Source organism: Mytilus edulis, chromosome 7 (assembly GCF_963676685.1).
Source record: "Mytilus edulis chromosome 7, xbMytEdul2.2, whole genome shotgun sequence".
Lineage (NCBI taxonomy): Eukaryota > Metazoa > Mollusca > Bivalvia > Mytilida > Mytilidae > Mytilus > Mytilus edulis.
In genome coordinates this window covers 76,563,105-76,667,488 of record NC_092350.1, presented here as the reverse complement: position 1 = coordinate 76,667,488, position 104,384 = coordinate 76,563,105, and the positions used below count along the sequence as shown (strand labels likewise).

At 31.9% G+C, this 104,384-nt stretch overlaps 2 protein-coding genes across 2 annotated transcripts; one reads left to right on the top strand and one right to left on the bottom strand.

Annotated features, from left to right (window-relative positions):
• Nucleotides 1-11,722: 11,722 nt before the first annotated feature.
• LOC139483436 (calpain-9-like) lies at nt 11,723-75,717 on the top strand. The gene is made up of 39 exons (XM_071267458.1): nt 11,723-11,831; nt 14,699-14,802; nt 15,414-15,491; nt 16,967-17,048; nt 18,704-18,754; nt 21,421-21,456; nt 23,781-23,839; nt 24,860-24,912; nt 26,775-26,902; nt 27,652-27,753; nt 28,165-28,244; nt 30,339-30,497; nt 33,123-33,244; nt 33,660-33,737; nt 36,788-36,858; nt 39,752-39,870; nt 44,047-44,154; nt 44,383-44,448; nt 53,645-54,040; nt 54,571-54,667; nt 55,178-55,247; nt 55,749-55,928; nt 56,321-56,393; nt 57,077-57,245; nt 57,836-57,919; nt 58,250-58,335; nt 59,383-59,460; nt 60,252-60,421; nt 61,378-61,511; nt 63,524-63,732; nt 64,642-64,678; nt 68,961-69,035; nt 69,433-69,526; nt 69,994-70,058; nt 72,049-72,117; nt 72,803-72,878; nt 73,695-73,808; nt 74,624-74,670; nt 75,473-75,717. Exons 2-39 carry the CDS (start codon nt 14,720-14,722, stop codon nt 75,497-75,499), a joined length of 3,825 nt encoding a protein of 1,274 aa, XP_071123559.1. The 5' UTR covers nt 11,723-11,831; nt 14,699-14,719; the 3' UTR covers nt 75,500-75,717.
• A 6,106-nt stretch (nt 75,718-81,823) lies between these two features.
• LOC139482251 (CD9 antigen-like) lies at nt 81,824-101,252 on the bottom strand. The gene is made up of 8 exons (XM_071265984.1): nt 100,714-101,252; nt 89,954-90,154; nt 88,746-88,820; nt 87,797-87,895; nt 87,103-87,192; nt 86,775-86,858; nt 85,172-85,233; nt 81,824-84,665 (listed from the first exon to the last, which is right to left on the bottom strand). The coding sequence occupies exons 1-7, from the start codon at nt 100,777-100,779 to the stop codon at nt 85,174-85,176; spliced, it is 675 nt and encodes a 224-aa protein (XP_071122085.1). The 5' UTR covers nt 100,780-101,252; the 3' UTR covers nt 81,824-84,665; nt 85,172-85,173.
• Nucleotides 101,253-104,384: the final 3,132 nt, after the last annotated feature.

The window sequence follows — 104,384 nt, the reverse complement described above, 5'->3', positions numbered from 1 at the left end:
ATAGTTATTCCCAAATATTTTGTGGATGTTTCTTTTTGTAATACATGTTGGTGGAGAGTATAGTCAAATTTTATTGGGTTTTTCCTGGTTGTTATCTGAAGAACTGAACACTTGTCTGGATGGAATGACATGAGCCAGTCCTTCTCCCATTTTGCTGCTGATGTGAGGTCTTCTTGCAGTTTTTGTGTGTCTTCTTTGTTTCGAATTGTTTTATAAATTATACTATCATCTGCAAATAATCTGAGGGTACTGTGTTTCATGTATTCATTAAAGTCATTAATATATACAAGGAACAGGATCGGACCCAAGACTGTACCTTGGGGAACACCAGATGTTACGTTAATTTTGTCCGACTGAACACCATCAATAATGACCGTTTGTGTACGGGATGTGAGAAAATCTTCTATCCATTTTAAAGTGTTGTGATCAATGCCATAATGTTTCAGTTTGTAGTGAAGTCTTTTGTGAGGAACTTTGTCAAAGGCTTTGGCAAAGTCCATCACAACTATGTCAGTTTGGATGTTACTGTTGTTATTTTTTGCTAGTTCTTGGATGAATGATACTAGTTGGGTTTCACATGATCTAGATGCTCGAAATCCGTGTTGAAAGTCGTACAAGATTTTGTTATTTTCTAAGTGGTCCATCATACTACTGGCTATGATGTGTTCCATGATCTTACAAAGTATGCATGTGAGAGATATGGGTCTATAGTTTATTGCGTTGTGTTTATCACCTTTTTTAAAAACAGGACAGACGTTTGCATGTTTCCAATCTTTTGGGATTTTTCCTGTGTCGAGTGATTTTTGGAAGATGTAGGTGATTGCAGTTGAAATGTCACTACTAAGTTCTTTTAGTTCTGTTCCGCAAATTTGATCTGGACCAGTTGCTTTATTAGGATTTATCTTGTCCAGTAATTTTATTACACCCTTCTTGGAGATGGTGATTTTATTCATTATTGGATAGTTTGATTTCCCTTTATCCGGAATAGGTTCACTTGTTGTTTCTTCGGAAAATGCTTTTTGAAACTGACTATTTAGGATGTTAGTTTTGTCAGATGTATTGTCAGTAAGTTTACCATCTTTTCTAAGAGCAGCAATGCCTGTATTGTCATTTTTCATACTTTTTATGTATGTAAACAAGTTCTTTGGTTGTTTTTTTCTCATCTGGTTCGTCTACTGGTAGGTCAAATATCATTTTTTCGTTGTAATTCCAGTAGGCATTACGCATTTCTTTTTGTAATGTTCTTTTCAAGTATTTGTATTTTTTCATTTGATCTGGACTGTTTTTGCTCTTTTTATGTAGTCTTTTAACTTTGTTTATCATGATTTTTAATGTTTTATTAACCCAGGGTAGTTTTTTCTTGTTTGTGATTGTCTTCTGGGGGATGTTTTTCTTGACTGATTGAAGTAGCCTTTCTGTAAATGTATTCCATAGATCATCAGTAGATGAACTATGATAATGACCTTTGATTTCTTGTGTGAGTTTGTTCACATCTTGTTTGATGTTTTCCCAGTTAGCTTTTCTGTACTGGTAGGTTTTTCTTGGCATTTTCTTGTTGCGTTTTAGAGATAGTGCACATTCTGCATAGACGATATCATGGTCTGCATTTCCGATAGGAGGCATAGTATCCACTTTGTTGACTATGCTTGGTATGTTGGTGAGAATGAGATCAAGTGTTCTGTCTCCCCTAGTGGGCTTTTTTACAATCTGCTCAAGTGAATGTTCATTTATAATGTTTAGAAGTTGTTCATGTAGCTTGATGTCTGGTTTACTCGGGACGGTGCATGGAATATCCCAGTTTATGTGCCCAAAATTAAAGTCGCCACCAAGAATGATTGTAGATTTTGTATTTTGGTTTATGCGATCTAGTGAGATTTTAAGCTGTTCAATGGATGTGCCATTATCAGAAGGAGGTCGATAGTAACTTCCAACAATTAACTTTCTGGCATTTGTCATGTTTATTTGTACCCAAATAGATTCTGAGTCTGTTTGTAGATCTCTTATTTCTTCGGATAGTAAGTTTGTTGTTACTGCAATGAGTACACCTCCATGGCTAAGATTTTTACCGCTTAGAGGTCGGTCTTTCCTATATACATGTAGGACATAGCTGCAAAGCTATGTCGTCATTCGAAAAAAGTTCTTGGACTCATCATTCAAGTGTAAAGTTTAGTGTGACGTGTTCTAACATGAAAAAAAATTTGTATACAACATTTAATAAACTATAGTTCCAAATTGTGCTCAAAATTTATGTACAGGTGCATGCTGGTTAAAACTTGTCATCTATCTTTTGTACGTGTTGGTTAGCCACTACGGTATGTGTAGTGAGTTTGGTCTTGAGTTTCACAGTATACTCTCAGTCTCTAGTTGTTCGTCTTGTAGTTTATTCCATATCTCTATGATGTGATGTTACATTATTGTTTCTGATAAGGGTGAATGTTGGTATTTATCGTCCTTCCCTACCCCTATATCATCCTGCTCTATCGCTCAGTAATTTTCGTATCAAGACTTCAAAACGAGACCAGGCATTATCAGCGACGTCACAATGTGAGAGGAGAAGTTATCAGCGACGTCACAATGCGAGAGGAGACGTTATCAAGCTTGCTTTCGTCAAGCGCAAAACTTTCTTAGGGAGAGAAAAAAAGACCATTAATAGAACGATAAACAGATAATCGGGTTTTCTACGTATAGATATCGTAAAATAGCAGCCGCTCGACACAATGTGAAACGTTTTAGGTCGTTCGCTACGCTCACTCCGGCGCCAAAAGGTTCACATTGTGGCTCGCGGCTGATATTTTACGATATCAATGTGTAGAAAACCCGATAATCTATACCTATCAGAACGTTTTAACCCGCTGCATTGGTTTGCAACTGTCATAAGTCAAGAATCTGATATTTACTGGTTGTCGTTTGCTGATGCGGTCCATAAGTGTTTCTCGTTTCTCGTTTCTCGTTTTTTTTCATATAGATTAGACATTTAGTTTTCCTTTTTTGATGGTTTTTCACTAGTCATTTTTGGGCCCTTTATGTACTTCATAGCTTGCTGTTCGGTCGGTGAGCGAAGGCTCCGTGTTCAAGAGGTACTTTGACCTATATAATGCAATCCTATAATGGTTTACTTTTACAAATTGTGACTTGGATGGGAAGATGCCTCATTGGCACTCATATGACATCTATCTCATGGTCCGAGGAAGAAAACTGTACTTTTAGATATCTTTGTTTGGCCTGATTTGTACGTATATTTTAGAATTCGGTTGATGGAGTCTCGAAGTTCTTCTTGTATTTAAAATGTGTGATGGAATAGGTATAACAACAGTGTCATGGATGGTTTTATGCAAGAGTGTTACTATGATATATATATACGTGCTATTTTTCTTCTAAAATCATGGCTTGTAGTCAGTGAAATAAATGGATAGTTTGTCTCTTTTTCGCCTTCTGAAGATTTTAAGCATGGTGTGGTTTTCATTACTTCACCAGCAAGAGCAGATCAACTTACAAATTATTTGGCCACGAACATCACTGAAAAGACCTGTATTGTCGAAATGCGCATCTGGTGCAAGAAAATTGGTACCGTTAATTTTATTACGAAGAAGTTAAAAATCTTTTTTTCAACTTTTGATGAACGTTTGCAAATTGGTTAGGACGAAGGGTGAAATGGTTCATGCTTTGCCAAAAGAATATGTGTGCCTACTGCTTGAATTTAGGGGGTGAAATTTGGCAAAGGATTAGACAGGAGCGTTAGATCCCACAACACTTAATTCAATGCTGGAACACTTCCTTTGGTTTTATATAAAAACAATGTAACCCCAGCATGTTCAACAATCAATTTAAATCATCATGATAGCGGTAACATTACTTCAACAGATGATATTATCATCATCATAGTCATCATGTGGGAGAGGTCTTGGCCTTCACAAGAGGGTCTCATTGGGGTATAAGCGTGATTCGGGATTGCCGATTTAATCATCTTGGATATAACGGTTTTCCCTGAAAGCAAGGAATTGTATATTCCTTGCTGAAAGTTATTCCGAATTGTACAATTTTCTGAAACATTTTGAAAAATATAATATTATTTAAAGTGTATAATTATTTTTCAACCAACGAGACAAGTTCTTATAACTTCTAAGCAAGGATTGTACTCGTGTAGACATGATGTATGATAACGCATCATTCAATTGCAAATCAAGGAATTGTATATTTAAATATACAATTCCTTGTTCAAATTAAAAACCAATTCTTCAGAGAACAATTGAAGGTCTTTCCACCTCGATAATAAGAATGAAATTTAAAAACCGATGTAAGAAAATGTTACTCCGTGTTGATGTAATGTGGTAAATCAAACTGATAAAAAAAAAGATTAATAGGTTTATGCAGAAGACTTAATTGTTCTGTAATGAACCAGAAAGAATTTTTAGCAAAGGTCAAAATCTAGAATGTCAAATTGACCTTTGATCTTGACCTCAATGTTGAGTTCATAGGTCAGTGATCTAAAATAAAAAAACCCCAGGTCAATCACTTGAATGGTTGTGAAGAAAAACTGATTTCAAATACATAAGGGGAGAAAACTCCTTTAAGGGTTAACCAAAACATTTCGACTGAAATTGGTTGAAGTTAATTGCGCCTTATTGTAAACAGTAATTTGGCAAACACATCATATCATTAACTGTAACAGTTTCTTTTGAATAACGATAACAAGCAAAATTCAAAATTTATAACATGACCTTGACCTTCGACGTTGACCTCAATTTCAAAGTCATAGGTCAGTGAACTCAAATCGGAAGGCCCGAGGTCAATCACTTGTATGGTTGTGGAGAAATAATGATTTCAAATACATAAGGGGAGAAAACTATAAGTGTTTACCAAAACACTTAGACTGAAATAGGTTGAAGTTGCGCCTTATTGTAAACAGTAATTTGGCAAACACATCATATCATTAACTGTAACAGCTTCTTTTGAATAACGATAACAAGCGAAATTTATAACAATACCTTGACCTTTGACCTTGACCTCAATTTCAAGGTCATAGGTCAGTGATCTCAAATCGGAAGCCCGAGGTCAATCACTTGTATGGTTGTGGAGAAATACTGATTTCAAATACAAAAGGAGAGAAAACTCTTATAAGGGTAACCAAAACTCTTCCACTTAATAGGTTGAAGTTGCGCCTTTTTGCAAACAGTTATTTGGCAAACACATCATATCATTAACTGTCACAGTTTCTTTGGAATAACGATAACAAGCAAAATTCAAAATTTATAACATGACCTTGACCTTTGACCTTGACCTCAATTCTTCAAATGGACCAAGGACTTCATATCAAATGACTGTAGGCCTCTACGACTTATAGTGATGAATTTATCTAATAAATCGCCTATCTTAAATTGTCAAAGGGAAATAACTCCCATAAGATGTCGATCACTCAAGTCAAAATTAACCAAATCATTCTTAAGAGTAGACAAACAATTTGGTGAAAACAGTTTGCTAAAATCTTTTACGATTTTAGAGATATAGCGATAACAAGAAAAAGTGGACGCGGGGAGATAACTCCTATAAGAATAAGTGTTTGGTCACACAGGGTGAGTTTTGAAACCCCCATTACTGTACAACAGGCCAAAAATCCATTCGATATGTTGTGAGACAAAAAAGCATCTCTGACGGCAGAAAAAAAAAATAATCAGAAGAAAAACAAAAGGTCTTTCCACGAAAAGTGGAAAGACCTAATTAAGGGACTTATCATTAGGGCTGGTCATTTTGAAATCAAAATTATAAAATTTTCTTGATCCCCCCATAAAATTTATCTGTTTTTATTTGATCCCCCTTGTGAAAAAAATAAAAAAAATGTGACCCACCCTTCTATTAAACATGCCAAAATTTTAACATGCAAAACACTTATCATGTTATTTCACAGAAATATTGCAAACATTAAATATTTTCAGTGAATTGAGTCCAAAACCATATTTGAAGGAAAATTGCCTTCACAAAATTGCCTTGACATAGGACTCTTTCATGAATATTAATGGGTAGAGCAACAGTGCTTTGGGGAGCTATTTTTTCTAATTTCCTTTATTGGGCTATTAAAGAAACTTGTTGAGACAGTAACTGCACATTATTTACTAAGAAGGATCTATTTAAAAAGAGGGACGAAAGATACCAAAGGGACAATCAAACTCATAAATCGAAAATAAACTGACAACGCCATGGCTAAAAATAAAAAAGACAAACAGAAACACAATAGTACACATGACACAACATAGAAAACTAAAGAATAAGCAACACGCCACCCCACCAAAAACTAGGGGTGCTATTTAAAAATTGTCCCTCTCTTATATGCTACCTAAACTTAAGTTTTACATGAATTTTGATACCTGTATGGCAGGTTTATGCTTTCAGCTTTCAGAACAATTCAATTACTCATTTGTTGTCATACTTCATTTATAAATGTGTGATAGTAACCCCAAAACTTTGATTCATTAGCCTTAAAAGTACAAACTTTGCAATGACAGGTATAAATGGACCCAAAGGAATCTGATAATGAAAGCAAAAAGGTGCATTAGTGGTGTTGTAATCTCAGAACCATCTTTTGTATCAATATTCAACTGGTTTTATTCAGAATATTTGACCATTTATTGGAGAAATTATTGCTCTACACTATATTCTTTCATGATGCAGCGTGATTTTATTTGTTTGACAAAGTTTTGCACAAATCGCTGTAGATTTCATTTTAATTTATACTTAATTTCTCTCAAACTTTTAGCTTATTATAACATAAGTTGGCACTAATGCTTGTTAATGTAGTGATCGAAGTCACGGAGTGTAATATAACGAATGAACGACTGGATTAATCGGGTTATGAACATGAGGAAGCACCTATGCATTCTAAATGGGACAAAATGACACAAAATGACAGCTTACTACATCACCACAAAGTCTTGTGATGTCTTACCTAATTGTATGAATGGTGGTAAAAATATATTTCCATTCAACTGTTTTAATGTTCTTTTTTGGCATTTTGTCTGTTGAAGTATATTTAACAAATCAGTTTCATGTGCAAAAAATATTGACCCCCCCCCCCACTTTGAATTTATATAAAATTTGAAACCCCCCCCTTTTCCACATACATAAAAAAAATATTGATCCCCCCTGTATTTTGACCAGCCCCCTCCCAGAAAATAAATGATAAGTCCCTAAACGCACTGGGGTAAAGCTGATGACCGTAACTGCATTCACGGTCATCCCAAGATGTCGGATGAAAAATTAGGTCAGTATCTGTATTGTCTGTTACAGTGTTTCTATATCATTTTTTTTTACAAAGTATACATTGATACGATGTAAATTTATAAAAGATTCACAGAGAAATCACAAATTACTACCGAAAAATGTTCAGGAAACGCGAAATTCAATTTGAAAAAATCGCTAAGATGTCCGTAAATCATTATCAAAATATTTTCAAGATGACCGTAACATAAAACAAGGATGACCGTGATTGGTAAACAGATGACCGTAACTTGTAAAAGATGACCGTAATTTGTAAAGATTGACTGTAATTTATAAAGGATGATCGTAACTTTTAAATGATGACCCTCAATTCTAAGAATATCCGTATTTGTATTCATAGCTTTTTGTTGTGTTTGTCTCAATAGGGGCTTAGGTAGCGGATATAAACATGTTTCATCAATTTATTTTTAACTATTTGCCGTATTTTGAGTTCATGACAATATAGTAAATTGCAAATTTCTCGTTAACAATGAAATATTAATTTATTGCCGATGATAACGACTTTAAAATTTTAATACAAATTGACAGAGATACGACGAAAAGTCGAAGAAACAAGAATGTGTCCCTCTGAAGTGTCTCTAGTACATGCCTCATCTACACTATAATTTCCTATGTTCAGTGGACCGTTAAAATGGGGAAAAAACTGTAGTTTGGCATTGTGATTAGAAAGATCATATTATAGAAAACATGTGTACTAAGTTTCAAGTTGATTGGACCTCAACGTCATCAAAAACCTCCTCGACCAAAAAAAAACTTTAACCTGAGGCGGGACAGACGGACGAACGAGCAGACGAACGGACGAACAAACGAACGGACGCACAGACCAGAAAACATAATACCCATGAATGGAGCATAAAAAACACTAATCAAACATAAGAATATACGGCAGTGTACGGTAATCGAGCCTGATTAAAATCTTAGTTTGTCTTTATATATATATGAATAACATGAATAACATTGCTGTATATACAAATTATCAAGGTTCCCCTCAGTGTAGGATCCAAAAGGGGGGTCCCTTTTTATTAGCTCACCTGGCCTAAAAGGCCATGTGAGCTTTTCTCATCACTTGGCGTCCGTCGTCGTCGTCGTCGTCGACGTCGTCGTCGTCGTCGTCGTCGTCGTCGTTAACAATTTTTCAAACATCTTCTCCTCTGAAACTACTGAATGGATTTGAATGAAACTTAGCATGATTGTTCCTTAGAGTATCCTGCACAAAGTGTGTGCTTCGATTTTTGATCCGTAAAAAAACATGGCCGCCGTTACTTAAAATAGAACATAGGGGTCAAATGCAGTTTTTGGCTTATATCTCAAAAACGAAAGCATTTAGAGCAAATCTGACATGGGGTAAAAATGTTCATTAGGTCAAGATCTATCAGCCCTGAAATTTTCAGACGAATCAAACAAACCATTGTTGGGTTGCTGCCACTTAATTGGTAATTTTAAGGAAATTTTGCAGTTTTTGGTCATTATCTTGAATATTATTATAGATAAAGATAAACTGTAAACAGCAAAAATGATCAGCAAAGTAAGATCTACAAATAAGTTAATATGACCAAAATTGTCAATTGACCCCTTAAGGGGTTATTGTCCTTTAATGACAATTTTTCACAATTTGTTCATCATATTTGCTAACTTTAAAAAATCTTCTCCTCTGAAATTGTTGAATGGATTTGGATGAAACTTAGCATGATTGTTCCTTAGATTATCCTGCACAAAGTGTGTGCTTCGATTTTTGATCCGTCAAAAAACATGGCCGCCGTTACTTAAAATAGAACATAGGGGTCAAATGCAGTTTTTGGCTTATATCTCAAAAACGAAAGCATTTAGAGCAAATCTGACATGAGATAAAAATGTTCATTAGGTCAAGATCTATCAGCCCTGAAATTTTCAGACAAACCATTGTTGGGTTGCTGCCACTTAATTGGTAATTTTAAGGAAATTTTGCAGTTTTTGGTCATTATCTTGAATATTATTATAGATACAGATAAACTGTTAAAAGCAAAAATGTTAAGCAAAGTAAGATCTACAAATAAGTCAATTTGACCAAAATTGTCAATTGACCTCTTAAGGAGTTATTGCCCTTTAAAGACTTTTTTCACAATTTGTTCATCATGTTGACTTACTTTAAAAAATCTTCTCCTTTGAAACTGCTGTATCAATTTCAGCCAAACTTAGGCTAAATGAGTTTTAGAGTTTCAGAGTATCTAGTATAAATTTTATATTTCATTTCCTTGTATGTCAAGAAACATAGCTCCTATGGCTAAAATAGAACATAGGAGAAAATGATTTTTTTTTTGCTTTTGAAGAAAATAGGACGATTCAAAGAACATTTAAATAAATTGAAAAGCCAAAATAATCATTGATATGAGATTAAACCAAAAAAATTCAGGTGAGCGATTCAGGCTCTTGAGAGCCTCTTGTTTACCGATCAGTGCATTTGAATGGGGACCCATAGTTTGAACCCCCTTTACCCTGGGTTGGGACCCCCATTTTTTTTAATGGCTACATCCGACCGCCCCTGCCCCTTGTGATACGCTATACGCATAAGACTATTTAAGGATCTACTTTGCTGGAGCTCGCCTTCACTAGTTTGGTCGTAGTATTTTAAAAACAGGTTCTGTTATTTTACTTGCAAGACAAAATAGAAGACAAATCAAAGACGATATAATATCAATGGATGTAGTCTTTTGTTGCATGTTTTCCCCACTTTTTCATGTGCATGTTTTGTTGTATGTTCATTTTAAAAATTATACCCTCTACCGTAAAAAAAAATATATATGGTGAACTCTGTATTTAAAGCACGTCTTATTTTCTCCTACCTATAGAATAATACTCTCATATAAATATGATTTATATCAACACCATTAATCATTTGATACAAAAAAAGTAGTCATACAAATACGGATATTTCTTAGAATTGACGATCATCCTTTAAAAGTTACGGTCATCATTTAGAAATTACGGTCATCCTTTACAAATTACGGTCATCTTTTAACCAATTACGGTCACCCTTGTTATGAATTGCTGAGTTACGGTCATCTCGATTGTGATTTACGGTCATCTTCGCGATTTCTTTAAATCGAATTTCCTGTTTCATGCACATTTCTCGGAAGTAATTTGTGATTTCCGTGTGAATCTTTTATAAATTTACATCGAATCAATGTCTCCTTTGTAAAGAAAATGATATAGAAACACTATAATAGACAATACAGATACTGACCTATTTTTCATCCGACATCTTGGGATGACCGTGAATGCAGTTACGGTCATCAGCTTTACCACAGTAAAACGCATAGCTTCGGGAACGTTTGAGACACAGGGACTCGGTTAGCAGATTAAAATTTTGTAAATCAATGTTTTTAATTTATTTTTTATTATTTCCTGTCTATTTGCATTACTATATTAACGTATTTAACGTTGCCATCACTATTTCTTTGTTTTTCTGGAAATGTGCAGTTTACTATCCATATCCATATACTGATGTAACGGAGGGGGTCGGTGACGACACCTCCCGGGACGTGTAGTGGCCAGTACTTCGTCCCTATTCGACCATCGGGATACCTGATATCAGATTATGGCTGAACAACAAACAATTAATCAAATGAAAACTATATTTTATTTACAAATGTACAATAATTGCATGAATTTAAACAAAGTCGGATAAAACAGGAGTCAGAAAACTTTCTTAAATGGAGTTCAAAAATAAAGTAATTTCAAATGTAAAATGAAAAATATAGTGTTCCCAGAGTTAGTCTTTTAAGTAAAATAAGGTAAATTTGCTTCGCGTTGTGTTTTAATGTAGTAAAATTGCACCAGAAAAGGGTGACTAACTCTGGCGAACTGCACCGAAGTGGTGGCTAACTCTGAACTCGGGTGGGCTGGTGAGTCCGGCGAGTTTTTGAAGGCCTGTGCAAGGCCGACTCCGACTGAATATCAAATGATATCCTAAACTTGTCATTAATCAGGAGAACTTTAACATAAAAGGTACTGAAGAAAACTTAAATAAATGAATATTCTTAAAACATTATAAAAACATCAAAGTTAAACAATGAAACAGTAAAATTAACAATCCTTACTTTTATCTTACTATATTTAAATCAAATCAAACCTAAAATAAACATTTAAAAACTAAATAATAATCTGTCCAAATTAAGGGGAATTAACCTAGGCACATCAAGGCACATCTATTACACTGAAAAAGGTTTTTTCAGTATATGGATATGGATAGTAAACTGCACATTGCCAGAAAACAAAGTTAAGAAATAGTGATTGCAACGTTAAATACGTTAATATAGTAATGCAAATAGACAGGAAATAATAAAAAATAAATTAAAAACATTGATTTACAAAATTTTAATCTGCTAACCGAGTCCCTGTGGTTTGAGATGCCTACGTACGGTTTTTATTCGGAAGTTGCACGAGTCCTTAACCGGTATGTATGTACTTTTAAAATCGGATAATAAACTTCCGGTAAAAATAGCACGAAAATGACATTTCAAAACAAAAAGTAACCATAAACTTGTTGCTGTGTGGAGAATAGTTTACCCTTTAAAAGATAACTGGTAACAATCTTCCTGTTCCAGAACTTTTTTTAACGAAAAACATGCACTGATAATGATGAGTGACTGATATATGTACATGGTCGTGTTGACCATGTTGACACTGACAGCTCATACACAGGTTGGGAACAAACCCTCTATATGGTGATTATACCTATATAGAGGGATAATCCTTCTATAGAGGGGTAAAATTATCCCTCTATAGAGTTTTTTTTTTGTTTAGACTGGATTTAAATCAAAATAGGGCAGAATGGCATTCTCTACTTATGGCAGTAACCTGGAATAGTTGATGCACCAATTAATGTACTTAATTTAATATGCACATGCCCAGTTTGATGCTTATCTGACTAAATATAAAATCTATTGTTCACCATGATTGAAAGCTGTGATGATCAGGTAAATTCTACTCACTTATGCCTCACTGAACATAATTTCTATTGTTAGATTTAACATGAAATTTTAAGGTCAACTATTCCTTTTGTTGTTGATCAGGTGTTCAGATAGGTTTACAATAGATTGCAAGTTTTGTCACTTTAGCAGAAAACTGGTTATCCCAATTTTTAGTAAAGTGCATATGTTGATGCATATAATGCTAGAGATTATAGCCAATATAACTAGATAATGCCATTCTGCCCTAATTTGCTTTAAATCCAGTGCAAACAAAAATACCCCTCTATAGAAGGATAATTTTATCCCTCTAAAGAAGGATTATTCCTCTATAGAGGTATAATCACCATACAGGGGGTTTGTTCCCAACCTGATACATGTACGTCATACTGACAAACTTTATAAATTACAACGAGTACAGTACAAACCTGTCACTGACACTTCTACTTCTTCTACTTCTACAACTAAGTGAACACCGTCATTTGGTTGACTATCCTGTCACTGGATCACATTCACAGTGTGTGTGGACAACTTTCAATAAGGCATGTATACATCAGGCCTCAACAATAACGCTTGTCTGATGGGACAAGTAGAATAATTCTGCAGAAAATAAATTTTAATCCAACTTTGATGAACAAAGTATAATTATTAACAAAAAACCAAGAAAAGAAGATTTGTTTGATATCTTTCCTTTTTAAACTGAAACTAATTGAAACTTTATGTTTCTCAAGACCCCCAAGACTTACAATCAATAATTTAAAACTAGTTCTTTGTCAAGTACTTTTAACAGGTAAAAAGCACACTTTCACAGAAACCAGTCTTACTGATCCCATTTCAACCATGCGCTTTTTAGATAAGGTAACTTTACAAGACAGTTCGTCACCAGCTTGGAAATGATTCGGCTCCAAGTTTAATAGACAGTTGGGCACCGTAGGAGACATATTTCATAGACATGATTAATAGACAGTTTGGCAAAGCAGTAGACATTTCTGGACCAAGACAAATCAGAAATTCTTTTCCTACCTTATTTTGTTGCTTTATAATAATTAATACCAATATCCATACCCTATTTTTTAAATAAGAATGAGGAAATTATTTACCATAAAAATCATCAAATCATGTTTGATCTTTATGTAGAAAAAACAATACTTGCAATGCAGTGACCTATAGTTGTTAATTTCTGTGTCATTTGGTCTTTTGTCTCATTGACAATCATGCCTCATATTCTTTTTATTGATTGCATTTGAATAAACTTTTTTCAACTAAAAAAAAAATAGGATAAAAATCCAATGAGTGTACATTTAGAGGCCAATCAGCATTGATCAGATGGTGCCTCATGTGCAAAGTATGATGAGACTTTAGCATTGATAAAAACTAGAACCTATGTCCTGCGACACAACTAAATTCAGTTGTTCATGGCTCATATCTTTTAAAAGTATTTCAAAAGGATATAAATCAAATTCTGTTATTTTTTTTTAATTCATTTTGTTCCTTGAATCAACTTGAAATGCAAAAAAGGTTATTATTAAGATTTTTTTTGGACAAGTTACAATTTCATTCGGACAAGTAAGTTTTGGTATGTACAAGTTGAAAAAAAAGTTATTGTAGAGGCCTGTACATTGTCATAGCTTTATGAAAGTAATATGTATTTTATGTCTAAGAAATTAAAAAAAACATGGAGTTCCCAGGTTTTACTGGGTTATTGTTTTACTTGGCAAGATTAAATACTTGAGTAATCTGAATCTTAAGCATGTAAAGAGGGTCATCATGACACAAGGATTAAGTGATCAATCAAAAATACAATACATAAAAGATATACATAAAACATTATATGGGGACAAAGTCCCCTTAATTACAGTAGAAAAATCAATAAAAAAAAATATTTCGGAAATTTTTTATTGTACTAATGAACTCAAAATCGTTATCTTTTTTTTGGTCACCTTTTTTTAATTTGTGCAGAACGCAGAAATATACTTCCTTCCTCCGGTCTGGATGTCATGAGACTGAGTAGTCTAGAAAAATATAGAAACTGGAGGAATACAATACCAATTTCATATTTAATAATTCTTTGTCTTTGATATATATGAATAAACGTTACCTGATAATAGTGTTTCTTTGTTTACATTGAACATGACCTTATATTATTGCCAATAAGACAACTCTCCACTAGAGACCAAAATGACACAGAAATAAACAACTATAGGTCAACGTACAGCCTTCAACAATGAACAAAGCCCATACTGCATAGTCAGCTTCTCTCGCATGTAAAAAAAAACCCTAACTGTAAAAATATAAAGGCTTACAGACTTCGTCCCCTTTCACAGGTAATGCCTGCCTCATATTATTTTAATCTATAAGTTCTCTGCTTCCAACAGTGTGAATGCACCACAAGACTCTTAAGGCATGCACTTGGCTCGATCTTACATGCACTGTTATCTTTATTCCATTTATGATTATATATTGTTCTTTCTTCTTTATTTCAGATTATGAAAAATATGCAATAAATGGAGAAGTATGAAACTATAAAGAAACTAGGGATAGGTGGATGTGGAGCTGTATATCTGGTGAAGGGTGTTGAAACTAAGAAGTACATACATGTTATTTTCACTTGATTGAAAATTTTATAACTTGAGAGAACTTTTTGATGATAAGCAATCAGGTTTTGATGAAAATTTAAACCCGTACAAATCATCCCAACTGAGCAAATAAGATAAAATAAAAACAAATACAACTATAGGTAAAACTACATTTAAAAAAAAGCATCAATTGAACTTAAACAGTAACCAATTACAAGTAGGTTGTACCTATAAATATTTATAATAGAAATCTTTAAGAAACTTTGTCTCAAGTTATCTAAATTTTGAGCTTGGCATCCACAAAAAAGTATTGATTTTGATGTATTGTTTAACATGGGTGATTCAACTTGCATTAATGGTTGTACAAATTTAAAGCCACTTGTTTAAAAATACTAGTAAAGATTTAAACATCTCCAATATGAATTCAGTCTGCTGAAGGTTGCATCAAGAGCTTCAAAACATTAATATGAAATCTTGGTACTAAGTTGTTTTAAAGTTATTTTTCCATTTTTTTTATTCTCTTGAAGTTCTCTGTTAATGTCCATGATTATTGATGAAGAAAATTATATTAATAATTAAATAGATACCTGTATTCCATTTTCCAAATATTATATAATTTTAGATTATGTGCATTGAAAAAAATAGAAGTAGACGACAGAAGAAAATCAAGGACAAAGGAAGCAATTCAGAAAGAGGCTAAGTATGTCTTACAAAAAGGATATCTAGAAAAACTTGTACATGTATGTGTTTATTGGGTACAATTTACAAAGATGTCATTCTTAAAGTCATAAGAAACCCCAAATTAAAAAAATATGCACATGTTTTTTATAACTAAATGGATAGTATTCACTATACAACTTATGTACATATACTTTTTTCTGAGGAAAATTCTTCAATTTGTCCACATTTAGAAGAAGTTTACTTTTTTTTAATTGCTTGCTTCTAAGAAGCAATTTGCCAACATATTTTCCGTATGTATAGTGACCTGAGCGTAACCCTCCTCGTAAAAATCCGGTGATCGCAATATGCATGGATCTGTCATTAAAATTAACAATTATCTGATTGTACATGTTAAACACGTGCTCAATGCCCATGCTTTTTGATATTTGTTTACTATAAGGTGACAATCGGTAAACCTCGGCTTTAAAACACGGCATTTAATATTGAGCAGCCATATTTGTTAAATCATAACAGACAGAGAGAAAAAAAAATTGACGATTATACGATATATTTGGGTAAAAAAACGAAAAAATCGGGCACAGAGGACTAAGTTTATAATATATACATGCATTGGTTCAAGAATTGGATAAACATTATTTTTCACCACTTACTCATGTCATATGACTTTAAGGGCATACTTAATACAATATAGTTACAGAAGAGGTTAAGACTGAAAATGTTACATGTAAAAGATGCATTTTTTGAGTGAGTTTAATCATTAGCTTGAAAACTAGAACATAGACCACTCTTTTATAAAACGATTTTGACTGGATATTGTATAAAAAAAAATATTTATTCTACTTTCTTAAAGAAATAACTGATGTTTTTTTTATTCGAATTAGATATAAAATTTGAAATTTTAACAAAAATGTTTTTTTTTTCTAAAATCTTGAAAATTGATACGTTTAAGGATTTGTCACACAAATAATAAAGAAGATATTTCAAATTGTTTTACAAAAATCTGCATGTGTTTATCTTTTTATACAAAAAATAAAGTTTGTCTATCCAATGGGTAACAATGTCCAAGAAACTGATATTTTAAGTAAATGAAGAAAACTTCTACCCCATTATCTTTAAATTTAGCACACATCAATATTATATTTCTGATTACATATTAGAATTGCCAACGTAAAAAATAAAAACAAGCTGTATGCAAATTTTGGTGAAAAATCACTTTATGTATGTATGTCTGTATTAAAAAATTATTTGGTCATTGTGGTACATTTGCATTCATTAAACTGCACTATCAGCATGAGCTAATGCTAAAAATGCTAAAAATATTGGCTTTGTCGCAATTTATTTTCTTTATTTCATAATTTTGTTGTTGTATTCTTGAACAAAGTCTGAGTATTCAAAACAATTGAGAAACCCATTATTTATAGACTTCCAGAATACATGAATAATTTGAATTGCATGTGAAAGTAAGTTTTTTTTTCTATTTTGTTTATCTTTCAGCATTTTATCCCAATTGAAGCACCCCCATATTGTATCATTCCATGAATCATTTTATGATGAAGAATTTGTATATATTGTACAGGTATGTATAACATACATTCTCTAAGTAAAAATAGATACTTGGATGTATATGTATCATCTTGCTCAAGAAATTCTAGGTGAATTTTGTTATGTCACCAGTCCATGTCATAGTTTCCAAAACAGTGAAATTTGACAAATTTCATATTTAGATGGTTAATAATAAGACACATGATTAAAAGATAAAAAAAAAAAAAAATCTAAATTTCTACCTATAATTTTTTTCCTCAAAATTAGCACATTTTCAGAATGGCTGGCTTAAATATTAGTCTCATTGTTATCTTTAAGGTGGTACTTACACTACAGGGAGACAACTCTGTAAAGTCAGCTTAACGTTTTAATTACGTTGTGTTGTAAAAGGAGTATTAAGCTTCTCAATGATCAAAATTGGTGTTTGTCAAATTGCTATATAACCAGAGTAATTTTTCTGATAAAATGGTTGGTTCAAAATTTTTGAAATTTATATATTTTTGTTAAAGGGTCAAAGTAAATACTTTGTCAAAATTTTATGAAAATTAAACGAGCCAAATTAATTTTAGTGAAAGTGTTGGATACCACCTTAAAAGGTGGCAACAAAGGTCATTTCTAAGGGGTTGCTTTCCAACTGCATGGGCCTGTCTGATTCATCTGTCAATGTCAAGTTGTTGTGTTTTAGTTCAACTTGGTTTATCAGATACTATGTAATTATTGTTGGGTTCATCTGACCTTGACCTCATTTTCATGGTATGTTGGTCAAAGTTAGTATCTTGTATGATAGAAATGAGACAACCTTCCACCAGAGACCTAATGACAGCAGTTAACAACTATAGATCAATGTAAAGCCTTTAACAATGAACTTTTAAGTTTTTATGGTTATGTCTGACTCACATATTATATGCAATATGTTAACTAAATTTGGTGTAAGTAGATATAGGAAGATGTGGTGTGAGTGCCAATGAGACAACTCTCCATACAAATAACAATTTAAAAAGTAAACCATTATAGGTTAAAGTACGGCCTTCAACACGGAGCCTTGGCTCACACCGAACAACAAGCTATAAAGGGCCCCAAAATTACTAGTGTAAAACCATTCAAACGGGAAAACCAACGGTCTAATCTATATAAACAAAACGAGAAACGAGAAACACGTATATATTACATAAACAAATGACAACTACTGTACATCAGATTCCTGACTTAGGACAGGTGCAAACATTTGCAGCGGGATTAAACGTTTTAATGGATCCAAACCGTCTCCCTTTTTCTGAAACAATAGCATAACATCACAACAAAGAAAAACATACGATAAAATATCAATTGGCAGACTTAACTCAATCAAAAAACGTATGATTAAACAATGAACGAATAAATTTGATCTGCGATATCTGAATACAAATGCACAGTTAAGGAATGATTGTAAGGTGTTCAAGTTGTCTGCAGGGTTCATCTTACATTGACCTTATTTAATAGATCAATGTGAAGTGTTTGTAATTAGGTCTGTGTCTCAGATACTGAAGCAGTAATTTAATACATTTCGTGTAGAATATAAATTGTATTGTGTACAAGTTTTATGACAAGGTTCATCTGATACTTTTAGATTAACCATCATATAAAAGAATTGATTTCATTCATGATAAGTAAAGATGGCAATTTAAGTGTCTTTACTCTGGTTTATTTCAGGATTACTGTGATGGAGGAAGTCTAGATGAAAAAATTCAAGAAGCAAAAGAGGTAAAGTTTACTGTTTCCAAATACCGGTATTGACTTATTCAAAGTCTATAACATAATAAAACTTTAAATAATAAATTTTATTTTGTCCAGCACTGGTAGAATTTAAATAAATACATTAATAGGCACTTTTATACAATGCTTTACTAAGTGACAGATCCAAAAGGGGGAGTGGGGGGGGGGGGGGGGGGGGGTCTGAGGGCTGGAATTCATGTTTTATTGAAGACCTCATTTTTGTGTGTAAATAAACTCATCTTAAAATGGTGTATGCCAGACTAGTGTTTTATCTAGAACTTAAAAAGGACATGGCAATTTGTTTACCAAAAGGGCACTTTGTGCTTTGACTATACTAAATAAAGCACATAAATAAACTAGTAAGTTACATATATTCAGTTTTCTCATTAAAATAGATATATAAATTTTACAAAGTTATGCTTGTTCATAATATAATGATACATGTATTAGTATAATAGAGTAATTTAAGTTAATAAATTGAAACAAAGCATCTACATGGAAATATATACGCCACGTTAATCTAACCAAAAGTATCTTAATGCATGTTGAATGCTTATTTTTTTATTTTTTGGAATGAAGTCAGCTGTGCCATTCATGCATCTGTAGTCATTTGTAAGAATTCAGATTTTGTTCATAGCTTGTCCGTTAGCCAACTCAAATCCCTACATTGTACAAATATTTTAATGGCGGACGAAGAAAATTTATAAAACTAAATGGTGTTTTGCATGCAATTTGGATATGAATATGACGTTAATAACGCAATAAATGGATTACAAATTCACTTCAGGCAACTTTTATCAAGTTGTAATGAAGTAACACACTTATTTTGCTATAACTAAGAATGATTTGATGTACTCTCTCGAGTCATACAAAGTGATAAATATAGTCTACATGCTTGTCTCTCTTCTATCAACAAAAAAAACAAAACTGCAACCCGATCCAGATAATACTTAAAGGCATACGATACAGTTACAGGGGAGGTATTGATGTTGCTAACGTAAAATGTTATTTTGCATCATCCAAATATGACTTATCAGGAAAAGATGCAGTTTTTCGACTGATTTTTATGCCCCACCTAAGATAGTAGAGGGGCATTATGTTTTCTGGTCTGTGGCTCTGTTCGTCCGTCCGTCTGCGGTTCCGTTCGTCCATCCAGGTTAAAGTTTTTGGTCAATGTAGTTTTTGATGAAGCTGAAGTCCAATCAACTTGAAACTTAGTACACTTGTTGCTTATGAGATGATCTTTCTAATTTTTAAGCCAAATTAGACTTTTCCTAAGTCAGGAATCTGATGTACAGTAGTTGTCGTTTGTTTATGTAATATATACATGTTTCTCGTTTCTCGTTTTGTTTATATAGATTAGACCGTTGGTTTTCCCGTTTGAATGGTTTTATACTAGTAATTTTGGGGCCCTTTATAGCTTGTTGTTCGGTGTGAGCCAAGGCTCCGTGTTGAAGGCCGTACTTTAACCTATAATGGTTTACTTTTTTAAATTGTTATTTGGATGGAGAGTTGTCTCATTGGCACTCACACCACATCTGCCTTTATCTATTTTGACCCCATTTTCACGGTCCACTGAACATACAAAATGAAAGTGGGAGTTTCAGGTTAAAGTTTGGTCAAGGTAGTTTTTGATGAAGCTGAAGTCCAATCAACTTGAAACTTAGTACACTTGTTGCTTATGATATGATCTTTCTAATTTTAATGCCAAATTAGATAATTACCCAATTTTACGGTCCATGAAACATGGAAAAGGATAGTGCGTGTGGGGCATCCGTGTACTTTGGACACATTCTTGTTATCAATCAAACTAATTTAAATTGAAAACCAGTTCATGGACCCCTCTTTTTTAAAATCCTTTTTGTTTTTATTACGTAAGAAGATTATGTGCTTCAATTTTCATGAAAATGTAAATAGTGCATTTTTTTTTAGAATTTGATAAATGTATACATGTATAGCTACATTTATGAACATTTGATAAATATGAGTTAATTGAAAAAACAAAATGCACAAATTTAAAGGAAGTTCATATATAACAATAATTTGACAAAACACAGCTTGTGTTTATCTTTTAAAACAAAAAAGTTATGTATTTTTGTCGAAAGGAAAATTACGTCCACTAATCCGAATTTTAGGGAAATATATAAAATTTCGACCTAATTTTGCTCAAAAGGGGCACATGAAGATATATTTTTTATTACATATTTGATTTAATCAGGCAAAAAATAGCCTGTATGCAAATTGTCATCAAATTTTAAATATGGGATCGAAACTGTATTGTTTGCCTTTAAGGTCACATGGCTTCAAATTTATAAGAAGAAAAAGGACATAGCGTCACACCATGCTAAATTGCTTTAGATAAAACACTACAGACACATGTTCTATCACATTAGAAGGATTAAAAATCAAAATGGTAGACACAAATCTCTGCCTGTTTGTTCATGAGTTAAAACCTGTAAAATATCGATTTTGGTCGAAAATTTAGAGCATACTTAAAATTTCTTAAGTAAAAAGAAGTTTTTTACCCATATTTTTGTCTGTCTTCCTAAATGTTATCTATAACAGTCTTCAGTTTTATTATCTTAAACTAATGTGATTTTTTTATAGTCATATACTCATATTATTAAATAATAATCAAATTTAATTTGTTTCAGAAAAATATTCACTTCAAGGAAAAGGAAATTATGTGTGTAAGTATTTGGAAGTTATAGATAAAAGTTCAATATCTTTGAATATATAAACAATTAAAACATTGATTGTAGAAACATTGAAAATCAGAATGCAAGTCATAACACAATTTTTGATGTTTTTTGTGTTTTTGGAAAAAAATAAAGAAAATGACAAGAGTAGAAAAAAAATATCAAGATCAAGATCATAAAAAATAATATTGGAGATGTCCTTTGTTGAAGATGCCCATTGACCTAGGTTGAGAGACACAGATAGTTTCTAGTTATTTTTTACAGCAGTAAACATTACACTTTTTTGCAACAATCACAGTAAACAATATTTACGGATATATCATCTTTGTCCCTATTTATTTTTTCTGATATTTGCACAAATTATTCTGTAATCAACTCAGTTAAATACTACATTTGTATTTCCTAATTTTTTCTGAACAGAACATAATTTTTCAAAAGATATAATTATTAATTTTCACATACTTTATAGTTTTGATATATGATCCAGGGTTTTTTCCTGGGTCAATTATTTTTTTTGCTACCTCTTTCACCAAAACAATATATTTTTCGCCACTTTATTATTTTTTTCGCCAAGTAACAAATATATTTTTCATTTAAAATTCCCCCTCCCCCCCAAAAAAAAGATGAGTTTGTCCCATTGTTGTTTTTGATTATTCTCTCAAACTTGTCTTACTTAGAGTCTACATTGTGATGAATAAACACTAAACATTTACCTTTTAAAAAGAAGAACTTTATGGGGAAAATTGATTATATTTTGAACAACTTTAAAAGAAGGGGGCCACTTACTTTTAAAAATAAAGAAGATATAAGTCCTGGAATATAACAAAATTCTTTGACATGTTTTGACCATATAAAACCAGAAAGATGTACAGTTCTTTGGGAAAGTTTCTTCAAAATAAAAATATGTGCCCTTTTGTACTAAGAAGTGGTTTTTACAACGAAACAAAAGTTTTTATCACTTTAAATTGATCCCTCATTTAAGGCGTAGTCATTTAATTGAAGGGTTACTCTCATTAGAGGGGTTGTTACCAACCTTTTGAATAGAATTTTTCATAATGACAATTGTCTTTTCTAAACCATCGAAATGAAAAAGTTGAGAAGTATAACTATGCTTGAAACATGTGTGTCACTTAAATGACTTTTAAGTACCCACTCAAATCAATTATCTATATCAAAGTTAAAGGATAAAGTTTTAAATCAGAGCCTTTTCTTGTTTTCGAACATTTTTCGTCATAACAACAGTTTTCTTTTCTGGACTGTATCATTAAAAGGAGAGGAGACGTCAACATTTTGCTTCAAACACGTGCGTCGCAAAGTGTTTAATAAATCCTTTATGTGACATGTGATGGACACCATTTAACCATTTCATTTTGTCAGACAATACAATCAACACCTTTATAGTCTTTTGTTGTTGATAGCTATAAAATGCCATCAGCTGATTATTGATTTCTGTCAAAAAATTTTAATGAGTTCAAGGTGAATATCGAGTACTGTACAATCTATGATCCGGTAAGTCTGAGAAACCTGAAGAAAAGTAAATAAACAAGATAGACGAAAATAAATCGTTATATATATTTCTTTTGCCAAATTCTTTCGCCAATGACAAATTTTAATCGCCACAATTATTATTTTTTTGGCAAATCGCCAGCGGAAACCCTGTAATCATTAATTTTGTTAATGTATTGACATTCTTGTCTTTTTGAGAGATAATTAGACAATATACGTTTAGTGTCTTGAAATATGAAATTTATTTGTATGAGGCTTAGAAACCGGGGAAATGCGAGGTTCTACCGAGCATTTTCCCGTTTCGTGCCGAATACAAATAATTTTCATATTTCAAGACACTATACGTATATTGTTTTTATACTGAAATCGATAAAAATTAATAAAATAATAATAAAAATATGAAACAAATATTATTAAAAAAAAGTGTTTGGAATTTCCCTCTTGAGGTACCATTTTGGGGTATTACCCTTTGAGCTTAGTCCAGGCGGTACAAAATTGACATTTTTAGGAATAAGACAGGGAAAATGAACGTTAATTAATAACATTTGATAAACATGGTATATAAATTACCAATTTGAAGACATAACAAGTTTAAATTCATAAAAGTTTGACCATTGTTACTACACGTTGTCATGGTTGTGACGTGACGTTGTAAGTAGGGCGGGGCTTATAGGTGAGTTGAGGTCATTGACGTATAAAGATAACGTTTATACGTATAGCTTTATCTGTATAGTAAAATAGCTGATTGCAGTATAATTTTGTTTATTATTATAGAGATGCTAAAATGATGTCTTATTTTATCATTTCAGTGGTTTGTACAGATGACCATGGCTGTACAGTATATACACTTAAAGAAAGTTCTCCACAGGTAATACAAGTCAGAGGAATTCTTGTGGTTTTTCTATGGTCAATATATCTAGTGAATCTAGTCTTTTTTATGCCTAGTTTATGGGCATTTTGTTTTTTGGTCTGTGTATACGTTTGTCTGTTGGTCCTTCCGTCTGTCCGGTTTCAGGTTAGAGTTTTTGGTTAAAGTATTTGGTCAAGATAGTTTTTGATGAAGTTGAAGTCCAATGAACTTGAAACTTAGTTCACATGTTTCCTATGATATGAGCTTTCTAATTTAAATGCCAAATAAGAGTTTTGAGCCCAATTTTAGGGTCCACTTAACATAGAAAATTATGGGGCATCCATATAATATGGACACATTCTTGTTTATCACTGTGATGATGTGTTGAAACTATTTTCTTAATTGATTGGTTAAACTTTTCTGATATGATTTTACAGGAAAATTGATACGGGTAGTCCATATTTTTTTTTATCTTTTATTATATGGAAAATGGATCGTTAGGTTAACCAAATTTTACTGGCAGATCATCTGTGTTGATGATTATGATAAACAGCTGTTAGATTATTTTAGAATAATAATTTTATTTCAATGATACAAATGTTTAAGGTTGGATAGTTCTTAACTAATTAAAAAAAATAGAGTTTAATTGCAAAGAAAATGATTTAAGATAAAATAAATAAAAGTGGAAAAGTTTGTATTTATTCCAAGGAGAATTAGAAGGGCTGTCTCATGATTAAATAAATGTTTTTCATGGGAAGTACTGTTTTAGACCCTAACCACCTTTTACATAAAATGTTCAAGTAACTTTACTTATAATTCCTACAAAATTCTAAGGAAGATGCAGACATCAACAATTAAACAATTTAAGTGCCTCACAACCGTGATCAATTGTTAAAGTCTCAATTTTCAGGTCTTACAGAAATGTGTATGCTCATACATATTGCAGTTCGTGGATCATTATTAAAATTAAACGTGTTATTAAAAGCTCTTAATCTATGTTTATAATGTGTGAGGGTATAATTGTTTTTTTTTTCTCAGAGATCTGAAGACAGAGAATATATTTTTGACCAAAAGCAATGTTGCCAAAATAGGTATGTATAATTTATTTTGCTATTCTCAGCACTAAGTCCACTGTTAATAAAGGCAACAGAAGTATACCGCTGTTCAAAAGTCATGAATCATAAATCAATCTGTCTGTCTGTCTGTCTGTACCTTCAGCTCATATTTTGTCTATTTTTTTCAGATACAGTCAGGGTTTCCCCTTGGTCAATTATTTTTTTCGCCACCTCTTTCGCCAAAACAATATATTTTTCTCCAAGTAACATAAATATTTCGTTTAAAATTTACCTTTTTTTCTACAGACCCCCTCCTCCAGTAAATAGGATGATTTTGCCCCATTGTGTCTGATTATTCTCTCAAACTTATTTTTAAGGTCTACATTTTAATGAATAAACACTAAACATTTACTTTAAAACAACAGATTTTTTTTAACTTAAAAGGGAAACATATTCATGGTATTTTAAACAACTTTTCTAAATGAGGGGGCCACTATACTTTTATTAATAAAGAAGATATAAGTCCTGAAATATAAAAATATTAATGAACATGTTTTGATCATATAATACTAGTATAGTTTGTAGGGAAAGTTTCTTTAAAAGAAAAATACTAATGTGCCCTTTTGTACTAAGAAGTGGTTTTTACAGCAAAACAAAAGCTTTTATCACATGAAATTGATCCCTCATTTCGTGTGTAGTTATTACATTGAAGGGTTACTCTCATTTTAAAGTCAACGGATAATTAAAGTTTTAAATTGGACCTTTTTCTTGCTTTTGAACATTTTTCATCACAACAACAGCTTGCTTTTCTAAACTATCTTTAAAAGGAGAGGAGAGGTAAAAAATTTGCTTCAAACACGTGCGTTGCAAGGTGGTAAATAAATTCTGTATTTGACATTTAGTGGAAGCTAAACAATTCAATCAACACCTTTATCATTTGGTCCTTTGTTGTCGATAGTGATAAAATGCAATCAGCTGTTTATTGATTTTCTGTCAAAGTGAATTCCGAGTATTGTCTGATCCAGTTAACTCTGAGAATCTTGAGAAAAGTAAATAAACAAGATGAAGGCAAATAAATCGATATATATATATTTCTTTTGCCAAATTCTTTCGCAAATGACGAATTTTTATCGCCACTATTATTATTTTTTCGCAAATTGCCAAAATGGCGACGTTCAGCGGAAACCCTGGATACAGTACATGTTGACCAAACAAGTTCATATTTAGTCAGCCTCATTATGAATTTGATCTGTAATTAAGTTACTTTCTGAAAGATAATAAAATTGAGAATGGAAATAGGGAATGTGTCAAAGAGACAACAACCCGACCAAATAAAAAACAACAACAGAGGGTCACCAACAGGTCTTCAATGTAGCGAGAAATTCCCGCACCCGGAGGCGTCCCTCAGCTGGCCCCTAAACAAATATATACTAGTCCAGTGATAATGAACGCCATACTAATTTCCAAATTGTACACAAGAAACTAAAATTAAAATAATACAAGACTAACAAAGGCCAGAGGCTCCTGACTTGGGACAGGCGCAAAAATGCGGCGGGGTTAAACATGTTTGTGAGATCTCAACCCTCCCCCTATACCTCTAACCAATGTAGAAAAGTAAACGCATAACAATATTATAAACATTTATTTTAATTAAGTGAAAGGTCATTTAAGGATATTTGCATTTGAAAAAACATGCATTTTAAAATCAGAATTGATGGGGAAATGTCTACCTGAGTTTATAGAGCTTATGTAAGACAATTTTTACTGCAATCATTGAAGTCTGGAATATTTAAATCTGTAACAGGTTCCAATTAACTGCATTGATGTCAATTCATATAAAATTGCTTTCTTAGGTTTCATTATACAAAATCACAAAATCACAAGTTTATTTTTTTCAGGTGACTTTGGTATATCTAAGGTACTAGAAAGTACAATCGACTTGGCCAAGACAGTAGTTGGTACTCCGTCCTATCTTAGTCCAGAAGTTTGTCAAGAGCATCCTTATAGTTCTAAGTCAGATATCTGGGTAAGGAAATACTAAGGATATATGTAACATGATTTCCAAATTTGTTCTAGATCGTTATATGTTCATTGTTTGTTGTTTTTAAAATCTGTTGTAAAACATATGTTGAAGATACCAAAGGGATTATAAAACTCATAAGTTGAAGATAAACGGCAATGTCAAAATACAAAAACAAAACCAACAACATGCAGCACTCTGCAAAACACATCATAGGGAACTCATGACTGAGTAGCAGGAAGTAAAACCCAAGAATCATCTCAGCTGCTCTGGGAGAATAAGTAGAACCTGCAGCACATGTGGCATCCCTAGTGTTACCCAAACAAGTACATGTTCAGAGATCATTCTTACTCTTTCAAAGTTATATGAAAAATAATTATTTACAATTCACTCATGGAATTATGAAATGATATACATAAATAATACATTATGAATATAAAATTGATATTGCTTTTCTATCCCACATACATTTAGTTCTTGGATATTCAATAATACCTGATAGTTTCGACAAAAATTAAGGAGACACTGAATTTATAAAGAATAGGAGTAACAGGAGATGAAAGTCAATAAGACTGCAGTAATTTATCAATTAATCACAACTACAAACATTTTAAAACATTTATAAAAGATTAACAGTAAAGTTTCATATAAAGTGTATGATAGTTTGCTTGATTTAAGTTATTATTTTAAAGGCATAAAATTGTGTTTTGTAAACTTAGTAATATGCCCTGACATTTCTAATTATTTTTTTACAGGCATTAGGTTGTGTTTTATATGAGTTGTGTGCCCTTGAGCCTCCATTTGATGCCCAGAATTTAATCAGCTTATTTTTCAAGATAATCAAAGGAGAGTTTATTGTAAGTCATAGACATTTTACATAACATGGTAAATTTTGTGTTTGCAATAGCTAACAACTGAAATAGTATAAATAAGACAGTTGAGTTTAACATCAGAAGAAAGAAAGAACAAAAATTCACACAAAACCTTAGGGCACAATTAATAAAACAAAATACAAAAAACTATTTGAACATATGTCCACATACATTAAGGAAAAACTACTGGATATAGTTGAAAAAAAAATTTTTTGTCAAGAAAGAGAACTTTTGATGTCCAAATTTGTTTTTATGTTGTCATGCTGAGAATGGTAACCCAAATGTAAAATTAAAGAACAGGGATTTATTTCAAATTTATTCTGCAAATAACAGAAATTTTGACCAGATTATTGAATGAAAGAAGGGCTTCATGGGCTGTAGCTTTCTTTTTAACAGAGAATACCATCCAGATACTCTGAATCCTTGAATGAATTGGTACAAGCCATGCTAAAAACGAATCCAGAGGAAAGACCAAGGTAAAACTTATGAAAAAAGGCTAAGATAAAGCTAATATACAATATTTTTTTATTTACACCTTGAACTTGCACTGCATTTTAAAATGAAAATAAAAATTTATTGAAAAGGGATATGTGGGATATACATAATAAGACCACAATCAATAACAAATATAACCGAAAGAGATCTAGAGGGTAACAAGCAGTCTTCAACAATGGATAGGTGTCTAATGAGTCAAGCTCTAAAAAGTACGGAGTCTATGTTGTGTACAAGTTATCATTTTGTACAAAAAAATTGTACAAATTATAATTTGTATTTTGACTTTGTACAAATTGTAATTTGTACAAAAAGTGCCTGTACAAATTGTAATTTGTACAAAAATTGACTAAAATTCACTTATAACTTGTACAATAATTATAGTATGAATTTTGTTATAAAAAAGTTATTTTACACACTATAGAATTTTTTTTTCAATGATTTACTTTAACAAATTGTGACTTGGCTGGAGAGTTGTCTCATTTGCACCCATACCACATCTTCTTATATCTACATATTTACACAGTATAGAAATACACAGATGCAGAAGGAAATGTAATTGATTCTGATAGTACAATATAAATTGCCCCCAGTGACAATTCTGATAGAATAATAAAGAATTGGCCTCAGTGACAATTTTAATGACACTGACGTTGAAAAACACCTACCAGAACTTGTTACGGGGATATTGTAGGTAAACCATTTCTTCAGAATGTTTGTGCCTGCAACTGATCCTCTCAATATCTTTTGTGTAATTATTGAATCTTGAGAATTATAGTACCACATTTGAACAGCTGTATAGTCGCCGTCACTTAAAATTGGCACCATGTCTTTTGTCAAAATTTTCTTAAATATCGACCGCGTTTACTAAAGATCATGTTTTTCAATTAGCGGAATCAAATATCATTCCAAAAATCAACTACTGTTCTACCTTTTATTGTGTTTGCACTGTATAATCCTGACCTTTACATAATCCAAGATTATTTTGTATGGTGGAATCCGACATTGTTATTACCAGAAGTGTTGCCGTGGAGTTCCACATGCTCACCATTTTCTTGTGTCTCTCGGAGCTTTTCGTCATCTTTACTTAAAAAGCGCGGGAAATTGTATCATCAATGACAATGATATTTCCAGAGAGTAACAAATGTTATAGAATAAGGGACCCTCATAGAAACCAAGATGGCGGTTATACAATGTAAATAATCTTGAAAAATGTGAAGGTCAGGATTATACAGTGCAAACACAATAAAAGATAAGACAGTAGTGGATATTTGGACAGGATTTTACTTCCGCTAAAGTAAAAACATCATCTTGAGTAAATGCGGCTGATATTTAATTTTTTTTGGACAAAAAACATGGTGCCAATTTTACATGACGGCGACTATAGGATATTTAACAGGATATTTTCAGAGAAATTGAATTGAACCTGTTAAAGACACATCCCTATTTGCAGCAACTGTTTCTGAGCTGAGTTTCTGAGCTAGGGGAAGCAGTTATAAAGCTTTCTAGAACTTATGGAAAAGTTTTTTCATGTAAATAAAAAGGGGAAAGCAGCACTTCTTAATGTTAATTTTTAAAAGCAAAAGATGAAGTCCAGATGCGATAATTCACTCACATGATCAAACAAATAATGCAGACCTATTTTTCTGTGTTGTTGATAAGGTTTATTATGTGGTTGTATTTTGACAACACCCATACTGTTAATTATTGTACAAGTTATAAGTGAATTTTAGTTCAATTTTGTACAAATTGTACCTTGTACAGGCACTTTTTGTACAAAGTCAAAATACAACTTATAATTTGTACAATTTTTTGTACAAATTACTTATAATTTGTACAATTTTTTGTACAAATTCAATTTGTACAAAATGATAACTTGTACACAACATATTTAAGTCAGAAATAAATAAATCAGAAACTTTAATCAAAAGATCTAGTTTTCGTATATAGAATTATCATAAGGTGTTCATATCCATCTTGCAGTGGTCATCTGAATTTGACCTCATTTTCATTGGTCATTGATAAGTTTTATTGCTATTTTTTATTTTCAAGATATATTAATATTAATACATTTTCAGCGCAAGTCAGATTCTTAGTTTACCGTTTGTGAAGAAGCATTTGGCAGATTTCATAGAGGAAAAGCAATCATTACTACAGCAAAAATCCAGAGACTCCTCAAATGGATCCCTGATGAACCAATCAAATAACAGTATTAAACCAAAAGGAACTCCTAGAAGGTATGAGCCAATGTAATACCGGTAGCCAAATTTAAAAAAAAATAACAGTTAGGTTGATTATTTTTTTGTTTGCTAATAATCCTTGACTCTCAAAACTGGATGCATAAGAATTACCCTGTCCATCCATCTTTCTTTCTGTCAGTCTTGTAAGGACTCATTCTTGATGACTAGACAAATTTTGATGAAACTTTGCGTAGTTGTAGAATACTTTATCATGTGCCTAAAGAAATATAATCCTTGCCAACAAGTTTAAGGGAAGATAATATAATATACAATATTTCAATATTGGGTCATGGTTTCTGTAAGCACATCTCCACTTTTACAGCTAGAGGGATATTTATTAAACTTGACACAGTTGTAGAACTTTCCTTGAGAATATGTTTAAAGGAATATGATACAGGTTATGATACAGGCTTTAAGGGGAGATAATCATGTTTATTTACTTCAATGCTGCAATATGTGGGGATAGTCTCTCATAAGCACAACAGGGCTTCCAAAATGGTCATATATTCCGGTCATTTGTAAAATGTCCGGTAAAAGTCCGGCTAGGCAAAGCATGAAACAGTCATATACTTTTTAGGTTTCAAGGCTTTTTCGGTCATTTTAACATAATTCACGATCTTTTTGACCCAACCATTTGCCTTTAGACATCAACACATTTCCGGTCATAAATGTGACATGATGATTAATTATTATCAAAATATTACCTACTTCAAAACTTTATAATCTTAATCAAGGCTAATTATTAGTTGGACAGCTGAAATCTACCTGTTCAGGTGACAGGTGAACTATGTTCAGTACCGGACATCGTATAGATTGATTGGTTTATTCACAATTATTTTCTTACATTTTAGCACTTTGTATCTAATTGATTTAGTCCAAAAGATTAAAATTATAAGAAATAAATTTATCAACATGAATGATTTGATGAAAAATTTAAAAAGGTTTTAAATGAAAAATCGTCAGAACTACGTCGTATGAACTAGAACACGTGTGCGCATGTGCACAGGTGGGAAATTTAATTATGCATCCTATATTTCTTCAAAAATGCTAAAATTATCATTGATACCTGTATCTAACGTTCATTTCAAGTATTTTGTTGAAGAAATAACTCGGAAAAGAGAGTCGTGCTTTGTAAACGTACACGGATTTTACGTATCCGTTTATGGTCCATGTATTACCATTGTCAAGTCAACATCCGGTTAGAAACGAAAGTTAAGTTTTTGACAATGTCATTTTGCACAAATAAAGAGTCTAAGGCAGATATGAGCACGCTGATGTGCACACTTTGAATGATGCACTGCCAATTTAACAGTTTACATCCAAACATCAAATTCATATCATATCAAAGTAAAGTTTAAAATTGTTTTTTTTTAATGTAATGTCAATCATTGGAATGGCCATCTGATTACCATAATTGCCTTTTGTGAGTAAGTCTTAAGGGATTAAAATCGGGGTCAGATATAAAATGTCCAGCTGGCTCAATTATTTTTTGGAAGCCCTGGCCTGAAGCACAACTCCTTTTAAACAGAAGGATATTAATACACAGTTGTAGAACACTTCCTGATGTTTTGTATAAAAGATTTTTATCCGTCAAAACATGCTTATACAGAGATATATGAACCTCATTATTGCAATATGTATGTGCATTTTCACTTAAATGGATGAACGAATAATTATGAATATTTTAGAAACTACATGAGAATGTTCATAAAGGCATATTAATTCTGTCCTATGAAAGAGGCTAATATCACCTCGTGTTAAAAGGCATAAATATGTTTAGAGAAAAATCACACAAAGAAAAGTCTATGAATATTTTATGTTTCATTTATCTAAATTGGAGTTTACCTTTTGGACCAATTTTTTTGCAATTAAATAAACTAAAGATCGTTTAGTGGTAGTTTATGAACAATGTATAGACTATATTCTATGATTACAGTGGTAACACCAGTATGAACCATCAGTTCCTTAAAGTAAGTCCTGCCATTAAACGTAAAGTTAGTCTGTCAATGTATAGACTATATTCTATGATTACAGTGGTAACACCAGTATGAACCATCAGTTCCTTAAAGTAAGTCCTGCCATTAAACGTAAAGTTAGTCCGTCAATGTATAGACTATATTCTATGATTACAGTGGTAACACCAGTATGAACCATCAGTTCCTTAAAGTAAGCCCTGCCATTAAACGTAAAGTTAGTCCGTCAATGTATAGACTATATTCTATGATTACAGTGGTAACACCAGTATGAACCATCAGGTCCTTAAAGTAAGTCCTGCCATTAAACGTAAAGTTAGTCTGTCAATGTATAGACTATATTCTATGATTACAGTGGTAACACAAGTATGAACCATCAGTTCCTTAAAGTAAGTCCTGCCATTAAACGTAAAGTAAGTCCGTCAATGTATAGACTATATTCTATGATTACAGTGGTAACACCAGTATGAACCATCAGTTCCTTAAAGTAAGCCCTGCCATTAAACGTAAAGTTAGTCCGTCAATGTATAGACTATATTCTATGATTACAGTGGTAACACCAGTATGAACCATCAGTTCCTTAAAGTAAGCCCTGCCATTAAACGTAAAGTTAGTCTGTCAATGTATAGAATATATTCTATGATTACAGTGGTAACACCAGTATGAACCATCAGTTCCTTAAAGTAAGCCCTGCCATTAAACGTAAAGTTAGTCCGTCCAGATCTCCTCAGCAGAAAGATAGTGGGCTTAGTGTGGACAAATCAGATGAAGGTATGTATAAAAAAAATTTATATAGAATACAAAGTCAAAGAATATATATATCAACATTGTCAAAGGAAAATGAAATAGATGTAAAGACTAACTACACGGCTCTAAAAAAACACCACACACACATAACAAAAATTAACCAATACAAACCTTTGCAAAGCTAGATGTGAGCTTTGATGCTCTGATAGGTTACTTCAGGCTTGTATAGTCCACTGTTCTTATTCAAAATTTAACCTGCCAAACAGAGTGCAGGCTATCGAGTACAATAAGCCAAAAATAAGGGAGAAAAATTTGATTTTGCAAGGTTTGTTTACATTCTTTGTAAATGAAATTGTATAGGGCACTTTTATCATTTTAAGACTAATTATTTTACCTAAAGCGTCTGATGGTAATATACATTTGATTTGTTGTTTTTTAGATCTCCATGACAACAAACCTGAGGCAGACAACATGTCAGACTATTCTGATGATTTTGATGAAGTGTCAGATGAGGAAGGTAGGTAACTAACAGTTTCAAATAAAACAAGTTTTCATTTCAGATCTAGAATAGCAGGAGGGGGGATTATAAATTCCAATATCAGATTGGAAAAAGATGTTGATTTGGGTAATTGATGCTCACCCACAAGATGTTGCATTCATGTTTGGTTAAATCAGGTTAAGTTACAAAATAAAATTTATTTATTGTCACTATACTGGAGTTTTATTATGCATGCCCCCATTTTACATAGGATTTGATTCTAACAAGTGCCATTGTATATAAAATGTAAAAAAAAATTAATTATACCCTCAACACATGCTGATACTTGTTTTTATACTGGTCTTCTAAAAGGGGCCCAAATAAGTATTTTTCTAGTTTCCAGACAATAACTTGTGGAACGATGTATGGATCTCTCTGAAATTATACCACAAAAGGAGTGTAAGGATTAGCTTAAGGGGGTTATGGCTCAAACCGTTTAGGAATAAGGGCAAATAAGGGGGGAAAACAAGGGTGTCCTGGTCAATGGACAATAAACATAATTCAAAAGCAGTGTAAGCCAGTAAGGAAGGTAATCAAGCACAGCATTTTGAATTACCTCTCTTACACTGTAGTTAAATTATGTATAAAGAAATTTTGTATTGTCTTGAGGTGATTAGCTGTTTAATAGTAACTTTATTTTTAGAAGTTACTATTAAAAACGCTGATTAAGTATATTAATTCTAGCCATGATTATGTATGTCATTTATTATTTTATGACTTCTAATTTGTAAATTTTTTAAAAGTTTCTAAATTGGTAATTATGGTTGCAAAGTCCATTAGAAATTTGAACTGAGATAATGACCTTATCTCTTTGGAAAAAAAGGGAGGAGGGGGTTAAAAAGCAATCTGTAGACTTTTACGGTTGACTCAGGGCTCATTCCCTCACGTCAACCGTTTTATTCTAAACATTCAGCAACATCTCAGATTCTTATGATTGTCTTGCTATAAAAGGTAAAAACAGGCAAAAGGATTGAACATAAACAACTTTCCTGTAATGTTCTTCTCATAATCTTCGTGTTTGATTTTTCCCTTGACTTATATGCGTGTTTTTAACAACACGGAAAATCAGAATTAAGCAGTATTTATATTTAGTGTTTTTATAAATTTAGAAACACGTCACAGGGAATTCCCCAGTTTTGATAAATGCGAGAGTTCTTTGAATTCCGATAATTCTATTTCTGTCATATAAGAACTGAAGTGGAGTTTTCTATATTTTACCGTTATGAAACTGATACTGTACTCTCATAAAGAAATTGAGACTCATTCATCATATCCTAAATTAGATAAACGTTCTTGTTCCAAATCGCACGTCGCAGGTTTGTTTATGTATTAATGCGCATGCGTATAGTTTTCTTGATTTCAAGGGGTATCAGATTGAGTGGTTGTTCTGGATTCCCCGCTTATTAATTAATTTGAAACTCATTGGATTCTTTCTATGTCTGCCTGCTATTGAGGGTTTAATATTGTTGTTGCATAATTTAAAATCATATGCATCATTTAAATAAAAATCAATGAAGTTTTACCTATAACACCCCTTTAGCCGAAATGGAGTCTTCCATATTATCGTTTCTAGTTGTCTCCCTTTCAGAAGTATTTTCTGTCAAAATCGTCAAGAAAAATTAACTCATTAGATGTCAATAAACGTCATATTATATTAAGAACGATCTCAATTTAAACAGAGGAGTGTGTACGGAAGGATTCAATTTCATGCCCACTAACCCAAAGGAAATTAATAATTAAAGGGTTAGAAATGGGGTTCCTCCTAGAATTAAAGGTGATAAGATACGAAGTGAATAGTCCGAGATTACTGGGTACAAGTCAAATCGGCACCTGGTCAAATCGGCACCCATAGAAAAAGTCAAATCGGCACCTGGTTAAATCGGCATCTAGTCAAATCGGCACCTATTTAAAAATCAATTCGGCACCTATTTAAAAGTCAATTCGGCATCCAATAATATTTGATATAATATATGGGACTGGGAAATGGGGTTCCTCCTAGAATTAAAGGTGATAAGATACGAGGTGAATAGTCGGTACAAGTCAAATCGGCACCTGGTTAAATCGGCATCTAGTCAAATCGGCACCTATTTAAAATTCAATTCGGCATCCAATAATACTTGATATAATATATGGGACTGGGACTATTTAAGTTTGTAATTTAAGTATACTAGCATAAAAGTCCCCCACGGTCCCAGCTTATCTGGCAAATCAGCCGTCGGACATCAGAGTAATCTCGAACTATGAAGTGAAATACCTTCTCTCTCTCTCTCAGTGACTGCTGTGGAAAGTAAACTTGGAATTGATAGCACACAAATAAACACAATAAGTACATTGCTCGTACACTTGTATCCAGGATTAGCTATTTTTAAAGTTGAGTGACTATTCAGATTTATATTACCTTTGCATGTGCAGTTGAATTAGTTTTGAAAGTAATACTATCCAGCTGTACCAGGCCTTGCGGTCATAAAACTTTCGAGTCAGTTTTTTTGTACTCATACTCGAAAATCAACCAATGAAATTGCTTGATTTCTTGTTTTGAGCATGATTTTTGTGCTCCAAGCACTGAGCAAAGTTTTTTGTCTTCAAGGCCATAGTCCAAATAATTATCCTTGGATCAATTTTTTCCTCTTTGATCTTTTCTATTTTGGCCAAATCTCACGAATTTGCTTAATGAAAAGTTGGCAGAACTGCTATACATGTGTCAATGAAAACTATATGGCAATCGTATCCCTCAGAGCATTCTGCTCTTTGATTTTTTTTTTTGGGGGGGGGGGTCAAATCGCAACATAAAATATAAATTCAAATCATATAACCAATTCTAAGTTCTTTGACTACAGTTATTCTGTGTCAGAAACCTATTATGTGTCAAATATTTAATTACAATCCAAATTCAGACCTGTATCAAGCATGAATATTGTGTACACTTTTGCCCCAACTGTTCAGGGTTGGACCTCTGCTGTTGTATCCAGCTGCGCTCTACAAAGCAATTTACCTTAATAAAATTTATATATCATACTTCTTCCTTACAGAAAACAAAAGTAAATGTTCTGATCAGGAGGATGAGTATGATGATGATTTTGAAGAATATGATTCAAGTGAGGTATGATTCTTTAATGAATAGATAATCACAATTGTCCAATTTTTCACAGTGAAGTAAGTATATGTTCTTTTCATATTATTAGTTACATATTGTGCTAGTGACATAATACGGAATATATGGGGTCAGTAAATTTACTGACCCCATATATACCGTATTAGGTCACTAGCACACTATGTAACGAATTTATCTTACCAACTATTTTTACGTGTGAAATTTAGACCTATCAAAATGAACAAGTCCTCAATACTGTTAGCATTAAGAAACTACTTCCATTGATCCAACAAAAACAGATACCAACAATAACAACTTGTGAGGGTTAAATGTCATCAATTTCTTCGTCTGTTGAAACCTTTACAATTTTTTTCTCAGTACCGTTTTGTTTTTATTAAGGGACTTAACACCACTACTAACCGTGTATGAAATAAGCCCCTCCTCCCTACTACCTTATATGGAATATAAAGGGACGTAAATCCACTACTAACTGTGTATGAGATAGGCCCTGCCTACCTACTAACCTAATATCAAATATACACGGTCTCCACGAGGGCGCTTTTAACCAATCACATTCCTAGAAATGTATAGGAGGTAAGATAAATCTTATGATGGTATGTTACTAAACCCCTAACGGGATGGATTGTGCCTGATATTCATATGATGAAATCATAGTCTTTCAATTAGTTAAATTGAAGTCTAGAGCTGGCATGTCAGTTAACTGCTAGTAGTCTGTTGTTATTTATGTATTATTGTCATTTTGTTTATTTTCTTTGGTTACATCTTCTGACATCAGACTCAGACTTCTCTTGATCTGAATTTTAAATGTGCGTATTGTTATGCGTTTACTTTTCTACATTGGCTAGAGGTATAGGGGGAGGGTTGAGATCTTATAAACATGTTTAACCCCGCTGCATTTTTGCGCCTGTCCCAAGTCAGGAGCCTCTGGCCTTTGTGGCGAAATCAGACTAACACGGAATCCTTTAATATTTTTAATCCAAATAACTAACAGTTATTTACAGTATGTACAGTTAATAAATACCACATTAAAATAATCCGTCTTTTCTTTCTAGTTCAACTAATATTACTTCTTTACTTCTATTACTACTATTTTAACAATGATAATAATCCATAAAAACCCTTAACTTATATACTAAAATCATAAGAACATTCTAAATCTAGAACAAACTATAATTAACTAGAGAAATGGGAAATAATCTATTTTTAGTAACAGGGTAAATTCCGGAATTTGCCAACACTTTCTTGAACATAAATATACACAAGTACTTTCACTATTCATCTAGAATATTCTAGTATTCATTTACTATAATTGAAATAACAATGTAATTTTATATACACAATGTCAAAATAAAAGTCCAATGTCTTTATAATTGCATACTTTCGCAACAGCCTTTGTTAGTCTTGTATTATTTTAATTTTAGTTTCTTGTGTACAATTTGGAAATTATAAATAAAGAGCTGCTGAACCAACGCCCTCTTATGTTTTGTGCTGTTAGAGTTCCCTTAAGTGGATACCAGATGGTATGCAGGGTTGTCAGATAAAAAAATCAAATACCTCTACATTGACAACAACACTTAAGTAAACTGCATCTTTTATTGTCGACATGTTTCGCCGATTAGATCGGCTTCATCAGGACAAAGTATACAAAATTACAAAATTAGAACCCCTGAAGTACAAAAAAATGGTATCATGTACTTATATGAAGAACAAACAGAGGACTACATTCCTACAACAGGACGGCCAATATATCAAGATTTATATGTACCATCATTCTGTGCCATCAGAAAATTAATTGTAAAATTATTTTAGTGTGAAAACTTAAAAAGGATCTTTCAAAAGTACCGATAAATGGATATGACACAAAACAGCCAAGATAGATTTCCAGTACTATTTAAAACCTGCAGGAAATTAAAGTTAAAAGAAGTAAGATACAAAGAACATAAATCCTTCCCACCACCATTTCCAGTTCAACCAACATTGCCAAGAAATTTTGCGACAGTAAACCACTTTACGGCATTCCCGACGTGATTGGAAGTAGTACCTCCGGCCAAAGGGAACCCAGTCGAAGTGGTAGGGGTGTGCTCTATAAGTGTTGTCCAAATTAGGAAGAAACTTTATAAAACTGTACACTGACATTGTACTTACATTCATGTTACACAAATTTAATTTCTATTTAAAAACACATTTTAGTTATACACTTACCATTATAATAGTTTACAACCATTTTAAAGTTGAAGACAATTTCGAAAAATTATAGATTAACTCTAAATTTAGTAACTTCATTTGCATTGTACTATGTTTGATTCATTTTCTGTTCAACATTACATAATGATATAGAGTATCCCATAGCAACGTCAACAATGGACAATTATGACGTCACATACATGATACTATTTTTTTGTACTTCAGGGGTTCTAATTTTGTATACTTTGTCCTGATGAAGCCGATCTAATCGGCGAAACATGTCGACAATAAAAGATGTTGTCAATGTAGCGGAATTTGGAAATTAGTATGGTGTTCATTATCACTGAACTAGTATATATTTGTTTAGGGGCCAGCTGAAGGATGCCTCCGGGTGCAGGAATTTCTCGCTACATTGAAGACCTGTTGGTGACCTTCTGCTGTTGTTTTTTCTATGGTCAGGTTGTTGTCTCTTTGACACATTCCCCATTTCCATTCTCAATTTTATTTATAATACAGTTTTCACCAAGTAATTTTTTTTCCTTCTGATGCTCTTCATTGCTTTCATGACTGGCAGATTACTGTCTTTATTTTTTTGTATATAAAATAGTTTAAAAGGAATATATCTTAACACTAAATGCCAAATGTACTTTACTTCTAAGTACATTTCAAAAAAGTAAATTTACTCCTTACACTATAGGAACTAGATGAGTTAGTGAACCAAGCTAAAGAAGTACAGGAGATAGAGGTTGAGGAGGACTTCTTCGCTGACAGTCAGAACCTAGAATCTATCAAGAAACAGACTGTCATATTCAGGAGGTAAACTCAATATTTAAGGTCACACTAACTAATGTTTTAGTTCTTCTGTCATTTTAGTTTATGTTTAGCCTAAGCAAAGCAAAATGGATACTCTTCAAAAGAAATCTTAACAAAAAGATTGCATTATCAATGATTGAATTTTCATAATATAATTGGGGAATACCTTCCATTAGGATAAATTTTCATCTTGAGGAAGGTTAAGGTAGATTGTGGGTCTAAGTTATAATCCATAGATTTTGTTAATAATTTGCCAAAATGTAGTTTAAATCATGCTTTTTATACGACCGCAAAAATTTTATTTTAATTTTTTGGTCGTATATTGCTATCACGTTGGCGTCGTCGTCCTGCGTCGTCGTCGTTGTCGTCCGAATACTTTTAGTTTTCGCACTCTAACTTTAGTAAAAGTGAATAGAAATCAATGAAATTTTAACACAAGGTTTATGACCACAAAAGGAAGGTTGGGATTGATTTTGGGAGTTTTGGTCCCAACATTTTAGGAAATAAGGGCCAAAAAAGGGCCCAAATAAGCATTATTCTTGGTTTTCCCACAATAACTTTAGTATAAGTAAATAGAAATCAATGAAATTTTAACACAAGGTTTATGACCACAAAAGGAAGGTTGGGATTGATTTTGGGAGTTTTGGTCCCAACATTTAAGGAATTAGGGGCCAAAAAGGGCCCAAATAAGCATTTTCTTGGTTTTCGCACTATAACTTTAGTTTAAGTGAATAGAAATCTATGAAATTTTGACACAAGGTTTATGACCACAAAAGGAAGGTTGGGATTGATTTTGGGAGTTTTGGTTCCAACAGTTTAGGAATTAAGGGCCAAAAAAGGGCCCAAATAAGCATTATTCTTGGTTTTCGCACAATAACTTTAGTATAAGTAAATATAAATCAATGAAATAAAAACACAAGGTTTATGACCACAAAAGGAAGGTTGGGATTGATTTTTGGAGTTGAGGTCACGACAGTTTATGAATTAGGGGCCAAAAAGGGGCCCAAATAAGCATTATTTTTGGTTTTTGCACCATAACTTTAGTATAAGTAAATAGAAATCTATGAAATTTAAACACAAGGTTTATGACCATAAAAGGAAGGTTGGGATTGATTTTGGGAGTTTTGGTCCTAACAGTTTAGGAATAAGGGGCCCAAAGGGTCCAAAATTGAACTTTGTGTGATTTCATCAAAAATTGAATAATTCGGGTTCTTTGATATGCCGAATCTAACTATGTATGTAGATTCTTAATTTTTGGTCCCGTTTTCAAATTGGTCTACATTAAGGTCCAAAGGGTCCAAAATTAAACTTAGTTTGATTTTAACAAAAATTGAATCCTTGGGGGTTCTTTGATATGCTGAATTTAAAAATGTACTTAGATTTTTAATTATTGGCCTAGTTTTCAAGTTGGTCCAAATGGGGGTCCAAAATTAAACTTTGTTTGATTTCATCAAAAATTGAATTAATGGGTTCTTTGATATGCCAAATCTAACTGTGTATGTAGATTCTTAATCTTTGGTCCAGTTTTCAAATTGGTCTACATTAAGGTCCAAAGGGTCTAAAATTAAACTAAGTTTGATTTTAACAAAAATTAAATTCTTGGGGTTATTTGATATGCTTTATCTAAATATGTATTTTGATTTTTGATTATGGGCCCAGTTTTCAAGTTGGTCCAAATCAGGATTCCATATCAAGTATTGTGCAATAGCAAGAAATTTTCAATTGCCCAGTATTGCACAATAGCAAGAAATATCTAATTGCACAATATTGTGCAATAGCAATTAATTTTCAATTGGAGTTATCTTTCTTTGTATAGAATAGTAGTTGATAATATATGTTGGAAATTTGCCAGACATGACTATGATGTCATTTTCTATTTTTATTTGCCAATAACTTTATGTAAATAACTTCATTGGAAATTTGCCAATATAAAATGTTGCTGATGAAGCTTTTTTTCCTTATCTTATCTAAAATGTTTTTAGATAATGTATGTTGGACATTTGCCAGACATGACTATGATGTCATTTTCTATTTTTATTTGCCAATAACTTTATGTAAATAACTTCATTGGAAATTTGCCAATATAAAATGTTGCTGATGAAGTTTTTTTTTATTGTTTTATACAATAAACAATGTATATTCACTTTTACTACCAACCAATCTTTACCATTCAGTGATAACAAGCACTTTATTTTACATTTTAATATTTTATGATGTATTTCAAAGAGTAGTTATTGTTGCAAACTCCATTAGAAATTTGAATTGATATCAGTTTTGGAAAAACGGGGAGGTGAAAAAAAGGGGGGGTTTAAAATTTTCTCATTTCAGATTTCATAAATAAAAAGAAAATTTCTTCAAACATTTTTTTGAGAGGATTAATATTCAACAGCATAGTGAATTGTTCAAAGGCAAAAAAAAACTTTTTAAGTTCATTAGACCACATTCATTCTGTGTCAGAAACCTATGCTGTGTCAACTATTTAATTTTAGATTTAAAAAGTTTGAAGAAGAAATCTTTAATTGATTTGTAAAATCTTGACATTTGTTTTGTGTAAAAAAAAACCATGTAATGTCAAAAATTTGATCACAATCCAAATTCAGAGCTGTATCACGCTTGAATGTTTTGTCCATACTTGCCCCAACTGTTCAGGGTTCGACCTCTGCGGTCGTATAAAGCTGCACCCTGCGGAGCACCTGGTTTTTATTGTTTTATACAATAAACAATGTATATTCACTTTTACTACCAACCAATCTTTACCATTCAGTGATATCAAGCACTTTATTTTACATTTTAATATTTTATGATGTATTTAAAAGAGTAGTTATTGTTGCAAACACCATTAGAAATTTGAATTGATATCAGTTTTGGAAAAAGGGAACGGGGATGTGAAAAAAAAGGGGGGGGTTAAATTTTTCTCATTTCAGATTTCATAAATAAAAAGAAAATTTCTTCAAACATTTTTTTGAGAGGATTAATATTCAACAGCATAGTGAATTGCTCAAAGGCAAAAAAAAAACTTTTAAGTTCATTAGACCACATTCGTTCTGTGTCAGAAACCTATGCTGTGTCATAATCAACTATTTAATTTTAGATTTAAAAAGTTTGAAGAAGAAATCTTTAATTGATTTGTAAAATCTTGACATTTGTTTTGTGTAAAAAAAAACCATGTAATGTCAAAAATTTGATCACAATCCAAATTCAGTCAGAGCTGTATCACGCTTGAATGTTTTGTCCATACTTGCCCCAACTGTTCAGGGTTCACCCTCTGCAGTCGTATAAAGCTGCGCTCTGCGGAGCACCTGGTTTAAAAACAATTATAAAAAGAATGGGTCACAGGGATTATTTTCATGCATGATTGTTTTCTAGTCTTTCAAAATCCAAGATGGAGGAAGACACCTTATGAAATATGTTCTTTATTGAACATTTCCTTCAATTATCAACTATTGTATGGAATTAAAATAATTGTTAGGTAACCTACATAATATTGATTTTGTAGTGCATACAATATATTATTGAAAACAACTTCAGTATACATAACTAGCATCAATCCAGGGGTTTATCCGAGTATTTTGGGAAAAAGGACCCTGGCCAGTTTTGGGAATTTTTTAACGCGGTTTTCAATGAAATTGGGAAAAACAACCAATATACCGGATGTTAGTTTTAATGTGTTTTGTTCATTAAATTTTGTTTTGTTGGTGAAAATAAAGTAAGGACTACCTACACCTTCTTTGTTTTTAAATATAACAACATGGCTTTAAAGTTAATTTGAGTATCAAAATAATGAGTTCTAACTTCTTAAAGGACTGTTACATTTTTTTTTCTTTTGACATGAAAATTTGTGAACTAAAATATTTTGAGTTCTGTATAAAATATATCCCGTTTCTATTTAATTTTGTGATCATTTGGGAATTTTAATCCCAAAATTTGGAAAAATGTAGGTTTTTTGCCGTTGGGAATGGGTCCGAAAACCGGACCCTGTGGAATGCTAGAAAAATTCATGCAATCAGTTTGTTTTAATGAGTGTTTGCTCAGTATTAGCTCAATTGTAGCAAAACATGTAGTTATAAAAATACCGAAAGAAGAGTTTTATAAAGATAGTAACACTCTTAAGAGGTACAAAATAATGAAAGCTTACTCAGTTGTTAGTGATAAATCGTCTACCTTATCTTTTTTATATAGAACCTGTATGGATGCTATTAGTACAAGTGCTATAAGTACAACATGTAAACGCATACAAGACGTCAACAGGATGATCTCAGACGGAACACTCACAGAAGATGATCTCAAGTAAGGTGCTAATTATATTTGTAATTATATTTTAATTAAGATAGTTTGGGTTTAAACAAAAAATGAAATAATTTTTTCCTTACTTTGCTAAAATATTGTTAATATCAGGCTGTTTTTAGAAAACATAATAAAAGCTGCTAAGCTTGTGAAAAATTGACTTTTTTGTACAGACTTGTATAAAAGAGAAAAAACAACTATGATTCAATTATGTTTTATCAATAATTGTAGGCAACAAGTAAGACATTCCATCAGTGGAGATGCTGCAGAACTGTGCCACCTTAGTCTTGATGACCTTTGAAAAGCCACGATGCATTCCATTTACCATATTCATCATGGATCTTTTGTTTTCACCTTATTCTTGACTGTTGTTAGACCATAATGCATTCCATTTATCTTATTCAGTTTACAATATTGTAATGGTTTTGAAATTTGTCTTAATGAACTTTATAAGAATAATTTTCTTTTTGTCCTTGACCTTTAATTTTGTAACATGAAATAATCCTTGTATATTCTTTATGTCTGTTAAACTACTACATGCATACAGTTAATGTTTTCATCATTGTCTGGTTACTTATAGGAAAATGTAATGTATTATACAGATTACAAGTTATAGACGATTTGCATCTCAAAATTCATTAAAACATGATGATTGAATGATTAGAGAAGTCCCATTAATTTCATACAAATTAATTTTAGACTACTCTTTAATCTTATATGTTATTAGTTTCCCCCTTTCAATTTCCTTCTATGAACATACAAGATAAAAAAAATATATGTTTCTAAAATTTCTGTAAATAACTCTTACATATATGATAAAAATAGAAATAAGAAATTCAGAAAATTCTTGAAATTAATGAAATAATGTGTTTGATCTAGTGAAATGTTGAAGTGTTGATATGGTAAATGTTGAAGTGTTGCTATGGTAAATGTTGAAGTGTTGCTATGGTAAATGTTGAAGTGTTGATATGGTAAATCTTGAACCAGAAGGATCAAAACCAAATAAAGTTTTTATACTATTTGTATACCCATAAAGAAAATGGAATATATAGATTGTGTTACTTTAAAGATCTCTTTAAGTTAGTAGGAAAGCTAACTCTTTTAGCATTATAATAGAGAAATACTGCTGTGTAAAGATGTTGGCCCTCCTTAAAAATGGAAAAATTAAAAAAGATTTTGAAAAATTGAAAAATCTCCGTTCCTCTCGTATAATTTCTCCAGATCTTTTTTATTGAAAAAAATAATTGATTGAAATATGCTTAATACAGGCATTTTTCTGGGACCAAATTGAGACTAGTAACCAAAATTCATTGCAGGGTACAAATCAATCTTATAATTAGTATTCATTGAAATACATGTATTTGCATTTATAGTATATTTATGTACTTATTTTTACAGGAGATTTTAGTTGTAATCCAATAGATATTTATATTTTTACAAAGAGTTTTTATGTTTTTGTTAATATTTGTTAAGTTGTGTTTTTGTTTCAAAGTGTGTTTAACATATATGTACATGATTGTGTGTATTACTTATAGAATAGCTTATTTACTAACGTTTTCAGAAAATCCCAATGTAATATAACTTTATCATGTCTGAATTCATGAATGTCAAGTCTCTCAGTTTCTTTTAAAGACTGCTAATATGTTTTCATATATAAGGGGTAAATTTAGAAAATTAGAAAAAAAATCTTCTACTTTCCCTTCGGCCTTAACATCATAATGTTTTATTGTGATAATTATTTTTCCAACTTCTTTAATCTTTAAATATTGTTTAAAATCATAATTTAAGTTTGAAAAATGTATATGTTTATTTTTTCAAAAACAGATATGAAGTGTGTTTACAATTTATAACATGTACAACATAAGTGCTGTTGTTTTTGGTTGAATCTAGTTAAGGTATATTAATAACATTGACGAAGTACACATGGTTTTAGAGTAAGAGCTCAAACCTTGTGGCCTTAGAGTCATAACATGAACTGAACTGTTTATGATTACATTTCTTTAATATTCAGACATATTTTAAGCTAGCATTAAAATAACAAAGCTCAGTATGCCAGTCTAGAACAAAGCAGGGTATATTTTTGGTGCATCTGAAGAACCTCTCTAGATTTACCTTCATTAGGACCACTCAAAACCTCAAAAATTGAAAGCCAAGGATGTTTAAATACCTAAATACAAGAGGAGATTTTTGACCAATAATGCAGCCATAAATAATAACAATTCATAAAAGGTAAATTTTCATTCAAGGAATTTTGGAAACTTGAGAGTTTCTTGATAATTTCTTAATTTATCAACCAGGTAAATTTAAATCATGTCAGTAGCACAAACTACTCATGGTTGACAACTTGAATATCATTTAAAAGTTATTTTTATGCATTTGTATTGAAATAGTTGTCTGTTGAAATAAAGCCCTCACTAATCAGTCATCCATTATGTTTAACAAACTACAAGTTGGAGTGGCAGTTTAAATAGTTTTGCAACCATTATAGCTGTGCATGTTTTTGATGCATTTGAATATGATATTCAGTAAATTTATGTTTTATATGACATAAATTTTATTTTGAAAAATTATCAATGTGTAATTGAAAGAATAATATACAGCTCATTTTCAATTCAAAAAATTTATTTAAAAAACAAAATCTGTATTATTTTATAAACATTAATGGGAAAAGCAAACTCGATCAGTTTCAATTTCTTTTCTGAAAACTTTATTCTTTAAATTTCATATTTCTTTAATATTAAAATAACTTGGTTATCAATGATATATGTTTAAACAATTTTTACTTAATGAGAAACTTATATCATATTTAAGTGTGATTTAATCCATAATTCATTAAGTAGTAGTGTTATATCATAAAAATAGGCTTGTTTTCAATATAAAAGTTAAATACATCTTTGCTTAGTCTCAGATTATCATTAGCATTTTAATCAAATCCGTCCATTTTATTTTTTTATATATTCAGAAATTTTGTATTATATTGTGCTATTGTAAGGTTTGTCTCTTGTTTTGGAGGAGATAATTATTAAAATATCTTTAAAGATTGGTGATTTTTAGTTATTTTTTTTAAAAGGTCTTTTTGGTGAATGTGGATTCATTATAATTAGTTGGATATATCAATTTTCATTGATTTTGCCCCTTTAACAACAAATTGAAATGAATCACAAACAACAAATTTTATACCGATATGTATATTCTGATTTTGGCAAAACCCAGAAATCCAATATCTACAAAAGTACAATTTTTCCTCTGTCCACGAAAACTGGCATCCACAAAAATGAATGAATCCACAGTATTAAATGACTTGTCAAAATAGGAAATCAAGCAACATTTAAAATTAAAACAAGGAGTTGTGGTATTATTGGCAATGAGACAGCTATACACCAAAGTTTAATGAAGTGGATGTAAGTAGTACAGCCTTCAACAATGAGAAATGCCATTTTCTCAAGTTATTTTACTATGACCAATCAAAATGTTGTGTAAGATTGGCCATTTCATAAGCCTCTAATGATTGCAACTTCATTTCTTTCACAATATCCTATTTATTTGATACAATAAAAGCAATGATATTATATCTGTGATCAATGTATTTTCATTGGTTGCTGTAAAACTATTAGAAGTAACAAAAACATGTGCATATAGTGTCATGTGTACTATTGCTTTTCTGTTTGTCTTTTTCTTTATTAGCCATGGCGTTGTCATTTTATTATCGATTTATGAGTTTGACTGAATATGCGTTTTAGAAACCATCCATCTTTATCATAATCTTCTATTGTTTCACAATGGTTGTCAAGTTGATTTTGACAATATCTAATTATGCTGTTAAGAAGTTCTGGCTAATAAATGGTGTATGGGATGTATAATATATAAGTACAATCCATGTCTGGTCAGAATGAAGACTATAAACTGATGCCTCGTTTGATCAATGATGAAACTGGTAGGATAGTTGTTATAACATTTTCGGAAATTTAATAATGTTGGACTCGCAACAATAGATATTGCATTTTTACAACATTTATGTTTCAATATCGTTCTACAGATGACAATATGTCCAAAGCAATCAAATTGTCTATTGATTCTTTGCATATGACTGAAACGAAAATAGGATATGACGGTCTTCAAAAAGCTTTAAATTTTCTAGAATCAAGAAAGATTTCAAATAAGTTTTAGATGATTGAATTAAAAATGGTAAGTAGAATTACTTAAATGTTACAGCTAATTAAAGAGACATTTTGATTTTTAACGACAGTGTGTCTATCAGACATGCGAACATTGTGCTGGTGTCTGGTCCTGTGCCAGAGACAAAAACACACCGGTTATTGTGTGATTAACTGGACAGCAAGAACTTTTGGGAGGTAATTTGATATTCATTCCTTTTATGTACCAATAATGTTTTATTTTATATTAACAATTAATACTGGTACAGTGTTCTTAAACTCTGCAGTAAAACTGTAAATGAAATGCAGACTTTATTACTTTTATAAATTGTTACTTGGATGGAGAGTTGTCTCGTTGGCACTCATACCACAGTTTCCTATATCTATATATTGCCCATTTATAATATAAAGTGTATACACGAATTAAAACACGAATTTTTATATATTATTTATGCCAGATAAATATCATGACGAGTTTGCAGTATCATTTGAAGTACATAGAATCTACTTATTTCTATAGAAATCAATAATTTCTCGTTAAGTGATTCCTCGCTATATGAAGAGGCAGGTAGAATTAGTTCCTTTGTGTGTGGATATTGGTAATAATAAAGGAGTAGGTCCGGTAAGGGCCGATTTTGGCCTTAAATTTCGGGTTCATCTAACGAAAGTTTTTGGACACTTTTGAAACACTTAAGTGTCTATTTCAATTGATTCGATTAGTTTATGTGAAAGATTTTAACTGATTTAGTCATTAAAAACGCTCTGATTCAAGCTTAAATATGAAAAATCTATCAAATATGCCAAAAAACGTCACTTTTTAGATGGTTTTTGTCACAAATGAATGTGGCCGCATCCGTGTTCATCCTCAACCTTTATATATGTTTTGTATTATCATCAAATAATTACATTAGATGTATGTTTCATTATAATATTTTATTCTCATTGGCTAACTGTACATCACGTGTTATTCCGTAAGCAGTTGCATTGCTCAATACAACTTTTCACTCATGATAACACGTGCTCCAACAATAAAGTGCACAGGTGAATTAAATTATAAAATATATAAAATTTGTGTTTTCATGATCATAGCTAAAAAATGTAATTATAAGTATTGAATACTTCTTTTTATACGACCGCAAAAATTTTAATTTTTTCGTCGTATATTGCTTTCACGTTGGCGTCGTCGTCTGCGTCGTCGTCGTCGTCGTCGTCGTCCGAATACTTTTAGTTTTCGCACTCTAACTTTAGTAAAAGTGAATAGAAATCAATTAAATTTTAACACAAGGTTTATGACCACAAAAGGAAGGTTGGGATTGATTTTGGGAGTTTTTGTCCCAACATTTTAGGAATTAGGGGCCAAAAAGGGCCCAAATAAGCATTTTCTTGGTTTTCGCACTATAACTTTAGTAAAAGTGAATAGAAATCTATGAAATTTTGACACAAGGTTTATGACCACAAAAGGAAGGTTGGGATTGATTTTGGGAGTTTTGGTTCCAACAGTTTAGGAATTAAGGGCCAAAAAAGGGCCCAAATAAGCATTATTCTTGGTTTTTGCACCATAACTTTAGTATAAGTAAATAGAAATCTATGAAATTTAAACACAAGGTTTATGACCATAAAAGGAAGGTTGGGTTTGATTTTGGGAGTTTTGGTCCTAACAGTTTAGGAATAAGGGGCCCAAAGGGTCCAAAATTGAACTTTGTGTGATTTCATCAAAAATTGAATAATTGGGGTTCTTTGATATGCCGAATCTAACTATGTATGTAGATTCTTAATTTTTGGTCCCGTTTTCAAATTGGTCTACATTAAGGTCCAAAGGGTCCAAAATTAAACTTAGTTTGATTTTAACAAAAATTAAATTAAATTGGGGTTCTTTGATATGCTGAATCTAAAAATGTACTTAGATTTTTAATTATTGGCCTAGTTTTCAAGTTAGTCCAAATTGGGGTCCAAAATTAAACTTTGTTTGTTTTCATCAAAAATTGAATAATTGGGGTTCTTTGATATGCCAAATCTAACTGTGTATGTAGATTCTTAATTTTTGGTCCAGTTTTCAAATTGGTCTACATTAAGGTCCAAAGGGTCCAAAATTAAACTAAGTTTGATTTTAACAAAAATTAAATTCTTGGGCTTATTTGATATGCTTTATCTAAATATGTACTTTGATTTTTTATTATGGGCCCAGTTTTCAAGTTGGTCCAAATCAGGATTCCATATCAAGTATTGTGCAATAGCAAGAAATTTTCATTTGCACAGTATTGCACAATAGCAAGAAATATCTAATTGCACAATATTGTGCAATAGCAATTAATTTTCAATTGGAGTTATCTTTCTTTGTATAGAATAGTAGTTGATAATATATGTTGGAAATTTGCCAGACATGACTATGATGTCATTTTCTATTTTTATTTGCCAATAACTTTATGTAAATAACTTCATTGGAAATTTGCCAATATAAAATGTTGCTGATGAAGCTTTTTTTCCTTATCTTATCTAAAATGTTTTTAGATAATGTATGTTGGACATTTGCCAGACATGACTATGATGTCATTTTCTATTTTTATTTGCCAATAACTTTATGTAAATAACTTCATTGGAAATTTGCCAATATAAAATGTTGCTGATGAAGTTTTTTTTATTGTTTTATACAATAAACAATGTAAATTCACTTTTACTACCAACCAATCTTTACCATTCAGTGATAACAAACACTTTATTTTACATTTTAATATTTTATGATGTATTTCAAAGAGTAGTTATTGTTGCAAACTCCATTAGAAATTTGAATTAATATCAGTTTTGGATAAAGGGAAGCGGGGATGTGAAAAAAAGGGGGGGTTAAATTTTTCTCATTTCAGATTTCATAAATAAAAAGAAAATTTCTTCAAACATTTTTTTGAGAGGATTAATATTCAACAGCATAGTGAATTGCTCAAAGGCAAAAAAAAAAACGTTTAAGTTCATTAGACCACATTCATTCTGTGTCAGAAACCTATGCTGTGTCAACTATTTAATTTTAGATTTAAAAAGTTTGAAGAAGAAATCTTTAATTGATTTGTAAAATCTTGACATTTGTTTTGTGTAAAAAAAACCCATGTAATGTCAAAAATTTGATCACAATCCAAATTCAGAGCTGTATCACGCTTGAATGTTTTGTCCATACTTGCCCCAACTGTTCAGGGTTCGACCTCTGCGGTCGTATAAAGCTGCGCCCTGCGGAGCACCTGGTTGTAACTTTATAGGGTTGTAAAAGCGTTGACCGTGCGTACATATTTAGAATGAAGCGCTTCCGCGCTTCATACAAAATGTACTTCGGTCAACGCTTTTACACCCCAATAAATTTACAAAAAGAAGCATTCAATTCTTAAATACAACTTACATTTCAATATTATGAATGAACACGAATGCGGCCACTTTCATTTTAGACGGAAACCGTCTAAAAATTGACCAAAATGCTAAAATTTTGAAGATTTCAGTAATTTAGCATGACTTAATGATGCTAGAACGCGATATTTGTGAATTGTATCGTCAAAAACAGCTCATATTTATGTAGCAAAAGCATTTTACTTTTCAAAATATAGCTTAAAGATTACATTTTCACAATTTTCTAAAACTGCTATATTTTGGGGCTAAAAAGGGGTCTTAGTGAACCTACTCCTTTGTCTATTATTTACCCCAAAAAAGAGAGGCTCATGTGTAGATGAAGTGCATCAAGGAATTGTATATTTAGACCAAATATTTTCTGAAATCCGTATTAAACTGAGACTACTATAACACAGTAATAGTTATAGTAGTCTCAGTATTAAAGCACAATACACTTGTATTTATAAATCGTAGTTCATTTATTTCCAGTATTTTGGTTATTATTAAGTAATTTTGCCCATATTTCCGTGCGGTCAAAAGTAGAATTGATAAATGAATTAAAGCCGTCATACAGTACATGTACTCAGGAAATGCACTTTTTTGAGGTTCAGTGCCTTTCATGTTAAGAAATTTAAAGAAGTAAGGTTGTTTGGACAAGTGTTCAGATTTGTTATTTTGTTAAACAATTTGTAATTGGTCATAAAAAGTTATCACAGTTTAATCATTATTTCCATACAAGATAACATGGTTTTAATCAACATTTTCATTTGTATTTACAATAGAACGATTATTTCATGCACCATGAATTTTCAATCATTTGTAAATTTTAAATAATACAGAATGAACAAAATCACAGCCGTGTCCGAAACACAATAAAACACTAACAATATTTTGTTTATTTTATTTGTTTGTGAAAATATTTAAATAGTTTATATACGTTTTTAAAAACAGATTATCTTGAATTAATATATAATCTATAGAGGAACACGTTCGAATCTGAACAGGTAAGGAAATGTTCTTATAAAATTGTACCAATACAAATTGTTACGACCAACCAAAGGAGTGTACAGTGATGGGTGTTGTTTCCTCCTCACAAATGCTCGCTATTGTACTGAATATATTTGAAATATTTGTCACTTGAATTTGGGCAAAATCCACTCTGGAATAATTATTTGTTTTCCTTTTTACACTGTGTATAATCAAGTAAAGAAAGAAGCTCAAATATCGTTGTGTGTTCTTTTATCTTTCTATCAGAAATGTTACTGTCACTGAACTCACTTTACATTTTACTCCAACGTGCATAACGTGTATAACAGAGTTTCGTTGTTCCCCAAAGTGTAAATCATCTTCCGATTTACCTTAACGAACACATATTTATGTTTTTTCATCCTCTTCTCACTAAAAAAGAAAGAAAAAGAAGAAAGAAAAATATGAACTTAAAGAAAAAAAACCGGTAAAATAATCCTATAATTCACTACTGGTAAATAGGATGTCTCCAAACGTTAGTAGACTTTTGAATATGCATGTATTTTATGGTTAAAAATTGACGAACTTATTTATTATTTATACTTACATATGAAACACCTGTATACAAGTTTATCCTAATATGGATAAGCCATTTTAAGTCGGTTAAGGTTACTTAAGTTTATCCTTAAAAATCATTTAAAATAATTGCCATTCGATTATTCAATAAAGTTTTAAAACTATGAGGTGCTTTTTGCATTTAAATTCGTTAACAATGAGTATATCAGTATTTTAATATAACACAGTGTTAAGAATAATTCAAGGCTAGACTTACATTATATCGTATGGTGTGTTATACACAAAGAAATATTACATTTTGAAATTGTATGAATATGTTTGCTTTACGAAATCTTATTGTTTGATTTAAAAAATCTACAACGTACACCATTTATCAGATGTTATATTTTTTATTTAGAAGAATCTCGAGAATTTGTGATTTAACAATTTTGAAAATACTGTATTAAAAGGATGGATTTGACTTTGGAAAAAGAAGGTACTTGGTACGAACCGTTAAAAGACGAAAATGAAATACGGACGCCAAGATATAAACAAAACAATTCACCGCGTATTATTGTCTACAACGGCAGTGGTCCTCACATTCATTCAAGAGCATCGCCAGCGTCATCACACAATAGTGTAAACAAATCAACAGTTCGACATAATGGCATAATGTCGCATTCAACACCTCGTCACAGTGCTCCATCTACGATCAGATCCCGTCACAGCAATCATATGTCATCGAAACAGCTATTACGTCATAATTCATCTGTCAGAAGTGAGAAGTTGTTAGGTGCTAATCATTGGCGACCGTCAACTTTTGAAAATATCAGAGAGGAATGTCTGAAAAGGTGAGTATTACTAAATAAACATGTTTCGCTGCATTTTTGTGAAAGGTCATATTTGTTTTGTTTGCAATTGGTAATGAACATGAGATGACGATTTTGATAGCAGTTTATATACCGGATTGGTCAAGTTTTTGCTGATCTTTGATTATGTGGTAAAGACTTATTGTCCCTTTGAATGCAAAATAAATTACATAGCCATCACATTCAGTTGCTATTTTTACAAAAAGTTTGGTTCTTTAAGCAAAAATAAACCTTTATGCTTAGCGCTAGTCTTTACTTTAAAACACGATAGGGTAACATCGTTTTATATTGCTTAGTATAACAAAAAGTACAAGTTTGAAACATTAATTTATGGTCTAGTTTGAACAATTAGTATGTGTGTGCTTCATTGTGATTTCGTAGCGTAAGACAGAAGTATCTCTATTATTAAAAGCACGCATTATTCTTTAATAAAACTTTTGATATGTTTTGATTTTATTTTACATTTTTGATTTGCATATATATAACAAATCACAATAATTAAATTCCTACAGCGGCATATTGTACGAAGATCCTGTGTTTCCAGCTCAAGACAGATCGTTGTACAGACATCTAAGGCCGTATAAAAACATCAAGTGGAAAAGACCACACGTAAGTTCGATTATTTCTACAAGTGACAAAGTCACACGAAACTTTGATGCTGCAGGAGTTTCGTAGTATTTTCTTCTTAAAATAAAAATGGATTAATAGTGCGCCTGGGAAGAACATTTATATGATGCACCAGGCAATTTTATTTCCAGTTGTCAAAAACGTTAAATTTTTACAATATATTTTCCTCTCAATGCACACATATGCCGTTTTTGCGTCTCCTTTTTAATGTTGCTTTATCCAGTTTTTTTGTTCGATAATTTTAGTTTTAGATAAACCATGAGTGACAAAATGTATAATCTACCAATAAATGAGGGCCTTGAGTATATTATATATACAGGTCGTTGATTCTTAACGACCGGACCAACTCAAGTACTTCAACAATTGGTGTTGTCTACTTTTGCGATTCACACAACATTAGAAGGAAAGAGCAATGGCTGAGCATCTTTCAAACACATAACTACAAGGATAACAGCGCACATAAGAATGAAATGTATCAAACTCTGATTACAGGAAATAGTACAGAAGCCTACATTTGTTATTAAAGATGTCTGCAATATGGATATTGAACCTGGAAAGCTGGGTAAGCTAGGAATAATACATTTTTTTTCGCAACAAGAAACCATTGGCAAACCTATCTATTGTTACTTGTTTCCCTTTACCGTATGTAATTTTCTTTTACAATTATTATTTTCAGAAAAGAAGTCTGATTTAAATATGTTAAAACTGCTAACACGGTGTTGAATTATATTTCAGTTATTGTTGTTAAGTTTGCAATGCTTAATCAATGATATGGTAAGTGTATGGTGCAAACTTGATGTCATATATTATAACACATGTTAAACATGTCTGTCGTTATACACATGATATAGTATATTTGTTTTTAGGAGGATTGGTTTCGACAAAAAGCTTAAAAGTTTTTATTTTATTTATAAAGCATTTTTTTCTTGAAGTTAAATTTTGTAGTCCTTGCATGTTCTTGTACAATTAAGTCCTTGTATCTTTCTTTTTTATTGACTGTCATGTATATGCCTACTCTTGATTGAAAGCCCACACACATGATCGAGTCTTTTTAATTTGCCAGGTGACTGCTGTTTGGTATCAGCGTTTACATGTCTTGCAATGGCACCAAAGTTACTGCAAAAATGTATTCCGTCTGGACAGGACTTCCACGACAACTATGCTGGCATATTTCACTTCCGTTTTTGGAGATATGGTGAATGGATTGATGTTGTTGTTGATGATAGACTACCTACAATTGATGGTATGATAAATTTTATACAGATTCAGTCAATACGTTAACAACCACAGGAAATGAAATATTACCATGGTGATATCAAAGCTGGGTTTTTTTTGGTATTAAGTTTTCCATTCTTTATCTGAAAATGAGTTTAAGTCTTATTTTGACATCTAAATAGTTGTTCAGCTGAATATGGAAATTTACATTTAAACTAAACCGAGTTGATTAGCGTAGGACAAAAAATGCAGATATAACTACATGTATAGGTTCTGTAACAATGTATGATTTGGTTAACTTTGAACAAGCAACGCTAGAAGTGTATACTAGTACTTTTTATCCGTTTGTATATCAATGCCTTAATATATGATTGTGTATATACCATTTGAAGCTTGATTTGCTCACAACCTTCTTTGTAGGTCATATACTGTATATGAGAAGTTCAGATCCCACAGAATTCTGGCCAGCTCTGTTTGAGAAAGCTTATGCAAAGTAAGTTGCATGAACTATTATTTGTTTAAATTGACATGTTTTAAGGATCTTGTACTCATTAACCTTGAAAGCTGATTAATATAGAAAATTTTAATTACTTTTATTTTTGACATTTATTGGTATTTTGCACGAGAAACAAAGAGATGTACCAAAATTGTATCTTGCAAATTTTAAAGAAAAGCGGCGAATTTAAAACTTACAGGTGCCAACTGCTATGATGCTATTTATCACATTTTCCAAGTTTTAGATACGTTGTGTATTCAATTTGTCCGATAAATTTACTTTGGGCATGGATATCGACAAAATAGCAGCGTCAACATTTATGAAAATCATGCATGATTTACCTTAAAAGTGTGTTTACACAGCTAAATTTCATGCTTTTTCTCTTCCTTTCATTTCTTGGTTCAGGGGCGGATCCAGCCATTTTAAAAAGGGGGGATCCTAACCCAGGACAAAAAAAGGGGGGGGGGGGGTTCCAACTATATGTCCCCATTCAAATACATTGATCGTCTAAAAAGGGGGCTTCTAACCCCCGGACCTCCCTCCTGGATCCGCCACTATGGTTAATAATTTTTCAAATTATGGAACAAATAAAAGTAATTCTATTCCATCTTAATATATGATTTATTTTTGTCGAATTAGAAATGAAAACTTAATCCTAACTCCATATGGGGTTTTAACAGGTTATATGGTTCATACGAGGATATTCATGGCGGAAGAATAAAATGGTCACTTCAGGATCTTACAGGAGGGATAGCTCATTCTCACAGTACTACAGAAAGTATTAGGCATTTACTGACAGTTATAGATATAGCAATGTCTCAGGCATCGCTGATTGGTGCTTACATATCTGTAAGTTAAAATGTATTTATGTTTTATCTGGAATTGTGGTGTTTTACAGATGCAAAAACGTAAAGAAAATTGTAAGCCGCGAGAATATAAGAACATAAGATCCGCAATCAGTTACTTTAACTTCAATATTTTAAGTTTTGCCTCCATATATGAAATAAGGAGATGTGGTATGTGAAAATGAGATAACTATCAACCAAATTTCAAATGAAGGGGATATAAGTAACCTTACGGCCTTGTACTGTGCAAAAACCCATACCGTATAGTCTGTTAGGAAAGGTCTCGACATAAAAAAAAATGAGACAATTCAAAAGAGGAATCTAACGGCAAAATGTATAACACAACAATGTACGAAAAACAAATATGACAGACATGAGCCAACGTCAACTACTGGACAATGGTTTGCAGAAGTATCATGTTTTGAAAGATTACCGATAAAGTTACATTACGATTTCCGTTTCACTGATACGTATTATGACAAAGAACAACAATTTTTGACATTTCTATTTGCTTCCTGTATTTATGCATTGTTTTGATGGTCATCTGTCTTATTTGTTGTGTGATATTATATTGATGATTTTTCTTCACTCCAGACGTCAATTACAAACAACCAGCCAGGCGTTCTCAGCAATGGACTTAAGACAGGTCACACATACAGAATATCCGGTTATGCAGAGGTATGGTAAAACCTTTTGCATATTTAAGCAAAAAAAATATATGTTTAAACTATGGCAAAACCAGTCTTTTTTTGTGTACACCAGTGCTTTTTAAGTCGCTATTGGTTTACTTGAAACAGATTTATTAATTTTCAAATAGAAATAATGATTGAGACGACTTAGTTTTGGTGTATAGAAGAATTTTTCCTAAAATGTAATAGATGATGTCAACTCCAGTGTCCTAGAGAAGGCTAGGTATTTCCTGCTCTCACTTATTGCAACTATTTTGATATTTAAATATAGAGATAATTAGTCAATTAGTAAAAGTGTAATACCTATTACTATTTTTAGATTCCAGTGACAGGAGGGACAGTCATTTTACTAAGAATGAGAAACCCATGGCACAGTGTATACTGGAATGGAGCATGGAGTCGAAGGTAGAATACTGTATTTTATTGTTGTTGCCTGTGTTACATTAGCCTGTATGAACGAGTGATATACTATACAAAGATGTACAAAATGACATTATTTTAGCTATATATTTCTAGGAATATAATTGATTGACAACAACCACGTGGAGACCGTGTATATTTCATATGGCGTTAGTACGCGTTGTTTATTTCAATGCACGTTTATTTTAGTGTTACGTCCCTTTGTTAAAACAACATGGTGTTCAGGAAACTAATGAAAGGTTTCAACAGACGAAGGATTGATAACGAACGATTGAAATAAATTCATAAAACACAGTCGAAGCTATCAAGCTGTTATTGTTGGAGTTTGTTTTTGTATAGACAAATGGAAGTAGGTACTCAATACTCAGTATTGAAGATTTGATCACTTTGGTAGGCCACTAGTCTAAATACCACATAATAAGACAGTCGGTAAGATGAATTCGTTACACAGTGTGCTAGTGACCTAATACGGTTAATGTGGGTTCAGAAAATTCCATATGGTAATTCGATTTAACCCTTTGGTACCGCTGCTCTTTCGTTTTGAGAAAAACTATGTCGATTAAATACTTTAATTCAACCTTTTTTAAAACAGATGACACACAATTATCAAAACTAAATTCACTGAATACTGATAAAACACCATTTGCTTGCATATTGGGTAACCACATTTATCAAGTCTGCAACACGGAAGTCATTTCAAATACCAAGAAGTGCTTCATTTTGAGAAGCAACAAACTAAAGTTAATAAGCATTAAATACAAAATCACCGAGTTGTTAAAGTAAAAACGTTGCGTTTTGGGATTTAAAAAAAATATTGGTTACTATAATACTTTGGTGGATTTGCATCAGACCAGTTCTTAATTGTTTTAAGTCGTTGAAGCTATCATTTATTCATTGTTGATTGCCCAACCCCCGGTGCCAAATGTTTGATGCATATTCAGTACCCCATACACATGTATGTGGTCCTGAATATACTTAAATAAAAATATCATTCGATAATATTTCAATTCATTCATAAATGTTTTTATTAAGGTCTCCTCATTGGAATGTTTTGAAAGACAGTACAAAAGAAAAGATGAATATCGACAAACTGTTGGATGGAGAATTCTGGTAGGATATTGTGACAAGTGCAACTTGAATTAATTAACAAAAGAGAAGTTTTCAGTTAATCATTTGAATGAGTATCAACATAATTATCGAAGGCTCTGAACTGAATCACTATTGAAACTGTGGCGATCAGAAATCATTCCTGCACCAAATATATCAAATAAATTATTTTTGAACGGTTATTATTTACTTTGTTGATGACATTTTAAATTTTATGATTCCCTTTCCCTCATATGATAACCAGAGCACAACAAAAATATTAAGTACAAATATAACCCGTTAGGTCTGAATTATACCTCGTAGTCCGTCCGATTCTTCTTCTCAAACTTAAGAAAAGGAGAAAATCATACCATTTTCAAAAAGTAAAATCACAAAAGTACTGAACTCCGAGGAAACTTCAAATCAGAAAGTCCCTAATCAAACGGCAAAATCAAAAGCTCAAACACATCAAACGAATGGATAACAACTAAAATATTCTTCATATCAACAAGCAGAAACATATGTCTACAAATCTTAAATCAATGTTAGAACATTCAATTTATCATTAGACATGCTACTTTTTTGCTAGTTATCTCTAACACTTTAACTAAATTCTCAAACATAATTAATCTACATAACATTTTCTATTTAAATGCATATTGAAATATTCTCTTAGAATGTTCATTCAAAAGTCATACTTGTTTGTTAGTTCGTTCATCCTGTACGATTTTGTATTTATTTAGTTTTTTATTTGACTGTATCATTTTAATATTCATTTTTGATTTATGAAATTTTGTTGAAAATTTTGACTTTAGGATATCATTTATTGATTTCAAAAACATCTTTACGGAAATTGAAATATGCCACCTTGGTCCAGAGAGCTGGAAAATGGAACAAAGTATACAACATCGTGGTGTGTGGTTGGCGTCTGTGGCACATAGGCAATGGAGACGTGGAATAAATGCAGGCGGGTGTGTTAAACCAAGTAAGAAGATACAAAACATTCAAAATGACACGTTTCATATTTATATCTATTTCGAGATGTCTGTATTTGAACGTTTTAACTTGAAGACTATCCATGTGGAAAGTTAGGATTCATTGCAAAGACCCAAGATATCAGAGCATTGATAATGAGATTAATCAGCATCTTGTGCAACAAAATTGTTACTGTAATGTTAATACGGAATTGTGTCATAATTCACATGTAATTCAATATGCGAAACTGTATCACAGTTGAAGGTATTATGATGAGTGCAACGTTGTGAAGTAGAATTAAAAAACGATATATGAATAGTGAAAAGACGAGAAATGCCGGTAACATCATGACAAACAGAAAGAAAGCAAAACGAAAAAATGAATCATGAATGCATAACACAGTCCAAAACGCATAAGACAGTTCGCATATTATACCACCATCAAAACGGATGTTGCTTCTGCGGAAGGTTAAGCAGAACATACCATAATGGTTTTCTCCACCTGGTGGTTTTTGATAAGTAAATCCTATCAAAAATTGGATTTAGTTTAAGCAATAATAAAAAAAACAAGGATTTTGAATTCGGAAAACGGATCATGCACATTGTCACCTTTGACAGAGAGATTCCTTATTTTCGATTGTTAATATTTTGAATACATTGGCAACCTTCAAAACACCAATCCAATATTATGATATAAAAAAGAATTTTGTTTTTATAGAAAACTTAAAACCTTGAATATTTGTCTAATAGAACCCCATATCCTTTTCGCTACATGATAAATACAATCCATGTCATTTCTTTTTTACTAACAATCCTTTTTAAGTAGAACATTTAGTGTTCAAGCATTGTGTACCAATTCTTGTGTACAATTATCTCATCATCAATTATATCATAGAAACTATGGTTAACGAACAATTATTACATAACTCGGTAACAATTTGAATAAAAAATAATAATATGTTTCAAGGTGTGATGTGCAACAACAGTCAGTTTTGTTTGGAATTAGACAAACCAAATACCGTTATTATTTCCTTAATGCAGAAATATAAGACGACTGATGACCAAAGACGCTTCCTACCCTGTAGTTGTCTTATCTATAAGGTAAATACACTTATGTGCAGCATAGGTGACTTTATGGTACAATGAAAGACTAAATTTGAATTGTTTCAGTCTTGTGTTATCATGTTTTGTAAATTTTAGAAATATGTAGAAAAATTTACGGATGGTACATATGTGATTATCTAACCTGAAACTCTTTGGAATTTTGCAATTGATAAGGGGGCGCTGCTTTAAGCACATGTTTTAATTTCCAGCCTCTTTTCCAAATAGCTGCCAAAGGAAGAACACACAGAAATTTGGTGACATTCAATTTTCATAAAATATTTTAATCCCCTCCCCCTCCCCCTTCTTCCACCTTGAAAAGAGGTTTGTTAATTGTTGAATTAAATGAAGACAAAAAGAGCGGTATCTGCTCCCAAAAGTTGAAATGTTACACTATTATTAACAAATTTATAGTCATGGGGAGATAACTCTAAATTGATTGACTTTTCAAAAAAATCAATTTCAATAAATGATGACATTTGTCTTTTCATTTATTACATAATATGCTCATTGGTTCAGACTGTAAGGTCTAATGATAGTAGTGTATATTTAAATTCATAATTGGTACTTATAATTGTAGTGTATGCAATTTTTATACATGTATCTTTTGATATGATTGATTTTGAAACATAAACTGTCACATCTGTGGCCTGCATCATCATAATGTGTGTTAGTTGTTATTTTGACTTTAGCGGACCATAAATGAATATTATTGTTAATATCCATTGACAAAATTTAAAGTTTCATTTAATAAGTTTTTTTTTATTTTTGTACGTTTTTTTGTTTGTTTTTTATTTTGTTGTCTTGGTTTAACATACTATTGTATTGCATTCTATGTAAGAATGAATGCATATTTAGTCATAAATGGACATGTTCGACCATGAAACGAAATAACAAATCATACATACAATATAAGGCGTATTAATTAGAATGGCAAACGTGCGATTTGTTGACATAATAATATGTGGTGCACAAAAAAAATTGATAGATTAAGCATCTCCAGTTATGGATGCACCATACACCATACGTAATCCCACTTGCCAAAGTAGGAAATGTAATCGGTGAATTGATCAATCAGACACCTACACGACACATATACATCGGATACAATATAGATAGCATGATAAAGCTTTTCCATAGTATCCATGATACCTACACAAAAAATCGTACTGTAAGTAAGTAAATTTTTATTATAGTGACATGTGAAATAACAGTTTAACAAAATACATATTTATTATATGAACAATAAAATACACCCGACCCATTGGGTCTATAAGTCACTTTCAAATCATAAAACGTATTTCTTTGATCACGGATTTCAAACAAAATAATGAAAAAAAGAATAATTTAATTCAAAATAACTAATTCACAATGAAGAATTGACTTAGTAAATGTCCAGTTGAATTACTAATAAATTAACGTATACTTAAAATGCCTGTAAAGTCGACAAAGAAAAATCCTTTTACAATATTGCCATAAAAAGTAATGAAATCCGATAAAATTCAAAACGGAAAGTCTCTAATCAAATGACGAAATCAAAAGCTCAAACAAAGCTCAAACAAATTTCAATCGAACAAATGTTAAATCCCTGACTTTGTACAGGCTTTTGATTATGTTGAAAATAGTGGTTTGAACCTGGTGTTACAGCAAGATTAACTTCTCACTTGTATGGCAGTCTCATGATTTATTAACATTCTTCATCATTCTAAATATAAAAAAAACACACATACTTGACCAAACATGCATTCAGTTAATGTCATTTTTAACATGTTTTCCCCTCTAAAATCTCTATCTAGCAAACTGCACATTAGTCTCATACATGAGTAATAATTAAGTAATTCTACAGATACCTGTTTAGATATAAGCATAACACACCAAACTAAAAGCAATTTTATTCCCTTTAAAGCCGCACTTGTTTGTGTTAGTGTGATTCGCATGTATTTGGTTTACTTTTGGTCAGGAAAATGATCACAATTATATTGCATAATTAATCATTTGCTTGTACGTTGTAGGTACCACATGACGTTAAAACAAAAATGAGCGCCGAATTTTTCCTCTATAATAAGATATATGCCAGTACAAAATTTATCCGGGATAGAGAGAACGTCCATACATTCAAACTAGGAGAAGGTTCATATATGATAATGCCTGTGACAGAAATTGAGGGACAGGAAGGCAGATATATGTTGAGAGTCTATACTGCGGGCAACTCTATAATTAGGTAAATATCAATGTTTTCTTTTGTGTTGGTTTCTATTCTGTTCTTTTATGTTTTTTTCATGATGTTTTCAAAGCCATATCTTCCGCCGTTTGAACATTTTTTGGCATAAACCAACTTTAATAACTAACGATTTTTTGCTATGGACATGTTACTAGTCCTACAACTAAATGACAACTAAAAGGCACACATTATTTTGTATCGTAAACAAATCTATGGATTTTAATATACACGTTTCCTTCCTCATTTCTGCATTTATACCAAAATTCAATTTCTTTTCATAAACGCAGATTTAAAGGTAAACGGTAAAATTACATATACGAACAATAATTCTGATAGCGCAGTACGATTCTAATATAACAGATGAATTTATTTAACACATTAACGTGTCTATGTGCTACATGAGGATGTTATGGAATAATTGACAATGAAGGCATGTACATTTAATATTAATTGATGAAATATTTGATGATGAAAAGTGCATTTGTGACATGAATAAAACGAGATTGTGAAGAATCAAAATAGTAAGCCAAACAAAGAAGAAAAAACAAAAGAAAAGAATCAACAAAACATCGACACTATATGTGTTTACAAACAGATACTAAACTATATAATGGTTAATAGACAATCTTTTAAAGCGTTTTACAAAGATATTTTCAATGTAACTTTTTTTATTGTCGTCAATGAGCAAATAACAATATTATGTACAAAATCATTTACAAACCTTTCAACAGCAATATAGTCTTTTAATTAATTTTATTTCTAATTTAATTAAAGTATTTATTTATATATATATATATATATATACATCAACAAATATATACCAAATTTTAAACCTATATTTGTAAATTCAATCCAGACGAAAAATATTATTCATTACCAATAGATAAAACTAATTATTTTTTTCTTCAGAGAGTTAGACGACTTAGATGGATTTAAGGAGACCCAGGTACGGTATTATAGTAGTTAGTTATCAAAGGTACCATGATTATAATTTAGTACACAAGACGCGCGTTTCGTCTACATAAGATTCATCAGTGACGCTCATATCAAAATATTTATAAAGCCAAACAAGTATAAAGCTGAAGAGCATTAGGATCCAGAATTCGAAAAGTTATGCCAAATAATGCTAAGGTAATCTATGCCTGGGATAAGAAAATCCTTAGTTTTTCCAAAAATTCAAAGTTTTGTAAACAGAAAATTTATAAAAATGACCACATTTTTGATATTCATTTCAACACAGAAGTGTTGACTACTGGGCTGGTGATACCCTCGGGGACGAAACGTCCACCAGCAGTGGCATCGACCCAGTGGTGTAAATAGTTATCAAAGGTACCAGGATTATAATTTAGTACGCCAGACGCGCGTTTCGTCTACATAAGACTCATCAGTGACTATCATATCAAAATATTTATAAAGCCAAACAAGTATAAAGTTGAAGAGCATTAGGATCCAGAATTCGAAAAAGTTGTGCCAAATAATGCTAAGGTTATCTATGCCTGGGATAAAAAAAAAAAAACTTAGTTTTTCCAAAAATTCAAAGTTTTGTAAACAGGAAATTTATAAAAATGACCACATTATTGATATTCATGTCAACACCGAAGTGTTGACTACTGGGCTGGTGATACCCTCGGGGACGAAACGTCCACCAGCAGTGACATCGACCAAGTGGTGTAAATAGTTATCAAAGGTACCAGGATTATAATTTAGTACGCCAGACGCGCGTTTCGTCTACATAAGACTCATCAGTGACGCTCATATCAAAATATTTATAAAGCCAAACAAGTACAAAGTTGAGGAGCGTTAGGATCCAAAATTCCAAAAAGTTGTGCCAAATAATGCTAAATAGTTATCAAAGGTACCAGGATTATAATTTAGTACGCCAGACGCGCGTTTCGTCTACATAAGACTCATCAGTGACGCTCATATCAAAATATTCATAAAGCCAAACAAGTACAAAGTTGAAGAGCATTAAGGATCCAAAATTCCAAAAAGTTGTGCCAAATACGGCTAAGGTAATCTATGCCTGGGATAAGAAAATCCTTTAGTTTTTCCAAAAATTCAAAGTTTTGTAAACAGGAAATTTATAAAAATGACCACATTTTTTGATATTCATGTCAACACCGAAGTGTTGACTACTGGGCTGGTGATACCCTCGGGGACGAACATAGTTTTAGTATTAGTACTCGAATTTTTGGTCCTCAGTGCTTTTCAACTTTGTACCCTATTTGACCTTTTAAACATTTTTTAATTCGAGCGTCACTGCTGAGTATTTTTTAGACGAAACGCGCGGTTGGCGTAAATATAAAATGTTGATCATGGTATCTATGATGAGTTTATTAGATAATACAATATACAACAAAGGAGGATTAAGAATAAATTGTCAAAAAGACAACACGGTATAAATTTTCTTGCGTCCAATGCGCTTTTCTGGATTTATCTTCCTTAAACCTGAAGACTGAGTATTTGAATAGTATAAGAACCTAAACAGTCGAAGAGATATATAGCCACAAAGGACATAACAAATAGCCAAATCCATAAATAGCAACAACACTTACAGAGTGAACGCACAGTAATTCTTAACATAAGTACAATGCAAATTAAAGATTGAGCAAACAAAACAACATTAATTACTTCTTGTTGAGATTTTCTTGCATTTAAGATATTTAACGATTATTCTCTTTTTCCAAAATTCCTGTTAGAAATATAGAGTAACGTAGAGTCTATTCATTATACAATTTGCTTTCTACTTTAATCATTTAAATCTTGATATGCCTATAGAGTATGAAATAAACGTAGAAAAAAACCCAGAATTTTACTCAATATATGTGTTTTTTTCAAATAATTGTTTAACTTTATATGACTTTAAATTGAACTTGATTTACAGAGGCTAATAGTAAAATATATAGTACTTCGAAGTGCTAATACATAATACATGTACTGCAATTGATTTTCGTACAGTTCTTTTTGGATTGACTAAACGTTACATATTTTGTAAAATATTGAAAAAACAACACGATATTAATTTTTTGCGTCCGAAGCGCTTTTCTGGATTTACCTTCATCAGTAACGCTCAAAACCAAACATTTGAAATCCGAAGATGTATAAGTGCAGAAACCGTTGAAGAGCTATATGTGAAAAATACATAAAAGAAATAGTCAAATTCATCTAAAGCCAACTTTGCCAGAGGGAGTTGAAACCTTAGTTTCTTAATAATTTATAAATTTATAAACGAAAATTTAAGTGAAGTTTGTTCAATCATGTCAGTACCGAAATACTGACTACTGAGCTGATGATACCCTCGGGGAGTATAAGTGCCGAAACCGTTGAAGAGCTATATGTAAAAAATTGTCAAATTCATCTAAATAAAATTGAGAATGGAAATGGGGAATCTGTCAAAGAGACAACAACCCGACCAAATAAAAAACAACAGCAGAGGGTCATCAACAGGTCTTCAATGTAGCGAGAAATTCTGGCACCTGGAGGCGTCCTTCAGCTGGCCCCTAAACAAATACTAGTCCAGTGATAATGAACGCCATACTAATTTCCAAATTGTACACAAGAAACTAAAATTGAAATAATACAAGACTAACAAAGGCCAGAGGCTCCTGACTTGGGACAGGCGCAAAAATGCGGCGGGGTTAAACATGTTTGTGAGATCTCAACCCTCCCCCTATACCTCTAACCAATGTAGAAAAGTAAATGCATAACAATACGCACATTGAAATTCAGTTCAAGAGAAGTCCGAGTCTGATGTCAGAAGATGTAACCAAAGAAAATAAACAAAATGACAATAATACATAAATAACAACAGACTACTAGCAGTTAACTGACATGCCAGCTCCAGACTTCAATTAAACTGACTGAAAGATTATGATTTCATCATATGAACACCAGGCACAATCCTTCCCGTTAGGGGTTTAGTATCATACCATCATAACATATATGAGAAGAACATAACCCGTGTCATGCCAACAACTGTTTTTAGAATAAAGCCAACTTTGCCTGAGGGAGTTGAAACCTTAGTTTCTTAATAATTTCTAAATTTATAAACGAAAGTAAAGTTTGTTCAATCATGTCAGTACCAAAATACTGACTTCTGAGCTGATGATACCCTCGGGGACTGATAGTCCACAAGCAGAGGTATCGACCCAGTGATGTAAAATATTGAAAACAACACGTTCTTAATTTCTTGCGTCCGAAGCGCTTTTCTGGATTTACCTTCATCAGGAACGCTCAAAGCCAAACATTTGAAATTCGAATATAAATGAGATGAATATTGAGATGAATACTAGTATTGAAGTATGTCATGTTTTTTTTTATTTTTTTTAGAATTTGCCTGATTATAAGACAGACTGGCACTTAATGTAAACATTCCGCCCTAATTAAAACTTTTAGAGGATACAGGAATTTTGCTTTAAAATGTTTCAATATCGACAGTTAATTAAATGCGTTAAAAACACAATTCCTCAAAAGTGCCCAAATAATATTCCACCAGATGACCATTTACGTCTTTAAGAGAGTTACTGTATTATTTGCATTTCATTGAGATGACTCTTTACGTATATTACAACATGTGACACTGTCTTTCACAATTAGAATGATACCGTATTAGAATTTCTACAATTGTAATTATACCCCCGCTTTGAAAAAAGGGGGGTATACTGTCTCACCTCTGTCTGTCCTTCCGTCAGTCCGTCAGTCCATCAGTCCATCAGTCCGTTAGTCTGTCAGTCAGTCCGTCCGTCCCATGAATATTTTTCGTCACATTTTTCTCAGGAACTACACTACAAGGATTTCTGAAATTTGGTTTCAGGCTCAATATAAGTCAGCTATACTGTGTGATGCGTTTTTAGATTCATCACTCGCCAACTTCCTGTTTACCGAACACTTGTATGATTTTACACATGATAGCCAAGTTGAAAATTTTCGTCACATTTTTCTCAGGAACTACAATACAAGGATTTCTGAAATTTGGTTTCAGGGTTTATATAAGTCAGCTATACCGTGTGATGCGTTTTGAGAGTCATCACTCGATAACTTCCTGTTTACCGAACACTTGCATATTTTTACACCATTAATATTATCCACTTGCGGCGGGGGTATCATCAGTGAGCAGTAGCTCGCAGTTTCACTTGTTTGAATCGATTTTGAATCCTTTAATATTCTATATTTTAACAAATATAAAAAACACAATTTTGAGAATAATGATAATGTATTAATAATTCCAGAATGGTCATTCATTGGACTGGGAAAACATCAACATGCTCAGAAGACAGCTTATGACCACAGCAATACAAAACAAGGTAAGCATTTGCTTAAACTTGACGATTTCTACAAAATACAAGAAGAAAACGAGAACTTCATCCTTTTAAGTGTTTTTCTACACGGAATGTTTTGCTTGCTTGTTAATTATTGGACAGGTATTATTTGACTCCAAAAACTTAGTATGTTGCTTTCTGATGTTGATGGGTTGATTGAAAGCAAGACGTTAAATGAAAAGTATAAGCAATTTACTGATGTTATCAATCCGTTATTTCATCGGAAAGTAAGTCAGTTAAAACAGTTTTTTTTCTATTGATTTATGAACAACATTGTGAACTAACAGGCTCTTTTATGACACAACATGAAGCGTTTATTTTCAAATTAACTATTTGACATAAAGGAATTAAAACTGAAGATTAAAAAAAAATCTTTTTGTAGTATGAAGAAATAGATGCATCTAGACTACAGAAGGTTCTTGCGACGCCTATCAAGGATAAAATTCCACTTTTATGCTGTTTTTCAGAATCTAAGAGTAAGTAACTTATTAAATCATTGGAACCAGGTACCGGTATATTGAATATTCAAAATCTTTGTTCCTACGATATAAGTAGTTTAAACATTTTTAGTTTAAGTATCATGGTTAAAGAAAGTCCAGAAAAGCTGTTTGGATTCTTTTTAAGACCCTTTTGCTTAGATAGTTTCGAACGGTTTTTATAATTATCAAATTTAAAGAAAAAAATGTATCTAAAGACTATAAACTGTTTAGTATTTTAGCAATAGTTAGCAGGTATTAGAGGTTCCATATACATTACGATAAATATATATATTATATATATGTATTGCACGATTAGAATACAATAGACATGATAGAATCACAAAACAGAATAAACGCACTATTTCTTTATTTAGTTTTGAAATGGTTTATTTATTATTGTTAGTATTTTTTTTAATATTGATGCCATACATATACCTTAATCTTTCAATTTTATTTTATTTCAGTTGTAAAATTTAAACCAATAAATCTTTCCTTAGACACATGCAAAGCAGCTATAACTATATTTGACGTATCCTTTGAGAAATATTGTCTCATGCCGTAACTAAGTAGCATACTGTTGGTTCTTACAATGTAAAACTTAAACAAATGAAATAAATAATTCTATAGTGCAGTTGGAACGTTAACTTTACGCATTAACTAGCCGTGGTGTAGTGATTAGAGCATCGGAATACATACACAAAAGTTCCTGGTTCGATCCCCGCTGCGGGGGGGGGGAAATTTCAGGGACGGAATGTTCTGCTCTCCCTCTCGACACCATTCGAGATTATGGTCTTATGAAACGATGATAGTCCGTCGGAAGGGTAAATGGCTGACCCTTGTTAAGAGAGAGCCATATCTCTTGCACGTTAAAGACAACCCCTTGTATATTTCGAAAAAGAGTAGTATTTCTAAATTACTGGTTTTTTATTACTACATATTCGCTATCCAATTCCATCGAAAGCAGATCGAAGGACAGGCCGGACTTTTTCATAAATCTCGAATAAAAAAAATTTCATCTGTTAATTACTTTCGTGATAATGTCGTGAAAAAAAAATTCTATTCTAACTTTTAATTCATCTCCTGAACGAACAAAGTTTCAAAACAGAATTTGTAATTTTATTGCAAGCATTTGACAAAAATAGCTTTTTCTGCAAATAATAAGTTATTAGTTAACATATATCATTCTGCACTGTATAACGACAGTTCACAGCCAGGCAGAAGTGAATAATTTGAGTGGGAAAAAAAAGCAACAGCAAGTACAAAAAAAACCCCAAAAGACTATAAGACACACAAAAGACAATCTAGTCACGAATATGCCTGTCTGTCTCCAGTATACTTAAAAAAGTTATAAGAAGATGGTGCCCATAATTGTTGAATATTGACATAAAATTGAGAATGGAAATGGGGAATGTGTCAAAGAGACAACAACCCGCCCAAATAAAAAACAACAGCAGAGGGTCACCAACAGGTCTTCAATGTAGCGAGAAATTCCCGCATCCGTAGGCGTCCTTCAGCTGGCCCCTAAACAAATATATACTAGTCCAGTGATAATGAACGCCATACTAATTTCCAAATTGTACACAAGAAACTAAAATTAAAATAATACAAGACTAACAAAGGCCAGAGGCTCCTGACTTGGGACAGGCGCAAAAATGCGGCGGGGTTAAACATGTTTGTGAGATCTCAACCCTCCCCCTATACCTCTAACCAATGTAGTAAAGTAAACGCATAACAATACGCACATTAAAATTCAGTTCAAGAGAAATCCGAGTCTGATGTCAGAAGATGTAACCAAAGAAAATAAACAAAATGACAATAATACATAAATAACAACAGACTACTAGCAAGTTAACTGACATGCCAGCTCCAGACTTCAACTAAACTGACTGAAAGATTATGATTTCATCATATGAACATCAGGCACAATCCTTCCCGTTAGGGGTTTAGTATCATACCATCATAACATATATGAGAAGAACATAACCCGTGTCATGCCAACAACTGTTTTTAGAATAAATGTGTTTAGTTCCGATGCAAAGACCTTATCAATGACTCAATATTAACGCCAAAATATGCAATCTTTAATGACTTGACAACAGTATCGTAATTATATCCCTTCTTAATAAGTCTATTCAAAGGTTTTGTAAGTTTCTGAGGTGAATACTGACACCTTTGTGCTTTATAAAGAATATTACCATAAAAAATTGGATGTGAAATACCTGAACGTATTAAAAGTCTGCATGTTGAGCTATATTTACGAATAATGTCTTTATACCGATGATAAAATTTAGTAAATGTTTTGACTAGTTTGTGATATCGAAAACCCTGGTGTAATAATTTTTCAGTAATACATAAATTTCTCTCGTTAAAATCTAAAACATTGTTACATACACGAGCGAATCGTACAAGTTGAGATATATAAACACCGTAAGATGGTGACAAGGGAACGTCACCATCTAAAAACGGATAATTAACGATATACATTTAAGCTTACATTTGTATTCTTAACACTTTACCAGAGTAAAATTGAAGGGCATCTATGTTATGAAGATTTCAACAAGCTTCTAAGCAGACTTATACTATGGCAGGTATGAAATCCCTTCATTCTCATTATGAGAAGGAAAACAATTATCAAGTAATCACTCTTATGTTTGAATTATTTTAGATAATTGTCATCCATATATGACTTCTGAAGACCTGAGTGCCAAAAGGAATACGCGAAACAGTTAAAAAATAGTAAAAACATTATCAGTATCTAAAGGACGTGGTAAAAGAAACATGAACGTCGAAAATTATGAGAACAATCAAAGACCAAGAGAAACTGATAGGACACAAATATTCTCTTCAATGACAACATTCACAGAAATCGGTTATGTTATCGGGTTCTCCGTCCACCATTTAATTGTAGTGTGTTAAACACCATTATGTTTAGCCGCAAATAGAAGTAAAATATATATTTCGTATTAGCAGCACGTTTACAGAAATCAAAAACAACCATTAACTTTCACTGAGGGAATTACAATCTTATTCTTTGACAGTTCTATAATTGTAAATAAAAGGCAACGATGGTTATCGGATGTTCAAATATCTTTCAAACCTTGGAAACCACGGAAATCATTGATTGATCGGCACACGATTTGAATGGCGCAGACAGATAAACTTAACAAATGAAATAGCTTAACAAGCTTTGATAGACACAATGAAACGAAATAATAGGTTCATCGATCCTCCTTTGCACTTGTTATCTTACACATAAATATTCCTTCTTTCTAGGGTACTTTTAGAAGCTATTCACAAGGGAATCTTGATTTTAGTTCGTATTCACTGAGGAGTGCTCTGCGACTTATAGGTTAGTGCTACAAATTTAAAACATAAGAAAAAGGCGTTCTCTTTCTGAATCTGGTCATTCTAAGTACACAACATATCTTATTTGGTTCATGGGCAAGTATCAAACTTCATTTTTATCGACTTGCAAATGAACTACTTTTCCTTTTGATGATTGATTACTTATCTTATAACTAAGATACGATTAACAGATTCACTGTCACTTTTATTAAATGGAATGTTTCACGCTCTTCAATAACAAACATCATAATGTAAGCACAAATCATCGAATTATAAGATATATACAAAATAGTTATCAAAGGTACCAGGATTATAATTTAATACCCCAGAAGCGTGTTTCCGTCTACATAAGCTTAGATCAAAATAGTTATAAAGCCAAACAAGTACAAAGTTGAAGAGCAATGAGGACCAAAAATTCCAAAAAGTTGTAAAAACAACAAAAATAAAAAATCTGTAACAGACCACTTCAATATGTACGAGCGGTACAAGGAACACACTAGTTTTTATAGTTTACTGCAGATTGTAGATGTAGACTTGATTTGATTTAAATACATCTTTTACATAATATGTTCCAAAAAATGTCTGTCATATAAATAACCGAATTGATGAAAATGAAACATTTTTTTCAGTGTGTAAAACTATGCCAATTATCATTTATATTATAACAAAATATTCTTAATTCAAAACTGTATGTAACCTTTTAGGAATAAAAGTTAACAGCAAGCTTAAAAACCCAGACTATGAATATTCAAACATAGGTAAGACTTTCTCATTTTCTTTGCTTGTCCCACAAGTTTCATTACTATCTTTTCATTTTTAGGATTAACTGTTAGTAACAAAACGTTAGAAACACTTATAATCAGATTTACCAGCAACGGAAGAGTGTCACCTGAGCAATTCATATGCATAGTAATTAAATTAAGTACAGTTCATGGTGAGTCAAATATATTAGTTTACTCCGGAATATTTAGTGTTACTTAAATTTCATTTGTTGAATATAAGAAAAATTAATGAGATGCGGAATGATTGTCAATGAGACTACTAGAGCGATATATTCATCTTTCTGCTCCGGTGCCAGAACTTCATCTTATGAATTGAGATGTTGTTATAAGGTTAAACTTAAATTACTAAACACAATAGGTACGACGACAGCTCTTTGAGTACGGTAGGAAAATAGAACATTTTGTCATCGTAGTTTTCATCTTAGTAATTATCTAATGTAGTTTAGTCATACATTTGTATAAAAAATGTAATTTCATATGCATTTCTAGTCCGTTTCTCCTCTCCAAAACAAAAAGCAACATTAAATATAACACATTTCATTTATTTTCCATGTCGTAGGAAATATCAAGATAACTTACCCAAGAAAATTCACATTTCACGATGGTATCGCTTGTTTTCATAACTAAACACGAAAAAACAATGAAAATCAGAACTGATTAGAAATGATCTTTTAAAAAATCTGAAATACTTTTGAAAACGAATTTTCATATTAACTCTATGAAAAATGTTATAAACATCAACCGCACGTAACGTTACACAAGGTCGTCCAGACGTTCAGAAGGAAAATGTGATTCAACGTCACATGGAACAATTTCAACCCACCAATCAATTTCAACCCATCAATTAAGCTATCAATATTGCAATGCCATGGAATAATAAAATTTTATAATTTTGAGGTGCAACTGTATTCAACTTTACCTATTGAAAGGTAACTTAACTTTATAGTTTACTATTTTCAACTTATAGCTCGATACAACTCGTGCTTATCACCTAACAACATTTTGCTGTCAGATGTAAGTATTGGAATTATGATATGAATTTCTAAGTCAATTATAAATCGAATGATAAAATAATACGCTTCATTTTCTGGTGTTCATTGTCGTTAGATATGTCATAATTCATATATTAAAAATAAGATTTTGTATTCAAATTGGTGCTTTATTTGTCCTGTTGTTTAACCTTTTTGATTCAGGCATCTTTTGAAGACCACACGAGCGTCTGGCGATGAGTTCAGGGGCGGATGCAGGAATTTTCGAAAGGGGGGGGGGTTGCTAACCCAGGGCACCCAGGGCAAAGGGGGGGTGCAAAACATATGTCCCGATACAAATGCATTGATCGGCAAAAATAAAGGGGGGGTGCGCACCCCCGGAACCCACCCCCCCCCTGGATCCGCCACTGGAGTTTATTCCGTAAATATTGAGATACCAATATCCCAGCTAAATATTGATGATACACTTTAAGATCTTAAAGATAAAATGTTTACCTTTTTACAGAATGATGTTGTTTCATTTTCGGATTTGAAATAGTTAGTTTTATGTACCAGGAACAAGAAAAATAATAGAAATGGTCATCCGTGTCCCTTATTATTCAATGTTTGTGTTTTTTAAAAGAAATTCCAAAATCTTTAACTGATATTGTTTGGTACTATTGGAACATTTGTTGCAATGGTTTTTGCCCTAAAATAAAATGCCTCGGTTGATTTATGCAACCAGCTTTAGACTTCAAGACGAGGATAAGCACCGAAACATAAATTCACTGTTATAATTTATACTGTTTAACTAAATTAACATGTTTTTTTAATTGTTGAAATTTCAGCTACTTCATACTGCAATTTATTCATGAGGATTGAGCTATAAGTTTTACGAGTAAAGATTTATCCGGAAACCCTTTACCATTTTCCGTCATTAAACGACAACCATGCAGGAAAAGAAAATTTTATGTATTCAGCCTTTAGATATTCTTGTATTTTATTTTTTTTTGCTTACTGTATGCTGTATTTATAGCTTTGTTGATTCTATAGATGTTTTATGGAACTTTGAATAAATGACTTTGTGCCATTATATTGTCTTAATCAAATAAAATTGTTTGGCATTATGTTTGTTCTGCAGATAACGATTCAAAAGACCAAAACAATACATTTGATTGAAGGCTAATGATATAATCAAATGTTCCATTAAAAGTATAACAAAAATATCAAATTCCTAAAACTCGAAAAAGAGAAATCAATAAAACATAACACACTAGCATTTAACGATCAAGTGATAAACAATTGCCATATTCCTGACTGATTACAGGCCTTTTCCTTAGCAAATGGTGCATTTAACCCGATTTTAAAGCTAGTTGATCCTTCTACTTGTATGACAGTTGTTTATAGTTCTATTATATTGACATACAGACATTATTATTATTGTGACAATAATTTGATCCAGCAGCTAAAACTTGTGTAAACACTCATCACAGACATACAACACAACTGACAAAAATAAAAAAAAAAAAACCAATGAATCTAACAAAGGTGCCAACAAGAAACTTCTATTTGATAGTTAATTTGACAATGTCGTTGTCCTTGATAGCACAAACTGTATAAACTATACACTTTCACGATAACGTAATTAGGAAATATTAAATTTAATGTTTGCACAACTATGTATTTTTCTTGATGATAATGATGTTTTTGTCCCAGACGGATAACCCTGGTCATATTGGTCACAACTTTTTGGAACTTTTGGTCCTCGGCGATCTTCAACTTTGTACTTGTTTTGGCTTTCAAACTTTTTCATCTTAGCATAGTTTTGTGTGGACGTAACGCACGTCTTGCGTATATTTTTTGTAAACCTGGTACCTTTTGATGGTTTTTATTCGTTTGTTTCTCTGTCCTAGATTTTCTCCCATTTATTTATTGTAGCCCTGTCGTGTAATGTTGTCATTTTAATGTTATAATTAACACTGCCATTTAAGCGGGAGGTTTGGCATGCCACAAAACCAGGTTCAACCCACCATTCCTTCATAAAATGCCCTGTACAAAGTCCGAAAAATGGCCATTGTTACATTATAGTTCGTTTCTGTGTGTGTTACATTTTGGTGTCGTAGTTCTCTTATATTTGATACTTTTCCCTCAGTTTTAGTTTGTAAGCCGGATTTGTTTTTTCTCTATCGATTTATGAATTTCGAACAGCGGTATACTACTGTTGCCTTTATTCAAATACAAGGGTGAACAAAATAGAAACAACACTATAAAATATTTTTTGTCCAAAATTGCGCCTCTGGAAATACATGCACCAAAAAAAGCAGTTCTGTTTTTCTAATTCGTGATATACACGTGATAAATATTTTATTTTCATCCTTTCAAACATTGTAAAGTTATGCATCACATAAAAATGTAGGATCGTTTTGTACAAATTATTGAGAAACATTATGCATGAGAGCCAAAAAATGGAAGTACAAGCGATGTTTGGTAAGCATGCTCAATTCTTCATGATATTTATACCGATACAACCAATTTTATTGGCACACGGCAGCTTTTAAGTCGCACAGTGCAGCAAACTGTAAGTATATTAATTAAAAAAGGGTTGAGATATCACAAAACAAGTTTATCCCTGCTGCATTGTTGCGCCTGTCCAAAATCAGGAAGTTCTGGATTTGTAAGATTCTTTTCGTCTTACAACCAATTTTATTGGCACACGGCAGCATCTAAGTCGCACAGTGCAGCAAACTGTAAGTATATTAATTAAAAAAGGGTTGAGATATCACAAAACAAGTTTATCCCTGCTGCATTGTTGCGCCTGTCCAAAATCAGGAAGTTCTGGATTTGTAAGATTCTTTTCGTCATAATTTTTACTGTTTCGGAGTTAATTTTGACGTCTATTTTCGCTGAATTAGTATACCTTTTTTTCTGGGTGAGGGAGTTTTTCTGTGTGAGGAAGCTATTGGTGGTCTTGATCTGGGGTTGATCTGGGTTTTTTGCTCTATGGTTCCTTTGACATATTCGCCGTTTATATTCTCAATTTCAAGTTACTAGGATTTAATTCGATAACAAATTTATGCTACAGTCAGCGAAATTTAATTAAATTTATTTCAAAACACTTTCCCAGATTTTTTTTATATATTTGTGATTATTCGCTCGTTAACTGAGTATATGACTTGAACTGCAATCAATGTTCCGTTAATATATTATTCTGTTCGCCCCACTGATTGTTATAACGGCCGCTTCATTAATTATTCTGATATTAAATCAATAAATAGTTGTGATATTTGGTCTATGATGTTCAGCTGTACTGTGTATGCGATTTGCATATTTGCTTTGTGGATGTCATTTCATGTTCTAAGACACATTAAAATATTATCATCCTACCGAGCCTGATAAGTCTCGATACATATGACTCCGCTTTAATATGTTTGTTGTATCCTGTTATGCCATATGTCTGTTAATTTTGTCTAATTTGCTAGCAAAAAAAAAATAGCTGGTCGGATCGTATGTTGAAGTATACATGTTTATTTGGTATCAGATAACGAATAGTATGTTTACTGTTTGATGGTATATTCATATTCTTTTATAATGTGATATCAAGTTGTGTAACTAGAGGCTCTAAAGAGCCTGTGTCGCTCACCTTGGTCTATGTGCATATTAAACAAAGGACACAAATGGATTCATGACAAAATTATATTTTGGTGATGGTGATGTGTTTGAAGTTCTTACTTTACTGAACAATATTGCTTCTTACAATTATATCTATAATGAACTTTGCCCATTAGTAATAGAGAACTATATTTGGTAAAAATTTACATAAATTTACCAAATTAATGAAAATTGTTAAGATTGACTATAAAGGGCAATAACTCCTTAAGGGGTCAATTGACCATTTAAGTCATGTTGACTTATTTGTAGATCTTACTTTGCTGAACATTATTGCTGTTTACAGTTTATCGCTATCTATAATAGTATTCAAGATAACCAAAAACGGCAAAATTTCTTTAAAAATTACCAATTGGAGGGCAGCAACCCAACAACCAGTTGTCCAATTCATCTGAAAAATTCAGGGCAGATAAATATTGACTTGATTAACAATTTAACTTCTTGTCAGATTTGCTCTAAATGCTTTGGTTTCATAGTTAAAACCAAAAAACTGCATTTTACCCCTATGTTCTATTTTTAGCCGTGGCGGCCATCTTGGTTGAATGGCCAGGTCATCGGACACATTTTTCAAACTAGATACCCCAAAGAAGATTGTGGCCAAGTTTGGATTAGTTTGGCCCAGTAGTTCCAGAGGAGAAGATTTTTGTAAAAGATTAATTTACGAAAAATGGTTAAAAATAGACTATAAAGGGCAATAACTCCTAAACGGGTCAACTGACCATTTCGGTCATGTTGACTTATTTGTAGATCTTACTTTGCTGAACATTATTGGTGTTTACAGTTTATCTCTATCTATAATAATATTCAAGATAATAACCAACAACAGCAAAATTTCCTCAAAATTACCAATTCAGAGGCAGCAACCCAACAACCGATTGACCGATTTATCTGAAAATTTAGGGGCAGATAGATCTTGACCTGAGAAACATTTTTACCCCATGTCAGATTTGCTCTAAATGCTTTGGTTTTTGAGTTGTAAGCCAAAAACTGCATTTTACCCCTATGTTCTATTTTTAGCCGTGGCGGCCATCTTGGTTGGTTGACCGGGTCACGCCACACATTTTTTAAACTAGATACCCCAATGATGATTGTGGTCAAGTTTGGTTCAATTTGGCGCAGTAGTTTCAGAGGAGAAGATTTTTGTAAAAGCTAACGACGACGGACGACGACGACGACGGACGCCAAGTGATGAGAAAAGCTCACTTGGCCCTTTGGGCCAGGTGAGCTAAAAAACAAATACAATATATATTACAACATCCTTTATTGCATTCAAAAAGCTTCCCAGGTTGGGATGATGAAAGTAACAATGACTGGTACACAAAATATGCAGATGACAAAATAAAATAAATAATGAATGAGTGCAGTCCAGTAAGCAGTAAACTTGGTTTTCCGCAGTTTGAAAAAAAAATATACATTATGTTTGCATAAGATAAAGAATTAAAATGTATAAAGTAAAAACAGTTGTAAACCAGATGCTCCGCAGGGCGTAGCTTTATACGACCGCAGAGGTTGAACCCTGAACGGTTAGGGCAAGTATGGACACAACATTCAAGCTGGATTCAGCTCTAAATTTGGATTGTGATGAAATAGTTGACACAGCATAGGTTTCTGACACAGAATGAATGTGTTCTAATGAACTTAAAATTTTTGTTTCTCTTAGAGCAATTCACTATGCTGTTGAATATTAATCCTCTCAAAAAAATGTTTGAAGAAATTTTCTTTTTTATTTATGAAATTTCAAATGAGAAAAATTGAACCCAATTTTTTTAATCACATCCCCCTTTCCCTTATTCCAAAACTAATCTCAATTAAAATTTCTAATGGAGTTTGCAACAATAACTACTCATTTAAATACATCATAAAATATTAAGATGTAAAAACACTGCTTGTTATCACTGAATGGTAAAGATTATTTTAATTTATCAGTTGGTAGTAAAAAGTGAATATACATTGTATATTGTATATAACAAAGATTTAAGTTGATTCTGGACAAAGAAAGATAACTCCAATTAAAAAAAAATCTTGCTATTGCACAATATTTTGCAATTAGATATTTCTTGCTTACTATTCTGGACAAAGAAAGATAACTCTAATTAAATTTTTTTTTGATAAATATTTCACAATATTGTGCAATTAGATATTTCTTGCCATTGCGCAATACTGTGCAATTGAAAAGACTTGCTATTGCACAATACTTAATATAATAATTTTAGATCCTGATTTGGACCAACTTGAAAACTGGGCCCATAATAAAAAATCTAAGTACATTTTTGAATTCAGCATATCAAAGAACTTCAAGATTTCAATTTTTGTTAAAATCAGACTAAGTTTAATTTTGGACCCTTTGGACTTTAGTGTAGACCAATTTGAAAACAGGACCAAAAATGAAGAATCTACATACACAGTTAGATTTGGTATATCAAAGAACCCCATTTATTCAATTTTTGATGAAATCAAACAAAGTTTAATTTTGGACCCCGATTTGGACCAACTTGAAAACTGGGCCAATAATCAAGAATCTAAGTACATTTTTAGATTCAGCATATCAAAGAACCTAACTGATTCATTTTTTGTCAAAATCAAACTAAGTTTAATTTTGGACCCTTTGGACCTTAATGTAGACCAATTTGAAAACGGGACCAAAAGTTAAGAATCTACATACACAGTCATGACAGTTAGATTCAGCATATCAAAGAACCCCAATTATTCAATTTTGATGAAATCAAACAAAAGTTTAATTTTGGACCCTTTGGGCCCCTTATTATGTTGGGACCAAAACTCCCAAAATCAAACCCAACCTTTCTTTTATGGTCATAAACCTTGTGTTTAAATTTCATAGATTTCTATTTACTTATACTAACGTTATGGTGCGAAAACCAAGAAAAATGCTTATTTGGGTCCCTTTTTGGCCCCTAATTCCTAAACTGTTGGGACCTAAACTCCCAAAATCAATACCAACCTTCCTTTTGTAGTCATTAACATTGTGTTTAAATTTCATTGATTTCTATTTACTTAAACTAATGTTATTGTGCGAAAACCAAGAATAATGCTTATTTGGGCCCTTTTTTGGCCCCTAATTCCTAAACTGTTGAGACCAAAACTCCCAAAATCAATCCCAACCGTTCTTTTGTGGTCATAAACCTTGTGTCAAAATTTCATAGATTTCTATTAACTTAAACTAAAGTTATAGTGCGAAAACCAAGAAAATGCTTATTTGGGCCCTTTTTGGCCCCTAATTCCTAAAATGTTGGGACCATAACTCCCAAAATCAATACCAACCTTCCTTTTGTGGTCATAAACCTTGTGTTAAAATTTCATAGATTTCCATTCACTTTTACTAAAGTTAGAGTGCGAAAACTAAAAGTATTCGGACGCCGGACGACGACGACGACGACGACGACGACGACGACGACGACGACGACGACGCCGACGCCAACGTGATAGCAATATACGACGAAAATTTTTTCAAAATTTGCGGTCGTATAAAAAATAATTAACTAACATATATACAAGAGTTAAACAAATAAAATTAAAAAAAATGGTACATATTTTCAAAATTTGCAAAAGAAAGCAAGAAAAAGCTAGAAACAAACGCCTGACAGAAATTAGAATATTTCACTTTTTAAAATCCTTTCATTTATTTGGATGTTGGTAGGCCTGAATTTGTTTTGTATCATATATTAGTTAATTAGTTTTAAATGCTTTTAATTTCTTTGTAATTATTATTTTCTAAAAGTGCACAATTCATTAGACTGTTCAAATACGAAAATCATTGTAAACCAATGTAAATTCAAATACGTATAACTTTTTTGAGTTTAATTTCATGTTGCCAATAATTTCCGACTTTTAGCAATACACAAAGCATGCAGAACAAAAATAAACAAAACCTCACAATATAAACATGATCAAAAGTAGATTCAATATGTTTCATAAATTAACCCAAAGACATTTTGTTTTGTATCGTAAAATCTGTCATGCATGCCCGTTAGCTGTGGCATAATCAAGACTCTACAAGTTGGTAAAAATGACCTAATTTCTTGTTTTTTAGGTTATGTAATGCACTTCTTCTGACACTTAGTTACCAGTATTTATTCGACGAAAAATGCATTAACAAAGTTCATTTTCTTTAATTTCAAATTTAAAAACACCTTTTTGATGTGTGATTTCTGAAATTTACAGACAAACACCCCCCTTCCCCCAGAAATAACTCCAAAATGTTTGTCTGAATTATTCTTCAGTTGAATGCTTTCAGTCTCAATTATAAAAAAGAACAACTATTATCCTGACTAATATTTTTTAAAGATAAATATTTATTATGTAATTGATTGCAATAGTTAATTAAGATGCACAAAAACTTATTTGAGTTATTATTTTCTGGTGATAACCTTTAAGAAGAAAACTGATATTTAATAGAGAGAGATGCGTTCAGAATGGTAAATTATCATCATAACAATAACCCAGACTGCTTGGCATTTATAGCTCATTGATAAAATATTAACTGCTTTAGATCGACTTATTTGTCTACATTGTTTTCCTACATTCTTTTGAAAATTTAAATACTCCAAAATACCGTTGATGTGAATTAACTGGAAATTAAAGTTTTATCTTATAACAACCCTATCTCCAACCTGGGACATTATGCAGATATATCATAAAATATACTTAAAATCAGCTTTAAATAAAAACTAGTAGCATACTTTGTGTAACTGTACACACTTGAATATAAAACTCCAGAATTAAACATCTAAGATCAAAATTGACAAATGCAGTGAAAAAGGTTTATATATATACATATCTAAAGCAATCCATATAATATAGTTAGAGATCTCTTTCTATGAATTTGTTGTGGACTTAGAAAATAAGTTCACATGGTGATTTGCATCTTTTTGGAACTCTACAAATCATCTACATGCATTTGTACCATTTCAAGATATAAACATATACTCCAATTCCTTAATACATAGTCATATACACTTTCTTTTAAGAGTCAGAGTAACCTATTTTGAAGATGGGTATTGGTTAGCTTCACTTTAAGTCAAATAAGATTAATTTACTCATCCTTTTTTTGAGTTTTCATAATCTTGCTTATAAGCATGAAGGTTTGAAAATTACATTTAAATTTGGTTATTAATAAGATAAAATGCTGCCATACTTCAAGAGGTATGAATTATAAGTGTTATTTATGTACATTTCAAATCAATATACAATGAACATAACTATACACAACCTTTATATTAAAAAAATAAAGTGTGTTTGGTTCCAATATTTTGTTGGTTTTAATTCTTTTATTAGTTTTTATTTGAATCTTTTGAATATTTATTCAAAAACGAATTATTTGAAAATAAGCATTTTGCATATCAAAAGTAGCAACTGCATGATTAAAGAAGTCAAATTCCTAGTAGTCTAGGCATATTTTCGAAAATCAAAACCAAAACATCCAATGTTGAAATGCTATTTTAGTGTATAAAAAATAATTACCCACAGACTATGTAGATACTTAAATGGTTAGTCAAGTTCCAAGTATATATATCCAAAGCAGTTGAACCGTTGTCTTAGTTATGTACATCAACTAGTGCTAAATATATATATATACAAAAAGTACAAAATATTATTGTACAAACGTAAAAAAAAACCTGCTACATCATGTACATGTATACATATAAAATAAACGAAGCACTTACACATATTCATACAATTTTTACAGTGATACGATAAAAAATCTCATTCAACTAGAAATACTCAACAACATGAAACTGCCCTTTGATATTTCACATACTTTCATATACAGCAGAACGTTTGATAGACTGTAAAATGGCAAGAACTTTTCATATTGTTAACACCAACCAAAAAGATTGATAAAAAGACAGATGTGAAAAACACGAATCAGTTTAAATCTATTTTCAAAATTCAGTTTAAAAACAGTTTATACTAAAACCAGTGTCATTTTGAAACTGAAATATATCTCAATCAAACAATGACTGAGACATAAGCTAAACATTTCATCTGGTGTAGCTATGGTAATTGTATTCAAAATTTGATTTTTGTTTTATGTATTGACATTTCATCACCTTGAACAGGTTATTTTTCTGTATTACATATAGACTTAAACCCAAATTAGCTCTTTGTGAGAATAAAACAGATATACTAGAAAAATATTTTTTTTTTAATTTCATACATGAAAGAATGAGATAGAAAAAAGTCTTGCCATTTTTACAACAACAAAAAAAAATTATTACCTGATTTTATAAAAGGTATGTATACATATAATCTACTTAAAACATTTATATTTCAAAAGGCAACAGTATTACAGCTAAACATTTTTTCTGAATATTTCTGTCTTTCCTTTTTCTTTCTGGTTGGCTGTTGTTTTTTTAACTAAAACAAACGAAAAGATAATTTTAACGTATCATTTAAGAATACATTAGAAATCTCACTACACCCAAAGTGGCTTCATAGAAGTTGTTTTTAAAACTAGTAAAAGATTCCCGAAAATTTGAAGGTTTTAGATTGATACAATAATAATGAAAATCTGGATTACAAACTTAACATTATAAGAATATTTCCAAGAATTCCAGAATTGATAAAGTGATGATATAAACATAAGAAAAGAAGCAAAATTTTAAAGGTACAAACAGAAATGTTAAATCTTCAGGATTATTTTCGGTGATATTTGATGACATGTAATATTGGACTACATGAGGGTACAAAATGTTCACTACTTTACATAAGGCTTAGTTAGGACTAACATACAAGACAATGATTTAAACTAAAAGGCAAAGTACTTGTAAAAACTATGGCACCAATACAGTCAATGTGTTCTGTTGAGGTGAAGATTTCATGTCTAAAGAAATGAAGCTACTCAAAAAGACATGTATACCAACCTTTATGCGTGGATATCCCTGACAGCACAACACAGAATCATGGCAAACACCATTCCTAAGATCTGTAAATATACATAAAATGGAATGTTAAACATCAAATTGTAAAAATACTTGTAGGGTAGCTTAAAAGTTGAGCAGGGAGTTTATAGGTCATATGATAAAATTGAGAAAGGAAATGGTGAATATGTCAAAGCGACAACCACCCGACCATAGAGCAAACAACAGCCGAAGGCAACCAATGGGTCTTCAATGTAGCGAGAATTCCCGCACCCGTAGGTGTCCTTCAGCTGGCCCCTAAAATATGCATAATAGTACAGTGATAATGAACGTCATACTAAACTCCGAATTATACACAAGAAACTAAAATTTAAAATCATACAAGACTAACAAAGGCCAGAGGCTCCTGACTTGGGACAGGCGCAAAATTGCGGCGGGGTTAAACATGTTTATGAGATCTCAACCCTCCCCCTATACCTCTAGCCAATGTAGAAAAGTAAAAGAATAACAATTACATATGAGTTTGCATTAAGTTTGTTTTAATGTTGTGCAACTGCTCTGTAAGATTTATATCTCTTTAATGTTAAGTGCTACCTATCTTTTGAAAACAGATAATTTCACCTGTGAAAAAATGCTCAATTATCATTCCTCATAAAACAACAATTGTTGCAAGATGTTGCATGTGACGTTTTATAGTCAAAATAAAACGAGATCCCCTAGAACGAGATCATAAAGTTACTATTTTCTGCTAAATTTACATTTAAAGATAATGAAATCAGGGTGTATGTATTAAAAAGAACCACTAACACATGAAGAGAATCATTAAAGACATGAACCTACAACCATAATAACTCACTCCTTCACAATTCACAAAGGACAGACATCTTATGAACTAAGAAATTGTTTTTCAAAGTTAAACGGGGGCCTTGGTGGCTGAGTGGTCTTATTAATCCAACTTCTGTATCATTAGCCTGTCAATATTGAGGTTGCGAGTTCGAACACCACACATGGAATGTGTATCAACTCTAATCTTAATTGAGTCAGGTTCTCATTTTTTCTGTCGAATGTCGTAGTTCTCTCAAATCATTCTGGTTTCATCCAACCGTAAAAACTGACTGCCACGAAATAGCCAAAGGTGCTGAAAGTTATGTATACCACCAATCAATCTGTCACAGTTAAACTGATCCCACATGAAATATGATCTCTTGTATGAGTAAAAGTAAACAGAATGTCCATATACCATTGTTGTTTCGAAAAAAATGACCCAGTAAATAATGGTAACAGTAGTATACCGCTGTTCCATAAATCCATAAGTCGATTGAGAGAAAACAAATATTGGTTACAACAATAAACCGTGTGAAACACATGAGCTATAACAGGAAAGCAATGGACCAACAGAAGCACTGAAGTGCTGCAACAGAAACAAATGCCAATGCAACATAAAAAGAAACATACTATTTAAGAACAGCTGCCATATTCCCGACTTGGTACAGGACATTTTAAGAAAAAATATGGTGGACTGAACCTGGTTTAATTGCTAGCCAAACCTCTTGCTTAATGGTAATGTAAGAAATCTAATGCAGTGATATCAGATAGAAATACCAACCAAAATAAGAGCTATTCCGAACAGTACACCTGCTACTACAACAAAATTCTTCTTTATCCATTCAGAAAATTTGGCAGTACAACCCTGTTAATAAATAAAGTAGTATTACTGAAAAACAATTATCAAATATGAAATTAAAATTTATTTGCTCTATTATGCTAACGATGTATTTATATTCTACACAAAAAAGAAGCAATAGATGCTTGCCTAAACAGAAGAATATAAGGATGCCTTCTACAATGAAAATTAATAGAAATTTGATATTTAATACTCTTTTATAAAAGAACTAAGAAAGGTCAAATATTTTCAACCAATTTCAAAAGCTTACCGTAGTATCAAATAAGGCTTCACAGATCATTGGATGAGCACATGATGTTGGTGCATAGTCTGTCAACCCGTTAGCTCCACAACATTGGAACTACAAAACAAAAAATAATCAAAATGCGCAATTTAAAATAAGTCATTTTGTGACAGTGTTATGACATGTTTGTTTGAATTGTGATGTTTAAACTACTTTCTTTTATTTCCATGTCCCGGAATTATGCTATGCATCTGCTATTCCATATTCAGTCTATTTATATTTTCATAGTATGGATACAGTTTCACATCTTCTATCTGTGTATGTATGAATGATTTATAAAATATCATTATAGCTTGTTATGGCAATGTATGGTTGGGAGTAATAATATCTAATGTTTAACTCATAAATTTCTAACAGTATAGATCTACATAATTTGTATGACAACGTGCTATGTTCTCATTAACCTCAATTTCATAAATTAAGTACATAAAAATTAACATGTAGTTTTGTACATAAGTTGATCGTTCATGTTCAGACTGTTATCACAATCATTTTGTAGAGAATGTGCCAGTATTTGTTTCCGCAAATTATTGTCTTAAAATCACGTGACTTACGACATTGTTAATTTCACATGACTTGAATTTTACGATAATGTTATGATGTATTGAACTATCGAAGCATTATGTTAAAAATTTGAATAGGATGTTACGTCATAACTTACGTTTTCCTGGATCACTTGCATGAAGTTTGTATCTTCGTTATCGCCATCGCATGTGCCTGTAACCTTCTTCTTTAGAACTTCGGATACTACATTTTGGAACTGTGATTGAAAATACAATTTCATTATTATAACTGTGGAAACATTCATTTCGGAATTGTGGATATAAACAGTGATTAAAAATACAATTTTATTATTATAACTGTGGAAACATTCATTTCGGAACTGTGGATATAAACAGTGATTGAAAATATAATTTCATTATTATAACTGCGGAAACATTATGTTATAATGCAAAAGGGACAGTTACATAATCTTTTAATTTGAAATGATCTTTTAAAACCCAGGGTATAGTACTATTTTTTTTATAATCACCAAACATCCAGCATGTCAAGTGTTATTTAAAAAAAAATGTTCAGTGATATCATAGAGAGACGAAAGATACTAAAGGAATATTGAACCTCCTCTGTCGAAAACAAACTGATAACGAATTTTCCTTGTGACAGTAACAATTTGAAAATTGCTTTAGGTCGTTTTTCGCTTTTTTGCCATAGCACAATCATTTTGTTTAATTATAACTATGGTATCTTCTCCTCTTTTATAATGTATATTTACAATTCTAATCAGTCGTGGATGACCTCATAATGGAGAGATACATCAACATAGACATTCAATTTCATAACATAATTCACAGATCATGTAAAAATAGGAACAAGTTTAATCAAATTCAAATAAACCATTTCTTCCAATATTAAAACAACCTTCAACATGGTGTGTTCAATTTTTGAAGGAAAAAACTATAGCATCATAAGTTCTATTTTAAAACAAATTACATTTTATCACCAACTATTATATAGTATACGTTTTATTACATAAACTTTAATATGAATCTATAAGTGGTGTGGTATTTAAACTTATGCAAGTCAACATAAAGTTATTCTATCAAGCTTACCCCGTCCTTGGCAACTATCATATAAATTCCTATTCCCAGTAGAGCACAGAATATGATAAATAGACAGGCGAAAAACTGAAAATCACAAAATAAAAGTCAAATACAACGTAGATATAACTTTTAAAGTCATAAAATTATTTAAATGTGTACATTATTAAGCTCATTGTTTTGTGACATGCATTTGACGTGGCTCAGTACTAGTACATCCCGTCGTTGCGTTATTGTGCTATGGTAATTTTTATATTTTTGTCTTTCATTTTTTCTTAAATGCTTTGTCTATATGACCTTTTTTTGTTTCTTTGTTTCTTTGTTACAAATTTGTTTATTTTTTCACTGATTACGTTAATGTCATGTATGTTGAATGTTGTTCCCCTATTTTGACATCTTTAACCTATTATGTCTCTTTGTTTTGTTCACAGATCGTTGTCAATATAATAGAATTTTATGCAACTGTCATACAAGTGAGAGGTTAAGCTAGCTATATAACCAGGTTTAATCGATCATTTTCTACATTTTCTACATAATAATATGCCTGTACCAAGTCAGGAATATGTCAATTGTTATCAACTCGTTTGAAAATGTTGAAGTGTTAGAGCTTTTGATTTTGCAATTTGATAAGAGACTTTCCGTTTCGTAATTTCTTCGGAGTTCGGTATTTTTCCGAATTTTTAGATTTGCGATATACATGATATAAAATCTGCTTATAAATAGATTGTATCCTAAAGGTCCATAAGAATTCTTATTGTACTTTTGTTTAGTTAATACTTCAGATTAGTACGTACATATGTGCTTCCCGGACATAAGATATATTAATTGTAAAACCGAACAGCTACGATTAAAACAAATAAATGCATTTAATACAGATGCTATACGATTCGTAAATTTAACAATACAATGGTTGTGATATATTTTACTTGACTATCTCTCTTTGTTGTTACACGTGATTCCATTGTAGCCTAAGGTCAAAATATCATCTTAAGATGAGCAAAAAGACCGGATCCAAGGACAATACGTCTTGAGATCGATCAGATCTCTGTTGACTTAATCTTTCTTGCATTGATACATCGGCTGTTTTCAATTTTAACAAGTATTTTCTAGTTTAAATGTTTTCAATTTGGTATTTTCAATTTGGCAGTAGTGTTTTGGGTTTTTCAATGTAATGTCATTCATTATCATGATTATTGTTTCTCAATTTTACAAATACTTACCAAAACTAACATTATCTGATTTTCCCTGATAGCTCCACAACATCCTAAAAAGCCTATCACCATTATAATAATACCAACTACTATAACAACATAGGCTGCGGTATAAAGAAGGGAAAACTCGTCTATTCCGTCGGTGTACTTGTCAAACTCGTCATCAACTAGGATCCATATTCCAACTCCTAACATAGCACATCCTAGTAACTGGAAAGTAAATCAAATTGCAAATGATTATGGAGTATAAAGCTACTTACAATGATGACAATTGTGAATAATTGAAATTTGATATTTTAGAAAACGTCATGACAACCTTAAAGGTTATGCCTATATGTACAAGAATTGTTTACACACCCCCCCCCCCCGTTTATGTGCAAGCATGTTTTGGAAAAAGAACACAGCATGTGAAATTAGTATTAAAGGTTTTTCGCCACGAAGACTGCCGTGGCAGTCAATTTAATTATTTACATCGTGGATCGGTGCCTCAAGTACACGTGTTGAGTTACCAATACAATTTTCTACATGATTATTGATGTATTTGGTAAAACTTTTAGGAATTTTGGTTCTCAATGTGTCATTGCTCTTTAACTTCGTACTATATTTGGCTTTTTTGAATTCGACTGTCATTGATGAGTCTTTTGTAGACGAAATGCGCGTCTGGCGTAAATAGTACAAAATTTTATCCTGGTATCTATGATGAGTTTATAATCTATATAATTTGTGAAAAAATAATTTCATCGTGGAAATTATATAAAACTTTAGCGATGACTTCTCTGCATTGAGAGGGAAGATAATGATAGATTGGCCACCTTGTTTGAAATTGTTTTCCCTTTTACAACATTTTCACTTCAGTTATCAGTTTGAAATCGACAACCTATCATTTTAAATGATTTATGCTTTTCATATTAATTAGTATTTTGATAGCTGATATAGGTTGGTAGATATGAATCGCATGCATTATTACTTTTTCATTATTATATGCTTAGTCAAAAAGGAATATGCGAGATTATTTTGTACTTGTATCATGTTTTTGGTGAACAATAAGCGAATTTTAGTCAATCAATCGGTATCGAGTAATCGTGTATCCGAACGTGATTTGTGGGAGATTGAATGGACTTTGATGGCTTCATTAATGGTTAAGAGATGTAAGAGATCATAAGCATCAATGTCAACATCGTAAAAAAGCAGGATCACTTGAGTATATAAAGTACACTACAATCAAACACATGAAACAAACCAAAGTAAAATCATATACACTTGTGACAAACGAGGAATCAAAAGATCGACATGAAAAATAAATAAGCTATAAACATGAAAGCAACAAGGTGTAGACTTATTTAAACTACGATTTGTATCACCATTCAGACTCTTAAAATAAACCATCGCTTTAACAATCAGTGTTTACAATTGACTTTTTCATCAGCAAATTAATTAACATCATATTAACTTCACTCTGATTAATTTACCATGTGATATCCATGTTGTCATAGTAACGGTAAATAATTAGACAGAAATATGGCAGACTGATATGTCGAAGCAGTTGTTATCATGGTTATCAGTTGAGTAAGAAGATAGTTATACCACGGAAGTATTATATTTTACTTCCATGATTATACACTAAGACATGTTTCATACTACAAGTATCTAAAGATACATTATCTCTCCAGAAAAAATCTTCTTGACGTTCCACTTAAACGCAAAACTTAATCGTTCAACAGTTTTAGTTACTATAGGCTCAATAGAGCATACACCAGTCAACAAGCATTTAGTGTCCGAAAAAATGCAGTTTTCAAGATCATCTCAGAGTTTGTTTGTGTTTGCATTGCTCGGTCATAAGTTTTCTATAACGGTAGTGTTTTATGGACTGGTCTGTTTGTTTTTTGTTTTGTGTCGTGGAGTAAGTTTTTCTTATACTAACGAGTTTTAAATGTACCTTAGGTATCTACCGTCTTTATCTTTTTTAAGTATAGTTTACATGATATAGGATCGGTAATAATTATCTTATGTATATTTGAATAGAAACGTTCGAGGGTCACAAATAAAAAGCCAATATTGTTCACCATCTTGAACGTATTGTTTTTTCAAAAAGTGAATTGAGACAATATTGTCAGTAGTCCCGAAATTTTCAATTTAATAAATGCGGATAAAAAATCCTATCCATCTATCATATTTTAACCATTTCTTTTCAAATCTTTGGTGTTTGGCCTAATTCATTGTATCCTCTTACTTTATTTGGGCGTTTTAGTATACAAAATAGTCTAATCAAAGTTAATAAAACACTATCTTCAGCTTCGATACACATGATTACATTTGTGCTTGATTTCAGATCACAAGGTTTTTACATCAGGTTATGATTTTAATAAACATGAAATAGTATTTGTGAGTTGTTTTTATTTACAACTGAGGTCTTGGTGACCCTCTTAGACAATGCCGGGTCTGATATATTAAGACACACATTGTATATTGTAAGAAAATCAAGTACATGTATATAGAACGGGATTTTTCTACAATGATCGTTTCACCCCCTGTGCTTTAATATCTAGACAAGTTGACGATCGTATTGCATATATGAGAGTACCAAATAGAGACTATAGTTGGGACTATATTGAACTCTTTATTTAATATGGTTGCATGCATATGCATATGTATATATACTCTGACTATGGAACACTAAATGTGTGCTGCTATAGGAATGGATTAAAGTTGTTCGGAAGCAGAAGAACAGTCCCCGTGTTTGTATGCCATTATATTTTAAGTTATATGTTGTAGCATGGAAGTTATAGATAAAAGAGAGTCAATATGATACTTCCGTGGTTGTAATAACGGTTTTAACTGTGAGCGAGCTGTCATCAGGTCTCCTTATTTTATATTGAAAGAATGTTTTCATGCTCGTCCGATTATTATATTCATATTGTGTCATTAATAAGTACCCCCAAATCCTTCCTTTCCAATTAAGTCTACATTTCATTATACACTATACATATCTTATTAAGCTCGTATGAGTATGATGAAAAGGTTATTATAAAACCAATGTTTCCAATAAGCTCTCGCAACAAACTAAATCCGATACAATAAACAATAATAAATTTGTTAAAATTCTACGATCTATGTATAATTAATTTCGCAAGGCTTCATTGATTGCCTTACAACTCTGACAATGTCTGAGTCACAAATGCTTTTTATAGGAAGAAATGGTAAAAGTAGAACCACGGCAAGAAATTGGAATGATAAATAGTCAATTGAGGTACTTCTCTCAAATTTATCATTGCATGGACGTTGTGAAAAAAAATAATCTATAAATCATGCTATGCTGATCAGTTCATAAATTTAACAATAATTTCCGTCTTGTCCAATTTACTTTTATTGAATGATGGAATTCAGTTCGATAAAGAATCCAATGGCAAATATTTCTTGCATATTCGTTTCATTTAAGAATTAAAGATCCTTTAGTTTAATTACTCTCAGTGGTATCATTTTTGTTCTTTTATTGAATGCAGTTTGAAAAGAAATCAGTGACAAATATTTCATGCATATTTATGACCAACCATATCAATATTAAATGAGTGCAAAAAATCTTTAAAGATAGCAGTTCAAGTAATCTAAAATGGGCATACATTATCATAAAGCTGGGAAAATAACTTTTTTTCACTGGTTAAATTATGTACATAAATATCAATACACATTCATGTAAGCGTTGTGTGCATTCTTGTAAACAGTGCAAATGGTTCTATGCATCTTGATTGCAAATGTGTAAATCTCAGTCAGCCAATGATTCAGTTCACTGGATTATACTAATGTTAGTACATCTATGTGACATCCTCACTATTTATAAAGATTTTTGTTATGTTTGACTACACAAATATCTTACACTTTATACCGAATTATCGCGTTATGCAAATAAGACCTTATTGAATATTTAAGTACTAATGCAGTGATACGTGTATGATATAAGATCGTAGGCGTGAAATATGAATGTCTTCATCACTTTGATGTCATTGCCATAAACGGACAAGGCTCCGTATTGAAGGCCGTACTTTGACCTATAATGGTTTCCTTTAACAAATTATGACTAGGATGGAAAGTTGTCGCATTGGAACTCATACCGCATTTTCTTATAATTATTGATAAAAGAGAAAAAATTACTTTGTACTTTGAAAAAATCAAGTTATTTTTGTAAGTACGAGCTATTAAACGTACAGATGGCAAAAAGCAATCAACAAATTTTAAAGTACATATAGCGTGTGTAAATTAGAGTAAACTGTATACCTAAAGTATTTGAGGGAAACCAAGAACCCAAATATTTTATATACGGGATATGACCACTTACATAATTGCTTTGTTAAAATTTCTGAACATCAAACGCGTGAAAAGCTATCTTTGTATAGTCCAATATGAATGATATATACATGCATTGTGTTTCGTGATGTTTAACTATACCTCCGATAACGTTAATTTAAGGTCTTTCCCCTACATGGGAAAGACCTTATTGTTTTTCTAATGTTTTTTTTTCTTTCTTTTTTTTCTTTTTTTTCTTCCAACATTTTTTTGACATGCCCGCCTCTTGTTTCTGTTGAAGTTATTAAGACCAAATATGGACCATCGCTAGACCTCACCAAGATGTATTACCAAAATGACCTTGTTAAGGATTTCATCATCCCCTTTAAGAGTTATCTCCCTTTTATTGATTTTTTTCAACCTGGCCCTCCCTCGTTGGTTTTAAAGATATTGTGACCTTCATTGGACATAATGTAGATCTCATCATGATGTATTACCATGTGAGACTGAATAGGAGTTCATCGTCCCCTATGAGAGTTATATCCCCTTGAATCAATTTCTTTCCTTTGCATTTTTCTCAAAAAGTATAAGAGATAGAATTGATTTGAAAACGGCATTATGTACAAGAACAGATGGCAATGTTAATACACATGTACAATCATTTTGTTATTAACCCTTATAAGGAGTTGTATCCCTAGAAAAATTGTACATACTTTTAGAAAAATTGTATATCGAGAACCAAATGTCGTAGAGACTTGGGACCTTCACCAATAATCTTTAATTCATGTGACCTTTAATATGCAGTCAAGGTCAAAGGTCACTGAGTGCAAAAAAAAATTACGCTGCAAATTCAAGCTTACATATTAGGAAAACGATAAGACTTTGCTGCATACATACAGCGTATAAAATGTTCCTCTCGACGAGCTCTACATTTTATATGATAAGTCAAAAAATGTCCGACTGTCTGTTCAAAAGTTACAACAGGATGATTCTTAAAAGTATAGTATTGTATGTATATCTTTTTAAAGGTAACAGATATCAACTTACTATAAACAGCAAAGATGATCAGTAATTCAAGACCTTCAATTTGAGGTCAATGTCAGGTCATGATGAAATTTCACCTTGACCTTCAAATTATACTATGACCTTGACCTTGTGATATTTGAAAGGTCAAGTGGTCTTGAGTTGAATGGTGGTAGTCCCATGTCTCCACGACTTCCGGTTCTCAAGTTTGATATTGCATCATATATTTGATGATTAATTGTGACCTTATTGAACTTTGAAATTGTCCCAATTCTTTTTCTATAATGTTGTCCTTCAACTGTACATCATTTATCATTTAACAGATTTGAGATATCTATTGTCGTTTTAGAGATAATGCAGTTTGTAATTTTGCAAGCAGCGGCATATATTTCTGAATAAACAACAGATTACCACTTAAAATGTTTAAGAAATTGAAGAGGTTAACATAGTTATATGTTTAACCAAATACCAAAAACATTCCATTGAAAAAAACACCAAAAAATCAATTTGAAATTTTCCGGTTTTGCATTGACTTTGTGAGTTTCATAAGTTCTATTTATATAGTTGATATTGCATCATGTTTGGCACTTTGTCAAATGGGGTCATATAATATATCAAATTGAAGGTCTTAATAAACTCTGCTTAAAAATAAAAAATTTAAACCCCTTTTTCATTCCAGGGGGAAGGGTTGGGTCATTTAGTGCAAAAATTCAAATTTATCTTAAGATAGGACATAAAGCGTACATTTCAAATTTCAAAGTGACGTCCCCAAAAAAATCGTTGGGTGGGGTCATTGAGTGCAAAAAATAAAATTTCTTTTAAGATAGGGTTGTTGTATATCAAATGAAAGGTCATGATGTGTACATTTGAAATATCAAATTCCCGACCTCCAAAAATTAGTTGGATAGGGTTATTAAGTGCAAAAATCAAACTTTCTAGAACATGGCGTTGTCGCATATCAAATGAAAGCCCATCTACTCTATGTTACATATATCATACTTTCAATCTCAAAAATATAGGCGGATTAGGTCATTAAGTGTTAAAAGCGAAAAGTTTCAGAAGGTATGCTTGTCGTATATCAAACAAAAGTTCGTACAAAGAACATAACGAAAACACCACTTTTACAGGAAAGACCTTTCAATTGTTTTACAAACAATTGAGATACTAGTTAGTTTATGTTTTTATTACATGTGATTGAAGGGAATATATGGAATAATGTAGTACACATAAAACAGCTACGAAACAACACAAAATAAACGAGGCATAGTAGCCATGATTTTAAAACAATAAACAATCACCCATATCGTCATAAATATAAAATATAAAGTTATTATTCTGTGTAATTATAGTCTGACCGGCAGGACAATCTTTACAATCAATTTTGTATAAAAGGGGGATATTTATGTTGTCAATATTGCGTAGCCTGAAGCCTGGGAGAAACATCAACATATTTTATGTAATATCTATATTGATGTCTGATAACAATATTATCCTGTATATTTACTTATTACATAATATCATACCGAGATAATCATAATAAATCTCACTAGATCAATCATATTTCTCATCTTAAGGATAGATGATTGTTTTATAAGATAACATTATCATAAAAGAGTTTTAGGACAATAATCTACAGGAAAACGTATATACTGTTAACAGTATGTTCCGTTTGAAATATTATTGGATACTTTGTACAACATTTACAATCTGACAATAACTTTCCTTCCTCCTTTGATTAATTTCGAAACACTGATGTCCATCGGCAATATCAAGGTCTTTCCACTACATTAGGAAAGACCTTACTGTTTCTGAACTCTATATCTATTAAAAATTGTTCGATAATTTTTTATCCCAGTATTCGTCTACTTGGAAGCTTGTACTTATCAGTCCAACTTGTTTCACAGAATTTAAAGATCGACAGGCATATATATATATATATATATAGATAAGCAGGTTAACTGTCAATGATTCTTGTAAAATTGAAACAAACGTCGATTTAAAGACACTTAGGACATACTGTAGTGTCCTTATATCACCAATAAAAGAAGCGGGTTAATCTATAGAAATTTTAGTATATTTAATAACAAATTTCCTATAACTGAAATGGTAGGAAACTGCAAGCTTAAGGCCTAAATGGGCTGACCTGAATTTCGTATACGGACAATAGATCATAAACCTTTACCTTTTTATTACTTATTGCGCCATCATAAAAAGCAGAAAGCCGATTTAAATTTCGAAGTTGTATGGCTCCATTTATATACAAGTCCACACTAAACTACCCTATAAATTTAGCTTTATATCTTTTAAAATGCCTTTTATATTGAGTTAAATTCCCCATTGTAAGAATCCGACAAAATTTTCTTACAACATTATACAGTTCAGTAAATCTACATATAAAAATCTACACAACCTGTTTTAAAATATTCAATACCTCAATCGATATCGTAGTAGTGCTACAATCATGCACACTTAAATCAATTAATTCATTACTATAGCAGTTACTATGAGATTTTTATCAGGGAAATGGAGACATCAAATACATCCGGGACCCTGTTCCTGTTATCAATCGTGTGTTGTACGTCTTCTTTGATATCGTTCCAAGCTGATAGAAGAAATGTACTATAATGAGCAATACTTTATTGTATTTGCCAGCATCTTGTTTGAGTCATTCCAGTTGGGAGCACGCAGAGGGGAGGGACGTAGATAGTTAACAACTCAATATAGCAATACAAGGGTATTGGATATGTAAAGGTTTTAAAGGTCATGCAAAGTTAACCTTTCTATGTATAAAGGAAGATGAGAAAGCAACACAACTATGTTTATTCCAAAAGTAAAGCTGTGCGACACATTTTTACAGACGAAAACAAAGGACAGATTTAATATTGCATTATTCTTAAATGGGGCAGTTGGAATTAGAAAAAAAACACCTTTAAAACTCTATATGACAACTAAATTTTCAAAAATATGGCTTTGCTCTTTATCATATCACAAGCATATCTTTAAGGCCACAGGTAGCAGAAGGAAGTTTTTTTTTACCGTACATGAATAGAGCCTGGTTTGGAAAGATCCGGGGTGAGGCAGTAGATAATTTATACACTAGTTTTTTTTTACAAATATTTCTTATTATACATTTGCTAGAAAGGGTCGTGGTCCTTTGTTTACGACCAGATGGGAAATATCATACCAAGTTTAGTAGCATTGATCGGCTATGAAATAAGTCATTTATGTACAATTTGGAAATTAGTATGGCGTTCATTATCACTGGACTAGTATATATTTGTTTAGGGGCCAGCTGAAGTACGCCTCCGGGTGCGGGAATTTCTCGCTACATTGAAGACCCCTCTGCTGTTGTTTTTTATTTGGTCGGGTTGTTGTCTCTTTGACACATTCCCCATTTCCATTCTCAATTTTAATTTCATGTAACCAGTAAGATTTTCACCAATGCTGTTTTCAAAATGTCCTTGTGTTTTCAATGGACCTATCACCTTTAATGTTTTCATTTTATTTCTTGTTCATTTTCCAACGAGACAAGGTCCGTTGTCACCTTACATCAAAATTTCAGACCAAAATAACAATGTACGCCTGTGCATACCTCGTCAATTGTGTTTTTTTTTATTAACTTTAATGAGATCTATACAATGTATACGTCTCTTTATCAACATTTCGGAAGTTAGTACTTAGCTGTGGGATAATATACGAAAAAATATATCTAACAGCCTAAGAATGTACTTGAGTTAGGTTATTTAAACTTAGAAGCCAAGCATTAACATGTTAAGGTGAAATACATACACAATCCTTTCTGTGTATGCATTTTGAATGGGTTGTTAGCATTTAAGATGCTCCTTCAATCTAATTGAAATATATAGATCTCTGTAGTATAACGAAATCAGAGAGATCGGTGTAGTATATATATAGCGTAGTTTAGCGAAATCAGAGATCTATATTTTAATTAGATTGGATTCTCCTAAACATTCATTAAACATTCATTACTGTAATGTTTACTGCTTGAGTGTTCAATATCTAGTCAGTGCCAAATATTACATGCTTTCATATTCACGACAACAAATAACCGAGCTCTTTCGCCAAACCTAAGAGGTACATCTTAGTCTAAGTGAAGAAGAAAATTTGGAAAGCCAACAAGCTACACGTATCTATATATTGTGTTACAAATGCAATTTGCAGAAGCATATACATCCGACCGAACATGATTGCGTTATTGATAATATCATCACGCAAAGCCAAATTGAGTCCCCCTCTTCACTACTTATGCATGGGTCAGCCTAGAATTACAGACATGACAGATAAGCAGATTATAGACAGATAATTGAAGGAAAAAACACCATTTCCTATTTTTGCTGAACAAAGTATTTTGCACATAAAGATGAATAAACCGATTACGACAAAATTCTGACATAATTGCCTAGATATAATTTCTGACAAAAGGAACTCGCCCTTATCGCCTGAAACAAGATACTGACACAGAGATGTCGGAATGTATTTACATCAAAAGAACATACTAATATGCTCCAGGAAATCTTATTAAAAATGTATACACATTAAATATATATACATATACCTAGTACGTACCGAAGTATGTTCTCATACAATGCCATACGGTATGAGAACATACTTCTGTACGTGCAAATGGTATACATTACTGCAAGATGTTTTATCTTATTTAAGCCATTAAAACAATCAATACAAAAAATCCTTCAACTATCCATTCCAGAGAGTAAAATTAATCATTTTAATAGAGTACAGAAATTAAATAAAAAGCTTTTATTTTTTGGATTATAAAAGTGTATACGTGTAAGCTAACAATTACGAAGAATAAAACCCCACTGTTAGTATTCATGATATTGTACATCAATATATTTTTTTTATTAGCCTGCTTATTGTTCAAACGACTTTTAATGTTTATTTATGAATAACCGATTAAATGGATGGTCTACAGCCAAAAACTTTTAACACTAACACGCAAAGAATTTTCGCAAAGGCGTAAAGATTTACGTTATCGCCAATTTATCAATCAATTTAAAGATTAAAGTATACATATATACGCTCGTATATACGTGCTGTAGTTCTGAGCGTTTAATATTTACTCAGAACCTCCCGTCTAGAGCCTGAAACGCATTCTATGTGTATTCGTGCAGGATTCCAATCTATTTATAAAGCCAGAAAATAATCAATGACTCGGCCGATCAATATACAAGCGATATCTTCATGAACAATTTCCCGCCATGGTTTTCCAATGAAAATGGCGAATGTAGGTCATATTTGTTTTGATATTAAACTGGCTATGCCATTTTTCTTTTGTTCTAACCTGAAATAGATTTATAAATAAATATCACAAAATAACTTTATAAAGAATAATGCAAACAGATTTTTAAAGGGCATGCACTTAAAATGATATGTCAGGTTTCTTCCCAGCTTCCAGTGTATTAGAAATATAACGTATGTATACATACCCAAAATAAAAAGTTAAATCCAAACATTAAATATTTAATGCACGTATGACAACTTCCGAGCGGCATGATTGCAAATTTAGTCTAAAATCCCTAAAAAATGGATATAATAATACACACTAACTCCTTGAAAATATATCCCAGCTACCTGTGTAACACGATCAAGCGAAACGTTCTCGCGTCAATAACTACGGGGATTCAGAGCCGTAACACTGGTGCAGATCTGCGGTCAACAAATACACACCGACGCAAATGCCTGTTAAATGTTATCATAAATAATTATGGCAAAATTATAATAGTGAAGTGAACTAATAGCTTAAGAATTATGCAGATCTAATCTCGGCAATGTTACACTTATGATTAAAATTTAGAATTTATGTGTACAGTTGTATAGGCGATACAAATCTAATACATATTCTCTTGGGGGTCTTTATCTTTCAAATATATCTGTTATTGTTATTAATCGTCTTGTTAATATATGAATATATAGTACATGTACATAATCACACAAAACTACATGTACATGGATTATGTACTAAAATGACGTAACCTAGGCGTATCAAATGTCTTTACCTTACATGGAAGGAATGAATTAAAGGTGATCTAATTATAGTGAAAATGTAACTGTCTATTGTCCACTAACAATAGATTTGAAGAAAGTGAGAAACACACAGAAGAACATTTCATAGTCAATTTAAATACGATATATATTGACTAATATATTATGTTCAACAACAGCGACAAATGTTACAGGCATAATCGGACATACGACGGTTTGATATTCACGAATACTATTCTTCATACGTATATCTAATTTTAATAAGATTAATCGTCTAACTTCATACAAAATTAAACAATGCTATAATGCTACATGGTACTTGTTGCTTTTGGACCCTCTATTCCCTTGGGAACAAATATTGTCATAGTGAATCCAGATCTAGAAGATGTAATGTTTCAGAATATATTTTCCGTTTGGGTCGCATCTATTCGACCACCCTTGCACTAGATTGACTTTAACGTTCTATCTCTCGAGGCAACAGTCCTACGGAAAGATATGCCACAAAAAAGTGTATTACTCATTTTTATTTCATTTAATTTGGTAAACTGTTCCATATTTGAGAACCTGAATATGTAAATGTTTTCCAACGGAAAGATATGCCATAAAATACTTGATTCTGAATCCTAACAAACCAGTCTTCATCTGGCTTATATAATATAATGATTTGAACCTAGCGCATACTAACCAAAAAGAACGCTAGTGAGTAAAACACCGAATCCTTAAAAAACTATTGCCAATCGCTGTGTCTCTCGATTGGAAAACACTATAAATATCAGTTGAAAAAGGCAAAAATCTTCAGATGGAGACATATAAAAATAAATCGAACAAAGACAAAGAGAAGACGTGGACGTGTACTTGTACATCCCAACAACAAAAAGACACTGGTTACAGATTAGATATTGCAGTTACTGAAAGCTCATTTAAAGTCAATAAAAAACGAATAAAAAGATCAAGCATTTAAGACAAAATTTAATTAATTTTCAATTCGTTCTCGTCCTGCTACTGCGTGAAATATTAGTTCTTGAAGTTAAGAAAATAAAAATCAATCTAACGGAAAAATGGTGCGATAAACATGATCTTCGTAAGAATTTGCCTAAAATCAACGTCGATATACAGTGACATTTTCCATGGAATTTGGTAAAGATATTTCGACAACAAATTCATAAAAAAAATCTATTCAATTTTCTCAATGAATCAGCGAGAAATAGAACAAAGAAATTCTTCATTTTATTGAATTATTCAACATGACGATACAGTTGACCTAGGATACCTCGGATTTACCGGTTTCTAATGGTCGCCATAGTAACACGGTTTTCAAATCGGATTGAATTCTGTGATTGTCTGACATTATGAAATCCACCGATCGTTATATACAATCAAATATGTCAAAAAAGTTTTGTTTTAAAAACGTCAATAATGTTTAACGTCATGCATTGTATGCGAGACGTAAATGAGGTCCCTCATGGGGTGTCCAAGTAATCACATAATCACATTTATTTTGACAATATAATCTCATAATCAAAAATTCAGTCCTAGATTATCAAATTATCAAATAATCATGAAATATTTGGTTTGGTAATCAAATAATTACTATAAAAACTGCAACGTAATCAGTCGCATAATCAAATGATGAGGAGGCCCGTAGATATGTTCAATAAAACAAGTTGGTTAGAGTTACACGCTCAATATATAAAAGCTACTGGCTCATCATTCAAATGTACATGTAGGAGCTCGAACCTCAACATTTAAATGTGACTGAGCTCCAACCTTTTGCAGTTTACGAGCTATCTCGAGTATGTTTTGTTCGTCACTCTTTCATAGTCTTTATATTAGAAGAATCAGATGTTGGTTGTTGGTATATATATAAAAAAAGAAGCTGTGGGTATGATTGCCAACTCTCCACATGAGATCAAAATGACACAGAAATTAACAACTATAGGTCACCGTACGACCTTCAACAATGAGCAAAGCCCATACCACATAGTCAGCTATATAAAAGGCCCCGAAGTGACATTGTAAAACAATTCAAACGAGAAAACTAACGGCCTTTTTATGTACAAAAATAAACGGAAAACAAATTTGTAACACATAAACAAACAACAACCACTGAATTATAGGCTCTTGACTTGGGAGAGGCATATACATACAGAATTTGGCGGGGTGAAACATGTTAGCGGCATCCCAACCCTCCCCTAACCTGGGACAGCGGTATAACAGTACATCAAAAGAACAAGCTACATACAAATCAGTCGAAAAGGCTTAACTCATCAGATGGACAAAATACAAGAGGTCGTAGCCGGGTACTTGTACATCCCAACAACAAAAAGACACTAGATACATTATCTGAGAGTACTCGCAGTTAACTGACAGCTAGTTTAAAGCCACTAACAACTGTAAGTTTGTTGTAGGTATTGTCAATTTTAAATACATCCATTGTTGTATTGTTTGATATCTTTTGTTAACCCTGTTATCATTATGATACTATTAAAACATGTTCCTCTCTTATAACGTAGAAGAAGCCAGGGACATTGTGTTTGGTTCATGACAGGAAATACCATGGAAGCAATATTTAAAATATTACTTCCATGCTTATACACACCTGACACAATAACAGGATCAACAATGCCTATGGTCTATTGTTGATATTAAAACAAGGAGATGTTTTTGTTATATGCATTTCTTTTTGTATCCATCTGATGAGTTAAGAATTGTTCGACTGATTTTTATAGCTCGTTCTTATGTTGTTTATATACTGTTACACCAATGTCCCAAGTAATGGGAGGGTTGGGCTCCGACTTACATGTTTAACCCCGCCTCACTCTGTATGTATGTGCCTGTCCCAAGTCAGGATCCTGTAATTAAGTGGTTGTCGTTTGTTGTTGTGTTACATATTTGTTGTATGTACATTTTATTTTATTATAATTAGTCCGTTAGTTTTCTCGTTTAAATTGTTTTACATTTGTGATTTCGGGGCCTTTAAAAGCTGGTATCGGTATTGGCTTTTCTAATTGTTTAATGCCGTACAGTGACTGATTAGCTTTTAATTTTTGTGTCATTTGGTCCCCTGTGGATAGTTGTCTCATTGGCAATCATACCACATCTTCTTTTTTAGATT

Bases quoted from the DNA above. Each gene is read 5' to 3' on its own strand.
- LOC139483436 (XM_071267458.1), top strand. From the start codon at position 14,720: ATGGAGAAGTATGAAACTATAAAGAAACTAGGGATAGGTGGATGTGGA. The intron at 33,245-33,659 runs GTATGTATAAAA...GTTGTTTTTTAG, and splicing joins TGTGGACAAATCAGATGAAG to ATCTCCATGACAACAAACCT. The intron at 73,809-74,623 runs GTGAGTCAAATA...TTCAACTTATAG, and splicing joins TAAATTAAGTACAGTTCATG to CTCGATACAACTCGTGCTTA.
- LOC139482251 (XM_071265984.1), bottom strand. From the start codon at position 100,779: ATGCCGCTCGGAAGTTGTCATACGTGCATTAAATATTTAATGTTTGGA. The intron at 88,821-89,953 runs GTAAGTATTTGT...TGTGATTTTCAG, and splicing joins ATCAGATAATGTTAGTTTTG to TTTTTCGCCTGTCTATTTAT. The intron at 87,193-87,796 runs GTAAGTTATGAC...TTTGTTTTGTAG, and splicing joins TGCAAGTGATCCAGGAAAAC to TTCCAATGTTGTGGAGCTAA.